The sequence below is a fragment of the Syzygium oleosum genome, unplaced genomic scaffold, assembly GCF_021117445.2.
Source record: "Syzygium oleosum isolate NSW1041296 unplaced genomic scaffold, Sole_v2.1 Sole_v2.26, whole genome shotgun sequence".
NCBI classification, from domain to species: Eukaryota; Viridiplantae; Streptophyta; class Magnoliopsida; order Myrtales; family Myrtaceae; genus Syzygium; species Syzygium oleosum.
This window is the reverse complement of record NW_026607510.1, coordinates 467,941-606,572: the sequence shown is the minus strand read 5'-3', so window position 1 is coordinate 606,572 and position 138,632 is coordinate 467,941. Positions and strand designations below refer to the sequence as shown.

The following is a 138,632-nucleotide window of genomic DNA, read 5'->3' as shown; positions in this document are numbered from 1 at the left end:
ACAGGTCTAACCACACATAATCAAATATTCAATAAATTCAAAATAGCAAACAATGATCATCGGGATCCGTTACTAAGAATGCAATTCAAAATGGGAAATTTCCTATATTGATTATGCCTGAACTCAAAATCCCATCATGTTAGAATTGATCGATTAACTAATCAAATATTTGAAATGAATAGACTTGGAGCAATTACCTAATTTATTAATCAATGAACTCCACCGAGGTCTCTTCTCGGCTACCGCCGGGCAAGGCAAAGACGGCAAGTAAACCTCACGACGGAGACTTGCAGGCTCGGAAAGGTTGGTTTAACACGTCGCGAAATACCGGACAGCAACTAGACCGAAGGAAATTCGCCAAGAAACCTGCACAGAGAGAACAAGGCTTGACAAAGAAAGCTGGTCTGCAGCAGAGAAGGACCACCAGGTGTACTAAGACGGCAGCGGAGCTGGCTTCAAGGATTGCTATGCAGGGCGACACCAAGGGTGAGCAGGACTTGGCGTCGGATCTAGAACTCGACTATTCGATGGGAGGTGCGATGAGTTGTGAGCTGTGGTGGCGCAGCGAGGCAGGAGGTGCGGAGCACACCGATTCGCAACCGCGAAGAGAGTCTCATTCCGTTTCTTTTATGTCACTGAATCGACCTTTTTGACTTAGTATTTTTTTCAGCGTGCAATCCAATGTGGACCACCTTTTCTTCTGTTGTTCTGTATTCTATAGTGCCCTCTGGTATTACAAAAGTAGAAGCATGAATGTCAGCAACGCATAACTTACTTCGTCTTTGCATCCTTGTGCCGTCCCCCTTGGTGGATTCTCTATTTATTACCGTTAGTGAGAAGGTAAGCTTTCAAGGGAAGGAATGGATTGGCTTCCCCTTTGTGAGTGGTGCGTGAATGGTGTGCAATGTGCATTACTTTTTGCTTGATTATTCTTTGGCCTTGATTATATATTGCTTAGCATGTTCCCCCCCTTCGTATGGCCGAAAATAATATAAGGCTTTATCTCTTCCAATTTTAATCAAGAATTATCTTTTCTAATTCGACACATCCACCTTGAGCAGTAGACATGTTAAACTTCGGCCATTTGGAGGGATTGAGGGCTTATTCGCATGGACTTAATCCAATCAATTCAATTGAGTCCAAAACCTCCCTGCACCGGTCCACTCAGCTTCGGTCCAATTAAAATGCAGTTCATGGGAGTCTAATTAAAATACCACTAATGTCTAGATGCAATGTAATTATTATTTTTGTTTAAGGATCGTGATCGATCCCTAATTTTCTAATGTAATAAATGACTAAATGGGGCTGCCAAATTTAGGTGTTAACATATTACGAAAGTCACTACCATGATCATGAGGATTTTCCCCCAAATAAAAAAAAACAAGAGCCAACTTTCATCGGAGGATATATATGGGCATCGTTAGACTTTGCTTACCTAACTTCCGGTCTGTCTAACCAGAGATGACATGGCCAACAACGTGTACCACATCACCAATGCAGTGGAGAAGAATTCAGTTAAATTAAATGAGGTCGTGCCCCTCATTTGAATAAGAATACGACGTTGTCCAACCTAGGGTTTTATGAAATCAAATTGAGAGATAGAGGGGTTCGGTTCACTATTTTTTCCCCGAATCTAAGTTCACTCAAGAACCCCTAGCCCCAAATTACCCCACTTGAGCGCCCTTCTCTGTCACAATCTGACTGATGGAAATGAGCCCCAAATCGAAGTCTTAACATCTCCCCTTTTGTTGGAGAGAACCGGTGCAACAATTCACCAAGAACCAAGCCAAATCCAGGATCAATATCTCCCTCACAATTAAACCGACCGAAATCTACTTAATCCTAGCAACAACTAACAATATTCCAGCAATTCAACCTTGCAATAATAAGGAGACAAATGCAACAATGACACCAAGATTTAACGTAGAAATCCAATGAGGGAAAAATCACAAACCGCCCCAAAAACTTCCACTAATCACCAAAAATAGTATGATACACAAAGTTCTTCTCTAGTCACACACTAGAGGCACAACATTAACAATACAACATCATTTCCATCACTACAAATGTGGATTTATATAAATGGAGGAGAAAACTCTAATCATGATTGGAGAATTTAGAGGAGATACTCAACGAACGAAATCAATCAACTCGTAGCCCTTGGTCTCACGAACAACATACTAAAATTTGATCCAATTCCCACAACGCTTGGCCTTTGAAATTGGGACCACAAGCCGTAGCCCCTTTTCTTCCTTTCTCTCTCCTGTTCTCTTGGTGAGCTCTCGGTGGGAAACTCACTTGTTTTTCTCTTCTCTCTCAGGGGCACACTTTGGGCACACGAAGTAGCCCCTTTTCTTTCTTTTTGACTTTTTGACTTTTCCTTTTTTTTTCTTATTATCATATTGATTGGGCCCCACAAATGAGGCGGACCTAGCCAACAAATCTGCCGAAGTTCCATCATGCCCACCATGTTTCTACACGAATCAAGTTTCACCATGAGCAAGGCTTTTGTCATCATGTCCGATCCATCGTCGTCAGTATGAACTTTTTCAAGTAGAAAAAGCTTCTCTTCTAATTTTTCTCAGATCCAATGATACTTCACATCGATATGCTTCAATCTTGAATGCAACACTAGATTTTTGCTAAGATAAATAGCACTTATGCTATCACAATATAGAATTGTCTTCTCTTGCTCCAAGCCCAACTCTTGTAGGAATTTCTGCATCCACAAAAGTTCCTTACCTCCTTCGATAATAACGATATATTCCACTTCAGTTGTAGACAAAGTAACACATTTTTGCAATCTTGACCGCCATGAAACTGTTCCCCTTGCAAAAATCATTATGTAACCTTATGTGGACTTTCAACATTACCAGCATAGTCCGCATCTGAATAGCCACTCAACTCAGGCTTTCCATTTCCATAACACAAGCAAAATCAGGAAGTGCCTCTAAGATATCTCAAAATCCATTTCACAGCAGCCCAATATTCTTTACCTGGATTTGAGAGAAACTGCACACAACACCAATTGCATGAGTAATATCTAGTCTTGTACAAACCATGCCATACATCAAACAACCCATGGCCGATGCATAAGGAATTTTCATCTTCTCTTCCTTCTCTTTCTCACTTGTAAGACACTCGTCACTACTCAACTTGAAATGACTAACAAGTGGAGTACTTATCGGTTTACATGTGCTCATGTTGAATATTTCCAACACCTTGTCAATATACTTCTCTTGAGATAGCCAAAGTTTCTTGTTCAGCCAGTCACGAGTAATTTTCATGCCAAAGATTTGCTTTGCTGGACCTAGATCCTTCATTGCAAAAGCTTTACTCAACTCATTTTTTAAGCTCTTGATTTTCTTAACATCATGCCTAATGATCAACATATCATCCACATAGAGTAGAAGGACAAGAAAATCATTATCTGAGAATTTTTTCATAAAGACACAAGAATCGGAGCTGGTCTTACCATACCCGTGATCTTCCATGAATGATTCGAACTTCATATACCATTGCCTTGGCACTTGCTTGAGACCATATAAACTTTTTCTCAACCTTCGTTATGACATCCTGAAATTCGACCCTTTTCGAGATATATGAAATGATTATTTCATCGATGTACTGCTAGTTAAATCTCGCTCTGAATTGATTACTTATAAGAGGACTAACCAATGGGGAAAGGCTATTGAGGAATTAAGTACGCACGACCTGAGAACTCGACCACGGATTGATAATTTGGCTATAAGGATTGACGAGGGACAATTTTGAGCCATTATAGACCGATCAATGAATGATTATAGAATGATTCGCCAATAATATATAATCGGATCATGGGTGATTTCGCATGACCATTGTATGGATTGCGAACAACCCTAAACCAATTCCTAATAATCGTGTATTTCAGAACTAGCGATTGATCTTCGCAATTACATAACAACTGAGGTCACCCATGATTCGAAAAAGCTTAAACGTGGATTGATATTGAATCGACCATGGATCGAATGCGCGTAACTCCTAAAAGCCGCCCGTTAGTTGGAGATATACTAAAGTCGCAATTGATTGATTTTGACCATGAATTAGAATCCGAAATTGGGTATCGGACTTTCAAGGATTTCAATACTAAATTATTAGACGTCACCTCATTAAACCACCTGTTTATCGGTTTACTTGAAATTCTTGGAAAAGTGAAATTCGAGTCGAAAAGTAGGGCCCACAAGGGGACTCACAAATTTGGAAAGGCCCAACGGGCCTCATGGACATCCAATTCGGCCACAAGGGCCCAAGTGTTGGAAATTACGGTTTTGCCCTTTTTAGGCTTGATTAGTGTCTTTGAGTGAAAAGTCATTTTTACTCTCAAGTCTTTTTGGATTGCTTTGGTTTAGTGAAGGGCAAAATGGTCTTATTACCCATCCATTATTGGCCGGTCACATGGGGAGGGAAAATGACCAAATTGCCCCTCTTATCTTCTCTTTATTACAATTTTGCCCTTAGATATTTTTTTAGCTTGTTTTGGAAGATTCATTCCTAACCATTGGATCTTGGCTTGTTGGGCAAGAAGTGGATCTTGGCCATCCATTTTAGGAGTGACTTGATAGACCACTTTCTCTCTCTTGATCACTCTCTTACTTTGATTTCTCTCACTCTCTCATTTGCACCCTCTCTTTCTCCCTTGTTTCGGCCACCACCAGCCACTACTAGCCACCATCACCGCCACCACTAGCCACCATCGCCGGCCACCACCAACCACCGTCCACCGCCGTAATCACTATCACCACTTCTCTCTCTCCCCCCCATTCCCCTTGTTCAGCCGACCACCCTCACGCCACCATCATCGTGAGCCACCCACGCTATCCTCGTCGCCACTGTTGCACGCCATCACCGACGTCCACTGCCACGACCACCATAGCCGAACTGTCCGCCACTTCACACGCCGCCGCCATCACCGAATTGTGGCTAATCGCCGCCCTTGCTGTGGGCTGCCATTTGCTTAGTCTCTTTCTTTGGTTTAAGTAAGTTACTCTCTAAACCTTGATTAGGGCATTAGGTTGTTAATGGACTCGATTTAGGGCTGATTATGGTGATTATAGGTGGATTAATTGATAGGTTACGTTATCTTATGTTGGTTTGATAGCTTATCATGGTTTTAGTAGATAACTTATCATGTTTTAGTGATAGCTTATCATGATTTTAGTAGATAACTTATCATGTTTTAGTGATAGCTTATCATGGTTTTAGTAGATAACTTATCAAGTTCATTTATCAAGTTAAAGGATAACATGTTTTACATCAAGAGTTTGATTAGTAAAGTGAATGAGCAAATTGATTGGTGTTGTTATGTGAGCATGTTTTCATGGTAGCCTATGCATCGAGAATTGCACACCATAAGTAACCTTGCATTGGCTAATTTCCAAAGATAAGAATTGGGACTTGAGTGAATCATGTGTGTGCATGATCACTTAAAGGTTCTATTTGTGCCCGGTTTTACCGGAAGACCGCCAATCCTAGGGGTTGTGCCGTGGCTGTGAAAGTCGTGCCCAATCTTGGTGATTAGATGCCGTCGCGGGGGCAGGGTGAGACGAAGTCATTCGCTTCAGCATCTTCTGTGCCAGAAGTGCGGTTGGCCCAATATGTTCCTACCCTGGAAAGAATTGCCACCCCTGAGGTTGCTTAAAGTAGGTGCTTTAAAGTGCTCAAGATTATTTATTCTCTCATTATGTGTACTATAAAGAAAAATATTCGTGTCATTCTTGTGGAAAATGTAGATGAATGTATTTCATTTTCATATTATTATAATATTTTGATGTTATTAAGTGCTTAATCAATGTTAAATATAAATTCTAGAAATTAATTTTGCTTTTAATTAGATTTAAAATCGAAAAATAAAAGAAATGATTTTATCATACGATCACAAATTATAAAAGTTCGTTGCCAAAATAAAATTTCGTCGCTAATTTCGTCCCTAAATAATATTCGTCAGAGAGTTCGTCGCTAAAGAATTAATAAAAATTCGTCGCTAAATTCGTTCATGAACAATGTTCGTGGCAAAATTCATTGCTAAAGACATATTATCAAGTACATCGTAAAAAAAATGTCATCGCTAATTTCATCGCTAAATTATTTCAAATTTCATCGCTGCTGTCGTTGCTAATTGGCGACGATTTTTTCCACGAATAGCGTTCGTGGCAAATTAGAGACGAATTTTGTAGCAGAATTTTCATCGCACTTTAGCGACGAAAGTTACAATTTTTCGTGGCAAATGTCGTTGCTAAACTTTGTTAAATTCGTCGCTAATTTGCGATGAAATTGGCAGCGAAATTATTTGTTGCTAATCGGCGACGACTTTTTCCACGATAACGTTCGTGGCAAATTAGCGACGAATTTATTTTCGTCGCAATTTAGCGACGAAAGTTAAAATTTTTCGTCGCTAAATTTGGTGACCCGAGTTGGCGACGAAATTCTTTTCGTTGCTATTTTCGTCGCAACTTTCGTGGCAAATGCCATTGCTAAACCTTCGTCACTAATTAGCGACGAATTTTGCCATGAATACAGTTCGTGGCAAATTAGCGACGAATTTTATCGCGAAATATTTCGTCACAATTTAGCGACGAAAGTTGAAATCTTTCGCTGCCAAAATTTTGCAACACCGAATTGGCGACAAAATTTTTTTCGTTGCAATTTTCGTTGCAACTTCATTTAGCGATGAATTTTGTCAAAGTTTTTGTGGCAAATGCCGTTGCTAAAACCTTATTTTTTTTTTTTTGTAGTGCCTGTTCTCTTGGTGAGCTCTCGGTGGGAAACTCACTTTTTTTCTCTTCTCTCTCCTGGGCACACTTTGGGCACACGAAGCAGCCCCTTTTCTTTCTTTTTGACTTTTTGACTTTTCCCGGGGCATGCCCAGCCAACACCTTTGACGAATTTATTTTTGGCTCTCAAAAACCCTAACCGTAAATCTCTCTCTCTCTCTCTCTCTCTCTGATTTTAAATTCCAAACTTGACAACGGTCGTTTTCTTCAAAAGAGAGGATGACGTCTGTTTTGTTATCACATTGGCCGATGTGGCATTCGTCACTGGACGACAAACCGCACCAGGTAAAGCAAAGTCTAACGGTAAGTCTAAAAGTGACCAAATTATTACTAAAGTGAAAGTTGAGGCCTTTCGCGAGACACTTAAAAGTTGGGGATAAATTTATTTCACGGACGAAAGATGGGATCTTGTTTCGGCCAATGCTTGACCATGATCTTCTTTTTTAATTTTTTTTTTTCATGTTTCGATTTTCCCGGAGGGAGATGCTCTCATTGTTGCTATTTACTATTGATTTCCCTATGGAAAAAAGAGAGATACAACAAGTGGAGGAATAAAAGATCCCCTTCTCCACGTTCAGAATCTTCTCGTGAAATCTCCACGTACAGTTGTAACTTAGCCGCGCGTGACCCCGAAGACATCACAGCTCCATCACAGCCTGAATCTTTAGTTGATAATCTCCGACATCTCCCTTTGGTTCTTCTTGGACTGTCAATGGGATGTAATGGGTTCCTAAAATGGTTTTTCATTCCAATTGGACAATGCTGGTTTGGGTCTCGCACATAGAGACACACTTGTAAAGATAGCTTCGAGATATCATTTGCTCTCCTCTTGATTAAGTCCCAAGAGGAGAAAGAGAGAGGAGAGAGAGAGAGAGGAGTAAATTTAGTCAAATAGTTCTTTTTTTCGATTCAAGATCACACTTACGATTTTGCTTTTCTTTTTCATATTCTTGCCGCTTCTCATTGAAAGAGTAGCCTCCGTCGGACCTTATGCTCCACCAGCACTGGGGTTTACATCGGCTTTCGTCTCTTGCCATTGAATAAGCGTTGATATCATCCGCCGTCTCGTTCCACTTGATGTTGCACCTGTAGGTCATCCTCTAGAAAAGTTTCTCTTTGAACTCCCACTCGGAGCACGCTCCGGCGACAAGCTCGTGCTCGCCGACATCATCCTTTACGGACTTGCAATGCACCAACAGGCTACTAACATTGCCTTCCAAGTCATTTTGAATGCGGAAAATTCTCTTTTTCGAGAATTGGGGTTTGAAAACCTCTTCTTCCGAAGTCATGAGCATGAGCACCGCGAGTAGTAGCGTAAGCTTTAGAGCACGTGAGAGTGAGGATTTTGCAAATTTTTGTCAGGAACGAAATGAGACACAACAAACATAAGGAGGCCTTCTTTTGGAGGTGGGACAATGGAGTAACGTTGATGGTGAACCAATAAATACATCAGGGCATAGCACATGCAGTCAATGAGGGTTGTCAGCAAATCAGTAGGACATTCTTTGACTTTGACACCAGAAGACAAATCCGATTGAGTTTAGTTCTTGTTGGGAAAACTCAATCCCCGATCGACACATTCGAAACATATTCGGAACGAATTCGATCAATGTGGAAAACGTACTCGAGGACCATCAACTTGTATCACCAATCGTACAGGCATATCACATAACGAACATATCCGGTATTGTCACAGATTAAGTGCCACTTTGCGCTTGAGAGTTCTTCGATCGTCTTTCGTACTCGTGTGCGTTCCGAAGAAAAACAGAGAAGACGTCGTATTCGAAGGAGTGTGTTTGCATATGGAAAAAATCACGTTGGTTTTCCAGGGGGTGCCTTCTATTATAGATAGGCAAATAACTACCTTGTGGGCCCTTGTGGTTCACGGGCCGGGTTTGGCCCATCTTGGGCGATCCATCCAATATGTCTTACATCTCCCACTCGCCCACGATGGGCTAAACACAACTCTCTTCCTTGCAAAGTTCATATTGGCAAATAATCCGTGCGACCAGCATACTACGAGAGCTCGTTGTTATACATCTGTTAGGAATATATAACAGCTCAAATTGGGCAAAATCCAGAGTAGAATTAGTATGCAGTTCCCTAGATCAATCAGTCACAATTTTCATCTCTCTTAATCTCTTTTAGTATCTCGTATATTGTATTCACAACTATGATTTACTCAAAATCATAATTGGTCGACTTGTGAATACAAATATAGAATGTGACATCATAAATCAAATTGATCTTCCTCTTTCCTTAAACCTCTCCATTTCAGTCCAACTTGCTTTTCTAGAAATGCCCCGTTAGACCGAATTATCATGATCATCGGCAACATCCTAAGATAGCAAACACTGAATAGAAATTTTGAGAATAAGTAAGAGTCGTGAGGGCACTTTAATTGAGAAAAACTATTTTCCTCAAGAGTCTCACACGACTTAAAAGTTGAGATCATAACTTTTTGCCAACTCTTATCGGTCGTCCCATGCATACGTAATATGAAATACGTATTATGGTATTCTCTCCTTTTCCCATAGAGCGTATGTCTTTACTCTCAATACCGTACAGATGATACTTTAGACATACTCAATGTCTAACTTGAGTTCACAAATCTACTCTATTCATAAGCATCTATCAGAACTCACATCTGGCATTAAAGACAGGTAAAGTGAAATATGTGGGTCATTTCACTTTCGGACATAATAATCTATATGTCCTCATCTTAACATTCTGTTAAGGCGAGGTCCATGCTTCAAGCTTGAGCTCTCAATTATCACCTAGATAACAAGCTTAAAACTGTATCATCTCTATTCGTCACACAGTGAGTAGAGGCGATTACCCGTGTGAGTGGGCTAATCTCTCATCCGTCCGACATACCTTTTCAATATAATGCACTCAAGCATCGACATTCACAAACGTCATACAAACTTATAGGCTTTGATAATAACAAACTTCATTAATAGTGAACATTCTGGGAAAATTACAATATTCAGTACATCATATTCTACACAGTCCTAGATATCTCACATGACCATGGAAAACTTCTCTAGGAATCGGCTTCGTCATAGGATCTACTATCATCCTTTGTGTAGATATGTACTTCACGTTCACTTCCTTTCGTGCAACCATGTCCTTGACATAGTTATACTTGATATCTATATGTTTGGTCTTTCCATGGTACTTGGGATCCTTAGTGTACGCTATTGCTGCTTGGCTATCACAATAGACCAATACTGGGTTTGCAGCATTCTCAGTAACACCTAAGTAATCCAAAAATCTCCTAAGCCAAACAGCTTCTTGTGCCGCTGCTGATAGAGCCACGAACTCGGCTTCCATTGTAGATAAGGCTACACACTGTTGCTTCTTACTGCTCCAAGATATGGCGTCATTATTCAGTAAGAACACGTATCCAGAAGTAGATTTCCTTTCTTTTAAATCTCCTCTCCAGTCAGCATCAGTATAGCCTTCAAGGTATATATCACTTCCTTGATAAGTCAGCGCATAGTCGGCACTTCCCTTTAGATATTTCAGGATTCTTTTGACGGCGATCCAATGTGCTTGACCTGGATTGGATTGGTATCTACTTACCATTCCAACTGCATAACAAATATCAGGTCTTGTACACATCATAGCGTACATCAAGCTTCCGACAGCACTAGCATATGGAACTTGTTCCATTTGCTCCTTTTCTTGTGAAGTCTTAGGACACATTCTATCGCTTAATGCTTCGCCCTTTGCAATAGGAGTATCTATTGGTTTACAGTCTTGCATACGAAATCGCTCAAAGATTTTATTCACATACGTCTCTTATGAAAGGGATAGGGATTTCTTTGAGCGATCTCTTGAAATCTTAACTCCAAGAATGTATGCAACTTCACCCATATCTTTCATCTCAAAATTGGAAGATAACCAATTCTTGACTGTATTAACAAACTCCATACTGCTTCCGGCAATTAGTATATCATCAACATATAATGATAAGATCACAAATTGATCTTTGGATCTTTTGATATATACACAATTGTCTTCACTAATCATTACAAAATTATATGCCATTATGGCATTGTGAAAATGTATATACAATTGTCTCGAAGACTGCTTAAGGCCATATATCGACCTCAATAGTCAGCATACTTTATGCTCCTGGCCTTTTGTAATGAAACCAACAGGTTGTTCCATATAAATTTCTTCCTCTAATTCTCCATTGAAGAATGCAGTCTTTACATCCATTTGATGTAATTCAAGATCCATACTAGCTACTATTGCTAGAATAAGGCGAATAGAGGTAAATCTAACCACAGGAGAAAAAGTTTCTTCAAAGTCAACTCCTTCCTGTTGATTATATCCTTTTGCCACAAGGCGAGTCTTATGCCTCTCTATTGAGCCATCAGCCTTACGCTTTATTTTGAGAACCCACTTGTTCCCAATGGCTTTGCGTCCTTTTGGAAGGTCAACCAATTCCCAAACTTGGTTTGATCTTAATGACTCCATTTCCTCTTCCATTGCATGTATCCATTCTTCCTTATCAGGGCACTTTAGAGCATCGTTCACATTCTTCGGCTCATCTTCATCTTGTGGAGCGATCATGAAAGCTTCTCCTTCAATTTCAAAATGTCGACGGGGAATCCTATTACGACTTGACTGTCGTATGGAATGCTGTACTCCTGATGATTCACCACGTTCCATTGCGCTCCCACTCGAATTAGATAATGATGGTGTCGTCTCTTTAAATGGTTGCAATTGAGACTGGGTTGCATTCAACTCTCCATTTGTCACAATGCTCCCACTAACTTCACTATCACGATCCACAGATTCGTATAGTGAGTAATCACCACCTACTTCGCCCTTTTTAGGAAATTCATTCTCTAAGAATGTGACATCCCGTGATTCAAATTCAGTTATACTTCCGCTTTCTTGCTCACCTATGAATACATATCCTTTTGAGTGCTCTGAGTATCTTATAAAAATACTCTTTTTGCCTCTTGGGCCTAATTTTCCATACTTGTGAGTAGACTCACGAGTATAGGCAGCACAACCCCAAGGTTTTAGAAAGCTTAAATCAGGCTTTCTGCCTGTCCATAACTCATATGGAGTAGAAGCAACTGATTTAGAAGGCACACGGTTAAGTATGTAGGCAGCAGTCAACAAAGCATCACCCTAAAAGGTGATGGGCAAGTTAGCTTGTGCCATCATTGATCTAACCATTTTCATTAAGGTTCTGTTTCTTCTTTCCGCAACACCATTTTGTTGAGGAGTATATGGAATAGTCAGTTGTCTTTCTATTCCCTTTTCATCACATAAATTTCTGAACTGATCAGACAGATATTCTCGATCTCGATCGGATCTTAATGCTTTTATTTTCTTGCCTAATTGATTTTCCACTAAGCTCATAAATCTTTTAAAGCAATTTAAAGCCTCGGACTTATGAGAAATCAAATCGACATGTCCGAATCGAGTATAATCATCAATGAATGTGATGAAATAAACAGACCCGTGCCTTGCTTTTACATTCATTGGACCACAGATGTCAGTATGGATTAATTGCAAAGGAAATTCAGCTCTTGTTCCTTTTCCAAATGGTTTCCGCGTTGTTTTTCCTTCTAGGCAATGCTCACATATGGGCAAATCAACCTTTTTAATATTGCCCAATAAGCCATCTTTAGCCAATCTATTCATTCTTTGTTGGCCAATATGACCAAGTCTAGCATGCCACACGCTCACATCATTCTCATAAGAATCAGATGATGTAAATAAGGAATAACTAACATTAACTTCACAATAGTCAACATCTAATACAATGAAACCATCAAAAAAATATCCGGAACCATAATAATTTGTACCTAAACACAAGTCTACACCATTGTTATGGAAGTTTACATTAAAACCAAGTCTAACTAAAACCAACACCGAAACTAAGTTCCGACGAATCTCTGGAGCAAATAGCACATCATGTAGGAACAATGTGCGTCCACCGCGCATAAGTAGTTGATAGGTGCCAATGCCTCTGACCTCCACTCTTGAATTGTTCCCCACGTATATCCACTTCGTTCCTTGTGGAACTCGTCGGAACTCCATGAAAGCTTCTCTGTCCTTCGCTACATGGTCTGTGGCTCCCGAGTCTACAGTCCACAAAGGATTAGATTCGGTTAGAAACACTGAACTAGACACATAAGTAGCATTTTCATGAATACTAAGGGTTTCTACCTTCTTTGGCTCGCCACAGTCACGAGCAAAGTGACCCTTCTTGCCACAGTTGAAACATTTCACTCTTGAAATGTTCTTCTTGAAAGGACGCTTTCCTTTCTCCCGTTGGTTGAGCCTCGGCTTCTTCCCTGAAGGACTTGGCCCCTTGCCTTTCCACTTCTTTGACCCAGTAGGGTGCTTTCTCTTGGAGCCCAAAACTCCATGCGAGCTAGAACCAGCAAAGTAAATATCAGTTTCTGGTTTAGCCGCCATGAGGCGATCCTCTTCTAGTTCAAGATGCCGCATAGCATCCTCGAAGGTCTTAATACCCTCATTGTGGGTCAAATGGATCTTCATATACTCCCAGCTTTGAGGCAAGGAGCGGATTACTGCCTGCACCTGCTGTTCATCAGTGAGTATGTGCCCGGCATCCTTTAGCTCACTAATCATATTCGACATCTGCCTCAAATGTTGTTTCATGGTCTTTCCATGAGACATCTTGTATGAGTCGAAACGGATAGTGGGTTGTCTCAGTTTGGTCACAGAAGTTCAACCAAATGTTGATGCCAGTGCAGCCCACATGTCTTTGGCGCTCTGGAAACGTCCGAACTCTCGCATGATGTCATTGTCCATGCTGCTTAGCAACGTAATGCGAGCAAGAGAGTTCTTTCTTTTCCAAACAGCAAAGGCATCTTTGTCCCTCTTGTGTTGGGCAGTTGTCCCATCCTCATGTTCTTCCATAATCTGGTTAAGAGCTTCGAGCGCCTCTTGCTCTTCCAGCACATATTGTTTCTTGAGACTCCAAATCTCATAATTGTCGCCATTCAATTTTTCTCCCTTATTAAGTTCAGCCACTATGTTCTTAGTTGCTGAAGCCATCGTATCTGAATATTTCAGACACATACGCTTGAATTATTAAAGCCTATCTAAATGCTTCATTAGCATCAAGATTACATAAACTAATCATATTAATGAATAGTTTCACAAAAGGTCTTAGAGTCGAAAGTTCACTATGTTCCCAATCATCGTCTAAAAATCCTAATTTGAAATTACCATTAACATAATCATTTATGTAAAGAAATTGGTTCTTCAAAAGTTATACAAACTTTTAAGAACTTCCCACATATAACATAACACATAATATGGCAATATAAAATGAGAAATCACAAAAATTCATAGACATATATATATTTCATAACACATTCACAAATATTTAAGAACATATAATATCAACATGAAACATGTACAGAATTGATTCCAAATCCTAAAAGAACAACATCAAGTGTACCAATCCAACACATAGACAAGAAAGGACTCATAAAATTCTTTAGAAAATTCTATTTTCTTTGGAACATAAACAGAGGCTCCCGGAAAACCCCTAGATCCGGGCCATGGTTTGCGTCGAGACCCATTCAATGCAAGGGTTGATGTTCTCCTTGCCCCGACCCTTATGTATTGTTGCAGAAAATTCTCCACAAGCATCTTATAGCTTGGACCCTTTAATGTTTCTTTAATCTTATCAAGCATTCTTCCCAACTCCTCAAGAATAGTGCATTTTAGGGCTCCGACCATTACATATTCCGGCATTACAAAACCGTTCCAAATAATATCCTGTATCATTTTGTTGACCTTGATGATGTGTGTCATCATATCATCCCCAGCTCGCATCGATAAAGAGCTAGCTTGACTCTTAGGTTCTCAAGCTTCTCCTTTTGAGCTGCCGTTCTTGGGATTATTGGAGTGCGTCTCAAATGTATCATTGTTCCTGCAACGAATGCAGAACAAAGGATTATTTATAATCCATGATACATTAAGATAAGGAATGCTTATTCATATACATATGATCTAGCACTTGTACTTCAAAAAACTATAGAGAAAAACTAGAGAAAATGCCAAAGAATATACCCCTAAGTACGTGTACATAGGGTTTACCGTGCATTTTCACATTCATAAGTGCAGCAAACATGTAATATGAATATACCATAACGTAGAGCATTCCGATACGAGCACGTCGATACCAAGAACGCCCAAATCGGAGCTCAAATGAGCTCGAACGGGCCGAAAGAACACATAGGGTCATTTTGCCCGGTTTGAACCGGTCCGGTTCGACTGGTTTGACCAGTCCGACCGTTGACCGGTCAACGGTCAACCGGATCGGGTCAACGGGTCGATCAACGGTCAACTGGGTCGGGTCAACGGTCAACCGGATCGGGTCAACCGGGTCGGGTCAGAGGTCAACCGGGTCAGGTCTCAGGTCCGCTTCCGATGACGTCACGCTGACGTCATCATCGGCGGTTAAGCGGCGGCGAACGTGTCGTTTCGCACGGCCGCGCGTGGTCCTCACGCGCCGTCGCGCCCAAGGCCCTTGGCGGCACGTGCGACCTCCTCTGGCGACGCGCCGCCCATCATTTTGCTCGTCTCGACGAGCACTTTCTGTTTATGTAATAAAATTCAAGTTTTGATAAAAAACAAAAAATCGAAACATGCATGAACAGTTCGGCGACGCGAAGAAAACGAACAAAAACGAGGCCAAAACGAAACAACAAGCAGTATACACTTCAGACGATACATATGCATGATCGGGAAACAAGTAAACGGGCTCTGATACCAATGTTGGGAAAACTCAATCCCCGATTGACACATTCGAAACATATTCGGAACGAATTCGATCAATGCGGAAAACGTGCCCGAGGACCATCAACTTGTATCACCGATCGTACAGGCATATCACATAACGAACATACCCGGTATTGTCACAGATTAAGTGCCACTTTGCGCTTGAGAGTTCTTCGATCGTCTTTCATACTCGTGTGCGTTCCGAAGGAAAACAGAGAAGACGTCGTATTCGAAGGAGTGTGTTTGCATATGGAAAAAATCACGTTGGTTTTCCAAGGGGTGCCTTCTATTATAGATAGGCAAATAACTACCTTGTGGGCCCTTGTGGGTCACGGGCCGGGTTTGGCCCATCTTGGGCGGTCCACCCAATATGTCTTACAGTTCTTAATGTGCATGGAATCATTATTTGGAGGGAAATCTGGAATTCATGCATGGCAAGATTTCAAGTTCTTCCAATATTGAATAACTACGAAGTAAAATGTTGCAGATACACTTTTGAAGGACTCGAGGGAGACGTGTATATTGGGGGGCTAGCAATTTCTAGACACCATCGATTTTACGCGAAACGTAATTAAGGGTGTTTGCATCGAGCCTAGAAAAATAGATCCATGTAGTAAATGGTTTAGCCCATTTATACACTATGCATCCTGTGTGGATTGACCCTTTTAGTCTATTGATGATGCACCTAACACATTGTTATTTACGTCACCGAAATTCGTTTATACATATCTAAACGTATTCATAGACATTGATATAAAGTGAATATATCACATTTCATTAATTCCATACATGTTAAACAGGTAGTATCTTATAACTTGCTAAATGAACGTGTCATGTTAGGATTGTGAAACGATTAATAAAAAGTGTCGTATTCATGTTAGACCTATATTTGACATGATAAGATAACGACATTGAAAACACAAATTTCGGGTCCTAGTTAGTGTATGGATTGCCACTAGAATGATAAAGGACAAGTGTGATGAAACCACAAATTTCGGGTCCTAGCTAGTGTATGGATTGCCACTAGAATGATAAAGGACAAGTGTGATGAAACCGTGACATCAATAGATGTTGGGGAATCGGCGAAAAAGCCTAGGAAAGAGGAGGTATTTGATTAAGATTGGGTTCTTTGGAATGGAGTATGAAAGGAGTACTAATAAGAGTCAAATCTCTCTGGGGTCAATTCATTTTGATGTCCAAAGGCATTCCACTCAGTCATTCCAAAACAGACCTAGAGGAACTTGTAACTCCTAGATTTTTCAAAACATGCAAACCCTAATATTTGAAGGTTCAAAAGCCTGACGTGAACCATCATATATATCATCGTATTCGTTCGAAAAATGTCCTTTTGGGTGAAAAGATGCATCTTTCCATCGAGAGATGTCTCTTAAACAAAGTGAAATTATTGCATACGAAAGAAAGGGTTGCATTTCAAGACCCACTGCAACACAACTTCAATCTTTCTTCTTTGGTCACCAGGTTAATTTTCTTATCTCGAATCTTTGGTGAATAGCCAGCAACGTTCAAAAGGAATCACAACCCTTTTGCTTCTGTTGTATTCTAGAAGTGACTTTGCCTTAATCCGTAAATATGACTTTAAGAAAAGTGGTTACAAATTCTCGAAGTCACGGGATCCCTAGCAAAAACATATAAAGATTAGGGTTAATACCACGGAAAAGCCCAAACTGATATACATGTGATAAATTTACCCCAAATTAATTGTTTGACCATAAAAAACCCCAAACTGATACATCTGTGACAGATTCACCCTAAACTAATTTTTTTTACCACAAAAAATGATTAATTTGTACATTTGTGACAAATTTACCCTTCGTTAAATTGGATTAATATTACGAAAAATCACAGAATGGTACACTTGTAACAAACTGAGGGTAAAACCCCAAATTAGTACACCCATCAACTGTCACTTGCTATCCAACTCATAAATTTGATGGTAAAATTTTACGGAAACTAACATAAAATAAATTGTCATAAATGTACCAGTTTGGAATTTTTCTTTGGTAAAAAAATTAGTTCAGGATAAATTTATTATAAATATATTAATTTGGGGTTTTTCGTAGTATTAACCCAAAAGATTAAAAGTAAGATATCCTCTTCTCATTATATATTAACATGAAAATGCATCAGTACTTGACCATCTACTTTAACACTGGCCCACTTATCGGGGGATTTGAGCAAACAGAGATAACCCAAAAGCCTCCTGATGACACAAAAATGCATCAGGACCACCTTGGCGTTGATTATGGCCTTGGTGTGTGCCAAGTTCGCGGTGATCGCCCGCTCTTGGTCAAGAATCGAGGACGGATACGATAGGACTGGATCGAGTACTTTGAGGTCGCGGGCAGGGAGGCCGGTCCTGTGCAAGATGCAGTGCTTCTAGATCCCCTTGACGTGCGATTGGCCGGGACTCAGCTATGATCAACCAAACCCTAGTCCCGGTTCCCTTCTGCCTCGGCTGCTGCGCTTGGATCATCGCCGCCCTGCCGACTTCCTCCTCACTGGTTTGACGCGATGGCAGAAACAAAGTCGCCATTAAAGCGAAGGATTCTGTGGAGAGAGATCACATTCGTGAGCGAGTGATGCTATCACTGAAAGAAATCTGGAGAAGAAAGTTATATTTTGGTGAGATTCAATTATGGTAAAGGAAGGTGAAGCTTTCCTGCCAAAATTGGAAAGGGGAGATGACGTGGCTACCCTGACTAGGATTTGTTTATAGGGCTGCGCTTTTTTCACTTTTTTTTTTGGCTTATATACTCCCTTATTTCGTGTTTTGACCATACTATATCTTGTGTGGCCCGCCAGATCTATTACAACTCTACGAAAATTGTCCCTTTTTTATTTATTTAGTCAACTCTTTTTATTTTGTTTCTTCTTTATTTTTTTTTCTTGCGAGTCCCACTTTCCTTCGTTTTCTTTCTTTCCACACCTTTGATGTCTCAATTCTTGATTCTTACAAATCATTTTTTTGTTTTCTCTATTGCAGGCCATTCTTTTCTTTTTGGAGTTACCTATGATTTCACGAACTTGAGTTCATGTCAATGCGCTTCATTTTAAGCGCTAAGAAACACCTATGGAACCTTGATCTTCCGAGCGAGAGGCTTCCCAAGGCTTGCTTATGAAATCCTTCATGTTCATTCCATCGTTATAAAGCATCCTCCTAGTCTTCTTACCAATATTCATTCTTAATTCCATATTTCCTTTGCTTTTGAACTGCCACCACATGGGGTTGAAGTCCCCAGTTTGGCTCCTCAAGAGCATTGACTTGTTGTTCTACTTCATTAGGGAAAAATCGTGGTCCATCTTTGCCCTAGCTTCCTACAGTCACCCCCGTCGCCCGGCCGCTGCGTTTCGAAGCCGAATCGAGTCGATTTGTACCCCCTCAAAGTGTCCCATTTGGAGTCCAAGGATGTGCTCGGCATTGTCAACTCTGACATCGGCTTGTTATCTAGCGTGATAATGCATGAGGATCGTGTTGTTGGTGTAATCGTTCTAACGTGAGAACTCGCTAGCTATGTCCAGCTCGTTGTCTTGGGACAAGCTGACGATGCGGCAGTTAGACGTCGATCTCAAGAACTTGACAGCCCAAGGCGGTCGATTTACAGCCGACAACGATATGAAGGATGATCTTTTTTAGGGGATTGTTGGGTTGCCAATGTATGTTTACCGTGTCTTTGAGAATTCGATCTTTATTAGTGTGAATGCAAACCAAGTTTGTCTCAATGCCCTGCGACTTGAGGAGTAGGGAGGTGCATAAATAAGAGAATGGCTTGTAAGAGATAAAAAAAAAGGGTAGACTAATTTGTAAGAGCCGAGAATTGAGATGTTAAAGTCATGGAAAGAATGAAAAAGAAAGAAAGTGGGACCCACAAGAAATAAAAGAAGAAACAAAATAAATTTTTTTTTTAGCAATTTTGTAGAGTTGTAATAAAAGCGATAGGCCACACAAGGGATAATATGGTCAAAATACAAAAAAAAAGAAAGAAAGAGAGAATGTCTACGCCAAAAAAAGAGTGGAAAAAGCACGGTCCTTGTTTATATTATTCAAAATGCAGATTTGCCATTTCCATCAAGAGAGAATGAAAATTCGATAATATGTCGAGTTTGTCCTTGAAATAAAGAAGATATTCTCTCTTTTTATGGCATGAACTTTCATAGTTCGAACACGGACGGGACTAATCCAATTTGAGATTCTCAAGTCCAAATTTGTATTTATTTTTCCCAATTAATCCAATAATTTATCTCTCTTTTTTAAGTATTCCATCTACTCACATGATCAACAGTCAACAACTAAACAATTAAGATCAAGAAAACTTTATTGCAAAACCATTCTTACTTTTAAAACTTTACAATTTACATCCGATTTTTCCACTTTCATATATCGACTTGTATCCCCACAACCCCACTTATCTACAAAAATTGTCATCACCCTTCCCAAACCGCCCTTCCAGAAAACACAGCGACGAACCCGAGTACACATGTTTCTCTACTCGTCATCGGCTGGCCACCGCCTCCCTGCCTACCCCCCCGGTGTCCCCGACCGTGGAGCTTGCGCAAGCACAATGGGTCGAGATCGCTGCTTCCTCTAGCCCATCACGGTTGAGCTCTTTGCTCGCACAAGCCCAACCTCCCATGGCCGCGAGCCACGGGCTTTACAAGAGATAGGGGAGAGGGTGGGTCGCCAAGGTGAGGGGATCGGTGACAAAGGGTACCGGAGGTGGCGTCGGGTGGCGGTGGTAGCAGCAACATGGGGTGGGGGAGAGAGAGGATCTGCCTTGTGTGCATGACCGAGTGAGAAGGAGGGTAGTGGAGGAAGAGAGAGGGAGAGGGAAAAGAATGGAGCATCGGGTAGCGGCGATAAGTGTGTTTTTACAATTTGGAGGATTCGTAAAATGTTTTTTAAAAGTGATGATGGCTTGTAAATTTGAAGATAGTTTTGCAATTATCCCATAAATTTTTGCATCTTTTTATATATTTGATTAAAATATATAAATTATAATTACTTATTTAGGCTTTTCAGTTATCGATTCAACTATTTTCAAGTTTGAGTTCGACTCAATTAAGTACTTAAGCTACCTAAACTTGAAAAGAATTAAGACGAGTTCGAGGAATTTGCTGTCAAACTCGAGTAATCCATGGATAGCTTGGCTCACACCCATATCACAAACAAGCATATGTAATAATAACTTTACTATATTTGTTTAGAATGTTTCTAAAAAAAGTGAATAGCACAAACATGCTTCATAGATAATGGAGACCAAGTTTATCTCCCCTGTTGATCATGTGAACCTCGACATAAGTCCCCATGATTATGACTAAGATGATATTATTTTACATGGCCATGCAATAGTAACTTTTTGAAGCTACTGATTAATTTGAAATGTTAATGCCACGTGTTGAAAAGTAACTATCATGATCCCCAATGGATTTTCCCAAAAATAAAAATAAAGAGCCAATCTAGGGGATAGATTTTGCCACCATTAAGCTTCACTTACATGGCATCTGACAAGTCAAATGAATGATGATGTGACCAACGGCGATTACAACGTCATCAAACATAGTTGAGACTTCAATTAACTTAAATGAGGCCATGCCCTTCAGTTTAATAAAAAAACGATGTTGTTTAAGCTAAGATTTCATGAAACCAAATTGAGGTTTCTCCCCACGTCCGATTTTGCTCAAGAACCACCCCCCCTTCACAAATTGATCTTTGACTCTCAGGAACCTCAATCCTAAAGTCGCAAATATCTCCCTCCCCCAAACGAAATCGACGACGTTCTTGTTTGGAACTTTCACCATGTTGGTCGGCACGACATTCGTCGCTGGTTGACTGACGAGACCACATAAGCAGAGTCCAACGGTGGCCAGATTGTCCTTTAGTTAAAAGTCGAGACCTTTTCACGAGACGATTTGAAAACGAAAATGAAAATTGGGATATTGCTCGGTCAACAGGCTCGATCATAATCTTCTTCTTTTCTTCCCTTAACGTCTCGGTTTACCCGGAGCTCGAGAGAGAGAGAGAGAGAGAGAGAGATGCTTTAATTGTCGCTAATTAACTCCTGATTTCCCGATGGAAAAGGAAACAGAGAGAGAGAGAGAGATGCGACAAAGTGGAAGAATCAAAGATCCCCCACCCTCGTCCCCACGTTCCCGGAATCTCCACGCGAAATCCCCAAAACGGGGCGGACAAGATCGGCCCCCCCCGCCCGGCCCGACGCCCGCGCCCCGCGCCACGCGGGGGCAGCACGGTAATTTCCACAGCGCGCGTGGGACCCGGAGACGTCGGAGCTCCGACACCAGCCTGGTCGGGGGCATACCGTGTTCCCTTCGCGGGGGGCCCCCACGAGGCCCCACCTCATTTTCAAACTTCTTTTCGCAGTCTTCACGTTAAAGAAGAAGAAGGAGAAGAAGAAGAGGAAAGAAGGAGAAGGAGGAGGAGGAGAGGGATCATCGCCGAGCGAGGGAAGCAGCGCCTTTTTGGGATTCCTTCGCCCCCAATCCACAACAACAAAAGCACGATCCTTTACCCCCTTCCGCCCCCTCCTCCTCCTCCTTCCCTCGCTCTCCGAATCGTCTCGATCCCAGGGCTCTTCGTCTCCGATCGCCCCAGATCCGCCGCCGCCTCCGCCGCCGTTCAGGTCAGTTCGGGTTCGCCCCCGCCCCCGCCTCCCTTGTCGACCGACCTCCCTTTTTGTCTCGCCCGATCTGGGCTCCTGGGCCGTTCCGATGCGGTTCCGGCCTCGCCGCGCGCTTTCCTCGCGTTCTCTCTTTCGTCGGCCGTGCCGATTTTGGGGCGATACGTGCGGAGGCTCGATGGACGCGGTTCGAGTCGCGCGGTTTTCCGTCGGATAATGTAGCTTCGATCGCGGGCTTGGCCCCCCGCTCTTTTGGTGTTATTTTAGGCGTCGGAAATGCCGAGGCGGGCTTCCTTTGGGATTGATTACGACGGTCTCTGGGGTTGTTGGTCCGTGTGTTTGTGTCGGTCTGTCTGTTGAATTTTCCAGCCTATGCTTATCTCTCTCGTCGGGGTCAATTGATCGGCAGAGCTACCCACATTGCTTCGTGATTGTAACTCGTACATCTGAAAGTTAGCTCCTCATTTCTCGATGCCCATGGAGTAGTTTTTTAAGCTCGTGTATGGTTGTACGTATGTAGTCATCATAGTATGTAATCATGGGAATGTGAAGCTTTGCTTTCTGACACAATGGCAGCATCTCTCTTTTCTTGTGCAGTTTTCGTCCACCGAACGCTTCTGGGGTTTGAAGGTCCAAAGATTCCATTTTCAAGAGTGGGGTTGTTGTTAAGAATGTTAGATTAGTTTAACAATGATCGAATTGGCTATATCACTTGTGAGGTTGCTTTCCAGCTCCAGTAGTTATGGCCCGTTTATTTTTGGGTGGATGGTCACTTTCGCATTCGGGATCGTAGCTTTTGTGTATGCATTCCTCAAATGGCAGAAGACCGCGTCTTTACATTGGGTGCAAGCTGCTGCCAAGGCGAAGAAAAAAGTTTGGAAGAAGCTAAAAGTTCCTCTGTCATTTCATATGTGGGTAGAAGACTTTTCTTATGACGAACAGCCATCCACATGCTGTGTCTGTTTGAGTTCACTAGTACCTCCTCATACGTTGGGCACAAAAGTGGCATCGCGCAGTCCGCTCCACAGGTGCTGTGTCTGTGGTGTTGCTGCTCATTCCGATTGTTCTCAGTTTGCTACGAAGGGCTGCAAGTGTGTGGCTCAAGCTGGTTTCAGCCATGTGCAGCATCACTGGTCAGAAAGATGGGTTAACATGGACGAAAATCCCGAAACCTCTGCCTTCTGTTTTTACTGTGATGAACCGTGTGGAGTTCCTTTCCTGGATGCTTCTCCAACTTGGCATTGCTTATGGTGTCAACGGCTTATACATGTCAAATGTCATGCCAAAATGTCGAATGAATCTGGGGATTTCTGCGATCTTGGTCCTCTTAGAAGGATCATCCTCTCCCCATTGTGTGTGAAAGAGGTCGATGAAGATGTTGCAGGGGGTGGAACGGTTGTAAGAAGGAGGCGCCACAGAGGTAAAAATGGAAGCGCTCGTTCGCTTAATGGTAAATTGCTTAATGCTGCTGAAAGTAATTCAGCCTTGGAGTATATGTTCAATGGGCTTGTTGGCTTGAAGAAGTTGAGTGGGGAGAAGAATGTTGATCATTTCATGAAAAGGGATGGCCGGGTACTTGGTTTGCGGGGGACATATAGTAGGCTGTCGCAGAAAAAAGGTGAAACCGTCTATGGACAACTGAAGAAGTTTTCCCTCGTTGATCTGCCAATGGATGCACGACCTCTGTTAGTCTTCATCAATGTCAAGAGTGGAGCACAATATGGGCCTTATCTTCGTAGGAGATTGAACATGCTTTTGAATCCTGTGCAGGTGAGCCATTGCTACTCAGGTATATTATGAGAATTGATAGCACTATGGATTTTTTGACATCTAAAGTTTACGTCTTTTATAATCAAAAGAAATGCTCTTGAACGGAAGTTCAACCTTTTTTGCATAACTTCCCTCAATCAGTCCAGGTTCATTACCATATTTGACTGTTCTAAGTTGGCCCTACATTCCGCCAGATCCTAAGCGATCCGGTTCTTGTTTCCAAAAACCGGGAATTGACCATGACGCTTCCCACTCCGGGAACCCATTTCGGAAACGATCACCCTAATAAGAAGTTATATGTCATTATCCCCCTCTGTTGTTTAACCAAAACCCACCGCACGCACAGCCACACAAGTTAGACATATTTTTTTTTTCTCTAGCCGATAGTACTCATTACCATATTTGTCTGGAAAAATCAAAAGATCAGGTTGGAGTGCTATCCTTCCCCAGAGCCATTTTCCTTGGTCTTGATTTTTTTCTTATTCGGGTATTGCTTCCTAAGATGATTTGTGATAGTTCTATGAGCAAGACAAATTTCATAAATGGAGTGTTAATGAACGAAATAGAATGCTAAATGGTAAGTTTTGCCTTTGTGTTTTTCAATCCTCTGCTTTTTTTGTGAGTGTTGTTCGTGTTCTGCCTGAGTATTGCTTTGGACTTGCATGTATGTTAGCAGGTGAAAATTATCAGTCATTTAACGGGGGAGAATCAATCTTACCCAGTAGCAAATGGCTCCTTTCCTGTAGTATTATGGAAGAAATCTACGTTTCTTAGTACCCTATCCTGCAATTAAATGGCTTTTATACTTACAATAAGTTGATTGCTTTTCCTTTGCAGATATTTGAGCTGAGTGCTTCCCAGGGGCCTGAGGTTGGTTTGGAGTTATTTAGTAATTTGCAGAATTTTAGGGTTTTGGTCTGTGGAGGAGATGGAACGGTTGCATGGATAATTGATGCAATTGAGAGGCGGAATTTCGAATCCCCTCCTCCAGTGGCCATTCTTCCTCTTGGCACAGGAAATGATTTGTCAAGAGTTATGGGGTGGGGAAGAGGTTTCTCGCTTAGCGGTGGTCAAGGTGGCTTGAACACGCTTTTACATGACATTAATAGTGCAGCAATAACTATGTTGGATCGGTGGAAAGTGGACATTAGTCAAGAAAAACCTGATGGCAATTCTCATAAGGCCCATTCCAAGTTCATGATGAATTACTTAGGTGCTTGACCAAACTTACCAGATTTTGCTGATGATTACTGTTAATCTGATCTTCTTAGTGACTGCTGATTTCTCATAATTTAGGCATTGGATGTGATGCAAAGGTTGCATATGAGTTTCATGTGACGCGAGAAGAAAATCCAGAGAAGTTTTATAATCGGGTATGGATATACTTTTTTTCTTTGTGGTCTTATCCACTTGATGTTGGTCAAAGTTCAGAATCAGAATGTATTTGTTGTATAGTAACAAACCAAGGATAAAATTTGTTTGAATTTTAGAAGTTGTCTCCATGCGGTTTGACTTAATCTAGCTAGCTCATCAAAGTTCTATGGAGTTAATTGAACTCAGTGCTTTCTACATCTTTGCTAAACTTGGCTTGTGCATTTTTAGTATTTACTACTTGTACTGAGCTCTATCCTGTCCGTACCCTTTTCTTTTCTCTTTGTACTTTTTAAAATTCATACTGCTAGGCACATTGACACCTTAAAATATATGAACAGTTTGTCAACAAATTGCGTTATGCAAAAGAAGGTGCTAAAGATATCATGGACAGAACCTGTGCTGATTTGCCATGGCACGTTTGGCTTGAAGTTGATGGTAAAGATATTCAGATACCTAAGGTATACTATAATGATTCAGTTGGACTTGCTGGTTTATTGCCTTTGCTTTCGTTAGTCATTTACTAATTATTCCCTGCTTTCCAGGATTCTGAGGGATTAATTGTGCTAAATATCGGCAGCTACATGGGCGGAGTAGATCTTTGGCAAAATGAATATGAGCATGATGATGATTTTAGTCTTCAGAACATGCATGATAAAATGCTTGAGGTTGTGTGCATCAGTGGAGCGTGGCACCTTGGCAAGCTTCAGGTTCGGCACCTGTCTGCAAGATTTTTCGTTTACTTTAGAATACTCTTATCCTCTAAATGTCTTTGAATTTTGAATGTGCATGTTTTATGGAACACTGGATATTAAGGAGAAGAACGAAATTAATTTTATGGAAAATTGCTGTTTATAGACACAAAAGATGGTCGGCACAATTTTCTAGAATTTTTATGCCATGAATGTTCTTGGTGCAGATTGGCCTATCGCAGGCAAGGAGACTGGCCCAGGGGAATGTCATAAGAATACATACTTCTAGTCCTTTCCCCGTTCAAATAGATGGAGAGCCCTTTATCCAGCAACCTGGTTGCTTGGAAATAACACATCATGGGCAGGTATATAGCTTGTTTTGTCCAACCATATATCTTATGCTAGTAAGGTGTAACTTATCAATCAAATCTTGTTTACTGCGATTTAACTATAATAACTAACTAGTGCTTTCAGCATGAGACAGTGAATCCTGTACGTGAAATAAAAGAGCTGTTATGACTTTATTACGAAATATATGTCAGAGCGATATGTAAAGTAACAAAGGACTTTAGGGATTATCCCTTTTATCTCCGGAATGCTTCCCTTGCTATTTTTAAATGCTAGAAAGTGCCTTTTTATTTGGTAGGTGTTCATGTTGAAAAGGGCCTCAGAGGAGCCCAGGGGTCCAGCAGCTGCAATTGTGACGGATGTTCTGGCTGATGCCGAATGTAAGGGCATCATCAATGCATCTCAGAGGAAAATACTTCTTCAGCAGGTGGCACTGCATCTGGCCTGACTCCCGACTTTCTGTTCCTGTCATTTCTCCCTTGTTAACCACATAGATGCAGGTATATTTTTACCTTTGCCCCCTTATTTTCCTCATGTAAATCTGGGCCAACCGGTTTTTCCATACAAGTGTCAACTCTTTTTAACTTTGTAGTGGCGTCCATCCTCGCGAAGAGGAATTTTGTAAGCCAGAGAGAGAGATGTATAGGAGGGATTGCAGAATGCAGATGAGAGTTCAGTACATATTTGGTTCAGCTTGACTCTCATTTCTTTTTCTTTTGACTTCCAATTGGTTTGGACTCTTGAAACTTGATAACGCTCTAGGACTTTGAACTCAAGAATGAGCAACTGAATCAAGGTAAAGAGAGGGCGGAGATGATGGAGAAAATAATGAACTCTTTTGATTGTGATAACAGTGCAATGAAATGGATAAGATGCGCGTGGAGTGTTTTTGAAGAATCATTGCGAGGATGCATACCTTTTTAACTCATTTAGAGTTTGGGACCTGTTGACTGCTCCATGCTTAGAGTGGGAGACTCCACCATATGTACGTATATATTGGATTATCTTTCACGCGCCTCGATCTACCCACGATCTCATCGGTGCGCTTCCCTACATTGGTCTAATATATTCAGGATTTTACTTTTGGGTTTAATTTGTTTCGTAGAAAAAAAATGATTCGGAAAATATTTTTCAAAAAATGATCGCTTGTTCCGTTTGAAATAATTAGCCAATAAAAAATATTTAATTATCGAGAACAATTTATGTTTGGATATATTTTTGGATGATGAAAAAAATTTCATTCATTCATTTTTGTAAACGATATAAGCGATAGTTTTAAAAATATATTTTTTAAAATTATTTATTTTTTACGAAATAAAAAACCGCTAGGCCAGAAACAAAATCCATTGCAATCTAAGCTGACAATTTATTTGTACTTCAGAGATTACTTTATACTTAATTATTGTTATAAACTGGAATCCAGGGCCAATGTTCTTGAATGCATGTGGATGGGCTTTCAATGAATGAGCGTTGCTCACTTTGCTGCCCTCATCTACAATTTTTTTTTAGAATAACATGATATATTTTGTGATATGAACAAAGGATGATCATTACATACATGAAGTGAACTTTAGGAATTATGGCCGGAAACCCAGCTAAACTTTGGCATATTGGACAATAGCTTCCAAATTTTGAAATTTTACAAATACCCTCTGGAACTTTGATTTTTATTTCTATCGGTAGTTTTTTGTCTACATAGTAATTAATCATTATTTGAAAAGGAACTATTCATTTTTCTTGACTAAATTAACCTTTATTACGTTGTTATTAAATTAGAAAACAAAAGGGATGTATGGTTGGTTAAGTTCAGAAAAATTAGCTAAGGTTATTTTCATCAGAAAAATTATTATTCATTTATAGAAGGAAAATTACCAAAAAAGTTGTAAATCTATTGCAATTGTGCCAATTCGGTCCTAAAACTTTTTTTTTTGCCAATTTAGTCCAAAACCTTTTGCATTTGTACTAATTCAGTCCATCCGGCTATCAATTCAATCCATTCAGCCAACTTTGATGGATCAACATTGACATGGCGCGGCCAGCGGTCACGTTAATAATTTTTAATAATATTTTAATACTTTTTTCGAATTTTCAATTATTTTTTTATTTTTCCCTTTTTTTGTATTTTTTCTTCTTTCTCTGGCCGACAAGGTCGGTGTTGACCTCACAGGCCACTAGCAAGGGCGGGCTTGCCCACCCCTTGCGAGGCATAGGGGTGAGCATTTCCAAATTTCATACAAGTTCCACCTAGAACCTGAAACTTACTCGTAGGAATAGATTCTTCATTTTTTTGAACTTGAAATCCTACTCGTTGGAACATGTTACTTATTTTTGGGAACCTCGAACCTACCTTATCATAGGTTCCGAGGTATATACAGGTTCCACATGTGTTACGAGTTGAACGATTGTAATGAATCATCACATTTAATGACCACCATTTGCTGCTACAATCCACTGACCACAACTTATATTTGACACACGAAGAATATGAATCATTAACAAAGTAAAAGTCTCGGTCATAAAATGGAAGCTCAGACCGATAGTTTCAAATTATATACTCATCATTCGACGCCGTGCAATACTATAGGATCTCGCGAAGACATGGACCAAGAAAAACATAAAAACTTGTTTCAAGTTCCAAATTTTACCTACCTAGAACTTGGAACTTACCTGCCGAAATAGGTTTTCCAATTTTTGGACCTTGCTAGGCTCGCCCAGCGACGACGAGGTCGAGCCTTACCATGGGTGGGCGATGCTCGCTAGTGGCCCGACCTCGCTGGCCCTCGCCTTGGTCCAATGACCGGCTAGAGGAAGGAGAGAAAAAAGAAAGAAAAGAAAAAACTTTGACAAAGTAAAAGTCTCGATCATAAAATGGAAGCTCAGACCGATAGTTTCAAATTATATACTCATCATCCGACGCCGTGCAATACTATAGGATCTCGCGAAGACATGGACCAAGAAAAACATAAAAACTTGTTTCAGGTTCCAAATTTTACCTACCTAAAACTTGGAACCTACCCGCCAAAATATGTTTTCCAATTTTTGGACCTTGCTAGGCTCGCCCAGCGACGATGAGGTCGAGCCTTGCCATGGGTGGGCGAGGCTCGCTAACCTCGCCTTGGTCCAGTGACCGGCCAGAGGAAGAAAGGGAGAAAAAAGAAGAAAGAAAAGAAAAAAATATTAAAATATTAAAATACTATTAAAAATTATCAACATCAGCACCGATCGTGTTACGTCGGCGTTGGCCGGGTCAAAGTTGGCTGGATGGAGTGAATTGGAATAAATGCAAAAAGTTTAGGACTGAATTGGTGCAATTGTAATAGGTTTAATACTTTTTGGGTAATAGTAACCGTAAACATTTATGCAAATTGAGAAACTATCAACGGCAGAAATTTCATGGGGTAATCTTTTACTTCTCAGATTTGAAAGGTTACTGTGCAATTATGTTAAAGTTCAAGAGGGTAATGTGTAACTTTTTAAGCATGAGATATTCGACCAAAAAAAAACAAAGCATGAGATATAACTTAGGAAATGTTTAAAAAGGAATAATGTTCGAGAGGACTCATGGAAGTTATCAAAAACCATATCTTTTCTCTAGTTGTAGCGGAGCATCACAACATCAAATTTCGAATTTAATTTGTAAAGACGCAGTTATTCCAACTTCACAATAGCGACGACGACAAAGGTTTGATGAAGCGTCGTCGAAGTAATGCTCCGGGTATCTTCACACAAGACATAGGCTGCGTTTGGTTCAGCATTGGGAAGGGGCTTTCAGCCCCGAAAGCCCCTTCCCAAAAATGCTGAACCAAACGGTTAGCATTGAGCATTGAAAATGCTCAAAACTAGCATTTTCAATGCTGAAAGCCCAATGCTGATCGGGACTAGCTTTGGACTTTCAGCCTTGAACCAAATGCCAAAATCATTTTTATACTTCCCAAACTACCCTCACTCAAATTTCAATATTCCGGCTTTGCCCTCTCGTTACTGTTCATCTTCTTCACCAAAGGGACTCCGCGAGGCAAAGGGCCTAGCGACGGCGAAGGTCCGGCGAGGCCGCCCGACCCAGTGCGACGGCCGCCCGGGTCGCGATCGCCCAGCGCGGCCGCTCGGCCTCGGGCGACCGCCCAGTGTGCGGCCGCCTGGGTCCCGCGACCTCAGGGCGATCGTCGGCCTGGGGTCGCGACCCAGCGGCCGTCGGCCTGGGTCGCGCGACCCAGCGGGCCGTCGGCCTGGGTCGCGCGACCCAGGCGGCCGTCGGCTGGGTCGCGCGACCTCGGCGGCCGTCGGCTGGGTCGCGCGACCCAGGCGGCCGTCGGCCTGGGGTCAGCGCGACCCCAGCCGATGCGACCCAGCGGCCGTCGGCTGGGTCGCGCGACCCAGCGGCCGTCGGCCTGGGTCGCGCGACCCAGCGGCCGTCGGCTCGAGGTCGCGCGACCTCGAGCCTCGTCGCCCGAGGTCGGCGTCCCTCGCCGGGGTCGCTCGGCGACGGTGACCGCCGCCGGCGCGGATCTGCTCGCCGCGGCGCCGTAGCCCTTCGCCGGAGCCGTAGCCCTTCGCCGGAGCCGGCGAAGGGTATTTTTGCCTTTTTTAAAAAACCCCTCAAAGCCCATTTGTAAAAAAATTAACCAAACACCACTTGGGTCAAAATAGCTTTGCAAATGAGTTTTTACCAAACGCCATTTGCATTTTTCCTAAAGGGCTTCCACCCAAAGGCATTTGCATTCCCAAAGTAGCATTCCAAATGCTGTACCAAACGCACCCATAGTCAACAGACCGAAGGCAATAAGTTTCACTCATTGGAGCTAAACCTGAATAGAAGCGATCACAGTTTAGTCCTGTTAGAAGAATAAAGGGTAAATTGGTCTTTAGGATTCTTAGGCCTTATTTTGTTGCTAATCACTGATGTACATATATTGATTTTCTAAATAATAAAATATAACCTATTCCTCTCACATGGTATCAAAGCTTGGTTCTTAACCCTAATCGACAAAATCACTTGCTGCCATCAACTAGTCACCGGAACCGTTAGTCGTTGCCGCAGCAGTTTGCTCCACTCCCACACGCCTCCTCTCTTCTTGCGTGACCCTCTCGCTGCTTGCGCACTGCTCGCGCGAACTCGCACAACTCTGCTTGCGAGCTGCTCGCGCCCTTGCTCTCGGGTCTCTGCTCATGCTGCCCGCCATCGCTAATTGTGGTTGCTAGATTCGTCATGCCCTCATGAATTTATCTGATTCGCCACCAGTTCTGTAATCTTTTGACCAGCACAAGAATACTTGAAGTCGCTGTTGTGCATGGAAACTGTTGGAGAAAATAATCATCTTCTAATTAATTATTAACAGAGGGATTACATGAATACATATATATATGAGCAAACCTACAAATCATCTAAACATAAAATAGCTATTGTACCCTCATAACATATTTCCTAACACTCCTCCTCAAGTTGGGATGTAGATATCAAAAAATCACAACTTGTTACATAAAAAAATTATACCACTCCCTTATAAAGATTTAGTAAAGATATTTCCAAGCTGATCTCCTGTCCTTGTATGTTGAAGAATGATCTCCCCTTTTTTAACCTTTTTGTGTACAAAGTGACAATCAACTTCAATGTGCTTAGTTCGCTCATGGAAGACAGGATTGTTTGCAATATGAATAGCTAATTGATTGTCATAATATAATACCAATGGATCTGAGGTTGATATGCCAATTTCTGATAATAACATCCTCGACTAGAACAATTCACCTATTATTTGTGTCATAGCTCTATATTCTGCTTCAGCACTTGAACGTGAAACCACATGTTGTTTCTTACTCTTCTAGGCAACTAAATTACCTCCAAGAAACACACAATAGCCTGATGTAGATCTCCTACTAGTAGAACATCCAGCTCAATCCGCATAAAAAAACCTGTAGTGTTTAGATGGTCATAATTCTTGAAAAGTAGTCTATTACACAATGTTCCCTTCAAGTACTTGATGATCCGAAGCACAGCATCCCAATGAGTAGTATGAGGAGAACTCATGAACGGACTCACTACACTAACATCAAAAGATATATCAAATCTTGTGACGGTAAGATAATTTAACTTACTCACCAATCTCCGATACTTCACCGGGTCATGTAATAATTCTCCATGTTCTGCATCAAGTTTCACATTAGATTCCATAAGAGTATTAACTGGCTTGGCTTCAAGAAATCCAATCTTATAAAGAATGTCAAATACATATTTCCATTGTGATAAATTGATACCTACATGTGAGTAGGCAACTTCAATACCAAGGAAATATCATAGATGTCCTAGATCTTGAGCACTGAACTTTGTATGCAAAAAATGCTGGAGTCGTTGAGTACTCTATGAATCACTATTAGTAATGATAATATCATCCACATATACCACCAGAAAATACAACCGGCTGAGGAGACAGAACTAAAGACTGAATGATCTACTTGACACATCTTCAATCCAAACTTGATAATAGCATCACTGAACCTACCAAATCAAGCATGAGGAGATTGCTTGAGTCCATATAGAGCCTTATGTAAATGACATACCAAATTCTCCTCGTTAGCAACAAACCTGGGTGGTTGCTCCATGTATACTTCCTTAGCCAAATCACCATGTAAGAAAAGCATTTTTGACATCTAATTGATAAAGAAACTAGCCAAAGTGCAATGCCAGAGAAATAAAGACACGAACATATGAGATTTTGGCCACAGGTGAGAAAGTGTCATCATAATCAATACCATACGTCTGAGTATATCCTTTTGCAACCAATCTCGCCTTCGATCGATCGAGAGTGCCATCAGAGTGGACTTTAATAGTGAAAATCCAACGACAACCAACAAGTTGCTTTCCCGCAGGTAAAGAAGTGAGCTGCCAAGTACGAGTCTCAACAAGCGCATTCATTTCATCCTTCATGCTTGCCGCCATCCAGGATGAGCAAGAGCTTTAGCAACACTATTAGGCACAGAAATAGAATGCAAGGACTAGACAAAGGTAGAGAATCTAGGAGAGAGACGATCATATGACAAAAAATTGGAAATAGGATGATGAGTATGAAGGCAATTGGAAGGACCAAAATGGGGGACATAACAATCTATAGGACGACCAACACAAGAGCGTGTACCTTTTCGAATAGCAATGGGCAGATCAAGATCAAAGGATGGTGCAACAACTAATGAGGGAACAGATGAATCATGCGATGGTGAAGGTTGTACTGCTGTAATGGGAGTTGTACCACATCGATGATAGGTGTGGTCAGCAAACTGAAATCCCGTGGACGGTGCTGGAGGAAGTGAGAGTTGTGGAAATGTTGGTAAGACACACCAACCACCATCAGGAGTCGCCATAGGCACCATCAAAGCATTATAATTAGGGGTGAGCGGTTCTAGGTTCCACCTGGAACCTAGAACCTATCATCGGGTGCAGATTCCTTATTTTTTGGAACCTGGAACCTACCCTATCACAGGTTCCAAGGTTGGTTCCAAGTTCCAATAGGTTCTTTTTTTTTTTTTTAATTTTTAGTTAAACAAAACGAAAATGAACAAGCTTAACATTCATTAAAGAGAACATAAAAAAGTAGTTATTGAAAAGTCACATTTTTCTTAATAGAAAGGAGATAGAACGCAACATCAAAGAGACCGGCGCACATAATGAAAATCGCAACTATGCACTAAAACTAAGATAGGAAGTTGAAGGAAGAAAAGGGCAACGCTGACGAACCTAATTCACCCAATTCAATCTTAATCTTCAACCCACTCGGAATAGCCGAAAGGGGTAGCAGCTCAACCAGAACAGAAATCAACAATAAAAAATGTCAGATAAACATGAGAGAGAGAGAAGGGCAGAGGGAGCTCTACCTCGGGGTTTTTTAGATCTACAAATGAATCTGATCTAGCATCCTTAACTACTGCAGCTACGACTTCAAAGCATTTGTGGCAGTCCAACAAAGGTAGTAAATCAAAACCATCATATTTATCTTTTGAATTCTTCAGCTCTGTCTCTTCAAGTCCTCTTCTATTGCATCCAACTGCAAACTAGAGACCAATGGAAGAGTCATTCAATTTGTGAGCAGACACATTCACAAAATGGACCAATTTATAAGGATGCATAATGATATTGTAACAACTCTGATTCGATTGAAGGGAGAGGAGAAGACTTCGTGTGACGGGGTAAGAAGCAACAATTGAACCATATTAGGAAATGAAATCCCCAAAGTGTCACACTTAAAAAGAACACAAAAGGGGGAAGGGACTGAAGCGATAAATAGATAATTTATGATACAGATAGAACATGTACCTTTATTGGTAAAGCAAGTCTGCTTGGCTTATCCTTTATAAACTTGAGAACAAGCTTTTGAACAACAATCCTTAGGTCTGGCTCATTCAAACTACATGTAGCTTGAATAGGAAAAATTCGATGACACCAACTGCACTGGAAAAACAGACTTCTTTAATTGGCATTTGAAGAAATAGAGTTTGGCAAGAAGCCTTCAATAGAGTTTTATTTAACAAGAAAAAGGGCATTAACAGAGTTTGGGTTTCAAAAGCCCAAGTCATAACAAACAAGAGGCTTGGCAAGAAGAGCTAAAAAGCAATACCTTACTGTAGTTTTGTGTGCCAAATCTTCAAGCCAGCTCTTCTTTCATGGTTTGCAGATGGGAATGAATTAGCATAATCATGCAGCACACATAAAGACTCCGGGAAGCAAAAAGAAACTGAAGAACCACTTTATGCACTGAGATTTCTGTTCATCTGTATATTGGATTTCCCTTCATGGTTCACAATCCATGTCAAGATGTCTTGCTACACCAGCAAACTTTTTTCTAAGTCAATTTGCTGAATAAGCCTTGCCCAATCCTCCGGTAGCAGATCTCATCTCGTGCCATCGGGCAAGCGAGTGCATAGTTTTTGCAAGCTACCATGATCGTAAATTTAAGTTCTTCGGTTCTTGTTTCAAGGTCTGTCCTCTCTCGTGAATTTGGTTGTTTTTTTTACTTCACAGCAAATGATGATTGACGATGCTACTCTCTTTTTTTGGCCCTCGATCAGGTCCTCTAATAAACACTAGAAAGAACAAAGTAATCTTGACGATCATAAAGATTAAAATCTGGTCCGAAGCTTCACGGAGACCTCCATATCGCAGGAGAACTAGAAAAACAAATGTATGCAGACATTTTCTTTACACTTCAAGGCTCTTCCGAAAATGTAGTTTGAACCAAAAGTTAATAAAATAAAGTCAGAGTTCAGTGAGAAAACATTCAGCAAAGTTCAAAATAATACTTGTTTAGAGAGATCCCTTCAAGCTAAAATTCTCACAATTTGCAAAACAGTGGTCAGTTTCATCAAACGCTAGCAACGAATACATAGGAACTAGGAAGTTATGTCCACAAGCTACAAAGTTTCCTCCCGAATCAATGCTCAGAGAAACCTCTACAGTAGCGCAATCGAACAGAATTTGGGAAAAAAACACAGAAACAAACAAACTCGGAGGCTGACACGAACCTTGCCCGGAGAGGAACCACGTCCAGCGAGAAGTGGTGACAATCTTGCGGAGAGATGAGAGGAGGAAGAGCCGAGGTGGCCAGCTCAAGAGGGTGCGCGTGCGGTGGCATGTGAGCCCGAACGAAGACGAAGACACAGTATGTCGCTTGAAGCCTTGAAGTGAAGCCCACCTCCGCTGCGGACAAGCCGGACCGCGGTTGATGAAGACAAAGGAAGAGCCGATGCGGACGCCGAACGGAGCGAGGAGAGGCGAGAGGGTCTCGTCGAGTCGTGGGTGTGGGGAGTGGGAGAAAGAGCGCAATGGAAGAGTGAGGAGAAATTTGGGAAGAAAAAGAAAGTTAGGGTTTTTAGTTTTTACTTTATTTTAGGCTTCCAGCTTCGGTTCCGGGTCCGGTTCCCGATTCCGGTTCCGATTCTTATAGGAATTGGGAACTGGAACTAGAACCGGCGGTTCCTAAAAAATTAGAACCGGGAATCGAAACCTCCCACTCTAGAATCGATAACCGAACTTGACCCGCCGGTTCGGTTCTTCAGTTCCTGGTTCTACCCTAGAACCGTGCTCATCCCTAATTATAATATGGCTAGTCTTCAAAGAATATTACATCCGCCAACACAAATACATGACGATGAGTGGGAATATAATATTTGTAGCCTTTCTGAGTTCGAAAGTATCCCACAAAGACATTTTTTGGCATGAGGATCCAACTTATCAAGACTAGGAGTAAAACAATGAACAAAATAAACACAATCAAAGACGTGTAGAGATAATGGAAAAGGAAGACGATTTGGATGTAAAAAAGAGAATGGTGTCTCCCCCTAAAGAGCAAAAGTTAGAAGTCGATTAATTGAGTAGCAAGTTGTAAGGACAGCATGTCCCCAAAAAGTTTTAGGTAGATGCATATGAAACATAAGGTAAATGAGCAACATTAAGAAGATGACGATTTTTGGGTTCTGCTACAATATTTTGTTATGGAGTGTATAAATAGGAAGTTTGATAAATAATACCATGAGAATCAAGAAACGATTGAAGACCAAAAGTAGCAAGGTATTCTTTGGCATTATCTAACCGCAAAGTTTTAACTGAAGTATGATACTAATTCAACTCTTCAAAATAGAACAGGCGAAATCAATGAAAAATTTCAGTACAGTCTTTTATTAAGAACAACCAAGTCATTCGGGAAAAATCATCCATGAATGTAACATAATATATGAAACGAAAAATAGCAAAAACACGATAAAGACCCCAAGCATCTGAGTGAACCAGCTTAAATGGACTAGAGACATGACTCTAAATGCGAGAAGGAAAAGAGACTTTATGATGTTTACCAAATTAATAAACTTCACACTGAAAAGAACTCACCGACTCAGGAAATAAACGCCGAAGAATGTTTAGTTACGGATGATCATCTTGACAATGCATTCAATACACATCAGAGGATATGCGCTTTAAAACTTAGTAGCTAACACTTTCTTGTTAAGGTAGTACAACTCATTTAATGATAAAATATTGAGTGGTTTCAAATCACCATATCATTTGCTTACGTGGCATGCTTGAACTCACGTGGCTCCGCTCAAAATGGGACACTTGTCCTTTAACGTGGAAATAAAAAATTGGACTGGAAACTCTCTTTTCTCTCTCTTTCCCCTGGCTGAAAGGACTGACACACGCAACAATCAAATTTATTGCCTCTTTTCTCTCTCTCCCCTCTTTGTAAAGAACTCGTTTCAAGTCCTCCTTCACCACCCCTCTCTTCTGCAACTGTCTTCCCCTCCCGAGTTCATTTCTCTGTCTCTCACTCGCCTTAAGCCCTCCCCCTTCTAAGTAGGATGGAATCACTGAGATTGATTTTGGGACTTCTATACAAAAATGTTGAAAATGATTTGGAATTCGCTTCCACTTTGCCTTAATTTTGAGGGCTAGTTATGCTGCTGCTGCAACAAGAGCCACTAAAGTGATGCTTAAAGGGGATGATCAGTAGTTCAAGTGGATATTTTCGGCCTTCCACAAGTTAATCCGGATTGAAATTTCACCGATGATACATGATTAAAAAGAATAATTGAGTCTTATAATATTTGAAATATTACAGTTTACAGATTAAGCTAACCAAAAGGTGATTGTGGGGGGACGCTCAAAAAAAGGAGGAGAATTCCGTGGATTCTTTTTCATAAATGATGGCCTCACAAATTTAAGGAAGGCGTCAGTTTTTATTTTGGTCAGCAAGAAAGGCGTCATTGGAGATATGAGAAATATTTTTCTTGAGAATGGGCTAAATTTGTGGGCACGTCATTACCTCAATCCTTGGCGAAAGTCAAGGATTTGGGTATATAAATACGGTCAAAACAGGGGAGCATATTGAGACGAATTATCTTCAAACGATCGAGCGTAAAAAAAAATTAATCATTATTGAATAACGTGTGAACGGGTCGTTTAGGGTGTGCATCGGAATGCATTCTGGAGCGATTTTTGCATTCCGGAATAAAAATGCGTTTGTTAAAAATACTTGATTCCAGAATGCATTTTTTATTTTGGAATGAGTTTTTGGCAAGAAAAAGAGAAGCTACTTTTTGTAGCTTCTTGATTCCGGAATGCATTTTCCCTATTTTCTCACAATTTTTTTTTCAGAAAATGCATAAAAATTGAAAAATTCTAGAAAAATTCATAAAAATTTCCAGAAAATAAAAAAAAGTCAGATTTCGGGAAAATATGAAATTTGGTGAATTTTTTTTAAAAAATAAAAAAAAATCAAAAATTTCAAAATTTCACAAAATAGCTTAAAACACATGTGGCCACCCACTTTGAGTGAAATTTAAATTTTTTGAGGTGCCCAAAAAAAATCAAAAATTTCAAAACTTCACAAAATGGCTTAAAATACCTGTGGCCACCTACTTTGAGTGAAATTTAAATTTTTTGAGGTGCCCAAAAAAAAGAAAAATAATAATAAAATAAAAATTTTCAAAACTTCACAAAATGGCTTAAAATATCTGTGGCCACCCACTTTGAGTGAAATTTAAATTTTTTGAGGTGCCCAAAAAAATAAAAAAAATAAAAAAAATTCAAAACTTCATATAATAGCTTAGAATATCTGTAGCCACCCACTTTGAGTAAAATTTAAATTTTTTGAGGTGCCCAAAAAAATTCAAAACTTCACAAAATGGCTTGGAATACCTGTGGCCACCCACTTTGAGTGAAATTTAAATTTTTTTAGGTGCCCAAAAAAAATTTTAAAAAATCAAAAATTTCAAAACTTTGCAGAATGGCTTATAATACATGTGGCCACCCACTTTGAGTAAAATTTAAATTTTTTTTAGGTGCAAAAAAAATCAACAAATCAAAACAGATTTTTGTTCCAGAAATCAATTTCTGGAGCAGAATTAATCATGTTTTACCAAACAGATTTCTCCTCCAGAAATCAATTTCTGACAAGAATTCCAGAAATCAATTTCTGGCACGAATTTGATTTCTGGAGCAGAATGGTTACCATTCGCACCCTTACTCAACGATGGAAAAGAGAAGAATTCCTTCCAACTTTTGAAAGGTAGAATCTCAGCAATAAGGCACAAAATTCCAAAAAATAAGGAGATATTGCCAATATTAGACGTTCACTACACCCAGATGTTGCCGTCATTTAGCCTTGACAGTCACTGCACCCTGCTGCCACGACATCACCGCTCCTCCCAACCAAGCCAGGTCCGCATCATTCCCTTCAGTGCCATCAACGCGGCCACCGACGTAGCGACAAGTCCGAGCCACGCTAAGCATAAGTTTCTAGTAGAACCGAAAAAACCAGCCTGTCCGGCCGACTGCTGCAACTGCTGTTCGTCACCAATATTAGTTAACCAGCACCTCTGGTGAGCATCAATTCTGCCCTGCAGCCAGGCCACGTAACTGAATTAGTTTTGGACTCCTAGGATAGATAGGAGTTTCCTTGTTACCACTACCGCCATTGTAAAGGAATATCCCATAACATAGTTGGAAGGCTAATGGCTCTGCCATACTCCTCTCTCTCCTTCACACACAAAAAAAAAAAAGAACAGGAGTGAGAGGTGTCTCACAGTACTCATAGTTTTCTCTCTTCTCCACCACAATATTCCTCACTACCATGGCTGACGTCAGTGGCCAAAACTCAGCGCCCCCACCGGAATATCCAGCCTCACAAGTCTCTTCAGCTTCAAAGTCGTCGGCGATGTAACCGACCCAGAAATCAGGACCGAACTAGGAGTAGAAGACAAAGAAGAGTTTGAGAGGCCAGTGTCGGAGCTAGAAAGGCAACGACGGCAAAGAAGACGAAGGCGAAGAAGAAGGAGGGGGGAGGGCTTGACGTGAGTGAGGGACAAAGAAATGAACTCGGGAGGGGAAGAGAGCTGCAGAAGAGAGGGGTGGTGAAGGAGGACTTGAAATGAGTTCTTTTATAAAGAGGGGAGAGAGAGAAAAGAGGCAATAAATTTGGCATTGATTATTGCGTGTGTCAATCCTTTCGACCAGAGGAGAGAGAGAGAGAGAAAAGAGAGCTTCCGGTCCAATTTTTTTAATCCACGTCGAAGGACAACTGTTCCATTTCGAGTGGAGCTACATAAGTTCAAGCATGCCACATAAGTAAATAATGTGGTGATTTGAAATCACTGAATATTTTCTCCCATTTGATTCATGTCCCCATCAATCATCTGTCCAGTCCTTAGATCTTGAAAGACACAACAAGAAAATGAAAAGGTCATTGAAAAATTTAGCTTTTTAGTTAGCGAACTAACAAATATCAAATTATATGAAGATTTGAGATGAAGAATAGATGATAAAGAAAGAGAAGGACTTAAGTGAGCAATTTCAGTACCAGTAACCTGAGATTATGAGCTATTAGCTAATGTAACAAAATTTAATACCTTAGAAGGTGTGGAATGAAATGAAGATAACATCTTAGAGTTACTACTTATATGATGAGTAGTTCTAGAGTCTATAACCCACGAGTCAGACAATGTATAATGTAAACAAGAAGAACTACCTTTTGAGGTTTGTGCTAGAGTTGCAGTAGTAGCTGAAGAGCTTGTCACCTGTTGGGAGTGAATCCATGCATCACACTCGGCAGGAGTTAATGTCACATAATCTCCTATATTTTGCACATTAGGAGGATCTAGTAGAGCCGGTGAGGAAGAATCTCCTATATATTCCACTGCATATGCAACAAGTGTAGTCGGAGCTTGGGATGAAGAGTGTAACAATAAGCCCCTGTGTGTCCAGTCCTCCAACAATGATTACAATAGTGAGAACCACGACCATCAATACCTCTATCACAGCCTCCACGACTTCCATTATGAACAAAACCACATCCACGATCCCAGTAACCACAACCACGGGCTCCACGTCCACTAGATCCATGAGAAATCATAGCGCTTGTCTCCAAAGCTATAGTAGAGATCTTTTCGGTAGGTGTCGAACGAAGAGCTCGGGAGAAAATCTCATCAACTGTAGGAAGGGAGCTCTAAGACGTAATCTACTGACGAAATGAGGAATATTCAGGACCTAGTGCCTTCAGAAACGGTATCACTTGAAGATCCTCTTGGCATTTGACAAGAATACTCATGTCATATTGTTTTATCCTGAATAAAATAAGGCACACTTTTCCCAAACTTCCTTAGCAGGGTTGGACCGAATGAAATGAGGACTCATTTTAGGATCCACACTATTCCATAACAAGGTACGGATCATCGCATCTCCGGCAATCTAATTAGTCTCGTATCTGAGAGGACCATAGATGTAAGATAATCACTTTGTCTAGTGGAAGTAAGATAAACTTCAACAACTTTAGATTAAGATAGGTAATTGGTTCCATCCAACTTGACGAAGGTCAATTGAAAATGACCGGGAAGTCTACTGAAGTCATTTGAGTCTTTGATGTCAAACCTCCAGAAGATCCAACAACGACCATCAATGATGACTAACTCCACTTAACTTCGGTAACACAATCAACCAATAAGGTGAACACGGGATACGATTGAACCCAAGAACGTCACAATAATTAACCACTCAACGCCAGTAATACAATCATCCACAGAACAATACCACAAATAAGGGTTCAATCGATTCACCAATAATCACAATAATTTCATGAAAAATCTTAAAGTCATCAAATTGGTGTCGAGAAATTACCACAGACCATCCAACACTTCAAGGATCAGTAGGCTACAACAAAAAATCATTTGAGAGTACTGGATACCATCCTTTGCTTTTCCCATGGCAAATCAGTTCAAAAAATTATCACAAATATTTTTTTCACCTCAAACCTTAGCAATCAAATGGCAATAGTAAACTTGGTGCTAGAACAAATGAGCTCACCAACGGTTAGTTCCCCCAACGATCAGATCTGAGCAAGAACACCTTTAGTTCGAGCTCATCCCGGACGATTGATCCGAGTAACATCGGTTCTATTGGATACACCAGGGACTAGAGAGTTTTCTGGAGTCGCTTGAAGTCTGGTCGCCGAAGGGAGCTGCATCACCAGATTGCTTCACCGGCGTAGGCTATGCATTAGAGATGCTAGGTAGCAGTGAATAGAGAGTAGCAAATAGAGGGCAGTGAACAAGTTAGGATTATTTGATATTTACATCCCAACTAGAGGGGGGAGTGTTAGGAAATATGTTATGAGGGTAGTGAAGAGAGAGCAATGGAGCAACGGCAGATTAGGGTTCCGTTGACGGCGATGGTTATTCTAATGACTTCATGAGCTCTGATACCATGTTGGAGAAAATAATCATCTTCTTATTAATTATTAACAGAGGGATTACATGAATATATATAAGCAAACCTACAAACCCTCTAAACATAAAATGGCTTTATATCCTTATAACATATTTCCTAACAGGAATGAAGTTAATAGTTGGATGTCAAGTATTGTGGTGTATGTAGTGGGTGTAGGATATTGAAGTGCATTGAGAAAACTTATCAGTTATGATAGAGCTCGGAATTAAGAGGGGTTTCTTCCTTTTGCCGGGTTCAACGGTGTTGTGCCAAAATGGATTTAGGTGATGGTTGGTCTAATAATTGGTGGTGTTTGTGGGTCGTTGAGACTCTTTTATGTGATTATATATTTTTCAATTGCGTTGGATTAATAAACTTTTGGGGTTGCGTTGCCTGAAGAATAATATTGTGAGAATTTTCTTATTATTATGGGAGAATGGATGATCCTAGTAAGAATATAGCTGAGGGTGATCCTAAGAAGAATAATGCTATGATAACCGAGGTGCTTTCCTCTTCATTTAATCGAATTACTTTGACGAGTAGGAATCAGCATAGACCCTTAACTGAGTCTAAGCCCAGAGATGATGCAACTTGGGATGTTGTTGATGCACGTATTCTTGGCTAGATGCTAAATTCTATGGAAAGTAATATAGTTAATCTAGTAACTCATATTGACATAGTTAGAGAAATGTGAGAGTATTTGAATGTACTATTTTTGGGGCAAAATAATTTGTCACGAATTTATAAGCTATCGTAGGAGTTTTACAGATCTGAGAGGAAGGAACGTTCTATTACGCAGTACTTCGTTGATTTTAAAAGGATGTATGAGGAGTTGAATTCTATTCTCCCTATTTCAACTAATGTTCAGCAAATGCAACTTCAGAGAGAACAATTGGCAGTGATGGGATTCCTAAGAGGTCTTGGTCCATACTAGGAAATAGTTAGGTCTCAAATTCTTGGAGGAGAGACTATTGTATCACTCACAAATACATTTGCTTAGGTTCTTGGAGTGTCTCATGAGTCTCCTTAGGACACCATATCTGTGGTAGATAGTTTGGCTCTTGTGTCCTATCTCGAACTGGTAGTGGAAGTAGGAATGATGGAGGAAACGTGGAGGATAAAATGAACGTAGTGCCCGAGGGGGAGGCCAAGGCACAATACCAAGGAGAAGTCAAGGCCAGCAGCATCTTTATGGACAATCCCACCTGTCTACTGATAGATCAGGGACTGCACAGACTTGTCATTACTTTGGTAAACCTAGTCATATTAAGAAATTTTGCAACAAGTTACATGGGAGACCAGGAAAACAATAGCTTGCAAATACTGCATTGGGTATCGACTCTTCTCCACAGTCTTCTGAAAGTAACGTAGTAGTTATGTCTGATGAGAAATTTGCGTGCTACAATCAATTTCAGATTTCGCAGCTTGCTTCTTCCACTACTACTTTGGTGTAGACAGGTAATACTACTGCATGCCTTTCAGCTACATCTCACCCTTTGATCATTGATTTGGGAGCTTCTGATCACATGTCAGGTCTTTTAAATATATTCTCCTCTCTCACTCCATCTTCATCCACAGTTACTCTAGCCAATGGTTCATCTACACTTGTTAAGGGCATTAGCACAGTGCATCCAACTTCATTGCCATTGTCCTCAATGCTTTATCTTTCACAATTCTCGTTTAATCTCATGTTTGTTAATAAACTAACTAAAAACTTTCGGTGTTCAGTAACATTTTATCATGATCCTTGTATTTTCCAGGATCTGACTATGAAGAGGACGATTGATAGAGGACGTGAGCAGGGGAGCTATATGTGCTTGAAGACGCTTCTTCCATTGCGTGCTCTAGTGTTACATCCCTATATCATATCCACTACCGTCTTTGTCATCCTTCTCTACACAGTTTTCAAAAGTTGGATTCCAATTTTCAGTCCCTTTATAGTTTAGAGTGTGACTCATGTCAACTTGGCAAATTACATCGTGTCATTTATCCGCCTCGAGTCATTAAATAGGCGGCGTCTCCCTTTTTTTTAGTTCATTCATATATTTGGACTCCTTGTCATGTGGTTTTCAATTTGGGTTTTAGATAATTTGTTACTTTTGATGATGACTATTCCAGAGTTACTTGGTTTTATCTAATGACAAGTCGTTTGGAGTTGTTTTCTAAATTTCGTGCATTTATATCTGAAATTTATACTTAGTTTGGTGTGCATGTTAAAGTTTTGCATTCTGATAAAGTTAAGAAGTACTTTTCTACACCCTTTTCTGATTTTATGACTCAACATGGTATGATTCATAAATCTTCCTGTCCTGATACACCACAACAAAATGTTGTTGCTGAAAGGAAGAATAGACATTTGTTGGAAGTTACTAAATCTACGTTATTTGAAATGAAGGTCTCTAAAACCTTTAGGTCCAATGCTATCCTGACCGCATGCTATCTCATTAATCGCATGCCTTCTTCTGTTTTGCGAGGTCATATTCAATTTTCTACTTTGTTTCGAAATCAATCACTATTTGACTTATCACCTCGTATTTTTTATTGTGTCTGTTCTGTTCGTGATCATCAACATGGAGTATCAAAACTTGATCCCAGGGCTATCAAGTGAGTTTATGGGATACTCTTGTACTCAAAAGGGATATCGTTGTTATTCTCCATTACTGAGAAAATACTTTATAACTGCTGATATTTCATTCTTTGAATCCATTCCCTATCAGGATGTTCCAATTACTATTTCTAAGTTGGATGAAGACTTACATGTGACCATTGTTCGATCAACTATTCTGGCTATTTCACCAGTATCTATACAAGAACCACATCCTCTCTAGGTTTATATTCGGCGTCCTCAAGTAGCTACTACCCCCCCCCCCCCCCCCCCACCCCTCTTCCTCCTGTCGCTACTACGTCATCGTCCACCCCAGATCCACCATTAGTTTATCCTCTTCCTATGTCTAATCTTGATCTTCCTATTGCTCATCTCAAAGGGACAAGTGCTTGTACTCAACATTTTACTGCAAATTTTATTTCATATTCTTTCGTGTCTCCCTCCTTTTGGTCCTTTTTATCTACCGTTGAACAATATCCTGTCCTCAAGTCTGTAGTTGAGGCGTCACAAAGCTCTGGCTAGAGGACAGCTATGAAAGAAGAATTAAAGACCCTACAAGTGAATCAAACTTGGGGCTTGGTACCTCTTCCCTCAAACAAAACTGCTATTGTTTTTCGATGGATGTATGTTGTGAAAGTTAATCCTGATGGTTCTCTTGCTCACTTAAAAGCAAAACTTGTTACAAACGGATATGCTCAAGTGTATGGGGTTGACTATCTTGACACTTTTTATCCTATTGCCAAGCTTACTTTTGTTCGTAGTTCGATCTCTCTAGCTGCCACATACAACTAGCCCTTGTTTCAACTTGATGTCAAGAATGCTTTCCTACATGGTACTCTTCATGAGGAAGTTTATATGGAGCAACCTCCGGGGTTTGTTGCTCAGGGGGAGTCTGGGAGACTGGTTTGCAAATTAAAAAAGTATTTGTATGGCTTGAAGCAATCTCCACGGGCATGGTTTGGAAGATTTTCTGAGGCTATACTTTCTTTTGGACTATCTAGATGTGGCAATGATCATTCATTCTTATAGGGAATTAGGGGGAGGCAAGATGTTCTTGACTGTGTATGTTGATGAGATTATCATCACGGAGCTAAACTAAAAAATATATTCTCAACAACAGTTTAAGACTAAGGACTTAGGAAAATTGAAGTATTTCCTAAGGATTGAGGTGGCACAGTCATAGAAAGGTATTGTTCTGTCACAGCAAAAATATGTGCTGGATTTGCTCACTGAGACAGGTATGTTGGGATCAAAACCTCTTTATTCACCCATGGAACAACCTTAAACTGAGAGATTTTCGATGATCCCGAGAGATATAGAAGACTGGTAGATAAGCTGAATTATCTTACACTTTCTTGACTAGAAATAGCCTTTCCAATTAGTGTGGTAAATCGGTTTTTATCTTCCCCCGGTACATCTCATTGGGATGCGGTCATTCTGATTTTGAGGTACTTGAAGAAAACTCCAGGGAAAGAAATTTTGTATCAAAACCATGGTCATAGCAGAGTTAAAGGATTCTCCGATGCTGATTGGGCAGGGCCTCCAAATGATAGGAGAACAACCACTGACTATTGTACCTTGGTTGGAGGAAATCCGGTGTCACGGAAGAGTAAAAAATAGTGTTGTTGCCCGCTCCAGTGCTTCAAATATAAAGCCATGACACCAGTGACATGTGAATTAGTGTGGATTCAACAGTTATTAACTGAGTTGGGCTTTAGAGCTTCAGTTCCTATATCACGATAATAAGGTTGCAGTGCATATAGCTTCCAACCCTATGTTTCATGAGAGAACAAAATACATTGAGGTTGACTATCATTTTATTCAAGAGAAGCGGCAGAGTGGAGTGATTCTTCCCAATCATATTGGAACCGGTGAACAACTTGCAGATATTTTTACTAAACCTTTGAGTAAATGGGAGAATATAATATATTTGTCGCAAGCTAGGCATAATTAATATCTATGCTCCAGCTTGGGAGGAATGTTAAAAGTATAAAGAGTAGATTGGTCTTTAGGACTCTTAGGGCTTATATTATTGCTAATCACTGATGTGTGTGAATATATATATATATTGATCTTTTCTTAATAATAAAATATAACGTATTCCTCTCACAAGCCCAACTCAAATGAGCTGCTGGAGAGCAGAAAACCAAATGCACCTCCACTAGAGATGGAGTGCTAGAAATAACATATTAAAAGGGAAGATAAACCACAAAAAAAGAGGCCTGTTCATATACAAAATTCACTGTACAAGTTCTGTGCCTTGTATCATATGCAGGTATACTTATCAAAGAATGTAATATCCCGGTACAGGCCAATCATAACAAAGACTGTTTCTGCATTTGTACAGCTGTATGTGTTCCTCCAAAGGATCTTTTCTGCATGTGTTCCTGTGTCAGCCTGTCTACAATCACCTCCTCAATTACTTGCTCATTATAGATATTCCCGGGGAAGTAAAAGCATGTTATTATTCCTTGTGTGGTCCAATAATGATATAGACATTATTATCGAGATCAAAGAGTTCGCACCACTCAATCTCATGCAAGCCCTAAGCTTCAGTGAACTCGAATATTGCACCTGTGTGGTTGAACCCGCATGATATGAGTACCGCTTTCACAGGCTCGTCAAAGTAGACCATTGCCGGTTTTATGTAGTCCACGTCATCCCCATGACCCTGAGCCATAAATCACACGTTATTCACAGTGCAAAAGCATTTAAAAGAGCAAAGTTTTCAAATGAAAGGACAATTAGGTAATTATTGAATCCCCAACCATAAAACACAGAAAAAGAAAGTAGAAGCAAATGACCTGCTTGAAAACCACCAATATGGTGCTCACTAGGGCCAAACCAACTAAACAGAACATTTAAGAAAGATCTTATCATCTCTACATTTTCACATCTCCAGGGGAAGGGAGCATTGGAGAATTCAGAGACTACTCTTGCACTCTGCTCTTGCTACATTTAAGATCTTTATTAATCATGGATGGAGGAGCTTCAATGATATAGCTATTGGTAAAAGAATATCCTAAAGGTCAAGCTCTGGTCTTATTACATGTTTTTTGACCCAGCAGCGCATAATGCCATTGAAAGGTTTTGTGTGCTTCAATTCACTCCATTATAGATAAAGAAGTGGCAATAACACAAATTAGCAAAATGTATATATTACTATTGCACAAATTTAATGTGGTCAAAGCAAATTTTGGGAGATCTTTTTACATACCAGTTGTCCACCAGAAGAATGTCCATCTTCCGAAAATGTCCCTTGAGAACCTCCCCAACCCCAGGTGAAAACTTTGCCATCTGCATAAATACAAGGCACAATGCTTGAAGCATCAGTTCCATGTTGAGTTCCTAAAACATCTCAGTCAAAGCAGCAACAAGTTTGTCCAAATGCTCTCAACTTCATAATTAAAAACGTTTTGGCACAAAGGAAATTATAATTAGGGAGTTCAGATCACATCCAGTTTTAACTTCATGAGTTGAATGATCTCTTACCAGAGATAGCAGCTGTATGCTTCCAACCACAGGATACCTGTAACAACAAAAGTGACTAGCTTATACACGTCTTCCTGTGAGACTTTCAATAGGACAATTTTCGAATATCTACTGAATAAGGTGATGGCCCACCTTGCTAACAGGAGATTTGACAAAAGGACCCTTGACTCTCTCAGGTAAATGGAAGACATCTGTTGACCTGCCCATAACAAGTTAGAAAATCATTCCAATAAGAACACTGAGAATAGCACCGGAAAAGAGAGGAGGTTCATGCTGCATAACGATCTCAAAAAGTCCTCCTTCTGTTTGGAGGGTAATTAAAAACAAACAGTAAGTCGCTTATACCCATTTCCCAGACAGCCATTTTCATTCGAGCCCCATGTATAAAGCTCCCCACCACCTACAACAGAAGCATGCAAATAAAGCACTAAGTCACCTAAGACAATACATTGGATGAAGAAAGCAGACTCCATCTAATTAAGTCCAAAGAGTAGCCTCAAAATAACGGTTGTTGAGACTATGAGTAAAAGTTTAATAACCTCAGCAGCTTCTTACTGATCAAAAGGGGACAAATCAAGAAAGGAGAACCATATAGAAAATCAACACAGCTACCAGAATTCCAATAAGTTGTCTTCCTTAGACTGACTATAGAAGTTTTGAAACATCTTCTGCAGCTTTTTTCCTTTAATTGCTAATGTACGGTCCAATTCGGTTCCCGCCAATCATGATCATCTACTCTAGAACAAGTTAACCATGGATAACTGTGTGAGCATATGCCATTTTAGCAGACTGATGAGTATCAGCAGTTGCAGTAATAGATGATCGCTTAAACCATAGATAGCCTGATTGATTTGTCATGTTACTTTGCATCCAAATTTTTAGCAGGGGAATCTATTGTGCCCTTTCCTACTTGTGTTCAGCAGGAATCTATCTTCATTGCTGGCTTTAGCAGATTTATACCCAAATCCAATCTCTATGAACTAACCTTCATGTCCTGAAACCTTATTCTGATTTAACCTGTTGAAATTTAGCTGAACATTTCCTATTAGAATTTCTTTAAGAATAAAGATCCACTAAGAAGACTTCTGCTGATGCTGCCGCTTAACTTCTAAAGACAACAATAAATAATAGCGAAAATAAAACATGATTAAAGATAAATGGTTACATGTTATAACGCATGTGTGATAGCCACCACAAGCAACTTCTTCAGAATATGGTAGCTCATCAATCGTGGATGGAGTTGCTGCATTTTTATCCCCTCCAAATCCCTGATACATAAAATCACAGTCATGCAATTGCTAATTTAACCATACTCTGGTTGTTATGCCAAATGAAGAGAGAAATGCAGCACTTGCCAGTTTTTGTAAAGCTTTCTCGCCAAATAAGAACACAGAGCCATTCTCTGCACAACTTGTGAATTGACTTGAGTTAACACTCAAAGTACAGAACAAAGTGTCACAGATTGAATATGCACACACACACATAAAACAAAGAAAAGCCCGGAGACTGAAGAATACCATCTATGCAAGCTGAATGCAGCAGCCCAGCAGCAATATTTTTAACCTAAAACATGATAGAAATGAAGCCAATAACCACAATGTGTATAAACATATAAATGAGAACATGAAACTGGGAAAGCAGCATTTGCACATGAAGACTACCTTCAACCCCTCAAGCTTCTTGATGAGCCTTGGTGTGTATTCACTGCATCAAGTTATAAGGTTAAAGAAAATGAGAAAAGGAATAGCATGATTGAACATTCACACGGGATTTTGCACTGGAGAAACCATCAGAAGTCATTTGACTTGCTCATAACAATAACAATATGTACTCATCTTTTTAGGATCATGCACGATGTCTTAGGGAAAATCAAATACATAAGGAAACTAATTCCAGGTGGCTTAAACAATTAAAGCAGAGATACTGGGGGCATAAATAAGAAGCTGTGATGGTGCCACCAAGAAGATATGAAAGAGATCAATGGATGGATAAACCTTATGTTTTGATCTAGAAGGACTGCTGAGGAAAAAAGATGCGAACTAGGATATTAGTTGATAAAACATATCACTTAGGGCAGTAGGTACGATATAATAACCACATTAAGCAGTATCACACTACAAATGCGGCTAGGTCAAAGCAGCAGGAGGCCCAAGTAGCCATGTAAAAAACTTCTGAAAGACCTTAATGGATTACTTAGAGTACAAATTATTAGACAGGTATGTACCCTACACATCAAGCTGGTTAATTCAAGCTGCTGCTGCTCTGCGACTAGTCTCTATCACGGAGAACTATCATACACTTTACTCAATGTCAGCAATGCTTTTACTCCCAATTAAACTGTAATAGGATCTCTCGAAGGCACATGAAGATAATCATATTTGTAACAGAACTAAAGTGCAAATTAACTAAAGATTGCAATTCGCATATTTTGGACTAGTGCCAATGTCTATAATAAGATGTTATGGGTATCAACACTGGTCATAAAGGATAGGGGGTCCTTTAAGTAGCCCAACCAAGATTATTTTGGAGAAAAAAAAATGCAAAGCGGTGCTAATAATGACCTCCCAGTATCTGAAGAGTTTAAAAAGCCCAAAACTGGAAGCTTCTCTACGACCATAGATACCAACCTGCTGCTTCCAAGAAACCCAAATATACTTGATTCATGTCCATGACCAAGTCTTCCAGATCCTCCACCTCCCCAGCTTAAAGCATCACCTTTGTCTGGCATTAACATAGGCGTGTGAGTGTGTGTGTGAGAGAGAGAGTGAGAGAGAGAGAGAGAGAGAGAGAGAGGACACTCTCAGCAGCAGGGATTCAGCAAAAAGGTTGAATTCCTACCTGTAACAGCAATTGAATGCTCTGAGCCCAAAGCTGACCTTTTTACAAACATTCCAGTCAAGCACTCCACTTTAGTTGGCACGGGGACAACTTTTGCAGATTCTGCATAAGTTCCGAAGAAAGGATGCTTGAGCAAGTTTTAACCTAAGATTCACTTGACAAACATAACAAGTATCAAGTTGCGACTTAATGATCTGACCATAACAAGATGATCAATAGAAACAGGCTTGTTTAGTTAAAAGGCACCTGCTCAAAAGAACATTTTCACAATTGAGTAACAGAGTCTTATCTTCCAAAACTATTAAAATGGAGCTAGAGTTATATCTTTGTACAACTAATTTTCATTTTAATAATATTCAGGAACACGACATACAACCCCCCCCCCCTCCTTTATGAATATAGAATGATTGCATGAAGCAGTTGCATTAACCGAGTAAAAGTTTTTACATCAGCTGTGCCAGGCAAAATTCTTCACCAATTACAACAAACAAGAAAAAATTAAGTCATCGACAAGGACATAAGGCCAAAAAAATCTGAAACTGTGAAAATTGTTTGACTGATAAATATGTCATCTTTATCAAAGTTCCAAGCACGACAGATGGCCAGAAGCTTAAGAACAAATAATTGAAAATTATCATTAGACTTACTCCTCATAACAAATCAATAAATTGTGCACTATCTATGACATCTCTACATTTCAAACTACAAGATGGAAATTTAGAAAATAGACTGAGTAACCATCGGTTAAATAATTAATCTCGCACATCATAGTAATATATGAATCAGTTATTTAATAGCATTTTCTATTTCAGGATCTTACTTTTTCCGAGGCCAAGCTGTCCGCTTGAGTTATTCCCCCACATGTAGAGTTCTCCATCCACTGCAGAAGACCATACAAAGTATTAGCCAACTTACGCAGAAAGGATTTTAATAGTATTTAAACTTTAATGTGATTTTCACTCAAAAAATATACAAGGAAATGACAGATAAACATCCTATAGAGCAGGATAGATCCATCTTAGAGGACAGAGAAAAATGGAAAACCACCTAAATAGCATCTTCCAAAGTCCATCATTTACAAATGAAACAAAACTTAACCGATTATATGAAGATCTATTGTACATCTCTAAAAGGGAGCCATATATCTTCTAAGCTCCTCCTTGATACAATCAAATAAAGAGAGACAACCTTCCTATTGAACAGAAGAGTTCCCCCTAGCAAGCAAGTATTTCCAACTAGGCAACAGATCCAACGGTATCAGGCCCACCATTATGACAGAGACATGTAACCGCATTATAGTAAACATCGACCCAGCAATGAACTCCTTATGAATAAAACAGCTTCATTCTAATTCAACTTCATAAGGTGGGATACAACCAAGAATAATCATCCCTTAGGAAAGGAAGCCATTAGCCAAAAAACCAACCCTTGAAATGCTGCACAAGAATGTAGAACACAACCACATAGTACCTATCAATGTTGAAAAGAACGACTTGCCCTTGGCCTTCAGAACACACCACGGGAGGCAACAACCAATTGCAGACATTTAAAAGAGAGAAGTTTACCTAATGCGTCCTAAATAAAAAATAAAGCGCATATATCACCGGAAAAAGAACAATGTAGGGCAGATTGGTTATAAGAGACATCAAACCAGATGGCGACTGAAAGACAAGCTTAGCTTATCCAATAAAAGATTGCAACAGTGGTAAAACCAATTCACTAAAATTTGGACCAAAAAATTGCTCCTGCAAGGATATTGGAAGACCGCAACATCCAATGACATCAATTTTGCCTCCCAATCATATATTTCATTTGCTCTCCTCGAATGGGTATCTTCTTGGAATTTTGATAAGACTGAGTCATGTATACCCTTTTAGCCACCTCATATTGACATAATAAGTGCCAGAGAGAGAGACATGATTGCACCAGAATAATTGTTTCCCATTATCTCTTCTTTTCTTGAACAAAGAATGCACCACAATGTACACATAAGCTCTCTTAACACAGACCAGCCACATCAAGACAACTCCGTTGCAGTTCTGCACCCAAAGATTACTTTCTCCAGAAAAGAAAAATTCAACCATCAATTTCCATTTCGTCAGATCCATAATAAGAATGCTAGATTGATTGGTTCTCATCCTTTATTACCAAGTGAAAGTTCAAAGACCTCTAGTATCCAATGGAATCATGTTTCTGAGAAAGATCTATCTGGGAATTCTAAGTCTTGAAACAGAGGCTGGATCACTGCTTCCCCAAGATAGGAATCCAAAGTTGGATCTCCAGCTTGCAAGTCAAATGGCCTTTCTGCCTTCTACCTTATGATGTGATGTAAAATTAAATCTTCTCAATCCTCCCAACCAACTAGAGCATCCCAAAACATAGATGATAATAAGGACTGTATAAGTTATTTTATCCGTAGTAAATGAAATGCAGATTCATATGCATCAAAGTAGGACTAACTCCTCACCCGTGATAGCACAAGAGTGATGGTAGCCGGCAGATATTTCAACAATTTCTTCAGGCAGTCCAGAAACTTCTACAGGCTCCTGCAAGGATCCAGAGGTGTACTAATGAATAAATTTATTCATGATATTTGCAAGAACCTTAACAGTTTACACTCCAACTATGTGCATTTAGGATAACTTCATGAACTCCCATAAGATAATCTAAAACTGAATTTGAGAAAGCCTGAAAAATCTCAAACATTAAATAGCAATGCTTCTAAGCAAAGATTACCATACTTTCAGTTTCTTCCACTTTTTGCCAAAGAAAGAATTATGATGAATCCACAATAATAAAGCAGAAGATGACTATCAAATAAAATCAAGTGAAAAGTGTGCTGGCCTACTTGGCACTACATTTTTTTTTGCTAAACAACTACCTGACACTACATGGTGACATAAATATAATGCACTTTCCTGCTAGTTCTGCTTCTTAAGAAAATAACATGGTGACGAAATCATCTATTGCTATGCACGAATTTTGTATAGCCATGCCGCATCAAAAGGAAAAATATCACCTTCCATAAAGATGGATTGCAAGATTAAAATGGACTATTCATCAGGGCTCAGTTTGAAGTTTATATCATACTCAACATAACCAGGGTACCCCCCAACAACCTATCCCCACATCTAAACCCGGAAAACATCTCCCCATGTGAAGAATAAATTTGAACCCTGTAAGAAGGAATGCCTGAATAAAGATCATGTTCATGACCCATTAAATAATAAGACACGGCGCTTTGTTTAAAATCAATTCATCCCAATCAGCCAGGTAGCATGGGGTGAGGTAGAATTACAATAATTAGGGCCCGAGGTATCTGTATACTGGAATCAATTATTACAGACGGTATCTTATGGATTGACAAGCTATTAACAGGAATAAAAGGTTTCTAGTCAAATGAAGGACAACATGCGTGCATATATATATATATATATAAGACACACCGAGGCAGACACAGGCACAGGGTTATGATATGCATCAATAGATAGGAAGAGAAAACTTGCATCCCAGAACTTTCAAGGACAAAAGAAGTCATGCTTGAGAAAAGTGTACTATTTCCTCTCAAACGTCAACCAAAAGAATATAAGAAATAAAATAGCGTCAAAAAACTAACATTTAAAAATGGTAAATGGCGCCACATTTCTATGATGAAATAATATATTTGGACCAAAGGATGCACCATAGAACAAGGTAAAGAGGATCATACAATAGTATACATTTTATCATCTGAAATTCCAAGCTGTCCATGATCATTCAGACCAGTTGCATAAACTTGCCCAGATTCTGTTACATTATAGAGACATTAATGAGCATCTACTGAAAACAACACAAATTCCACAAACTTTGCAAGCTATTTTGAGATGACCAACTTTTTTTTTTTTTTAGTTTTAGTCTCCTAAATCTGGACTTTAAGGAACAAAGAGACAAAGTAGCAAGAGTGTTAAAAAAACCCCAAGAACTACAAAGAGGGCTACCAAATGAACCCTCCAATCAAGACAATGAATAGTACAGCCAAGTTCTGTCACCATGGCTGCAATTACCATGAATAACCCTCTTTCTAGACAAAGAAATTTCATCAATTAAAGTGGCTTCTTGGGATTGCTTTTCCAAAAATATTGCTGTGGGGTCCTTTTCTTGCAACAAGAATAACCTTTATGTTTGCCATGAAAAACAAGAACCTGAGTGCAAAGAAGTAGCTCACTCATCCAGTAAGATATTATTGCTTGCAGACGACCCCATTGATCTCCATCTTGTCAATGCAGTTTGCGAAGGCTACCCATCTTATCTTTATAAATTCAAGGGTTGTATACATTTCTCACCCAACTCTCTTTCACCATGATAACAGATGTACATTAATTTCAACAGTCATAGCAGGGTGATTGTTTCAGCTATCTTAGCTTGAAGGCACTGGATCGCTCCTCATTCAATACCCACTTGTTGCTAACAAGCACACAACTCAGACTTCAAATTTTTTTAAAACCGAAACAGCATCATCAAACGAAAAAATAGAAAATTGATGATCAGGGAAATTAGAACAGCGAACCCACAAAACTCTTACGGTCGAAAAATCAAAAAGGAGCGGAGACGGCGAAACCTGTTAAGAAGAGGGTGTGAGCTCCGCCGCAAGCTATGGACTTGAGACTCTGTCGCTTAAACCCAGAGAAGGCGACAGGCTTCGGCCTCCATTGCGACTCCAGATTGCCGTGCCCCAATCTCCCGTAATCCCCATTCCCCCATACCGCAGCGAACCTCCCTTCGCTCGACGGCTCGCCGGACGACGACGCCGACGACCACCTCCTGATCGCTCGGTTCGCGATTTCGCTTCTCAGCTTCGAATTCCCGATTCTGCTCCACATCTGGCCTCCGCTTCAACGACCCAGTTCAACATATACGCCTCGAATTCAATTCGCAATGCTGCATCGATCCAACAAAGCGTATGATGCGTCTAGAGAGAGAGAGAGAGAGAGAGAGAGAGGGAGAGGGAGAGGGAGAGGGAGCGAGAGAGCTGGTGGCTTTGAGCAAGGCAACGTAAGACCATGTCTTGCTGGAGTTCACTGGAAGTTGGCACGGTCGTTTTTTCTTTTTTACCTTTTTAGACCATTTCCCTCCCTTTTTTTTGGGTAATTTCACTTTGACCCCCATTTTGACAAAATCTACTCGATTTGGTCCAAATTTCACAAAAACTTTTAAGTAACCGGAGTTTACACATCTTTCATCTTCCGTATTCGCCGTTTAAAATTAGAAGAGGAGAATATCGAAATGATTAAAAATAATTATATATTGAATTAATGACATTATACAAAAGTCAACTAGAGATGTAAATTCTAATGAGAAAACTACCAAATCCATTTACCCGGACTCATCATTTTAATAACATGGGCTTTCATATCATAAAAGGTAGTACATCTAGTTACTATGATTGAAAATGTGCATGATTTGCTCGTGCACCTTCTCACTATTGCAAAAATAATTGAATTGGTCAAATTTGAAATTATTACCATGTGCAATTCGTGGGAGCAAAGTTACAAGTATACTTTTTTGATTTTGATTAACAAAAATCAAGTGTCAAATATTGAAATTACGGAGTCAAAGAAATCAAAATGCATGGTTATCAAGAACAAAAACACACAAGTAGTCATTCTTGTTTGAACTAGACTTGATCCATAGACGGCTCGAACCTAAAATTCCATATCCAAATCCAAGCATGCTTGAAACAAATTAGTTTTCCATAAAAAAATTAATGAAGTCTACATAAGCCGAGCTTAAGGGAATTACTTGCACATATCCGTCCATTTCAACCCTCGAGTGAAATAAGCCTGAGCATAATCAATTGGTCTCCATGCCCATGATGACCTCTGAATTTGAACTTGCTATTGTTGGCTAGTGAAAAGGAAAAAAATGAAGGGCATTAATGGGTACTTTGCTATCAAAATTGATCTGGAGAAAGCATACCATAGATTGGAATGGAGCTTCATCCATAATGTGCTTCATCTCTTTAATTTTCCAGATGCTTAACCGCAGTATTGGGCAAGGCGATCCCCTTTCCGCTTATCTTTTCATCCTCCGCCTCGAAATTTCTTAGTAATCTCATTGAGGACAGGTGCAATGTGGGGCATTTGGATTCCCTTGAAACTTGGAAGGGCCGGCATGAAATTCAGTCACATTTGCTTTGCAGATGATTTGTTCCTCTTTTGCAAAGTCGACATAGATGTGTGCAGATCCATGAAAGAGACCCTTTATACTTTCAGTGAACTTTCTGGGCAGGAAATTAACCTCCACAAGCTTTAGCTTCTCTTTTCGACGGATATCGAACTGGACATCCAAGATAAACATTGACAATTTCCTCGGTATTCGAAGTACCGAAGACATTGGAAAATGGGCAGCGATTCTTGGAAGATGAAGATGATCGTTCAGCGAAGAAGCAGGGCATGAACTCTGCTCAAGCGAACCAAAGGTTCGTGCATATGGAATGTTGAAAAATTATGCTCCTCCGAATTGTAGAATAAAAGAAACTTCAACTTCAAACGGGATGAATAACGAAGTCAGACTTTGAAGCGTGATATCACTTTCTTTAAGGAATTATTTACCCCACAAAGTTGCTAATGGTCACCAGCAAATTTCCTCCAGGATACAACAAAGTCTCGATTGAGAATACCGAATAGCAATTTCGGTATATCTTCAGGGTCTCTCTAGAAAAACAATTAGAAAGACTGGCTGCTGTTTTCTGAATGAAAAAAGTGTCTAAAAATCCGAATGAAGAGACTTAATATTCAACCATGTAAAAACTGACTCACTAATCACACCCTTTCGAACAAAGGTGTCCCTTCATCGAAAAGATGTATAGTGAATTGGTACGAAATCCAAATTCACGTTGAAAAAAGATATATGAAAATTTGGAATAAAATAAGAATAAAATAAAAGAATGGAAAATTCCAATTAAGAACCCCAAGTAGGATCTTTTTCTCAAAAAAGGACTCTAAGTGGACATAACGTCAAATAAGGGCATGAAGTGTCCAATCAGTCTCAAATAAGGACCTGAAGTGCCCAATTAGTCTCAAGTAAGGGCCTGGGTTCGCCGGCCGGTCAAATGCTCACCGGCCGGCGAGCACGTTACTGTTCCGGCGACTGGAACAAGAGCAGTTTCGTCTTTTTCTCTCTTTTTTTTCCTTTTTTTGTTTGTTTTTTTCCTTTTCCTTTTCCTTTTCTGTTTTTTTTTCTTCTCTTCCCTCCGTGGGCCTCAGGCGGAAGCCGCCCTCGCCGGCGTCCGACGAGGGCGAGGGTTGCCCTCGCCGGATCTGGCCAGGATCGCCCTCACCCGACGCCGGCGAAGGTCGCCCTCGCCCGCCCAGCCCAATTGAGGGTCACACTCGCTGGCGTCGGGCGAGGACGACCCTCGCCAGATCCGGCGAGGGCAACCCTCACCCTTGCCTGATGCCGGCGAGGGCGACCCTCGACTGGGCTGGGCGGGCGAGGGCAGCCTCCGTCTGAGGCCGGCGGAGGGAAGAGAGGAAAAAAAAACAGAAAAGGAAAAGGAAAAGAAAAAAACAAAAAAAAAAGACGAAACTGCCCTTTTCCGGTCACTGGAACAGTAACCGTGCTCGCCGGCCGGTGAGCATTTGACCGGTCGACGAATCCAGGCCCTTACTTGAAATTAATTAGGCACTTCGGGCCCCTATTTGAGTCTGATTGGGCACATCATACCCTTATTTGACACTATATCCACTTTTGACCCTTTTTTGATAAAATGACCCCACTTTTGGTACTGATTTGAAATTTTCCCATAAAAGAATAATATTTTTTAATAATTATTATTTTTTAATCATTTTTATTAATCCGAATTTTATAAATTCTAAAAAATAATCTTTGAACAAATACAAACTTTCAAAATTGAAGGAGTTATGTCCAAAAAGACATAACGGCCCCGTTTGGTTTAGCATTTGAAATGCTCATTTGGGCTCTAAAGTCCCTTGGCTAAATGCAAATGGTGTTTGGCAACTTTTTTTACTCATTTTGGGCATATGCAATTGCATTTCCAATGCTCTTCAAGGGACTTTTGGCCAATGCAAAGTTGGAGATGCCTTGGGAAGTTGCATTTTTGGAATTCAACTTGCACTGTTCATCGTGCTCTGTTCATCTTCCCCAGATAGCAGGTCCGGCGGCCGGCGACCGCCGCCTGAGAACTAGCCTGACCCCGGCGACCCCCTCCTAGGGGTCGCGCCACCCCAGTGACCGTCGCCTGAGGTCGCGCGACCCCAGGCGGTGGTCGTCGAGGTGGCGCGACCCAGGCAACGCCGCCTGGGGTCGCTAGACCTCGGCCGTCGCCTGGGTGGCGTTGCCTGGGTTGCGCAACGCAGGGCGTCGCTCGAGGTCCGTCGACCCCAGGCGGCGGTCGCCGGAGTCGCGCAACCTCAGGCGGTGGTCGCCAGACCTCAGGTGTCGCCTGGGTTGCACGACTCAGGTGAAGCTTGAGGTCACGCGACCTCAAGCCGCCTCGCCTGAGGTCAGGCGGCGGTGGCCGGCAACCAGATCTGGCCGTCGGCGGTTGGCAGTCGACCAATTTAGCCAGCAGCGGTGGCCAGTGGTTGAGCTCCACCGGAAACTTTTTTTTTTTTTAAATATTAGCAAAAGTCCTTTACAAAATATAGTTTTTACCAAATAGTAGTTAGGCCAAAGTTACTTTCAACTGTGATTTTAAAAAACATTTATCAAACGCCACTTGCATTTCAAAAAACCCTTTTAGCCCAAAGGTATTTGCATTCCCCCAAAGGCATTCCCCCAAAGTCGAACCAAACGGACCCAACCTTCCAAAGGTGAAGTAGTTATGTCCGAAGGGACACAATTCTTCCAAAGGTTATAAGAACGCCTAATAACCGTTAGGCTAAATAAGAAATTTCGAAATTAATTAATAAAAAATAACCGTAACTCTATTGAAAACAGTCACACTGTTTCAATAGGATAAAATCGCTATTTTATAATAATAAATTCGAAATTTAATAAATAAAAATAATAAACGAGGATTAGTGCTAATTATCATCCGCGAGTGCGCCAAGTGCTAAGTGCGCCTAATAATCGCGCACCCACACGCGAGTAATGAGAAGTCTAGTGTACACCCCACTCTCTTCATTTTAACAAGGAAGAAGACACTCACACATATAAAGTGGCCCACCTTCTTAAAACTTTTCTATGTTGGACAAAGGAAAAAGGTACTATTTTATTTATTTTACAAACAAACAACCAACAATCCCCCACTTTGTTTGTAAAACAAAATATCAATTAAGATTATAAAAAGAATACAGCCATAATTTCCATGAGATTATTATACATACATAAAAGTCTATTTCGAGTTAAACCTTCATTTAGTGTAAGCACATCAAAACTCTATAAAAGTGACAAGTAGCTATGCTTTAAACTTGTACTCTATGCAATAGAATAGGACATACCACACATATACTAACCTCTTATTTCAACGAGAAATTATATATTGCTCAGCACTATTATGGCCATGCGCTTGTACCTATTTCATGAGCTCTCCAGAAAGTAACCCCAACTTTCATAAAAAGCGGCACCACTTCTAAGTTCATATAGGTAAAGTACCTTTCGTGTGTTTCTGTTACTAATAATACATTTGAACCATACTTCATTAAAAATTTAATTCAACCTACAAACGTAACAGACGATACTGATTTCTCATGTCCGGGCTCATGTCAGTATTAAACAATCACTTCAGTAACTTGTTTTACCCATTAAACCTTATAACTAGTGATGTTCTAGTATAAGGTCGGGTTACCATTACTGGTGATTTTAATTAAAGGGTTTCAGCCCCATTTTTTTCAAGGTCGTAGTTACCATCTCTCTTGGTAAGGCCTTTGTAAAAGGATAAGCTAAATTATTACTTGACCTCACGTAGACAATTGTTATGGTACCATCCTGAATCAATTGTCTCACGTACTCGTGTCTTAGACTAATATGTCTAGACTTACCATTGTAAGTGCTACTATAAGCTCTTGTCAAAGTAGCCTGACTATCACAATGGATAGAAATAGGAGGCATAGGACTAGGCCATAATTTGATATCCAACAACAAATTCATAATCCATTTAGCCTCTTTCCCAGTTGCTGCTAAAGCAACATATTCGGATTCCATTGTCGAGTGAGTTATGCATGTCTGTTTCTTGCTCACCCAAGATTCAGCACACTCACCTAAGGTGAAAATCCATCCAGAAGTGGAATATTGATCACCTACACTTGTAATCCAACTAGCATCGGTGAATCCTTCTAGTACATCCGGATATTTATTATAGAACAATCCCAAATTTTTAGTTCTTGAGATAACCAAAAATTCTGGCAATAGCCTTCCAATGTTCTATATTTGGATTACTAGTATATCTACTCAACTTACACACCGAATTAGCAATATCAAGTCTAGTACAATGCATCGCATACATTAAAGACCCTATAGCACTTGCATATTCAAGTTGTGCTACCACTCTACCAGTATTATAATTCAATTTAATACTGCTATCAAAAGGAATACTCATTTCTTTGAAATTAAGATGACTAAATTTATTTAATATTTTGTTAACGTAATCACATTGACTCAAAAAATAACCCCCACTATACCTTTTAACTTTAATACCTAAGATAGTATCTACTTCACCCTAAATCTTTCATTTTAAACATGGAAGTTAGATACTTCTTAGTCTCAATGATTCCAGTCATATTTGTTCCAAAAATAGGCATATCATCAACATATAAGCACACTAAGACACAATAGTCTTTAGTGAATTTCAAGTATATACACTTATCAGCACTATTGTGTTTGAAACCTGTAACTCCCCCACCTCGGGGTTATTAGTACGATGTCCCGTTCATTATTATCTTTGACTAAGCACAAGCGAAAGCAATTAATTTAGAACAATCATAATCAAAACAAACAACGGGGTTGTGACAAGCATCATGAGCAAACCTTGTATTAATATGTAACATCCTTATCTTACCCTCGAAAACCAGGGAAAGCATAACATGCAAGACACATTATTGCCATTTTACTTAAACATATTTTACAAGCCCTTTTTCCACGGGCCGCTCCTATGTACAAATTATATCACAAGCGAAGGCCGAGATTAGTCCTAGCTCCTCTATGTCATCCTCCATCTTACGAACCTGAAAAGGAAAAACAACGAGGAATGAGTCGGGGAGACTTAATGAGTAAATTCACTAATACTCGTGCAGGATGATGTCTCGCCGTCGTACTAACGCATACAAATACTTTCCCCGCCTTATGTCGATGGCAAATAAATAGCAAAGACTTTGACATTGCCCTTGCTATGTTCACATGGAAACTCACCTTTATCCGATCACATAAATTCGGCTTATCAATAAGCACACATACCAGCACACATATAGACTTCATTTATCACATACCGACACATATATAAGATTCATGTATCGTCATCCTAGCTCAACCAGGGCATCCCAGCTCAACCGAGGCATCCAGCTTCATGCTAAGCATCCTGGCTCAACCAAAGCATCCCGGCTCAACCGAGGCATTCCGGGGCTAGCTCACCCGAGGCATCCGTGCTCAACCCAGGCATCCGGGCTCAACTCAGGCATCCTAGCTCAACTAGGGTATCCCGGCGCTAGTTTACCGAGGCATCACCACCAATGCTATATGACAATGGTCTTCTTCTTTTATTTAGTGATCACACATCATGGGTCACACAAGCCGGTTTGTTATCTTGATTTCATTAGTCCATGCAATCAAGCCCAAAGGTGTGCCGTGCTTGTCTAATCACGATCTCTAGAACATTCGCCTATTATGCGGGTCGCGGTCGAGGGCACGTGGTTCTGTCCGCCATGCCAAGCGCCGGCTCGGAGCCAAACTTAGCCTGGATCTATACATCCCAATGTAAACCCATACCAAGCCGAACTCATCCCGTGACGCCACAACATGAGTACGAGACCATATGACACCCCGTTTTGTGACTCGTACGTGCCTTGACTTACGATTATGAAGCAAAACAAAAAGCATTCATGCAAACATTGAGCATCACAGACACGATCACTACTCGAACCAAACTCATAACACCACGTCCTATCCTCTTATAAATCAACAAGCATGGATGAGAACATCAAGCATGGTAACAAGCGATGCGTGCAACATCGAGACAAACAACAACACGCAAGTCTCAACAAAGGCTCGGGTGAGAACTCAAGCCAACAACGCATCATAACTTCCTATCCCGAGATTAGGGAATCTACTTACATGCCGCGTTCCAACCACATAACACACCGCCCTATCCAAGTGTTAGGAAATTCACTCACCTATAATCACCTATAATCACAAGAAAACGTCTACGGCGGTCGGCAGCGACAAATGGCGAGAGAGAGAGAGAGAGAGAGAAGTGTTTGGCGTGAGAGTGAGAGATGAGAGAGAGGCGTGAGAATGAGAGATGAGAGAGGAAGAGGAGGTGGTGTGTGTGTTGTGAGGAAAAGAGAAGGGTGCCTCTCTTTATAGGCCCCTCTTCAACTGATTCACCAAGTTCTTGCTCCCCAAGTTTTGATCAACTTGTTCACCAAGCTTTGATCAACTTGCTCACCAAGTTCTTGCTTTCTAGAACCCTCCTTCTTGTCTCTCGGTTCCCTCTCAGTTTCCCCCTTCGTGTGACCTCCAATCTAAGCTTAGCATAGCTCATTTGAAAGCTCAGAATGAGCACATTAAATCACCAGAAGACATCATGTCGAGATTCCAACGTTCTCATATACAAAATGATGGATATGTGAAACCTGACAAAACCGGTAATTTTGCACTGTTCATGAAATCGGACTTGAAAACATAGTAAATGGACTCCAAAAATTCTCAAATTTAGATAGGTTATAAACAAGGCCTTAAAAAAAAATTTCCATGAAGAACACGAATCTGAATCTTTTTGTAACTACAACTTTTAGTAGCTCAAAGACAAACTAAAATCTGTTTTCCGGAACAAAATCTTTGCTTCTCAAAATAAGCTCTTTTTAGAATCCAAATCATCTCCAAAAATTCCCAAATTTATATATATTATAGAGAAAGAAGTTCTCAACAACTTTTATGAAGAAGTTTGTTCAAATTCGGCCCAGAAAAATGTGTAGAAAATCGAGAAAGTGTGAACATCACAGAAATACCCATTCTTGGCAGTTTTACACAGTCAAAAATTAAGCTATCGTACTACTCATATCAAGTCCAAAATTTTTGAAATTAAAGTATGTAAAACTTCAAGATATTTGGAGACACTTTTAAGAAAGAAGTGTTTGGAAATTCTGATCACAAAAGTCTCCACAAAAATAACAAAACGAAGAGGTATAGAGGATCCGAATCTGGATTTTCCAGAACAAGAGTAAAATTTGCTCCGATTGGAAAACCACCAAACTTAAACCATAGCCATTTCTCAAGGATTGAAATTGAGGATGTTACAAAAACCACTAGACACTCATGCCACTGCTTAGGTGCTTGCTTAAGCCCGTAAAGAGATTTAACTAATTTACATACTTTCTTTTCATTTCCAGAAAGAACAAAACCCTCTGGTTGTTCCATGTAAATTTCCTCATTTAAATCTCCATTCAAGAAAGTAGTCTTGACATCCATTTGATGAACACAAAGATCATAAATGGAAGCTAGAGCAAAAAGAATTCGAATAGAAGTTATACGTGCTACAGGAGAATACGTATCAAAATAATCTATTCCTTCCTTTTGTCTATACCCCTTGGCTACTAGTCTAGCCTTGAAAGCTTGGATAGAATCATTGGGATGATATTTTCTCCTGAAAACCCATTTGTTCCTAATAGGTTTAGATCATTTTGGTAAGTCTACTAATACCCAAGTATTATTAGACATAATTGAGTCCATTTCATCATTTATAGCTTCTTTCGAAAAAGAAGCATCTCTAGAAGACATAGCATCACTAAAACATTTAGGATCGTCTTCTAAAGTTAATACTAAAGGGTGTTTATTTACCACGTTATTATCTCCGTCTCCTTCAACAAGGAAAACATGAGTAATAAAATCTGGACCAAAATCCTTCGATTTTCTTGCTCTAGTGCTTCTCCTCAATTCAGTCATGTCTCTAGAATCATTTGTTTCTTTCTCATGAGAATCTACTCGAGTTTCTATATGTTTTGAATTATTTTCAATAATTTCAGAACCCGTAAAACATTTAGGGAAAATACCACCAAAAACCCCAAACTATGCCACTTGTGACAAATTTATCCTTGACTTTTTTTTGTGACACGAAAAACTCCAAACTATGCCACTTGTGATAAATTTACCCTGAACTTTTTTTTGTGACACGAAAAATTCCAAACTATGCGGCTTATGACACATTTACCCCATAATTCTTTGGCCCAATGGTATTTTCGTCTTTTTCCTTTTTCTGTTTTTATTTTTCCTTTCTTCTCTCTTCCTTCCGCTGGCCATGGCGGAGGGAAGCCGGCAAGGGTGGCCCTCGCCGGCGTTGGGGTTGGGCGAGCACTGCCCTTGTCGGATCTGGGCGAGTGAGGGCGACTCTCGCTCGACGCCGGCGAGGGTCGCCCTCGCCTGGGCAGGCGAAGGCAGCCCTCGCCCGACTCAAGCGAGGACCGCCCTCGCCCAACCCCAATGTCGGCGAGGACCACCCTCGCCGGCTTCCCTCCGCCATGGCCGGCAAAGGGAAGAAAGGAAAAAGAAATAGAAAAAGGAAAAAGATGAAAATGCCCTTAGGCCAAAGTATTGTGAGGTAAATGTGTCACAAGTGGCATAGTTTGGGGTTTTTCGTATCACAAAAAAAGTTCAGGGTAAATTTGTTACAAGTTGCATAGTTTGGGGTTTTTCGTATCACAAAAAAAAGTCAGGGTAAATTTGTCACAAGTGGCATAGTTTGGGGTTTTTTGTAGTATTTTCCCAAACATTTATTCTTAAAGAATTCAACATCTCTTGATTCCACAATGACATTGGACTCTAAATCAAGAAGTCTATAAGCTTTACTGTTTTCAACATATCCAATGAAAACACTTTTGATAACTCTAGGACCAAGTTTCGTCTTCTTGGGTTATGGTACTCGGTAATATGCCAAGCACCCCCACACTTTAAGGTATGACAAATTCGGTTGTCTACCTTTCCAGAATTCATAAGGGCTCATGTTATTTCTCTTAGATGGTATTCTATTATGAATATAACATGCAGTAAGCAATACTTCTCCCCAAAGATTAATTGGTAGCTTTGAATTCGAAAACATACAATTAACCATTTCTCCAAGGGATCGATTTTTCCTTTCAGCCATACCATTTTGTTGTGGAGTGATTGGTGCGGAAACTTGATGAATAATACCATGTTCTTCACAAAATAAAGAAAATTGATTTAAGAAATATTCTCCACCTCTGTCTGAACGTAGAACTTTAATTTTCCTTTCCAATTGATTTTCTACTTCAGCCTTATATTTCTTAAACATGGTAAAAGCTTCATCCTTCGACCTCATGAAATAAACATATAAATACATACTGCAATCATCTACAAAGGTAATGAAATACCTTTTACTACCATGAGTTAACATGCCATTGAATTCGTATTTATCACTATGCACCAAATCCAACAAATTCGAATTTCTATTATCACTAGGAAATAGTTTCTTTATGAGTTTAGACTTAGCACATATTTCACATTTGTCTAATTCGCCATTGAAATTAATCAAGTCTAACTTTTTCATATTCGTTAAATAGCGAAAATTTATATGTGCTAATCTACTATACCATAAAGAAGTAGACTCAACAGTATAAGCAAAAGATACGATAATATTATTGATACTTAGTTGATACATGCCGTCATTGGCATAACCCTTCCCCACAAACATCCCATTCTTCGACAGGATAACCTTGTCGGATTCAAACAAAATCCGAAACCCACTCTTACAAAGTAAATCAATTGAAATTAGGTTATTCCTAATTTCGGGTACATATAACACATTAAGAAGGGTAATCTTCTTTCCAGGAGTAAGGTCAAGTTCCACCGTGCCTTTGCCAGCAACCTTTGCAAGAGCGTTGTTCGCCATTAGGACCTCTCGAACATTTGTGTCGATAGTCTCTTTAAATTCCTTAAACATATATTTGTCCTTGCACACATGGACTGTAGCCCCGGAGTCTAACCACCAACTGGATTGGACAAAAGCAGAATTGATTTCAGAAACCACGGCCACCTTATCATTGATTTCAGAAATTCTCAAATTTGAAAACTTGGTTGAAATCATGGCCACAAAGTTCTCTTCAACCAAATTCGCATCAGCCTTCACTGTTGGAATGTTCTTGTCCTTGAACATGATCATCTTGCGGTGCTTGCACTCCTTAGCATAATGCCCCTATTTACCACAGACAAAACAAGGACCCTTCTTCTTCTTATGTGTTTTCCTAAATTTCGGCCCTTTTTTTACCTTGAAATTCAGGCGGTTTTTGGATTGAAATCCATTACCCTCCACAGCATTCACCTTGGTATCAAACAAAACAGAATTGTCACGCACACGTGACTCTTCCTCAATTCGAAGATGTTTCTGAATTTGCTCCAAGGATATGTCCTCTGACTTATGCAGAAGCCTTTTTCCATAGTCTTTCCAACTTGGAGGCAATTTTGCAATAATTGCTCCAACTTGAAAGACTTATGGAATTTCGATTTTCAAGGCACAAATTTTGTTGACTAGCACTTGTAGTTCATGGATTTGCTCCAACAAAGGTTTAGTATCAATAAACTTAAAATCAAAGTACTTAGCGATTAAATACTTATTGGTACCTTGCTCCTCCGCTTTGTACTTGAATTCAAGCGCGTTCCAAATTTCTCTAGCCGACTTCATTTCAGTGAATAAGTCGTAAAGTCGATTGGATAGTGTGTTCAGAATATGTACACGACATAGCAATTCGTCCTCCTCACATTTCTTCTTTTCCTTGTTAACCCTTTCCATGGCTTCTACACTCGGCTGGCCTCCTTCAGTAGTAGGCTTCGGATCCTCTATAGGCTTCAAGTTAGGATACAAAATATAGGATATCTTCAATGCAGTGAGTAGGAACATCATCTTGTCCCTCCAATGAGCAAAGTTGTTCTCATCGAACCGGTCCAGTTTCACCATGTCTTGGTTCATGACCTTTATTGTCTCTGACTCCATTGTTGAACGAATAATTCCTTAAAATTGTTGAAAAATTATGCTCCTCCGAATTGTAGAAGAAAAGAAACTTCAACTTCAAATGGAATGAACAACGAAGTCAGACTTTGAGGCGTGATATTACTTTCTTTAAGGAATTATTTGCCCCACGAAGTTGCTAATGGTCACCGGCAAATTTCCTCCAAGATACAATAAAGTCTCGATTGAGAATACCGAATAGCAATTTTGGTATATCTCTAGGGTCTCTCTAAGAAAACAATTAGAAAGAATGGCTGCTATTTTCTGAATAAAAAAAAGTGTCTAAAAATCTGAATAAAGAGACCTAATATTCAACCATGTAAAAACTGACTCACGAATCACACCCTTTCGAACAAAGGCGTCCCTTCATCGAAAAGATGTACAGTGAATTGGTACAAAATCAAAAGTCACGTTGAAAAAAGATATATGAAATTCGGAATAAAATAATAATAAAATAAAATAATAATATTTTTAAATTATTATTATTTTTTAATCATTTTTATTGATCCGAATTTTATAAATTCTAAAAAATAATATTTGAACAAATACAACCTTTCAACGTTGAAGGAGTTATGTTCGAAAAGACATAACCGTCCAAAGGTGAAGTAGTTATGTCCGAAGAGACACAATTCTTCCAAAGGTTGTAAGAACGCCTAATAACCATTAGGCTAAATAATAAATTTATAAATTAATTAATAAAAAATAACCGCAACTCTATTGCGAACAGTCACACTGTTTCAATAGGATAAAATCGTTATTTTTTAATAATAAATTCGAAATTTAATAAATAAAAATAATAAACGAGGATTAGTCCTAATTATCATCCGCGAGCGCGCTAACTGCGCCTAATAATCGCGCACCCACACGCGGGTACTGGGAAGTCTAGTCCACACCCTATTGTCTTCACTTTAACAAGGAAGAAGACACTAGTCTACCTTCTCAAAACTTTCTTATGTAGGACAAAGCAAAAATGCACTATTTTGTTTGTTTTACAAACAAACAACCAACATGGAAAGCTCTCACAGCTGGACAGGGTGTTTTTGGAAAAAAAGGAGGGGCTAAAGTTGTCGGGCAATTGTTCAACCAGAACACATAATCAGAGATTGTGCTGCTGCTGAAGTGCTCTGGGAGCAGTTTAGCGTTCCTTCTTACCTCCTCCCTTCTTGCTCATTTACGTTACTTGATCGGACAAAGGGGGAATGGTTGTTGTAACGAGAAAGTCCAGGCCTTGACATTTCGCAGGGAATGAAATGGGAGAACTTCTAGAAACAACCCAACTGAGAAAGATCTTCCATTTCTTTGTATGAACAGAGTCTCCTGTTTTTCCTAATTGTACCAACAGGAACTTAAATCGTTTTACTCGAATTGCTGCTTCAAAAGTAAGCTGGAAACCGCCCGATGAAGGTTGGTTTAAGCTTAATAGAGATGGATCGGTGGAAGGAAATCCAGGTATGGCGGGAGGTGGTGGTTTCCTGCGTGACCAATTCGGAAATCGGATGGCTGGTTCTTCAGATTTCTGGGGAATTACAGCTACTCCATTGGCAGAGTGATGGGTTCTCTAGGAAGGGCTGAGAATGGCCCTGCAACACCATATGTCAGTATCCAAATTGAGCTTCACGCATCCAAATTGAGCTTGGTGCAGACTTATTGTACAAATGTTCATAGCTGATAATTGTAATGATGTGAACTTAAGGCCGCTGTTTCTCGAATGCAGGACTCTTCCTTAGCAGATTTTCGAGCTATCGGACAGAGCACATATTCAGGGAGGCAAACCAGTATGCTGATATACATTTGAAGAATCACCACGGGAAATTTCGCACAACCTGCAGTTGGATTTCAGAAGCCGCTGAGTTTCTCAGACACGCAAGGATAGCTTGGACTTGTTCGGTTCTGAGGACTTGGTCCTCCATAATTGCACTGAAAAAAGAAAATTTGAAAACAAAATCAGGTTTGATCTTTGAGATCTTTCCATTTTCTTTTATTCTGTCTTTAGTTAATTTTGTTTTTTATTTTGTCATAAGTTAATTTTGTTTTCTTTATTTCGTCACAAGTTAATTTTGTAAGTAGAGAGGGAAAATTATATCACTCGGTGGACTTTTTTATACTAATATTTATATGTGGGCCATCTTTATCATTTATTCTCATAGAAACAAATAGTATCATCGGATTAATCTTGTGGAATCCAACTGACAACCTGCTTTGCTAGTTTTGGCAACTTTGTATTCGGATTTACTAGAAACTAATTTTGTAGAAATTTTAGTGTCGTCGGATGATCCAACTGGCAACCTCTTTGTAGGTTGGGGTAACTTTGTATTCAAAAAATTACATCTAGCTTTGGGAAATTGTTAAACCCTTTAGGAACTTTTACTAGTGATTGCAAGTCATCTCTAATATGAAAAAATCTACTGACTAATTGCCAAAATTAATTTATAACTAAAATGAGAAACTTATGTTGTGATAAAATTGCTAATCAATATGAAAAATTATTTGTTGTTATATATTTCAATTTACTTAAGATGTTTTTGAGGGTACTAACTAATTTTGGATAGATTTAAATCACTTTTAAGTCAAGAAATTACTAGAAAATATCTAGAAAGTTACAAATTGCTTATAGGAGCAAACTTACTTTTACAATGGTGAAAGTGCTTAGAAAAGTAACAATTTATATGCAGTTAATAACTTTTTATTTAAGAATAATATCCATGTATGATTGGTAGTTTTATTCTAAATCGAAGAATTCTCAATATGCTTGGTACGCTCTCACATAGAAAAGCGAGATGTGTAATGTGTAATGTGTAATGTGATCACTAACTATTCATCTACTTGTAACATTCATATGTATTCAGTAATTTCTGCGCACATCTGGGTAACTTTGGACATGCTCAGTAACTTTTTTTCCAAGGAACAGATAAATTCTATGTGGCTAGTAATTTTATTATGCAAGGTACCTTTTGATGTGGGAGAGTATTAAAGTTGCCATTTTCTGGTAAGATTTATAAATGATTGGTATTTTTCGTACTTGTGGGCACAGGGCTATAGGGAGATACAGCGGCGAGGCCAGACCAGACCTTGTCTTTTTTGCTTTTTTGTTTTGCGTGCCAAAGATGAAGGGCCACGCCTCCGAAGTGGACTGGCAGGTGAGTCCTGTAACGACCCACCTCCCTTTCACCTCTCCCTTTCACCGTTCATCTGAAGCAAGCATCAACCCCCCGAAGAAGAAGACTACCCCCAGAAAGGATCGTGAAAAGGTTGCTCCCTTTTGCCAATCTCTTTCAGAATCAAGAGAAACCCAGAAGAGAAGTGGAAGCTTGTGCTTTGGTGCTCAATCTTTTACCCCTTGCCGCGTTTCCTTCTGGGAGCAAAGTCTTGCTCGCTCATTCCACACTGTTGAGGGGTACCCACATCAGATTCCTGTGAGCTTCCTTCGAACGCCATGATCATTCACATCGGGGACTGAAGTCAAGAGCAAGAGGAAGAGACACACATGTATTTGCGGACCCAATTGCTTGTGGACAGATTAGATGTACTCGAGCAATTTAATAGGGTTCATTCTGGCGGTGGTGTCCAGTGCCTTCATTGGCTCCAGCTTTATCATCAAGAAGAAGGGTCTTCGCCGAGCTGGCGCGAATGGGCCTAGCGCGAGTATGCCTTCTCTTCTCTGATATTTGTCCGTTTCATTGTGATGAAATTTTCATGTTGTGGCTAATTGTGTGCCTTAATGTACCTGCAAATTGATTGAAGGTGTTGGGGGCTACGGTTACTTGTTGGAGCCACTGTGGTGGATTGGCATGATCACTAGTAAGCCACTAATCACTCTGCTTCTGCTACACTGCAAGTCTTTTTGTTCTTGTTAGGACAGTTTTGCTTTATGCTTTTACCTCAATTTTGGACATAATTTGATTCGCCCTTCCTAAATTGTCTGATGGCAGAAAATGGGAATCTTTTTTTGAATGGTGTCCTTTAAATTTTTCTATACTGTGAGAAGTTGTGTGGCTGCTTAACTGTTATTTCAATATTTGGCAGTGATCGTGGGAGAAATAGCGAATTTTGTAGCATATATATACGCCCCTGCTGTGCTCGTGACTCCACTAGGCGCATTGAGTATCATTGTTAGGTACATTTTTTGTTCTTGTGTGCTTATACGTTTGGTGCTTGTCCATGCATTTTGTTTGTTTCTAATGCATCAACTTTCTTGACCAAGTTTGGTTTATATCTGAATAATGTTGGACAGTGCTGTTTTAGCGCATTTCATTTTGAATGAGAAGCTACAGAGAATGGGGATGTTGGGTTGTCTTCTTTGTATTGTGGGTTCTACAATAATTGTGCTTCATGCACCTGAAGAACTGTCTGTTGATTCTGTGGAAGAAATATGGGAGCTAGCAACTCAACCAGGTTTGTCACTAGAAAATTGCAAAATTCACAATAGTGCTATACGCTAACAACCTTCTATTTCCCATCCCATTTTCTTTAACTGATTAAGTTGATTTTGTTGATGCTTTCAGCTTTCCTTTTGTATACAGCATCAGTAGTTGCAGTAGCATTGGTACTGATCCTATATTGTGGTCCTCGCTATGGTCAGACGAACATCTTGGTTTATGTAGGAATTTGCTCTACTATTGGATCATTAACGGTAACAAAGTTGCCTCTTTCGCTCAATTTTCTGAGTTTTAATTAATGGTTCAATTATTGTTGATCGATGATATTAGGTCTTTCAGTTCCCAACACTATCACAAACTCTAAAAGTGATCCATAACTGGTATCTTTCAGGTTATGAGTATAAAAGCGATCGGCATTGCCATTGAACTCACCTTAGAGGGCTCAAATCAAGCTGTGTATTTTCAGACTTGGATTTTTGCGATGGTTGCAGTGACTTGTATTATCACTCAGTTGAACTATCTAAACATGGTATGAACATTTTGTATGGTTATAGCTTTGATAAAGTTTTATTGTTGCAGAAGTGCCAGAAGGCTGCTCCGTTCTTCTTATCTTGAAGCTTTTCTGTAGTTTAGGAACAATTCTAATTTGAATACGTTTAGTTTTCTCTCTGTTGGGGTAGGAGAAAACTAATCATAGATGATGTGGTCCTGTTCATATTTCACCGTTCTTGAGCTCTTTAATCCTGTTTACCTATCGAATAGTGGCTATATCTTTCTTCACGTTGATCGTTATGCACTCTTAGTTCTCCTTATTGGTTTTTCTGATGTAGTTTTTATGTTTGCATGCTACACCTGTAGAGCATTTCAGATTAAAACTCTGCTTGGCCAATTTCTGATTGTGTTAACTGCAAAATGGATACATAGATGGCACAATTTGTGTTTATTAGAAAGTCCAACCCAAAAGCTTAAGCTGATAGGTGGAGGAGACCACATGAATATAAAGAGCATTTAAGACCCGTTGTCAATCAATGTGGGATAATTCTTCAACACCCCCACTCATGTGTAAGTGAGATTGTGAGCGGCACGTGAAATTTTGACTACGCACATTCGCGAAGGGGATATCACTTGGCTCTGATACCATTTTAGAAAGTCCAACCCAAAAGCTTAAGCTGATAGGTGGAGGAGACCACATGAATATAAAGAGCATTTAGGACCTGTTGTCAATCGACGTGGGATAATACTTAAGCAGTGTTATTGTCGTTTCCATTGATTATGGACCTCTACCTAATCTCCAAAATGCCTAGTGAGAAAATGATGCAAATTCAGTTGCTTCTCTATCACTAAGTTGTCAAGTAGGGATTTTGAGTCCGACCAAATAAAAAAGAAAAAGTAGGGATTTTGAGGAATATTAGACATTGCTCGGATATACTTTTTTATCAATCCTATCTGATGTTTGTTATTATTGATTGTTTGTGGCCTTTTCCCAATATTCTTACATGCTTATGTTTCCCTTTCCATGCCTTGTATCTATAAGCAGGTTTTCTTCTTAAATGTATATGACTGTGTCTTACCTATGTGTAATTAGCTAGACGTTTGTCCTTAAAATTGTTGTTGAGTTTTCTATTTTCTTTTTTATTTTACCAACCCTGTTAAATGTCCTTAATAAAATACCTGAGAAATGAAAATTGTAAGAACCAGCAGAAGATTGTCTGGACTGTGTGCTGAGATCAGCAAGTTTCCAGTAGATTTGGAAATATTTTACCAAATAGACAATTTTTTTTTACATATTTGATTGTCGTTATACTCTAAAAATCTTACCTATTTGCTTGGCATCACTGCAGGCATTGGATACTTTCAACACAACTGTTGTTTCTCCGATTTATTATGCCATGTTCACAGCTTTTACAATCTTGGCCAGTGCAATAATGTTTAAGGTATAGAAATAGGATGACTCGGTTCCTTTTTTTGTTTCCTTAGATTCTTTAATCGGTAAATGGAAGGGATAGAAAATGATTTCTAATTTAGATTCATGAAATGTGAAGGATTATTCTGGTCAAAGTGCAAGCAGCATAGCATCAGAGCTTTGTGGGTTCATCACCGTGTTATCGGGGACGGCTGTATTGCATAGTACAAGAGACCCGGATCCACCACTACTTACAGGTATACATCTCAAATATGTTAATTATTTTTTTTTGGGTCAAATATGTTAATTCGAACCTCATGAAAGATATATGTCGCTTATATCGTCGACATACGTTGAACTATTTTTCATTTGCTTCACTTGGTATATGTAGGGCTTCTTTGCAAAACTGTCATGATTAAGCAAAGACCGAACTTAATTTTCACACAAGAATGTATTTTGATAGTTTTCTAATAACTAAGATGGAAATAAAAAAGCACAATCAGTAGAGAGCTATACCTGCCAATAAAAAATTTAAGCTAGCAAAAAGGCCACACAAACCTGCTCTCTCTCTCTCTCTCTCATGAAAAGAGGGCCATCACTCATTGGACTCAAATCATTAGCGGAATTTGTTTCAAATTGGTGAAAGAAACAGACACGGTAATGGAGTGAAAGCAAAAGAACACAAAAGAAGGGAGAGGAAAAATCAGTTAACACCATATCAGAGAATAAAGAGGATGTTTTTCATTTCTATCATTATGCATGGGGACTTGTCTCCCAAACAAAAAAAATCAAGCAGAAAAGAGAGTCCAGATATTATTTTATCTATTTCTTTGCCATATTATTTAGATATAGATTATAGGGCTTGGAGTATGCTACTTGCGGGATAAAGGGCAAGTGGACCTCATATCTTTACGGGCCTTGCACACTCTAGTTGAAGCGCTTGAGTGACTTATTTGTTTCGCTCATTTGATATGTCTAGTGCTTACTTATTTTCTCAAAAACTTTTTGCCCCTTGTGCTACCGAAAATGACTCTCCACTGCAAATTATGTATTCACCCGGCAAATCTCCATGACCACTTTCAGAGAAGAGCTCAACTGGACAAAAATATGTCTTTAATTCCAATGCTCCAGCCCGGAAGGGCTTGAACGTAGATTTTCAGCTTATATTTTTTGATTCTCCACTACAATTTTGCCACTATCTTGTTGAACATTGGCACTTTCACCAAGTTGGCTAGATGAGAACAGTCTTCAATCAGTTGGAGGAAACCTTGGATCAAGACTTAATCAAGCCTTCTATGTGACTTCTTTAGTATTGTCACCTCCAACAGAACCTAGGCTTTCTAAAAAAATTTCAAGATTCTGAGCCTCTTGAAAAGATTTGATAATATTTTTGTCCTAAAGTTTTCTGGCAAGCCTTGAGAAAGCAATCTTGCTGCAATTTATACTGCATCCTCCTTCACGTCTCTAACTGACTAAAAGTAGACTCCTGAAGCTTACACTCTGCCCTGTTAGCACGAGAAATCTCCAGCAAAGATGTTTGAAAAGATTCTCTGAAAGCTCTTCTAAAAAAATCTGTCACTGCACTTCTAATATCAGCTGGCGGTCAAGTATTTCATCATCCATCACCAACTTGCAAATCTGGTTGTGTCTCCCTTTTAGTTGTGGATATTTGAAATAGTGTTATGTTGTTGCATTCTTAAGTAGCCCTTGACTTTAATTTCGACTGATCCTTCTTGGCCAATTCTTGAGATGATAGACAACTTCAGGATGAGAAGATTTCTGCATTTAATATCATTACAGCCCTTGTTACCAGCTTTGTTATTCTCCTCAAGAATTTGAGCTTTTTCACCATAACAAAGCTCTGAATTACTTCGGCAGAGTACTTTCTCTACCATGGATCAATTTGACTTGGTCCAAAAAATCATCCGTTTTCAACCACATTCTCAAATTTAAAAGTTTTTGCATATCCGAGGAATTAGAATAGAGAATGGTCTATTAATACTTTCAATAACCTTGACTTTGCACTAGAGATCCTTGTAATTATTTATTAGATGCCCTTAAAGTTGAGAACCCAAACGATCTTCCTGTAATGGAAGACCAATTAGATTTAAATAATTAAATTACCGTCATGCTCATCACTTGTCAGTGCAGATTCTTTGTGGGCCATCTATTCGTTCTTTCTTTTTTATAGCAGTTTGCTAATGGGCACCAAGGGAGTGCCAACTCATTAATAGAAATAGCTCAATGCCTAGATCACTGTACTATAGTGTAAAACTTGGCACCAATTCCGAATCAATTCTTTGCTAGAAGACTCGTCTCCCTTAAAAGCTCTGTTATTACATTCTTTGTCACCAAACAGAACAGGAAGAGGAACTGAAGAAATCCATTCTATGCTATGACAATGGATTTGAATACCCTGCGATGCCTACTGCTTTATGGACCCCACTATGACCCCACTTAACCCTTTAGAAGCTTAAGAGGAAGTCCAAAAGTTTTTCATCCAAGGACAATGTAGAGGGCAATTCGTATCAGTTTCTTCCTCTTCTTTTGGCAAAGGAAGCACCTCCTGTCCAATACTGTACGTCTCTTTTCAGATTATCCAAAGTTAATACATTCCCAACAAGCTTCTTAACCAAAAAAAGGCAACCGAGGTGGAACCTTTACTTTCCAGATAACTTTCCAAGAAAAAGATAATCTTGCACCATCATGAACCTTCACTGTCATCCGATAGAATGATCCAACAGAAAAATTTTCATCTTTGACATCATTCCAAGACAACGGATCATCAAAATTAGGATCAATGCTTGAGTCATACAGCAAATAGGAAAAGACAGCAAGTCTTCAGCTCCCAGTCATGGGTTTGTCTTGAAATGTCAATCAGCTCACCTGAGAGGTTCCACTAAGATCTTCAGCTTGAATGCTATTTTGTGAGAGCCTCCTGAGTACAAAGTCAATTCGGTGCGGTCACATTTGGCCTCTCTGACCTTGGAACCACCTCCAATGGACCCTAGTTTAGACTGTTTCTGTTTATAAGGATCTAAAAAATCTGAGTTCGGCATATGCTAAGCTTGAAAACCTCTGGTAAATTTAGGATACGATCAAGGATCCAAATTATTTTGGTCTCTAGAATGCTATAAAGTAAAATGATGTGAGTCTTCATATATTGTGGCTTTTAAGCTGGAGGAGGTGTACCTGATCACGGGAGGAATAATTTAATTAAGCAACCCATGCTTAGGTCAACTGGGTAGCTGGATTTCCAAATATCTGAACCTGGTTTATTCTCTTTAGAAATTAGGCTAGTCTTGTATTCAAGGTATGAAATCCCTTCTCGAAATTGAGCTAGGCTCGCTTTCTAGATTTTGCTGAAACTGCTCTAGTAATTATCGAGATGAGCCAGCTACCGATGACAAGTAGACTCAATCATTGGTGCTGGGGGTCTACCTTCTCCAACCGGGTAAGGGGCTGACCATGAATCTGCCCGCTTGTTACACCATTTCACTTGGCTGGCGCCGTTAGTTTAAACCAAGTATTCCTGTCCTCCTGTGTGTGACTAATGCTTCCTGTTGATTCCGCTATCTTTTACTGCAAGCAGTAGTTTCCAGAAGTCCCACATGCATAGACTTATGTAACCTCCTAAGTGTCTATCTTTTTCAATTTTTGTTTTTCAGGCTGTATTGGTTTATAATATGCTTTGCATAGTAAAGGTTTGTTATATCATAAAGATTTCAAGTGTCTTAAATTGTGGAGAAGGCTTTGGTGGTGGTGTTATTTGATGATATGGAGATTTTGGAGTATGATCAATTAATCTTTTCCTTCATACGATGTACTTTTTTCTCACTTAGACTTCATCAGAGGAAGCCAAACACTTTATTTTGCTCTGTTTATGGCCATTACGTTTTGCATATCTTGCTTGACATATCCTGTCATATATACTTGACTGGAAAGGTGGATGTAGGAGGGTAATCGATCATGTAATAGAGAAAAAGCGATCTGATTGAGAATGTTAGGTCTTATTCCATAACTCTTGGGGAGCAAACCAAGAAACTTTACGAGACAAAAGCCTTCTTTCCTCCATCAGAATGAGACGTCGATGGGTTCCACTCTCTCTCGTATAAACATGCAGATCTGACTTATGGCTATAATGGGAAACTTGGGTTGGTTTACTATGCCTTCTTCTATTTGAGAAGACTTATAACCATACATGCTTTGTTTTGAAAGTGTGTAGTGTGACATATACAGCAGTTTTCAGACAAATAGATTCTATCATATCCTTTAGAAGTGTGCCTCTTTCTAGATTTCCTTTTCTTGGTGATGGAGCATCATTTATTGAGCTGTCTGCTGATTTGAATTCCTTGCGCCCTACTCCCCTGAATTGGCTTGACACAAGAATGGAACCTGTAGTTTTTCAATGACCTCAATACCTTGCAGATTTATACACCCCATTATCTCCAAAAGTATCGTGGTACATACAAGGAAATGGTGAAGTTTGGAAGCAAAAGGATGAAGACGGCTCATCCCCTAGTTTCATAACAATTCTTCGGCAGGACTATTTTAAGTGAAGGTGTAACCAGACATGCTTAGAGGAGACACATTTGGAGGAAATCATCAGTATTGACCCACTACTCGGGAGAATTGATTGTTACTCAACATGACCTCCGAGTATTCAAAAGATGCAGTGAAATTCAACTCGTGACTTGCCGAATCTCTTGTTTCCCTGCTCAGCATGGCAAATTAAGCCATGTAATGCCATCAGGTGAAAACATTATCCTTGCCTTCGCTTCTTCGGATTTGTCCAACAGATGAGTTCTGCTGCGTAGTGTTTTGAGCCTTTAGGCCACAATTATTTGTTTGTTTGAGGCCTGGGATTCACTGTAACTTGTTATTTGATTATACACAGTATATGTATTTGTAAATTATTTGTGGCTGCTGGTTCTCCTGGTGTACATTGCTTGTTTACGAAGCCTTGTAGGGTGTATTTTTCTCGAGTTTTGTTATATGTGACACTCAGATCAGTGAAAAATGAAATTTTATGGGTGTATTTTTTCGAGATCTTTGGCTTCGGCTGTCCATATTATATCACAGAAGTTCTTTTATCTTCCCGTTTCTTTTGTGACTTATTTTCCAAATTACATCGATGGCATGGAAAACAGTTCGAGGGTCGGGATGCAATTTCTGTAACTTCAACAGTAAGGACAATTTTCATGCTCAGAGAGACTAGATTATTGGAGTATCCAACAATAAGGAAATTTTCCATGGCCGATCAGCGTAACTTTTTAATTATCTGAGACCTTGACACATTTGTCTCGTCGTAATTTGTGTTATTCAAAGACGTTACACTGAATTTACTGCAAGTAACGGCCTCAGTCAGGTTGCTTGCAAGAACATGACTTGTCTTTGTAACGACATGAACACATAGCAAAAATTTGTGTTAACGACATTAGGGTTTTTTTTTTTTTGATCGAATAACGACATTAGGTTAATCAGCAGGAAATACAGGTGGATGATGATATTGATGTTCATGCAACTGAGAATAATTGTTTTTGAGCAGGATTTGTCAAATGCTTTTGAAATTGAATCGTGCACTCTTCTTTTTGCTTTTGTTCTAAACCATGCAAAATTTTCAACTCTTGGTATATTTCATGCACTGTCACCTACGTCTGGAAGTAACCTAAGAGAACCCCATTCACCATAAAACACGATTAACAAGAGACCAAGAGCGTACCAACAGATCTTAAGGTTTAATTAGAAGATAGGAAACTGATATAATTGGCTCATCCTCATTGGATGGAAACAAGCAATGGGAGATAGTGCCATTAGGGTTTTATTATCGATCTCGGCCACAATGGACGACATAAGAAAAGAAGACAGCAAGTAAATGGAACCCTAAAGATTGTCGTTGACAACAAGTCCTGAGAGCAACAATTTCAAAAGCCCTTCAATTTAAATTTGAAGTGGACCTGTCTGGAGATTTATTAAATCCCATATGTTGTTTCATCCCATGACCCGGTAAGTGCATAAAACATTGACACAAGACAACAAGTACAATCTACCGGTCAAGTTATCATGGTCACTTTCGAATTGGGAAAATTATCCAAAAATTTCTAAATCTATTGCACTTTTACTAATTCAGCCCCTAACCTTAATTGAGTCCTAAAACTTTTAACAATTTGCCAATTGAATTCATCTAGTTAATACCTCGAAAAATGCTTATGTAGATACCCAGTCAGCACCGTCCATCCTACGTAGTCGGACTGGTGGCGACCGGCGCTAACGTGGTTGCCGAAGATCAAAATGGCGTCGTTTTCATCAATTAAAAAAAGCCCTAGTCATTCTATGTTGTCGCTTCTTTCCTTTCTTGCCCCAAATTATCGAATGTTCACCCATCGAAGAACCCTAACTGAGAATACTGAGATCTCGCTCAAATCTGTTCAATCTCAACTCAAATCAAACGATTTTGCTCAAGCTAAAACGACGTCGTTTTACCCTTATGTTTCAAGCTTTAATCACGTCATCGTCACGTAGGAGAGAGAAACTATTTAGAACAATTTACGTCAGCATTTTTCGTTAACTAAGTTGGATGGAGTTATCGGAAGGACTTAATTGTACTAATTTAACAAGTTTTAGGACTTGATTGCACTTTTTGCAAGTTTTAACACCCAATTACACTTTGGTGATAAGTTTTAGGATTTTGAGTACACTTGCCCTAAATGTCACAACAGAAGCAAAAGTCCTCTTTTCTGTCTTTTATCTTCTTGCAAGCATCCATTAGCAACTTGGCCGAGCGCGCATGTTCATGTCATAAAAGCACCGATCCTCATTTTGTAATTCTAATTAATCCCACATCCGTCTCTTGGTTCTTCTCTCAGCAAATTTGATTGAAGGGTAACATAGCAAAATCAAGGAGAGATTATGGGTAACATCATCAGTAACATTACCTGCGTGCAAGAACAAGAGTGTCCGGGTGGTGCATTAGAATGGCTACCCGGAAGACTTTGAGGAGCCCATCATGGTGGGTGAGGTCCCAGGCAAGCCGCCCAAGTATTTCGTGTGCACCCCGGCTCGGCTCCTCTCGGCCGGGTCGAAGCCCGTGAAGCCGCACGTCGCACTCGAGCCGGGCCGCATCTACCTCTTGCTTCCCTACTCTGCTCTTCAGGCCGACCTGTCGCCCATGGACTTGTCCGCACTGGTGAGGAAAACTCACGTTGAAAGCAAAAGCTCAGAGCCATCGCTCCTGGTCCAATGGGAACTCGCCCAGTCGACTTCGGGCCCATCATGGGGGTTCGAGTCCGTCTTCTAGTTCGCCGGGCCGGATCCAACCCGATTGTGGGGCTCAGATGCCGCCGGGGCAGGGCAGAGGTCCGTAGGTGCTAAATCATGGAGGCCCGTTTTGGACAGCCATTAGAGAGAGATCATTTAACAGGAGAAGCGAGTCAGATTTGCAGGAGAAGTACTCTTGACAGAAGACATTGGTGTGATGATGCACGTGACGATGAACTCTCGCTTGGGGAAAGACGTTGGAGTTGAATTAGTACAGTTAGAACAGGAACAAAAGTTTGGGACACGAAATCATTAATTTGTTCAATTTTTGGCCCTCGAGCTGCTTTTAAGTCTTGCTTATAGAGATTTTACGTGCACAGAGTATAAATCTTTCCCCAGCTTTCATCCTTGGCCAATGTTAGCTCGCATTTTCGCACTTGTACATTATTACAGAGAAACGAGGATTGCTAGTTTGCTGGTTGATTTAACCTCAATCGCCAACTGAAATCACATCAGAGTTGCTGATACATGAGACATGCACAAAAACTACTCGAGAGGTTCGTGATTTTCAGGTGAATTCGTGGCTATTGAAGATGGCTATCTTTTGAAGAGACCAATATGATGTTTTGCGTAATGTAAAGTTCCATCATGTGATTCCTTCTAGGACTTAAAGAACTCTTACTAAATATGGCATGAACTCTTACATATATGGCCAAAAAAAAAGTAAAGAAGTAACTTTTGTACCTACTTTGGCATTTCGGTGTTTTGGTAGATCTTTCTTCATCCATTGGTTGGTGGCGGTAGATGGGATTATTTCTTAGCATCGCTGGCCAAGAATGGAGAACATCATCGACAGTTTTTAGCTGGTGGATATTGAAGTGCATTGCCAGACAGCATGCAAAAAAAATTTAACCCTAGTAATACAATTGTTAGTAGGGCTGTCAAGCCCGACCCGCGCCGGCCCGGCCCGACCCGCGCTGGCCCGGCCCGACCCGGCCCTAAAATTTGGGGTATTTTGGGGTTGGATCTTGTCTTCTTTGGGTAGGGCTTTTTAAGTGTGGGCATTACTAGGTTTGGGTAGGGTTGGGCCCGACCCATTAACACCACGAAACCACCCATGGGCCACAATCCTCTCTCTCGTCTCTCCCCTTCTCTCTCTTATCTCTCACTTTCTGCGCAGCCGCAGAGCACGAAATACTTTCTGATTCAACCGTCTCCTGCATTCATTCAACATCATCTTGCGGGAGGAGATTCGAAACCCTAATTCCTACGAGCGCCTCTCTCCCTCTCCGATTCCGATCTCCCTCTCGTTTCGACTTCCCGAGGTATTCGATCTCCTCCTCGTTTCGCTCTCTCGATATTGAATCAATACGTCGGATTTCTCGAGCTTCTTCTTCTTCTTCGAATCGTTTTGCTCGATTTGATCTGAAGCAAGAATGTCCCATACGAAGCAGACTGCTCGCAAGTCCACCGGTGGGAAAGCTCCCAAGAAGCAGCTCGCCACCAAGGTATCGTGTTCTTCCCTTTAGGGTTTTTGCAAGCCGTTCGATTGCTGTGGGTTTCTTTGTTGCCTTTGGTGTTATCGTATACGAAGTGTTTCGATTCGTGGTAAAATATAGGGGGTTTGGTTGTTCGCGTTTTGATTTTGGTTGTGTAATCGGGAAATCTCAGGCTACGAGGAAATCGGCCCCGACCACCGGCGGAGTGAAGAAGCCTCACCGTTACCGCCCGGGGACGGTGCTAGAAGAGCAACGAGCTACTGATCCACAAGCTGCCCTTACAGCGCCTCGTTCGTGAAATCGCTCAGGACTTCAAGGTATATGATGATGACGATGAAAAGTGAAGTTTCTGTTCGCATGCCGTGTTCAAGTTCTGACTTTTTTTTCCTCCGTCATTTTTCATTCGTGATCAGACGGACTTGAGGTTCCAGAGCCATGCGCAGGAAGCTGCGGAGGCTTCCAATCCATCTGCCGCAAAAAAAAAAAAAACCCGAAACCCGACCCAGCCCGGCCCGGCCCGACCCGACCCTTGGGGTATATGCTGAATAGGGTCTTGGGCCGGGTCTGGGCGGGTCAAGCGTGACCCTGTTGATTTCGGGTCAAGTAGGGTATCATGAAAGCCCGACTCGACCCGACCCATTGACACCCCTAATTGTTAGCATGGTAATATGCTCAAAATGGTAGGCTTTGCCCTAAAGCTAGTGCCTACAAAGCATAAGACTGTAAGAGAACTTTTGAGGCTTAGGGCCCATTTGGCAATATGTCAATTAGTGAAAATTTCTGTTCTTTTATTTCCATAATCAGTTTGGGAATAGAAATCCGTTTGTTAAAATTTTTGGGCCCAGGCACAATTTTACAAAAAATTGGTCCCAGAATCAGTTTTGGAACAGAATCAAGAAGCAAAAAAAAATAGCTTCTTGATTCTGGAACAATTTTTTCGGAACTGATTCTTCTTGATTTTCTTCTTTCTTTTTTATTTATTCTTCATCTTCTTCTCAGCCCACCGTCGCGGGGGGTGGCGACGGCGAGGTCGGCCTACCCTTGGCCGGGCGAGGCTCGACCTCGCCGTGATCTGGCGAGGCCGACCTCGCCGGGGGTGGCAACGGCGAGGTCGGCCTCGCCTTGGCCAGGCGAGGCTCGACCTCGCCGTGATCTGGCGAGGCGGACCTCGCCGTCACGACCGGCGAGGTCAGCGACGAGGGCCGCGACGCCCTCGCCAGCCATGGCCAAGGAAAAAAAAGAAATATTAAAAAATTCAAAATATTATTAATAAAAAGAAATTTTGTGTAGTTACCAAACGCATTTCTGTTCTTTTTCTATTCTAAGAATAGAAATTTTGGGCAGTTACCAAACGCCTTCAAATGCTTAGAAATTATTCTCGGGCACAGAATCAAAAAGAATCATTTTTGACCAGAATCTATTCCCGGGCACAGAATGATTGCCATGCGCACCCTTAGTACAGCTTAAGTTCCAATGAAACCCAACCGCCGCAGTGATGCGATGACAGTGAGTTCCATGGCTCAAAAATCCAAATTCGCCAACCACTGGACCTCACAGCATGGTCCATGCAAGGTTATTTAGATTACTTTCGCCTAATATGAATTGGATTAGTAAACTAAAACAAGAAAAAGAACCCGACATATCATGACGGAAATGCAAAACAGTCGCAACAAATTAGTTTAAAGACCAGAAATGCGGCTTACCACCCACAAATCTTCTTAGACCTTTGGTGCGGATTGTTTAACAACTTATGGTAGTGGAAGGATATTTTCATCTTGCATACCAAAATCGGTAGACTTATGGCACCTGGGTTCCTTCAGCTACTTCAATGGGGGACCACACGAGGGAGAAAAGAATTGTTCCTCATTCAAAAGTCCGAATTCCTGTCAAATTACCCAACCAAAAGCTTAAGCACGTCGCTTCCACGTCCCTTGACAATAATATTCAATGCCGCAGTGTGCATTGTTCACACAAGTCATTTAAAGATCTGAGCCTAGTAGCCTGTTAACTAGGGCTAAACAGTATAAACAGAGATTTTGAAGCATTTATCAATAGATTCATCGTGCTTCAGACATGGCTATATCACGAACAAGAAGGGGAGCACCCAAAATGTACAGAAACTTTAATCATTCTCTACAAGAGGACTGGCTGGCCTTGATTACCTAAGTTGCAAACCACGCTCGTCGCCAACTTTGAACAGGATCTGATTACTTTGTTCTGTGGAGCTTGAAATATTCTCTGAACCCATACACACTTTGGTCATAATTGAACTGGGAAGAAGAAAAGGAGAAGGATAGAATCAGGAAACCCTTAAAGCAAAGGCGAAAGAGGATATTGTGACAACCAGATTCTTTCCAAGTTTCTTAGCATTTAGGAGATCACATCCACTAGCCCAGCTACGAGCAGGCTTGACACTCACTTATTCCAAGTGGTTTCCATTTTATTCTGAAAATGTAGTGGATGAAAAGCTGATATGCTATAAGTGAAAGGTTGTCCCAACTCTTATTTCATTATAAATGCAATATGCATGGTATCAACTTAAGCAACCCATCACTTCACTGATGTTACATCTCAAACAAGCTTCAAACTTACAGGTAGAACCTTGACAGAGTACTATGTAATATTAGGATCAGCAACTCTTCCCTGATTAGAAGCCTACTTAACCAAAACATCAAGAAGCAGTTTCAGTTGATAGTGAAATATGTGAGCCCCATCTGCATATTGCAGTTTCAGTTGTGCATTGCAAAATATATATTGAACCGAACTAAGGACAATTTAATACAAAAAAAAAGAAAATTAAAAAAGGGATCCAAGTTTTATGGATAATATGGCAATCCTAGCTGAATGAGTAATCCCAACATGATCACCTATGCTTCTGAAAACTTCCAGAAGAAAGTTGCTTGTTGAGTGGTCTTAGTTTTGAAATATTTCTCCATCCCAACAAGGAGAAAATAACGCATTAAAAACCCAAATAGAGAGGCAGCAATAATGCAGTAGAAATGAGATAGAAGAATGACAAAATTTATGTGACAAAGGGTTGTTCCTCTTACCTGTTCAGGACTATGAAATATCTCAATAAATGGATATTCCTTCTTCTGCCTTGATATACAGAACCCAGGGAATTTTGGACACTCCACCCGAAAAGTGTGCACAATGCATATGGAGCTAATTCTTTATCATAAAGACTAATTTCCAAAAACTGGCTAGGAACAACCAAGGAAAATTGAAACATCAAAAGTTCAAAAGAAACAATATCTGTTTTAATGTAGACCAGCCAACTAACGGCAACATTACAAAAAAGACCAATTTGCTAACATGTTCACTGCACATAAGTTAAAAACTGAATTACCCTCATAATTTTCACATGAGGATAAAAATTAACAGCTGCTTCCTCCAGCACTTTGTCCAGATGCTTTGTTTAATTACCTCCGTATCATCAGTATGGTCAGAACCATGGGGAAAAATGTCGAGGAAGAGAAAAGTGAAAGAGGCAGAAAGTAACATGATACCTGATTGTGAACGCAACAACCACAGGGTGACCTTGATGAAGAAGCTGCACAAACTCCCGTTCCGACGTAAAATGAATCAAATGCGATGGTCCAAGATCCTTTAGATAACCAGTATAGTATCTATGGAGGTTTTGTTATAGAGAAAATAAGAACCAACAATGAGATCCATGGACAAGATGTTTGATCTGACAGGAGTTTCCAAGGCAATGCCTAGAAAGCTGGTGCTGAAAAAACATAATCTTGCTGAGCATTTACACTCTGAAAACTGTTAACCGTAAGTTCTTTGTTATGTCAAGCTATATTATCAAGGTTAGCAAGTTCTTCATTGTCGCCATTCTTATTTAAAAAGAACACTTGCTAAATAGATAAAGCACATACAAAATATGCTTAGATAGAAAACCGCTGCCAAAGGGGGTTTAAATTGAGGGTATCTTTTTGCAAACATGCAGAATAGTGCAACTATTAATTTCTCATAGACTCAATATTCAAATGTGGAGAATGATGAGCAAACACAAGAAATAAAATGAAGAAGAGAATGATGGTTGTACTTGCATGTTGCACGAAGGTTGCACATCTTCCTATCAAAAACTGAATATTCACCCATTTAAGTTTTAAAAGAACCAGATCTGCCTTCCAGACACTTCGATTGAACTTCCTAATAAGGTTGTGGCGAAGGCCTCAAATGCTGCATCACAACAAAGTCCATAATAAGTTGTTATGTTCTTATTTCATCACAATAATTTCAAGAATCCAGAAATCGATATCTCGCATATAGAGTAGGAAGAAGAACACCTAAGTGCTTGTTTTATTAGTGTAAGATATTTATAAAGTGTCAAAGAGATACGTTTAACATCAGATATCACACCATCCATCATGACAAACTCGCACGGCGATCACACCAACAAATATCAATCCAAAGCCCCACCCCACTTGCTAAAGAGTTCAGCTCTTCAAGCCACCAGTCTCAAATCTCAGCTGTTTTATCATATACTAGAGTAGTCGGTGACTGCAGGTTTCTAGTAGGAGCCAATCAAGAGCTTCTCTTCTTGAAAACTACATGCTCATCAATCGACAGGCTTGATTCTATACCGATGGCCATTATAACAAGGAACTGTGCTACCTATACACATTATATTCACTGGCTTCACAGTCGACCATAAGTTAAATCCCATTGATCTGCTCACCTCTAATGCACCTACCAGGCTACCACAAAGAAAATAACACACAACACTGGACAAGAATGTCTCTCGACATGCCCCTTCTCATATAGTCACGACAGTATATATGAAAGCTAGTATTGGCCTTCGGCTTTGGCATGTACAAGGGGGAGCTTCTGCATTCGAAACCCAACAACGACATGTCATCTTAGGCCGTGAATCAAGTCATCTTGGGCCAAACTCTAAGGCCCATTTCGAGTTCGCGAGCCCCCTCTGTATCTCTGTCCAGAGTAGCGCTCGCGGGCCTCTGCAGTGGCCAGGAGACAACACTCCATAATGCAGCAACAGTAGACACATGCAGAATCTGATCGAGCAAAAAATCGAGTGCTGAAGACGCGAAATGCTTGGTCTGCCAGCTCGCCCCCCAAATCAGAAACACAGGAGCTCGACAGCAACGAATATCTTACCAGTAAAAAGGGGCACGCAAGCGAGAAAAGCCTGCAAGAATTTGCCTAAGAGCTAAGTAGCACCGACATCGATACCGATACGCGACACGACACGATACGATACAACACGCCGACACGTCATTTCTCAAAAAATAAAAAATTCTGACACGTTGAGACACATATATTAAATGTATATTTTTATATATACATGATAAATTATCATTTTTATGATTATTTCAATCAAATTAATTTGATTCAAATCTACAAATAAATAAATAATAATAAAAAAAGTGTCGGACGAGTGTCGGTGTCCGACACGATACGGAAGCCCCAGAGAGTGTCCGTGCTTCCTAACCTAGGAGAGATTGAATCTGCGGGGGCAAGGAGGGAGATCTACGCTGACGAGGGCGGTTTGCCGCTGGGAAGGAGCACAATTACAGAGGCAAGTGGGCATGAGGTTCGGGTTGTGATGCTGCGAAGCTCGTTCGAAGCATAGGAGAGACAACGAGAGACGAGCTCGTGAAAAAACAAGTTAAATATGTGGGTTGGCCTTAAAAAAAAGGGCATGAAGTGCCTAATCAGTCTCAAATAGAAGCCCGAAGTGCTCAATTAGTCTCAAGTAAAGGTCTGGGTTCGCCGGCCGGTCAAATACTCGCCGATCGGCGAGCACGGTTACTGTTCTGGCGACCGGAAAATGGCAGTTTCGTCTTTTTCTTTCTTTTTTTTTTCTTTTTTATGTTTTTTTTTTTCCTTTTCCTTTTCCTTTTCCTTTTCTGTTTTTTTTTCTTCTCTTCCCTCCACCGGCCATAGCTAGGGCCCGCGGAGGTCGCCGGCATTAGGCGAAGGCCGCCCTCGCCCGCCTAGCCCAGTCGAGGGCCGCCCTCGCCAGCATCGGGCGACCCTCGCCAGATCCGGCAAGGGCAACCCTCGCCCTTGCCCGACACCGGCGAGGGCGACCTAGACTAGCGTCGGGCGGGAGAGGGCGACCCTCGCCAGATCCGGCGAGGGCAACCCTCGCCCTCGCCCTCACCCTCGCCCGACGCCGGCGAGGGCGGCCCTCGACTGGGTTGGGCGGGCGAGGGCGGCCTCCGCCTGATGCCGGCGGAGGGAAGAGAAAAAAAAAAGAAAAGGAAAAGGAAAAAGGAAAAAAACAGAAAAAGGAAAAAAAGAAAGAAAGAAAAAGACGAAACTGCCATTTTTAGGTCGTTGGAACAGTAACCATGCTCGCCGGCCGGCGAACATTTGATCGGCCGGTAAACCCAGGCCCTTATTTGACACTATGTCCACTTGCGGTCCTTTTTTGAGAAAAAAATCCCACTTGGGGTCCTTAATTTGAATTTTCCCAAAAATAAATGACCCATGACCTATTTTTCCGGCTTTTAAAAAGTGTGTTAAAATATGAGTCGCTCGTGAAAAAAACGAGTTACTCGTACCGAGCTAGACTCGTTGAATTTGAGTCACAAAGGAACCCATTTTGCCGGCCTTACGAGTTACAAGTGATGAGCGATAGCAAGTCGATCGAGGAGCTCGTATCAGACGAAGCTCCCAACCCACACGGGTCATCCAGCATTCAATGGAGGATTGCAAGAATCTCTTGGCCCAGCTAGAAAATATGGTGGTTGTCCGTTGTCCACAAGAAGCAAATCATTGTGCAGACTAGATTGCAAATCAACTAGAATCCCTTCCTTTTAATTGGCTTTCTAAGCCCCCGACCCTTTTGGGACTTCTTGTGCTTGGATGTTAATTTCCACTGTGCTTCTAGATTTGCTAATGAAACGAAGATGGCTCATTTTGAACCCAAAAAAAAAAAAAAACCTCTTGACCCATATTTCAAAGCATCTTCTCCATGCTCTAATTTTGGTTCCATCTCTAATTGCCTTGTTGAAGGTTGCAAATTCAAAAGTAATAGCAACTACTGTGATTGAAATTGCAGTGTATGCTATCGGGACCTCTTGGTTTCTCTTTATAATGAATATGACCTCTTGGTACACTTGTGAGGACGTTAAGCAAAATAAGCCCCACATCGGAATTGTGTTGTAAATGCGAAAAAACTAATATGTATTTTAGTTTGGTCCACAGCTCGATAACTTGAGCTTTTAAGTAGAGCAAGACTAACTGTATATATCGATGGACTTGGGATTGAGCTTCTTCTTGATGATTTCCTCAATCAAAGGTATCGGACTTTTGTTATTCGTTTTTTACACTATATATGATATATGGTCAGCAAATCAACCTCATTTATGAAGTCATAACAAGTACAAACCGGAAGCCAACCTGTGTTGGAGTTGGCGAATACTTTGGGGACTCTTGTTTCTCATATCGAGCACGCCCACGTGAGTTTAGGGAAACCGAAGTATGATCCGACGATATGTGACCCCTGCGCACTGAATGCGGGGGTTCGGGGGCAGCGCTCCCGACACGGGGGTCCCATTGACCGGACAGCGGGCGGGACTTTCGCTCCCCGGTGAGCGGATGGCGGCCCCGCTCGCCGGTGAGCAAGCGGGGGTTCGGGGGCAACGCCCCCGAAACAACATTGGGTTGCTAACCCGTTTATTGTGAGATCAAAGGGATTTGGATAGGCTTGGACTTTAGGCCCATTTTAAGTCATATATATATATATATATATATATTGTGCTCGTATGAGATATCATTGTAATGAGTGGCTGTGGTTAAAAACCTAAATATCATAGTGGAATCCCTTTGCAGAACGTAGCCCTATTCTGGGGTGAACTTGGGTAAACATGTGTGTCAATTTTTTTTATTATCTGCGTGGTTGTTCTGATTCAATTTCGGATAAAACCCCATCAACCTACTGGTGTTGCTTCTTTATCATCGCTTGAAGTTGCGATTGGTAGCAACCGATCTTCTTATTATTACATTGGATAGACAAATGGGTAGTCCGTGGAAATGTAGACAGCACTTTCCTCTGTCTCAATAAGACAAGATGGAAGTGAGACCCCTCCTCCTTGATTTATATAATCTTTCTCCAAACTGCTTCTCAAGTCAAAACCCGCCACAAGACGACCAGTTAGGACCCCAATTTCAATAGATTATGAATATGAAACGTTGCTCCTACCCTACAGTAATGATGTAGATACCTTTCTTATGATGTAGTAAAAGGATGTTGAACATGGAATATCTTTCCTTTTCTTTTTGGTTAATTGGGGAGTATATTAAATTACACTTTTCTTAGGTGTGGGAGGATTACTCAATGTGATAAAGTTATCTTTTGGTTTAAAATGTGGTCACTCAATTGGAGAATTGACACACCAAGCCCCACATTCTAGAAAAACTCTATTTTTTTTCCTCCTCTCTCTCCAAGTTCCTAACCGATCGAGCCATGCTAGACAGCCGAGTCCCCATGGTCCGCGTCTTTGTCCTCGTCGTGGCTCGAATGTTGTCCCATCATCACTATACCTTCTCGTCGCTACCTCTGAGCTTATGCCAAGCCATCGCATCACCCCTCTCTCATCCCCTTGGTTGACGGTTGCAACGGGATGGGGGTGGTTGAGCCGCCAAGTGGGTGTCGCCCGAACCCGGCGAGGTCGGGTCTAAGCTCCGCAATGTCGGATCCAGCATTACGAGCCTTGACCTGCCCCACCACAGGCCGGAGGGAGCAAAACAAGATTGAGAGGGGAATTGGGACTCGAGGGCTTCCGAAGTGGCTGTTCGCATGCCCGGCGAGATCTCGCTAGCAAGGGGGGTCTAGTGGGGTCATCTTGGCGATGGCGTGAAGCGAAGGTCGTCACCGAGAGTGGCTTGGTGATGCTCCACCTTCTGTTCAATCTCAACTCAAATCAAACGATTTCGCTCAAGGCAAGTCGTTCTTTCATCAAATCGGCTTCCCCATTCATCCCAACGCCTCAATCCGTCCGAGTCCCACATTTGCCTGTTCAAATCGTAGACCAATTCACCCATACCCAGTCGTGACCCAATTCGACCTTGAGAATCTACGGTGAACACGACAAAGTGTGGGGAAAAGTGTCAAAAAAGTCCTAAACCTTTTGCATTAGTGCCAATTTAATCCTAAACCTTTTTTTTGTGCAAATTCAATCCTAAACCTTTTACATTGGTGCCAATTAGTCTTAAACTTTTTGCATTGGTATCAATTCAGTCCTAAACCTTTTGTCTTTGAGCCAATTCAGTCCTTCTGGCCAATTTGGGCTGGATTTTACTGACGTGGATGCCGACTGGCTACCGACGCTGACGTGACAACTTTTAATTTTATTTTAATATTTTTATTTATTTCTTTTCTTTTCTTTTTTCCTTCCCCTCCCTCCTTCCTCTAGCTGGACCTCGCCGGCCTCTGGCCTCAGGCCGGTCGCCATTGCGGCGACCGGCTGGAGGAAGGAGGGAGGGGAGGGAAAAAAAAAGAAAAATAATAAATAAAAATTCAAAAAAATATTAAAATATTATTAAAAGTTGTCTACGTCAACGCCAATGACAGGCTACCGGCCGGCCGGCGTCCATGTCAGCAAAATCTAGCCAAAAATTCACTGGAAGGAATGAACTGGCACAAAGACAAAAAAGTTTATGACTGAATTAGCACCAATACAAAAGGTTTAGGACTGAATTGGCACTAAGGCAAAAGGTTTATAACTGAATTGGCACCAAAAAAAGGTTTAGGACTAAATTAGTACAAATGCCAAAGGTTTAGGACTTTTTTGACACTTTTTCCCAAAGTGTGTGGTCCTGATTTGCTTGTGTTGTCGGCACTTAGCGAACACGACATAAAGGTATGCCTCCTTTTGGACATTCCCACTTTGCAATGAAGTCTATTTTAACTCTTGTATAGGCAAGTCGAACCCTAGATCTGTAGTTTTGTTTGTGTGAAAATCAATCACCAATGACGCTACTTTGATAAATTGGGCTCGTGTTATTCCTGATTGGGATACTCTAAACTGAAGCGTGGCTCTAGTATCGCATATGGGATCATTATCTGAGTAATATTCAACTTGTTCGATAAAATGCTTAAGTGATGGCAGAATGCATGTATGTAAGAGAAAGTGAGTTCGATAGTAATATCATTCAATGTTAAACATCACATGATCTGATCGGTGTCATTTGAGGTGTTCAAGTTTTCCATTCATGCTTAATCCAAGAGCTATTTGCACATTAATCTATTTAAAACTTGGCTTGTAGAAGTCAATCATGCTTGATTCAATTCATTATATGGAAAAAATATGTCATAGCTTGTGGGTCGCTAGGAGTAGAATCGATCAATCAAGTTATTGTTTATCGATTTGTTTTTGGTATGCACTGTCATTGTTTTGTTACCTTTTTGCTTTTGTATTCTATATTGCCACCAAGTTGAGTGTGAACAACCATCATCCTCATTGAGTCATTATGGCAGATTAAAGGAACAACCATCATCCTCATTATGGGTCAATATTGGTTCTTGTTCGACATTGCACCGACGAAAACTTTTGGACACACCTTGCCACTGAAGTTTCCTTTTGTGATTCTACCGAGGTAAAAATTGAGGACTGCAAAAAATTAAAGCGAATCCAAAGGGACACTCCCTAGAGTCAAGACAATGAGCAAACATGATAAATAGATTAATAGATGCAATTAGATGAACATTTCCAGTAGGAACACATCCAGTGAGCAAACATGATGGATCAAGTAAACCTTTGATCCTCTTCATCATTCTTTTTCTCAACTAGACCATTCATGTTATTGCTTTATACTAAGAATGACATCCTATTCCTTTAATTTGCCATGTATCTATCCACACTCAACTTGGTGGCAATACAGAATATAGAAGCAAACAGGTAACAAAACAATGGCAATGCATAACAATACGAATTTATAAACAATAACTTGATTGATCGATTTTATTCCTGGCGACCCACAAGCTATGACATATTGTTTTCATATAATGAATATAATCAATCATGATAGACTTCTACAAACCAAGTTCTAATTAGATTGATGTGCCAATAGCTCTCGGATCAAGCATGAATGGACAACTTGAACACCTCAAATGACACTGATCTGATCATGTGAAGTTTAACATTGAATGATATTACTATTGAATTCACTTTCTCTTATAGACATGCATTCTACCATCACATAGGCATTTTATCGAACAAGTTGAATATTACTTGGAGAATGATCATATAAGCAATACTAGAGTGATGCTTCAGTTTAGAGTATCACAATCAGGAATAACAGGAGCTCAATTTATCAAAGCAACCTCATTCGTGATTGATTTTCGCACAAATAAAACTACATATCTCGGGCTCTACTTGCGTGTACAAGATAAACAGATTGCATTGCGAAGTGGGAGAGTCCAAAAGAAAGCATACATTTATGTCATGTTCGCTAAGTGCCGACAACACAAGCAAATCGGGACCATACTCTTTGTCATGTTCACTAGAGAATCTCAAGGTCTAATCGGGTCACGACTGGGTACGGGTGAATCTGGTCTGCGATATTACTAGGCGAATGTGGGATTCGGACAGATGAAGGCATCAGGATGGATGGGGTTGCTGATTTGACAAAAGATGACTTGGCTTGAGCGAAATCGTTCGATTTGAGTTGAGATTGAACAAATTTGAGCGAGATCTCAGTAATCTCAGTTAGGGTTCTTTGGTGGGTGAGCATTTGATGATTTGGGGCAAGAAAGGAGAGAAGCAACAACGTAGAAATGACAAGGGCTTTTTATTTTTAATTGATGAAAACGACGCCGTTTTGATCTCTGGCATCCCTATTAGCGCCAACTGCCATTGGTCCGGCTACGTAGGATAGTCGGTGCTGACTGGGTATCCATGTAAGCATTTTCCGGGATAAATTAACCGGATAAACTCAATTGGTAAATTGTCAAAAGATTTATGACTGGATTGGACAGCTTCCCACTTTTGAATTATAGGAAACCTATTACATCATTTGATCATGACCGATTGATGAAGAAATTATACGGTGAATGCCTAATCTAGGTAAAGGGACAAGTATACCGCGGAATAAATTGCAAATGGGTTGATTGGTCCTGTTGGGTAAAGGACCAGCAATCAAACAAGAGTAGAATTATATACAATTGATTCGAAGCTTTAAGATATGCATCATGTTTGCGAAATCTGATGGTGATGGACAGCTAGGGTTAAGCTTGTGAGCTGTCTGTTTCCATATGACCTGGTCACTGATTAGAAACGGTCCACTAAGTCGCTACAAATGTGCCTCCGCTAATAACCCTCCACACAAACTAATTAAGCGCCCTGATCCTAAATAATCAAATACGAATTCATAAGTTTATTGATGGTTTTGTTGTTGTTCCTTTTCGTTTTTGCTAGCTAGCACAGTAGGGCTCGGAAGTTTTCTTGCCCCAAGCAAATTTGTGGCTTTTTTTTTTGTGGTGTCCTGAATCGATTTTTTACGCTTCGGACTAAATCCATCTCTTCTCAATCCAATCTAAGGTAAGCCATCTATGTATAATCGGAACTACGAGAGCTAGCTTCTCAAGAAATTACTTTCTTGTGACCTCACTTCAAGTGATTGGGTCAAGCAAGAATCAAACTTATGACCTCGCTTCAAGTGATCAAGTTACGCTCGATATCTCACGTCGCTAAATCAAAATAATTTCATGTTTAACATAACCTATGAGATAAGTGAAATATTTCATGGACTCGGAGAATGGGTTTACCTACTTAACCAAATGGGCTTCCTCGTTTCAAAAAAAAAAGAGATGAAACTGCTATAAATGTCTTGCTTCTGGTAAATAAAAACGGCAATTCATTCCAAACTATTAGCATCACTCTAGCAGAATGAGAAGTATATTCCCAGACTATCTGCAGACAATGCACGCAACTGCATGCAGATGTTTGGAGCACTCGTGCCGTGTAAAACCTCATTTTGCTTAGTGGGATTTAGCCCTGTCTTAGAAAGATTCGATATGCATTAGTTGAGGTGAGGATAAGCAAAACTGTACACAGACAGACATACACAATCAAGTGTTCAATACACAATCAAGGGTTCAAACTATTCCACCATGGTCGGCAATAAACTGAGCAGACTCGCATGGCTCAAGTCGCAGTTCAATGTCGATTCCCATTGTCTTTCGAGCAATGCAATTTACCTCAACTTCTACAAAAATGAAATTTAGGCAACGATGCTCTCTAATACTAACATTTTACACCAAAAAAAAAAAATTAGGCAACGATAGGAAATGGAATCTTGTGAAATTTTTCTTTATAAGAATTCGAATTTTTGAAAAATATTGTAATCGCCCGTTATGAGTCCACAAGAACTTGTCGCTTTGTGACGGTCATCCTGACCAATGGGACAAGATACCTCGGAATCTTATGAATATGTCCATTATAACCTGAGATGTAACGCAACACCCCCTTATGACACGGATCTCAAGATTCTCCACCATTTCATCGTCACCTCTCTTTCTTCATTATGTACCCCCAAAAGCTTTGACCTTTATATATACATATTGATTCTTTATCGCACCCTTCATTTCCTTCTCTGATCTCTTGCCATATTTCTCTCTCTCCCTCTCACTAGATTCCCTCACAAAAAATTTATCTATCGATGACAAGTAGACTCAGTCATTGGTGCTGGGGATCTACCTTCTCCAAACGGGTAAGGGGCTGCCCATGATTCTGCCTGCTTGTTACACCCTTTCACTTGGCTGGTGCTGTTAGTTTAAACCTAAAATAAAGAATAGAAAGTTGCTTTGGTTGGGGCTTATTTTAGTCAGTACACGAGTATTCCTGTCCTCCTGTGTGCGACTTACGCTTCCTGCTGATTCTGTTATCTTTTATTGCAAGCAGCAGTTTCCAGGAGTCCCACAGACATAGACTTGAGTAACCTCCTAAGCGTCGATCTTTATCAATTTTTGTTTTTCAGGCTGTATTGGTTTATGATATGCTTCGCATAGTAAAGGTTTGTTAAATATTAAAGATTTCAAGTATCTTAAAATTGTGGGAGTAGGCTTTGGTGGTGTTATTATTTTATGATATGGAGATTTTGGAGTATAATCAATACATATTTTCCTTCATATGATATAGTTTTTTCTCACTTACACTTCATCAGAGGAAGCCAAACACTTTGTTTTGGTCTGTTTATGGTCATTACGTCTTGCATATCTTGCTTGACATATCATGTCGTATATACTTGACTGGAAAGGTGGATGTGGGAGTGTAATTGATCATGTAATAGAGAAAAAGCAATCTTATTCAGAATGTGAGGTCTTATTCCGTAACTCTTGGTGAGCAAACCAAGAAACTTTACGAGACGAAAGCCTTCTTTCCTCCACCAGAATGAGAAGTCGATGGGTTCCACTATCTCTCATACATAAACATGCAGATCTGACTTATGGCTAGGATGGGAAACTTGGGTTGGTTTACCTATGCCTTCTTTAATTGAGAAGACTCAAAACCACACATGCTTTGCTTGGAAAGTGTGTACTGTGACATAGACAGCAGTTTTCGGATGAATAGATTCTATCATCTCTTTTAGAAGAATGGAGCATCATTTATCGAGCTGTCTGCCCTGATTTGGCTTGACATAAGAATGGAACCTGCGGTTTTTTAGTAACCTCACGCCTTGCAGATTTATACACGCCATTATCTCCAAAAGTATCTCGGTACATACAAGGAAATGGCGAAGTTTGAAAGCAGAAGGATGAAGACAGCTCGTCCCCTAGTTTCACAACAATTCTTCGGCAGGACTATTTTAAGTGAAGGTGTAACCAGACATGCTTGAAGGAGAGACATTTGGAGAAAATCATCAGTATTGACTCACACTACTCGAGAGAATTGATAGTATTCAAAAGGTGCGGTGAAGTTCAACTCGTGACTTGCCGAATCTCTTGTTTCGCTGCTCAGCAAGGCAAATTAAGCCGTGTAATGGAAGCGCCATCGGGTGAAAACATTATCTTTGCCTTCACTTCTTCGGATTTGTCCAACAAATGAGTTCTGCTGCGTAGTGTTTTGAGCCTTTAGGCCACACTTATTTGTTTGTTAGAGGCCAGGGATTCACTGTAACTTGTTATTTGCTTACACACGGAATATGCATTTGTAAATTATTTGTGGCTGCTGGTCCTCCTGGTGTACATTGCTTGTTCACGAAGCCTAGTACGGTATATTTTTCTCGAGTTTGTTATATGTGACATAGATGAGTGAAAAATGAAATTTTATTGGTGACAGTGTCTATTATATAACATAAAGATTGTGATATCTATGCTCTTTCGAGATCTTTGGCTTCAGCAGTCCATATTATATCCCAGAAGTTCTTTTATCATCCCACTGTGACTCAATCTCCAAATTACATCGGTGTCGTGGAGAACAGCTTGAGGGTCGGGATATCCTATTTCTTTAACTTTTCTCCAACAGTAAGGAAAATTTTCATGCTCATAGAGATTACATAATCACAGTATCCACTATTTGTGCCCGATCGGCATAACTTTTTAATTGATTGAGACCTTGACACATTTGTCTTGGCGTAATTTGTGTTTTTCAAAGACATTACACTGGATTTACTGCAAGGAATGACCTTAGTCAGGTTGCTTGCAAGAACAGACTTGTCTTTGTAACGACATGAACATGCAGCAAAAATTTGTGTCAACGCATAACGACATTAGGTTAATCAGCAGCAAATACAAGTGGATGATGATATGGATGTTCATGCAACTGAGAATAATTGTTTTTGAGCAGGATTTGTCAAATGCTCTTTGAAATTGAAACGTGCACTCTTCTTTCTCCTTTTGGTCTAAACCATGGAATTTTCAACTCTTGGTATATTTCATGCACCGTCACCTAATTCTGGAAGTAAACTAAGAGAACCGCATTCACAAGAAAACATGATCAACAAGAGACCAAGGGTATACTAACAGATCTTGAGATTTAATTAGAAGATAGGAAATTGATATAATTGGCTCATCCTCATTGGATGGAAACAAAAGATAGTGCCATTAGGATTTATTATGGTCTCGGCCACAAAGGAAGACATAACCATGAGAAAAGAAGACAGCAAGAAATGGAACCCTAAATGTTGTCGTTGACAACAAGTGCTGAGAGCAACAATTACAAAAGCCCTTCAATGAGAAGTGGACCTGACTAGAGACTTCTTAAATGTCATACGTTGTTTCGTCCCATGACTCGATATGTGCATAAAACATCGACACGAGACAATAAGTATGATCTACCAGTCACGATTAAGACAAGAAGAACGATCTACCGGTCACAATTATCGCAATCGCTTTCGAATCATAGCGAACACATCACGTCATTTGATCATGACCGATTGATGAAGAAATGATATCCTGAATGTCTAATTTAGGTAATTGGACAAGTAAAGCGTCTAATAAATTACAATGTGTCGATTGGTCCCGCTGGGTCGAAGGACCAAAATCAAATTATATAGAAATTGCTTCGAAGCTTCAAGAGATGCATCAGGATTGCGAAATCTGATGGCGATGGACAGCTAGGGTCAAGCTTTTGAGCTGTCTGTTTTCATATGACCTGGTCATTGATCAGAAAAAGTCCTCTAAGTTGCGACAAATGTGCCTCTGCTGATAAACCCCCCCCACAAAATTAAGTGCCTAGGTCCAAAATAATCAAGTATGAATTCATAAGTTTATTGATGGTTTTGTTGTTGTTCCTTTTTTGTTTTTGCTAGCTAGGACAGTAGGGCTTGGAAGTTTTCTTGCCCCAAGCAAATTTGTGGCTTTTGTGGTGTCCTGAATCGATTTTTACGCATCGGACCAAATTCATCTCTTCTTAATCCAATCTAAGGCATGCCCATCTAGATATTATCGAGACTACGAGAGCTGCTCAAGAAATTACTTTCTTGTGACGTCGCTTCAAGTGATTGGGTCAAGTAAGACTCCTTCTTAAGCCATCATATGGACGTTTCGCTCGCGCTTTGCATAGTCTATGAGATCAGTGAAGTATTTCATGGACTTCGACATAGAGAGTATCTACTTAATAAGTCGGGCTTCCTCATTATAAAGAATAGCAGCTATTAATGTCTTGCTTCTGGTATAAAAACCAAAAAGCAAAGAAATCAATTCCAAAAGGCATCACTATCCCAGAATGAGAAGCAAACCTTTATGTTGTATGGCTCAAGTCGCAATACAGTTAGCCTCAACTTTTGCAAAAATGGAATTTAGGCAATCATAGGAAATGGAATCTTGTGAAATGTTTCTTTATAGGAATTCGAATTTGCGAGGATATTCCAGTTGCCCGTCAGGAGTCCTGAAGAACTTGTCGTTCTGTGACAGGTCATCCTGACCAATGGGACAAGATGCCGTCCTCGGAATCTTATGAACATGTCCACATATGACCTGAGATGTCATGTAACACCCCCCTTGCAGCGTGGATCTCAACCATTTCATCATCACCTCCCTTTTCTTTATTATGTAACCCTCGAAAGCTTTGACCTTTATATATACATAATGATTCTTGATCGCACCATCCATTTCGTTCTCTGATCTCTTGCCATATTGCTCTCTCTCTCGAAAAATTTGTCTAGCTAGCTAGGCTTGGCTAGATAGAGAGAAAGAGAGAGAGAGAGAACTGACTGTCTGTACTGATTAATAATGGCCGCTCCTCCGCCGAACCCCGTGCCCGTGGCGTACCAGGCCGGCACGTCGGCGGCAGTGCCCGACTGGCTGAACAAGGGGGACAACGCGTGGCAGATGATCTCCGCCACGCTGGTGGGGCTCCAGAGCATGCCGGGCCTCGTGATTCTGTACGGGAGCATAGTCAAGAAGAAGTGGGCGGTGAACTCGGCCTTCATGGCGTTGTATGCGTTCGCGGCAGTGATCTTATGCTGGGTCACGTGGGCCTACAAGATGTCCTTCGGGGACAAGCTCCTGCCCTTCTGGGGAAAGGCCGGCCCCGCGCTCGGCCAGAAGTTCCTCATAAACCAGGCCGTGCTCCCCGAGACGGCGCACTACTACAAGAATGGGAACTTGGAGACGGCGATGGTGGCGGCGTTCTACCCGATGGCATCGATGGTGTGGTTCCAGTGCGTGTTCGCGGCGATCACCTTGGTACTGCTCGGGGGGTCGGTGCTGGGGAGGATGAACTTCCGGGCGTGGATGATGTTCGTGCCCCTGTGGCTGACGTTCAGCTACACGGTTGGTGCCTTCAGCCTGTGGGGCGGCGGCTTCCTATTCCAATGGGGCGTCATGGACTACTCCGGCGGCTACGTCATCCACCTCTCCTCCGGGATCGCCGGCTTCACCACGGCTTTTTGGGTCAGCTTAATCTATCTCTCTCATGGAAATATGACTACCTATATCCGATTTTCATCTTCTGATAGAGAAGAAAATATTTTCTGGCAATTAACTTCTAAGGATTTCATTTCTATGGAAAAGATGACAGTCACAAAGGAAATTTTTCCACTTCAAATCTATTTTCCGGGGCAACGCAAATTTCATTTCGAACTTTATTCTCGTTAGGTAATCATGTTGGTGTTTTATATTCCAAATATAAGCTTCCAATGAGGAGGGAGATTCGGCGTTGACCTCGACTTTCAAATTTGATAAGCACTGAGCTGTTCATTCTTATACAGGCTTTGCTTCAGATTCAAGAAACTGAGATCATCATCTTTGACAAACGAGAACCAAAACCCGTTAATTTATCTGATTTTCAAACTTGACAATTGCCTCCTACGCTAAAAGAAAAAATCTCTTTCTGAAGTATAATAGTGTATTGTATATGTTAAGAGTTATATACAATTTGTCACATTATTCTTGTGCAGGTAGGACCCAGATCGACGAAGGATAGGGAGAGGTTTCCTCCGAACAATGTGCTATTGACGCTGGCCGGAGCGGGACTGCTGTGGTTGGGATGGGCGGGGTTCAACGGGGGCGACCCTTACACGGCCAACACCGACTCGTCCATGGCCGTTCTCAACACCAACGTCTGCGCGGCCACCAGCCTTCTGGTGTGGACGTGCCTCGACGTCATATTCTTCAAGAAGCCCTCCGTCATCGGAGCCGTCCAGGGCATGATCACCGGCCTCGTTTGCATCACCCCCGGTGCCGGTACTTACGTTGACCGGCCCTTGTTAAGCAGATAAATTAAGAAAGTTTGTAACCCGTTAAGCAGCTATATTGACTAGCGACCTTTCACATTGTACAGGGCTAGTCCAAGGGTGGGCGGCGATAGTGATGGGAATACTATCGGGAAGCGTCCCGTGGTTCACTATGATGATCGTGCACAAGAGGTGGACGTTGCTCCAGAAGGTCGACGACACGCTCGGCGTCTTCCACACCCACGCCGTCGCCGGGTACATGGGCGGAATCCTCACGGGCCTCTTCGCCGAGCCCACGCTGTGCTCGCTCTTCCTCCCGGTCACGAACTCCAGGGGGGGAGTCTACGGGGGCTCAGGCGGGGTCCAGATCGGGAAGCAGCTGGTCGGCGGCGCTTTCATCATCGGGTGGAACCTCGTGGTCACGTCCATCATATGCATCGTGGTCGGCCTGGTGATCCCTCTGCGGATGCCGGAGGAGGAGCTGCTGATCGGGGATGACGCGGTGCACGGGGAGGAGGCTTACGCGTTGTGGGGCGATGGAGAGAAGTACGACTCAACGAAGCACGGCACGGACAACACGACACACCACAAGACGTCGCCCAGCGGGGCGACTCAAGTGGTGTAGGTCGTGGGTGCGTGAGGTGTTATCGATTGCATTCTTACCGACTCGAGTGATAGAAATCATGGGAATGTGAGTGATCCGTTTTCATTTATTGTTCTTGTTCACTATGCATTGTTTTTGTTCAATTGATACTGCTCGCATAGTGAACAAATTGTTCATATTTCATATGGTTGTGTACATACGGTCAAAAAACAAAGGTTACATCACCACATGCATTACTTTCTACTAGTCAACTTAGTTTTTTATGCAACGTATTTTGCTACTTTTATTCATAATCTTTGTTCGAGCCTTTGATCAAATTGCTTAGTAATATATAAATTTAGAAATGGGATAGAGAGATGGCCTAAACCCTATTTGGATCCGATTGAGACGTCAAGATCCAAGCCTCAAGATTGCGTTGACCAATTCATTTCTCATCAGCCCAAGCAAAAGCCTCATTTCCAAGTGCAGGGTTCTTGGTCTCGGGAATTTCTCCCTCGGACCCGAGCCCGACGGCCCGGATCAAAACTCGGGGTCTCGCAAAAAGATCAATGATTGAGATAGACTCCATCCGATAAACCCTAAGCCAACCATGGAATGTTTGCACCGTAAACATAATTTTTGTCCAAGCCTTTATATTATATGAATTTAGAAATGAGAGAGAGAGAGATGGGCCTAAACCCTAATTGGATCTGAATGAGACATCAAGATCCAAGCCCCAAGATTGCGTTGACCAATCCATTTCTCATCAGCCCAAGCAAAAGCCTCATTTCCAAGTGCAGGGTTCTTTGGTCTCGGGAATTTCTTCCTCGGACCCGAGCCCGATGGCCTGGATCAAAAACTCGGGATCTCGCGAAAGATCAATGGTTGAGATAGGCTCCACCCGATAAAACCCTAAGCCAACCAAGAATGTTCATTCACATGGGGTTGAGCTACATGATGATACATTGCATGCATAATTCAGCCCTCTTGCGGAGTACGTGCAATCATTCACTTTCGAGATTACTTTATAAGACTATCAAAAGCTGCATGGAAAGAGAAGAAGAAGCTTCTTTCCCTTGCCTTTAAGAAAAGACACGAAATGCTCTCATGAGTTAAAAACTTGCCTTAGAAGTGAGGGCCTATCATGATGCCCATGATGCCCATTGTTGGCACTTGGCAGTGGGTGCTTTGTTTGATTAACCCTACGTGGCCCCTTTAATTAGTCCTAATCACAATTAAATTTAAATTAATATGTATTGTAGAGAGATTCTCTGTGGTATATCAATTGTGTTAGCGTTCGAAGCCCACTTATCACCACGTATTGCGTATCCATTGGAATTCGATAATTTCCAAGGACGGAAACTTTAAATTAAAATAAGCCCCATGCGTCTCTTACATTTTTCCAATTAAGTCCTTCCAACTTTTGCCCCGCCTCCTCTTCGATATTTCGGTTTTGGTCTTGGGACGTTTTGGCAAATAGATTTAAGATTTCAATACCACAAATAGAATTCTATGGAGTTAATTCATTCCACATATGTAATTAAGAGCCGTCGGCCCTTTTGTTCACAATTAGGTAAAAACAAAAAGTAACCTTCTTTTTTCCTTTCTCGTTAAAATCTAAAATATTATTGGGACTTCGTAAAAATCATGAGATTTTTATTGGTGAATCAATGTGTCCACATTGGTATACTGTGAAAATTGCAGGTGTTATATAGTTAAGATAAAGTCGAAATGGATCCATTACAAATTTAAAGTGAATAATATAATATAAAAATCTATACTAATAGGTGCTTAAGTGCTCCATCCATATGATAGACGACCTAGCAATCCCACCAAAAAGAAGAAGAAGAAGAATAACCATGCAATAATTGACGCTTGAGTGGTCATCCTCCAAATCCTATTGAAAGATGCACTTTTCTCAGTTGGATCAAACGTGTATTTTTTTTTTTTTTGGGGATTAATATCACTGAAAATATATTTATCTCAAACTAATTTGTATATCGTAAAAAATCATAAACTATTTATTCCATATTTATTCCAAACGAGTACATCCATGCCATATAATTTGAAGTAACTATAGCATGAGTATACCAAATTTGGTGGTATTAGCCCTCATATTTTTCACTTTTGGTCTTTCTATATCAAGGGTTGTAACCGTCTACCCACTTTCACTATAATAAGTCATTCGCCTCGACCCTCTGTAATACAATTGAGGGAAAAAATCTCAAATAGCATCCTTATTTTCGTGCTCATTTCGCTCAGCACATGCTCTCTTCTCGGATTTACAATTCTCATTCCAGGCATAATCTCGAAACAACCGCCCCGACATAGTCACCAGAATATTCCAATCTTGGTGATCTTTTTAACCGAATTTCTACATTGGGCAGGATTACAGAGACGGCGTCGCATCATGAACACGGTACTGTAACGCCCCGGATATGGTTCTGCTTAAAAATAGTAAAAATCTGTACATGCACCATACATAGTGTTTTGTCCTATACTCATTAAATAAATTTTTTTTTTTGAAATTCGATTGATTTTGTGGGAGCCAATATTAAATCATGACATTTGAATTTTCATTTTTATGGAATGACATGTTTTTTGAATGAACAAAATTTATGGGATTTGCAGAGGAGGCGCTATCATCATGAGAAAACATCCCATAAAAACACACGAAGAAAGAGAGAGAGAGACAGTTGTAATTGCTGTTAACGAGGGGAGAGTCTTTTTGCGTCTTTTTTCTCTGCACGCGAGCTCGAGAGCGGAGTGGGGGAAGGGGCACGACCACGACGGCGGCGGCGGCGGCGGCGACGGCCATGCGTCGCTCTTCACCGATCTCGCCGTGTCCGCCGGGCTCCGATCGGCGATCCCGATCCCTCCGTTCCGGCTCCTGATCCTCGCGGGGCTTTTCCGGCGGGTCCGTTAGGGGTTGCGCCGCGCCGGGAGGGGGGCGCGAGAGGGGGGCTTGGAATCGCGTGAATCGGGACGGGGCTCGGCTCCGGTGGAAGCCCTAGAGAAGGGAAGCGGGGACCCCCCCTCCCTCCCCGCGATTGGTGCGCTCTAGTGGGAGCGGAGTGAAGTGGGAGCTTGAGCATTCCCGGTCGATTTCGCGGGTTTCCTGGGTCGAACCCTGATTGGGGTTGAGCTCGGCGTCGGAGATGGAGAACGGGTTTGATGGGAAATTGGCTGATAAGTTCTCTGGAATGGCGCTTAACGACGGTTCGTCCAATATCAACTCCAACAACGATAGCTTGTTTCAGGTCATGAAAGCAGTTGAAGCTGCCGAAGCCACTATTAAACAGCAGGTTCCCCCTCTCTCTCTCTTTCTCTCTGTCACACACGCGCACTCTCTCTCTCCCCCTAGATAGTTTATTTGATGCCCAATTCAAAAGCATGAGGTGGCTCAAGCATCAGCGAGCCTTTGTAGTGGCTGCCAAGTTCCAAGAAATCCTACTACGGAAGATTTTTGCCCGATTGGGAACCATCGTGTAGCCGTTTCGGTTCATGATTGGACTGGTTGTGAACCCTCATACTGTGTGAACATGCTGGAAGGGTTGTGGGGTATCTGAACTTTACCTGCTAATTATGTACCCAACGGGCTTTTTCTTTTGGATGCGTCAATGCAATTCATTGATTAGATGGTTGATTTGGCGACCTTGCTGCTCACTAGTATGATTGGAACACGTATGTTGTTTGGATACTTAGCATCGTACAGGTTACTATCTTTGATTGTAGATGAGGTGTATGAAGAGCCCTAGTTCAACCTCACCTGGGCGGAAATGTAGGTGGTCATACTTTGAAACGGAAGAAATTGTTTGGCAAGGACCTATGTTTTGGGGGAAATGGCTCTAGCAATGTATTTTGTAGAGGCTTCTGCATGACAAATCTCAAAAAACCATCTTCTATAAGAGAACTTTCAACCCCACCGCCACCCCCACCCCCACCCTTCTCCCAAGAGGAGCATCTTCCACAGAGAACCTCCATAACCTCTGCAGCCTAACACCCATATCACCATGACAAAGCAGTGAACAAGCAGTTTTCAAGTTCATTCAGGGTTTGACATTTTCAGTTGTGTGTAGCGCATTACTTGGTCAACTCTTTCTTGACCCCATTATTTTGCAATTTCCTACTTGACAACTGAAGGGGTGAGAAATTGTCCTCCTAGTACACCATTGAGGGTGTCACACTTGTTATCAAGTGGACATAAAAGCTTATCTTGCGCGGGAGTTGGGCATCGCCTGGTGCCTTTTACTGTAACTTTACTTATCGCAAGTAAATGACGTGCTCAACTATGAACTGATAGCTTGCACTTTCATGTCTCACGGTGTTCTGCAATAATCCTACATGTTGCTAGCCGAAGTTAATTACACGCTTAAAGTTATAGTTGCTGCTGTAGGCTGCAATGCTGTGACATTGAAATTTGACAAGAGGATGATCTTAATTTTCCATGTCACTTTTGACAGGTGGAGGAGAATGTTCGGCTGAGGACCGAGCTACAGGAAAAAATGCAGGAACTGGAAAGATATGTAAGTAATAGGTACTTTTGTTGGTGCAGAATAGTTTAATTGTACACATGTTTGCACTGAAAATGTGTATTATTTAAATGTATAATACCTGTACATATAGACATGCATCTGATGGTCTTTGCACTTTTCTATTTATTCTTAGTTAGTGTTATGATCTTCTATCTTGATAGCCAAAAGAGTTGTAGTTTGGACATTTTCATTCTGAACATAACAACAATATTTCCTTAATCTGGCCCTAGCTTTTATGCCGTCTCTCTATCATTAAAATTATAGCCTGACGATGTCAAGCAGTTGTTGATTCTGTCTTATGTTTGGCTTTTGGAGCGGTTGAAGGGGTAGTGTATCCAAATTATTTGGTATAGTGAGCATGTGAAGGAATTAACTAACTACTCTTTTCAAGAAGTAATTTCCCTTAACACCATACTTGTTTACGGCCAAGTATGTCTAAGACTGAATAAGCTTGGCTGCATAACTCACGGTCAATTCACGCTGTACTAATTAATTCAATCTTTGGACCCTTTGTTGTGAAGGAAAAATAGTTTAACTATTTTAGCTGAAGGCCAAGAAGGCATTTTACCAGTGAGAAAGATATTGTTAACATATAGATGCATGTATCATTCCAACTCTCATACAACTTGTGAGGGAATCTTTCACTTGACACTGGACTCGAAGATTTTTCGGTATTCTGTTCCACCAGGTTCTTTCTTTTTCAATTAAAGATCATTTTCTTCACTAGCATGTTCATCTACTTGAAATGTAGATTATTAGAATGTCCAACTCAAAAGTTGTGCGATTAAGTGGAGGGGGATTTACGTGTACATGAGGCTCATATAAGCTACGTAGGACACTTAACGCCTCCTCTCGTGTGCAAACTGGATTGAGAGCGGCACGAGGAATTGACAAAAAGGGCGTCACATGTGGGAAGTAAACTAGGTGGAACCTGCCTATGATATCGTGTCAGAAAATTCAACCCGAAAGCTTAAGCCATTACAATCTCCATGGACAAGCATTGTGGGACACTTTAACTTAGATATACCTAGGAGCTTTGGCAATGATGCTCCATTCATGATGAGTTTTGTCTAAGCCACTCTAGGCCCCCTCAAATAGACCTATTTTTCTGCTATGCACCTTCTCCAGAGATAATCCAAAGTCAGGATTTTATCAGAAGCCAAAATAGATGCTCTAGGTGGTCAAGTAGACTTCAAGATGAGATTCTGATGGACTATGGCTTATTTGCATGACTCTTTAGGGGCCTGTGTCATAGGAGGATTTTGCATTGAAGCCGTTAAGGTGACCGGCACTATCTCTTTCTCCATACTTACACATAGTTTGTCATTGCTTATGCCATTGGTCTTCACTTTCGATTTAGCCTACAGAACAGATTCTCATTATTTGTACACCATCTCCAACATTTTGGTTGAATATTCAGAACTTCAACTCTCCTTCATTTTAAGGATTAACTGTAGGATATGCCCATCTATATGATGTTCATCTTGCTTTCATCACAACGCCTTTCTCTTCCTTTAGCATCTGTATAACTTCAATTCATGAGTTCTTGGCTTGAGTTGCAAGTGTGGTCACGTGGGAGGGTTGTCAAAGGTTGATGTTTCATCCAGGGTTTATGATTTTGTATTGCAAGACATTAGATCAACTTTTTGCATGAAGTTTAGCTCTTGTCCTGTCACACCCTTTTGCATGACCCACTTTGTCAGTACAGATAAAAAACGAAATGAGTTGAATGGGAAACAGGGCAGCTTAAAAGAAGTCCAATCATACTTATCGAGCTTCCTATCTTAGCAAAATATTATATTAATCTTGAGAAATTATGAAATGATTCCAAATGACTAAATGTTAATGTGCATATGGTTTGATTATTGAGGCCTTGTGTAAAATAGAAGTCAAATCTCAAATGCTAAATTAAGAAGTTCAAGTAGAAAATAAAAGGACAATGTCATTCCAAACATGCCCTAACATGCCAAGATAAGTATGACAACAGTACCACCATCCAGCAGCAGATGCTTCTGCCATGTTTAGCCAAGGAGCATGAAGGATATGTGGATATAGTAAATAGGAGGTGGAGTGCCTATTGGTCTCGTGGACTCAGGGTTTTGGTGGATGATTGATTGGGAGAATGGGGGGTTTTTTTTTTTTTTTGAATTTTAGGAAAGAGGGACCTCATGTTAATAAACAGTATTTACTGCATTATGCAATTTCACTTTTTTGTGCTTTGTAATTTTGCGACCCAGCTTTTGATTTTTGTATTCATCAACTACACATTGATCAGGAAACATCAGGAGTCATTAGTACTAATGAGACGTGACTATTAATGGACTCTTTCTCTGGCAGAAATCATATGAATCAATGGCTTCAAGACATGCTGTTGGGGCACCTGATGGCCTTCTACACGGAGTTCATGATGCTCATCAATCTATACCATCTGTGGGAAATCCAGAAGATGGCGTTAACCGCATACGAGGCACTTCTCCACGTGATCAAGCTGGTACTATTATTGTTCATAAGGAGGTGAAGCTAAGTAATCAGAATGCTGCCAGACATTCTCAGGAGGAAGCCCACTCTGAAAGCAATAAGGTTAATGGGACATTAAAAGTTCTTCCCGGTCCTCAGGTTCCCACCGATAATACTGGCTTTTCTCAGTTATCATCACCGTCAGCGACATCTTTTTCTCCTAACAGGTTCTGCATTTGATTCGAACAATCCATCTTAAAGTGATCAATAAGTCAGTGTTGAGATGTATACTATCTTAGGCAGCATTGTGTGCTTTGTAGATATCGAACTGAAGGAGATTATGATAGAAGACATAATTTCTCTGGACATGGGCTTATGCAGATGGCTGAAGTGAATAATTCTAGCAGCCTCCAGAAACAGGTTGCTGTGAGATAATTCCACAATTCCTTTTTTCTTCTGATATTTGTGTTGACTGTATTAGTTTATGAATGAAACGATATTTGTAGGATCTCATTCATAAGGTTCAGGAACAGGAACAAGAGATTGTGCAGTTAAGGAGACATTTGTCAGATTATTTAGTGAAGGTGAGAGTGATATGTGGTGGTCGCTTGTTTGACTGAGTGGGCTTTTACTTGAGTCTGCTTCTGGATTAAGTAGGGTTTGGAAGTGATACAAGTTAATCTTGTTGTAGGAAGCACAAGTACGAAATGAAAAGTATGTTTTGGAGAAGCGAATTGCTTATATGCGTATGGTAGGAAGCCTTCGATTGGTCATTACTCTCTACTTCTCCAATTCTGGTTCGCCTTCCTTATCCATGCAATGGACCTTTGCCCTCTGTTTTGGAAACGTAGGCCTTTGATCAGCAGCAGCAGGACCTCGTTGATGCTGCGTCCAAAGCTCTGTCATATAGGCAAGACATAATGGAGGAAAATATTCGTTTATCATACCAATTGCAGGTATGCTTTTCTTGTCCTAGGGAAGCTTTTTTGTATAATGGTAAACTTTGATAGCGTGCATGCTTTTAGTATCTCGCTAAAATATCTCATTATGTGTTTAATTCTCGCTTTATTTCATGAAGAACACCTTTGTTTCTCTAATATTTCAGCTTAGGGAAAACTTTTTTGATATGTATGGTATGGAAATGCATTTACATTGTAAGCTGCAGACTTTCTGTGGGTTCCCATTAACTTGTGTCAAAGGCCTATTCACTTTTTTTGGGTACTTGCTCCTCATATAGGCACCAGCGGACCCGGGGGCGGAGATTTGCCACCGTCCCCACTGAACTTAGAGAATAACCCCTTTATATGGGACCAGTCTTTAATTATGTGAGTTCCGCCCGTCTAATGGTGGCTTTCTTGTCGATACTTCCAAAGTTCTTGCCACTAGTAACTACTAATGGTTCCCAGAATGGGTGATCCATAGTCTTGTAAATAGTACATGACTCCATACGGAATAACAATACATTTCAATTTTAATTAAGGAAAATGAAATCGGAAACTTGGCAAAATAACAGTTATATAATATCTTTGAGCCAATAGTTATTCTTTATTTGAAATTTTGTTATTTCAACAAAACTATGAGATGAATTATGTGCACATTTGAAATGCATCGACATTCTCTAGATTTGTTTATGCATGAATATGTAATAGCCATCACAAGGTGACATGTGACATACTTATGCACATGTCACATGATCTTTCATTAGTGGAAACTTGCTTATGGATGCAAATGCCTCGGTTGATATGATTTTGAGAGGTGTTTTGCAAATGGCTTTGGTTAGATGAGCTCTTTTTGTATATGAGTATGCACCCCCTTGGTGCCCTATTTTTTTTACCTGTAAAAAGAAATGAATAACGTGGTAAAAAGTTTGTCTACTGATTTCAAAGCTGAGATAAACTCAAGTGGTACACGTTATTTTTATGCATCTACTCCTTTTAAGTGGTTCACACTGAGTTAATATAATTTCGACCTTGTCCTATTAAATTGTGGCCATTGATTTTCTGACTTGAATAAGGGAAAAGAGGAATCTCAAAGTCACTAAGAAATGATGTTTTTACAAGACCATGACATGTGCATGGTTCAACTTACAAGAATTAGAACCTCGTGTTCCTGAGATAAATAAAACAAAGTAAAAATTAAGAACTATCTACATATATTTATGTGTAAATTAAATGTTCTATCATTTTCTGTAAAAATAACAAAATAAATATGGGCCTCCTCAAATAGGAGTCTTGCTTCCCTTTTGTAAAAATCAGAAGCATAACTTCTCTCTCTCTCTCTCTCTCTCTCTCTCTCTCTCTCTCTCTCTCTCTCTCTCTCTCTTCCTTAATTAAATGAAAGATCAACCGGCATAAAGGAAACTTTTATGGAAGTTCTATATTTCAACGTAAGAATATAAATTGGGACACTATGTTTAGGCTTTTCAGAGAAATCTAGTTTCCCCAACCCTAGGTCTAAAATCTGGGTCAGCCACTACACATATAGGTCTTTTGATTACTGCAAGATATTGTTAAATTCTGGTGCCAAAATGTGCCATTGCCGAAACAGTAGGAGTGAATGAAACACTTGTACAATTAGTGTAGTATCATCATAAACAAATCTAATTTGGATATCTTACTCCTCTCTCAATGTTTAGGAAAAAGCAAATTTTGAGGTTCTTGTTTTTGTTCTCACAGGCTGCACAGCAAGAAAGATTGATGTTTGTGTCATCTTTGCTGCCTATCCTTGCAGAGTATTCTCTGCAGCCTCCAGTCCTCGATGCTCAGTCAATTGTTAGCAATGTCAAAGTATGTCTTGTTTCTCTGTTCTTATATATTCATGATGTTCTTGAACAGTTTTGTCTATTGATAAACTTTTTCTTATCAGAAGTATATCTTGTGCCTTCCTTGTAGACTAGGACTTATTATAATTTTTTTAAGGGTGCCTTTATTACACAGAAAATCAATGGTATGGAAAACATTTACTGAAAATGATAGTTTGTATTGCTTAGAAAAATTAGTGAATGGAAAAAAATTTCATTTACTACAACAATCTATGCCTAAATATCGTTTATGATAATAATTGTTTTTCATTTATTCATTTTTGTAAGCGATATAAACGGTCATTTTAGGGAAAACATTCTTCAAATCGTTGATTTTCCGTGAAATAAATGCACCCTCCGTGTGTTGATTTTGTTTTTGAAGCAAGAGCTTTAGTAGTTAAATGTCAGAGCTTTTGTAATATTTTTACCTAAAGGTCTCAACCAAACAAAGGATAGATTTATGGAGAAGCTAAAAATGCACTGATATAGCTGGCAAATCAAAAGAGGATCAAACTTGCTTCCATATGGAATTTGAAAAAGATTTTGCTGTCTAGTGATCACTTCTAGAATAAATTGTGATAATACCGTCATTGCTGTCCTGAATGTCCCAAGCCCGGCCAAATTTCTCCTATTCGATTCTGTGGTAGCACTTTGTGTAGTAACCAATGTACATATGAACTTAAACGAAAAGTTAACATGGTAACTTCTAAAGACAGTATATATGGAAAGAGAAAAGACAAACAATCGGCACTTGCTCCCATTGTTTGTATTGAATATTTTATGGAAGAAGAGTGTGCAATTTGGTGGAATAGTTAGCATTTTAGTTTTTCCATTGAAATCTGTTGAAATTGTTTTTACTCTGTAATCTTGCTTAGAGATTGACATGATAAACTGGCAGCACGTTTTTTTCCTTTTTGGGTCGTCTATTGATTTTGTCATGCACTTTGATTAAGCCAGGTGTGGCAATTCCTAACATGACTCTAACATGACATGAATTTACTGAGAAAAACAGGAATACAATGACTTACTCAAAGCTAACACGAATGACCATGTTTTCAATCATTTTTAATGGAAAACCCTCAGTAATAATGTTGAAACAAATTTCATAACGACATAAAAATTGACCTGAATATGCTGACAACTCAAATTTCCAGCCCAAGATATAGCCCTACTTTCTATTTTTTGTTAATAAAATCTTTTTCTTAATAGGTTTTATCTTTCCCAATATAAATCTTGAGATGCTTCATTCCAGTATAAGCATGTAACACTATTGAGACCTACTCTCGTCCTCATGGCTGCCACAGCGAACAGCATGGTTTCTCAGTGGTGGAACTTTGTTAAACACATGATCTTGTAATCAAATAATTCATTGCATGAACCATAAAAAGAAGAGCTACATTTTTTTGGGTGAATGCAGAACCGCATAGTTGCATCTGAAGATGGTAAAAAAGGTAAGAGAAAGGGAAAGATAGGAGCGCTTGCTGCCTATGGCCTGTATCAAATCTTTTAATGGATAGGAGCTTGCAGTTGGGAAATGGAAAAATTGGCGTTTCAGTTCCTCTTGAAATCTGTTTAGATTGTTTGGACTCTGGAATTTCCTCGAGTATGTGACGCTATTAACTGTTTTCATATCTTTTTCCTCTCTGAATTTCTATTTGTGCCCCTTCTTCTCTATTAGTTTTTGACTTTCCCAAAATAAATCTGGGGCATGCTTCATACATTAATGATTATGTGATACTATCCAAAACTATTCTCATTCTCGTGGCTGCCACACGAACTGCATGGGTAGTGTCAGACATAAATTGAACATAGAAATTGTGTCTAATAGATTTTACTAGATTGCTATCGGTTTTTACTGGTGAAGTTCATAGCCGCATCATGCAAGAGATGTTTGATTTCTGTTCCAATGGATGTCTTTCTTGCAGGTTCTTTTTAAGCATCTGCAAGAGCAGTTAAATGTTACTGAGGTGTGTGACCTAGATTTGAGATGTCAGCAATATCATCCAACATTTGATGTCAAATTTAGTATTTAAGCTCATCTTATTTTAGGGGTTCAACAAATTATCTTCTTTGTTGCTTCAGACCAAACTGAAAGAATCACACTTTCAATTGGCCCCTTGGAATTCAGAGGCAAGTCCGTCAAGTTTCGCACCACAGTCGCCCGCTCATTCTATTGGTGCAGCATTGATGACTTCAGTATGCACGTGTATTTAGATCTCGGTTCCTTTTGCTTGTGAATCATCTAGCCTAATACGTGCAGTTTTTCTTGCCAGAGGAGAAATGGACTAGAATTGGTGCCACAGCCTGCTTTTTCCCTAGGAAATGCACCAGTTTCTTCTGATGCTCAGCCAAATGCTGGATGGGATGCATTGAATGCCCATCAGACAGCTTTGGGAGGTGTCCTGCCCAAAAACATGGAACCTGATGACATAGGGAGGTATTCACCCCTTGCAAGCAGGTGAGCTTGGTCAAATGGAGCCTACTGCAACTGTGAACTGATTGTAACACATTTCAACCATCTGCATTTGTTGGTGGGTTCAGTCTTCGTTGAATTATTGTGTTGATTGTTCGCGCATACTTAAGTTCTGCCTTATGCTGCTTTCGGACTTGACAAATGTGAAATTCCTAGTTTTGTCTACTCTAAGTGTTCCTCAATGTGAACAAGGCTGCATGCCTATGAATCTTGCAGTAGACCATGTGATTACGGCAATAAATTTTTAGTATTGGCGCATGCATTTTTCTATCAAACATTCTGTAGCTCTTTAAAAGGGGGGAGGAGTTCGTGATGTCTTATCAGTTCTCTAGCACAGAAGATTTGAATTCACAGGGTGCAGACTCCTTATGTTGGTTTTGTGCCGATACTGACCTTCTTAGCAAATGTTGAACTTTTTTGGCTTTATGGTTTATTGCTACTGTATCTTTTTTCTACAAATGCCTTTTTCCACGTGTGCAATGAACTTCTAGGAAAATGAGTCCTTGGGTGGACCGAGTCCGTTAACTGTAGAGTTTCTTTGACCCCTTCATTTACGGTTAGAAAATTCAACTCAAAAGCTTAAACTGATAGGTGGAAGGAGACCATATGAATATAAAGAGCATTTAGGACCCGTTGTCAAGCTATGTGGGACAATACTTCAACATGTACTATAAAATGCTGTCCTTATTTTCAAGGTAGTTTGACCATTTTCTATTGAAAAGGGAAGCAGAAAATATTTTACTGGAGTTGTCGGGCATTGTCTTGATATGAATGTGATGTCATGAATCAGTTACCAGAAAAGGAAAATGTTAAAGAGTGCCCCTAGGGCACTTGTTAAGCCTCATTGATTGTGCTTAATAAATATGTCAATTTGAAGCAGGTGACTTTTCCAAAATGTGTTGTTGCTCTTTCAAAGTGTGTTGATGTGCATTATTTGAATTTTTGGTGGTCTTAACTAGTGACCCCTGGGTACTTATTAACAAGACCCATCACAAAAGATTGTTGAAAATGTGGTGCACTAATTTACTCTGTTGGTGTTATCAGGGGTCCTGTCACCCGTGATGTGGCAGGACACTTTGCAATTACTCAGGGCAGCACACCTCTCACCCGTCATAGCGAAGAAACTACCAAGCAAGTCACTTTTCGTGAGCCTGTTAGCAACACAGAGATGGATGATCCTGATGTGGAGGCAAATCACAATGAGAGACAGTCTCCGGCTAATTGGGTTTCTGGGAACTCCCCCTATACAGGCCCACTTGATGATCCCGGCTCTTCATATTCCCCCTTTCTACCACCAGTTCTTGAAGAACCTTCTTCTTCCTTTTCAGAGGGTAACAGTACATTCTTGTTAGGATTCAGTTATTGTCTAGTCATTTCTGTCATAATTATTTTTTAACAAAAATGTTTATGTCATTCAGCTGCAGAAGATGATCCATTACCAGCTATAGATGGCCTCCAAATTTCAGGTGATGCATTTCCTGGTAAGGAACTGCAGGCTTCTGGATACTCCATTAATGGAACAACCAGCTGCAACTTTGAGGTGTGTTTCTGGATCATAAATAACTCTTTTGCTTTTTATTAGTTATCTAAGGTGGCACAGCAGAAAGGTTTTGTTATTTATTTTTTTGATGGATGAAACATCTTTTCTTATAATCTAGGAATGAGCTTTAAAGTACTTTTCCTATTTTAAGATGAAAACTCTAGGAATGAGCTTTAGAGTAATACATTATGGATTCTTGGAGTTGCTTTGAACTTGATGGGAGTCCATGAGATGTAACATGGATTTACTGTCCGTAGATAAAGATCTTGAACCACCAGGAGCCCTGTTCGGGCAAATATTAAGATAAGACTCAAGCCACAGGATGCCCTATAGGGATTAGATCATGTTAGGCCATTCTGCTATTTTTGGATTAGGGTTTGCAGCCCCTTGTTGGCCTATAGTTGATCCTTTCACATCTAAAATACCTGATGTTTGACCATTCTGGATTTCTTGCATCTGTGAAGCTTTCATTTGCCCAAATATTGTGTTATTGTCATTCCTGACAGTTGACTGCCTTTCTGTTTAACAGTGGGTACGTCATTTAGAAGATGGGTCGATTAGTTATATTGAAGGTATGTTTTTATGCTTCCACTTAGATTTTTCTTTTTGTTCTTGATATATGTTATCTAAAAGCTGGGTACTGAGGATTGCCTTATTACAGGAGCTAAGCAACCAAATTATCTTGTTACTGCTGACGATGTTGAAACGTACCTTGCCATCGAAGTTCAACCACTGGATAATAGGAAGCGGAAGGTATTGATTTTCAATTTTGGCTTCAGCAACTGTGGTAGTTTTTGCAGGCTGTTATACCATCAAACGTTCATGTCTTTTGTTCATTGCTTTGCTGCCTTTCTCCCTTGGTCTTTGTCATGCTTTTCTGCAAGTTTTTAATGCGGGAGGAGCCTTGAAATCAAGAGCCCTAGAGTGAACATACACGTATTGGCTGAAGTCTTGACATTTCGGGAAAATAAAGAAGGCATGTGTTGGAGATTGGGATTTCTAAATGCTAATAGCGATTCTTGCTTATGTCCTATTTTCAGCATATTCGCATGAATTGGGTTGTGATTGTTTTCCATATGTTTCCATCTGATTGATAGAAATTTATTCTTGTATGATCTCGTTCGGATTACGTTCATCTTTACCAGGCTGAATCTGAAGTTCAAGAAATTATTTTTTCACCAACCATGTTACAGACTCTCTATGTGCTCCTTTTGTTGGATATCAATTACTTAGCCTCTGACTTTTCCTCTTCACAATTTAGGGGGAGCTTGTGAAGGTATTTGCTAATGAGCACCGAAAGATTACATGCGGTGCGTAAAATTATGCTTCTTACCCTTCTATGTATTATAATTGCTATAATTAGTAGTTCATATCACATCCATTTATCCTCTTTAAAGTGAAAAGAATGGAATGATTTAATTTACTGTCATAGTTAGTGATTTTCCTGTAACCTGTGGAAGCCATGCTTGTTTGATGTTCTGCTGGCAGAATTTTCAATCAAACTTACCCAATTAGCCAAGGAAGCACATCATTATTTTGCTTTCTTCTCTCTATGTGGTGTAGCTAGTTATACTAAGCAATGCTGAAAGCCTTTATATTGAACCTGGCAGGTCGCTTGATTATAACCAAATTGCCAAACTGCAGGCTTCATGTTTCCCAGAATTTTCCCTAACTTTTGTTTTTAGTTTGTCGGTGAGGATTGTTCCCTGTTTTATGCACCATAAATCTTCTAACTTCTTCTTTTCTTTGTTCATAGGCCCAATGCAGAATATCATAGAAAAGACTTTTCATGAAGGGCATGCATCATACAAAGTTTCATTATCGGTATGGAATCCTCAATGATAAATGTGATTGTTGCCTCAACTGTTCATTGTTCTCTACTTCATTTGCTAAAAGAAGCATGACTGGCTATATGTAAGCTGTTGATGGCAGACGAGATATCTTGACATATGGGAACCAGCTATATTGGCTGTTAAAAGGGAAGGTTACAGCATTAAGTGTACTGCCAGCGATGTTGTAGTCACAGAAAAGTTTTCTCCAAATACAAGAGTATGATCTTATTCCTTTTTATCATTTTTTGATACTCTGATCAATTTGTTGCTCACATTGTGATGAAAGTGCTTGATTCTAGACAAGGGGCCTTATCAATCCTATAGGGGTAAAAGAACTTCACCCAGTTCGTCACTTGGTATCATTAAACCTGCATTATGCCTGAGACCATTTAAGTTCTTTTCTAATTTAAGTTTTTAACATCCTTTTTAAATTTGTAAATGCAATTTTCACCTTGAAAGTTTAATTGAGTAATGAAAGCTTCATTTGTTTATACGCTGCATCATTATTCATCCTCTCCTATGTTCTTTGAGGGAAAGGAAAGGGAGGCATGTGAATCAAATTTAAATTGGATTCGGTAAATTCATGAAGGGACTAGAAACACTTTGATTCAGATTTGGAGGATCCGTCATTAAAGAACCCTTTTTCCAAATGTTGAGAACATGCATGAGATAGTTTTGCTATAGTATTTTGTGTAGATGCCTCAAACGTAGGAGAATGTGGAAGCAACTGCAACTGGATTGCATTCTGCATGTCCTTGTCCCCAGCAAAGTAGCTATAAATTAACTAGCTTTCTTTTGATACTTCTGTTGTCCAAGTTACCTATGGGAGAATGTGTCGAGCTTGAATGTTCATATATATATAGTTATTTTTATACTGGTGAACTGGAACTCGAGAAGTCAGTTTATTAGCCAATATCAATCTCTGGAAGGAAGAGAAATAAATGATAGTATATTTGACTAGAAGAATTCTTGGTGTATGGTGTTCGTCATCCTTTGTCACTGTTTCCATATTCGACATGCATAACCAAAAGGCTGTTGTGCATATAAGATTTGTGTACATTTCCATGATTTAGTACTATCATTATCATGGTCATTGTTGTAACTCAATCACGAATATGGTCATCAACGCTCTCCACCATGAAGTTTGGAGTGTGCAAAGCCTGAAGTGGTGGGTACTTTCTTGCTGAAACGGGGATACAAATGCTGGATGTAGAACAATAGTAAAAATGTTATATTTTGATGCTTTAGCTTTCTTGATGTGGACAACATTTTAGGTCGAAGCATGAATTGAATGTCAAATGACTAGGAAAAGATGTGCTGTAATGAAAGGAAGTCTTATCAGTTCAAACCTGTTGTTATTTTCTTAGCAAACATCAATATATTAACTTCGTAATTGGACTAGAGTTGAGTGGTAGCTTTGTCTGAGATTCCCTTTTCTTCCCCTGCAGATTACAATTCCTTATGGAGATGACACTGCGTTCTGCATAACAGGTTCAAATGACAGTGAGCATCTCTTGAGAGCAGAAAACGACGAAGAAGACATTAGCTGGTAATGATCCATTCTTGTTATGTTATGGAGGATTGATACTTCCTATGCCATCTGAGATCCCTATCAGATTTAAAATGTGTTGTCTTTGGAATAGAGGCCAATGAGATGCAAATATTTTTGACACGGCATGTTTTGTCTAATGTGGATGGCAAAGAATTATGGTGGCACTGTTCCTCAACTGAAAGAGAGAAAAGGAAGGAATGAACAAGTTATATGCTAGTTCAGGGGAAGGATTTTCTTATGATCCTGTTATTTGACATTATGTGGAATGTAATTGCTGTTCTCTCTGCCTGCAGCTCAAGGGATACGATTGTGCTTACTCTGAGGATGTTCATCTTAAGGGTATTTTTCTGTTTTTCTTCTCATCACTTCTCTCTCCTTATTAATATACTTGTGCGAATTATAATGCGGTTCAGAGAGCTGGATAATGCGGTTCAGAGAGCTGGGCAGGCTACATTGTCCCTGGACCAGTAAAAGAATGGTTTCTTTCTTGCGCAGATAATGAGTACCATCATCTTTCACAGTCAATCTCAGAATGTTGATTGAACCTACGTGAAAGTAGGAAAAACCAGAGTCCCCAATATTCACAAAATCTACTTCCTAATCATCATTTTTATTCTGTTTTTCACCCTTCATAGAGCCCGAGCAACATATATTGTGCGTGTAGAAATTCGGTTAAAAGATATCAAGGGGTAACAATAGATTCAGAAGAAGCATCTGTTGCAGTCTCTATGATCTACAAGATCTGACAATTTGAATGCCTTTGTCAAAGTTTTCATAAAGTAAAGCAAACCCATAGCAAGGGAAAGGGATTATTGACTGCTCTTAATATCACAACCTAAATTAGCCAAGGGAATCAAGTGAAGCAGCAACCCTTAAAAGGGGTCCAAGATCAAACTTCACATTTGACGATAACTCAATTTACCCATTATGTGTTTGCACTTGCCATCACCATGTTTCATTAGGGCCCCAACAATTGACTCACTTGGTCTCACTCAAGGACCATAAACATCAGTCTGTTTTCTTCTGAGTTCTGAGCGACTGACATATTTACTAACCTGAGTACAGACATATACATGGAAGCATATAATTCACAGAGCCCATGTTCTGTTGCTTATGCAGGCTGGTGAAAGAAGAAAAGGGAGGAAAAGGGGTCTGTTCTTCAACAAGTAAAAAAATCTCCTCTTACGCCTGTCACAAAAGTTCATTGCCTCGTTGAGAATTGCAAGTGCAACACGAAATCTTTGGATAGCGTGCAGCATAGTTCGCATTTTTGAATTCAGACTATCTGAAGATGAGTCAGGTACACCGAATGAGGGCTGGTTGTATAGTTTTTGCATGAAACATACCCATTTTTCCTTCTGGCTGTAACCCTTTTCTCTTGTAATCTTTTTGATATTAAACCCCAAGGAAAGCCAGAGGAGGGCATTTTTCACTTCATGTACAAAAATTTTGTTTATTGTTTTGGCTCAATATATATGGAGGAGGTATTTACTCATAAGATGGTTTGTTGAAGCAGCTTATATTGCTCTCTGTGTCCATGGCCTCATGAACCGGTATGACAATTTGTCTTGGTTTTGGTTGGTTTTGATGAGATCTTGCCGCATAGGAATTGTAAGTGAAGACTTGCAACTAATGTGACTATTGGCACGACGCATTCTTGTTGAGTCCTCAAGTGATGTCAATGGATAATGTATCCTGTGATTCTTCGGTTTAAAAAAGAAGAGGTGGCGGGAAAAAGAAGAAAAAGGATGCTAAGTGCGCATGGCAACGATTCTGTGTCCGGGAACTGATTCTGCTCAGAAATAATTCTTTTTTATTCTGTGCCCGGGAATAATTTCTAAGCATTTGAAGGCGTTTGGTAACTATCCAAAATTTTTATTCTTAGAATAGAAAAAGAACAAAAATGCGTTTGGTAACTATACAAAATTTCTTTTTATTAATAATATTTTGAATTTTTTAATATTTCTACCTTTTTTTTTCTTTTTTTTCCTTCCTTTCCTTGGCCATGGCTGGTTGCCGGCCACAGGCCAGGCCAGCAAGGGCGTCGCGGCCCTCGCCGGTCGCGACGGCGAGGTCGGCCTCGCCTAGCCTCGCCTTCGCCTTGGTTGGGCGAGGCCGACCTCGCCATCGTCGGGGGTGGCGACGGCAAGGCGGGCGAGGCTCGACCTCGCCGTGATCTGGCGAGGCTGACCTCGCCGTCGTCGGGGTGGCATTGGCGAGGTTGGCCTCGTAAGATCTGGGCGAGGCCGACCTCGTCATCATCGGTGGTCGGTCGCCGGTGGCCGATCGTCGGCGATCGGCCGGTGGCGGGCCGATGGCAGACCGGGAAGAAGACGAAGAACAAATCAAAAAGGAAGAAGAAAATCAAGAAGAATCAGAAATGAAAAAATTGTTCCAAAATTAAGAAGTTACTTTTTTTTGCTTCTTGATTCTGTTCCAAAACTGATTCTGAGAACAATTTTTTGCAAATTTGTGCCCGGGCACAAAATATTTAACAAACGAATTTCTGTTCCCAAATTGATTCTGAAAACAAAAAAATAGAAATTTTTACTATTTGGTAACTTACCAAACACCTCCTAAGCAACTACAAACAGGTAAAAGGACAAAGGGTAAGGCTTTGGAATCCTCTAGCTCTGTTTAAATTGTCCTTGGGGTGTGACTTGAACAAGGTGATTCTTCAGTTTGTAATGTGCTTGTTGAAGCTTCTCCCTCCTCAATAGCATACATTCACTTGATGTTGTTCGGGGATACGATTTAGACGGTGAATCAGAGAACAAATCTTTTGCAAATGCAATACGACATGGTTGATACCGAAGGCAACATGCTGTGAACTCCTTATCTTATCGAAAATCTTACTGTGTATATCATGCCGCGAGGAAGGGGATTGGGAAGTGGATCTACACACATTTCGTGATGGCGTGTACGTGTGGAGCACTTTGATCCTCTCATATTGACCTTCGGACATGAATAGCCAAGCGCTCTTGTGGCACAAACCGTCCGGCGAACATGTATTCATCGGAAATGGACATCAGAAAATCTGTACTCACCACAAATGGAGCTATACGTGTGAACGACTGGCACTGGCTCGATAGTCACCTATTTCATTTGTAAATCGCGCTCGAGATGCTCACCTGGCGAACCAAAATGCCTACTTGCTGATTCTGGGTGAAATACCTCATCAGTGTCTCCCATTCAAAATCTCGAACGCATGTGCATCGTCTTGCTGCCTAATGAAAGAAAAAAACCAATGATGCACGAGGACAGGACGGGTGTTCCAATATTAACAAAAGATGTCTGTCGAGTTGGATTCTCAGTCATGTAGAGGTGCTACTCCTTTTGCAAGTCTCTTCAAATGTAAAAATATTTCAAGAGGGACGACAGCACCTCTGAAAGAGCATGCGAAGTTTCAATGCTATGAAAAATGGTCGTATCAATTTGTGACACGATCCATTCGACTAGCTTGTGGGATGACTGAAATTGGACCTATCATTCATACTTTAGTGTATGACTGAAAGAGCACATCATGTACGCTTCCGTCATCATTCAGTGGATGTACTGAGAAATGCACCAAACATTAGTCTAAGTGCTTAAATAAATTTACATATCCCTCGTTAGAACAAAACGATGTGCGATAATTCGGTGGTCACTTTTCAAAATTTCCACACTTTGGAATAAAAATAAGCGAACCCGTTCATCATAGTCATTGTTTAGATTGAACTTCTACATTCCTTTGAAAATAATAGATCTAGCAAATCAGGGGAGGGAAATTTCTTTCCTGAACCCAAATCCACCGAACAGGGTAGATCTCAAACGTTGATTTTATTGGATCCCGAAATCAACGATGGTGATGCATTTGGTCCACTAGGCTCGGGTAAATGCAAGAATCGACCACTCTCGAGTCACCATCATCCACATATTTTCATGGGATAAATGCATTAGAAGTCCTAAAACTTATTATGAAAGTGCATTTGAATCCTAAAACTATCAAAAAGTGTAATCAAGTCCTAAAACTTGTCAAGTTTGTGCAATCGAGTCCTAAAGTTAACATCGTCAATTAGTCTTAACATAGAGAATGCTGACGTGGCATTTTTAAATTAATTTCTCTCTCCTATGTGGTATTATAATTATTATTTTTATCTTCAAATCTTATTTAAATTAGATTTTTATATTTAAATTAGATTAAAAAATTAAAATTTTATTTAAAAAACAACAACAAAAAAAGAAGGGGAGGCCTTGCCAGGAGGGCCCTGCCATTGTCACCCATCGCTAGCCCCCTCGGCGATGGTGGCCGGCCCAAGAAAGGGTCAGCGAGGCACGCCCAAATCTAGGTTAAAGGTGCCCAGATCTAAGCAACACCGGCCCCAAGCGAGAGTTGGCAACCCTCGCCAAGCCCCGGGCAAGGCCTCACCGGCCCTTGGCTGGAGCCCTCAAGGCTCGCCCCAATTTGGGCAACGCCTTGCCTGCCCTCGCTTGGGACCCGCGGAGCTCGCCCAGGTCTAGGTGACGCCAACCCCTGACAAGGGCTGGAATCGCCCCAATCTAGGCGAGCCTCGTTCCCTCGCCTGGGCCAGCAAGGCTCCCTTTCTTTCTTTTTTTCCACGGTTGTTTTTGTATATAAATTTTAGCTTTTTAATTTAATTTAAATAAGATTTAAAGACAATAATAATAATAAAAATACGTAGGAAAAAGAAATTAATTTTAAAATGCCACATTAGCATTTTCGGTTAAACAAATTGATTATGTTAACTTTAGGACTTGATTGTACCAACTTAACAAGTTTTATGATTTGATTGCACTTTTTGAAAGTTTAAGGACTCAATTGCACTTTCGCAACAAGTTTTAGGGACTTTCGCGATAAGTTTTAGGGCTTTTAATGCATTAATGCCTATTTTTATTTTTGCTAATGTGTCGCCTTTTTTAAGATGTCTTATATTTGGTCTATTGATCGATGTCAAGCAGTTACTTATTTCTATTTTGTCAGTCATACATGTTTCTAAAGTCAAATGGTGATTATTATTTAGTACTTTCGTAAGGCAACAAATGAATGGTCAGGGGTATGTAGGTTCTTGCATGGGTAGGGTGTCATAACCCGAATCCACCCTATAAGTTCCGGTTCCAAGTTTTTTTGGAACCCAAAGCCTATCCTATAGGCTCGTAGAATGACTCAAAACATCGGTGGTATAATACCTTGTACTAACTTGTATTTTTCAAATTTGTTTTGTTGTATAAAAGAATATTGCGGTCCTCGTTCCTAATACATTGAACAATCAGTGCAAAATATAAGTGGGTTACAGTATAAAATATATGTTCGTGTCTAATAGTAACATAATTCGAAAATGATAATGATATCGGCGCAGATTACACCACGTAAGACGGCCGGTGTCAACATCAGAAATTTCCAGCTAAAATTGACCATAAGGATTGTATTGGCAAATCGTCAAAAGATAACTAGCAAGATCGAAAGGTTCAGAACCCAATCAACATCAGTACAATGGGTTTGTGAATTACTCGGTAATCATCCCACACTCTAAAGTCCTAAAACCTACCGTATATCCTTCATTCCGTACTTGAAACGCGCAATACAACTATAGAACTATTGAAAAGACAGAACGCGATCATTCTGAAATTCTATAACCTTTCTACCACGATTACCATTTCGATCACGTCATTAGAAAAGAATAAATCGCAAATGACGACCAAGACTTCGTTCACCATGATAAGCGCATCCGTCGTCCCCGTCTCAAAAACAAGTCTTCCCCTCGAATCACCGCGCATGCGCCATCGGCTCCTTGCCATCGTTTTCCCAAAGAACAGCAAGAAGTCAAGCAAGAACGCACTCTCTTTTCACGTGGGTTGGGGTTGGGGTTGGGGGTTGGGGGATGGGGAGGAGGGAGGAATTCCTGCAGAAAAGAAGGTAGGAAGGAAGGAAAGGGAAGGAGGGGGCTCTCGCGTACGGACGGGGGGGCGTGCGTGCGTTTGACCGATGGCGCCAACTTTTTGGGTTTTGGCCAATTTCTCATTCCCGCCATTTCGCCGCACCCGACCCGATCCCTCCCCCATCTCCCGCCTTCGATTCCATGGCTTCCCACGCCCCCGCGTGACCAAACGCCGCTGACCCATCTCTCCTTCTCCCTCCATCTCTTCTGGGTCTTCATTGCCTTTCCAGTTCGAGCCCGATTTCGATTCTGGGTCGTCGGCGATTTCTTGGTCCGATTCGATTACCCCGACAGCCAAAGAGGGAAGGAAAGATCCACGGATGGGATCCGCGGCTTTATTAGACTCCGCAGCCGCGACGGGTAACGCTCCCGCCGCCTCCGCTGATGACGACTCCTCCTCCTCCTCAAAATCGTCGCCTGGTGAGTTCGGGGAACCTCGTTTCTGTTCGTGATGATGGGGGGTCTTCGCGCATTTCGCGTGTTCCATTTAATGCCCGTCGCTTGCCTTTTTTTTTTTGTTTCGCCTTTTCTTGGGGGGGTCATTTAAGGGCTTGCCTGGGTTGTGATTCCTATGGGATTCGGGTTGTGTTGGCGCTTGCATTCCATATGGGTACTTACCAAACTCGCCCAGTTTCGTGAATTTTCCCCCAATTTGGTATCTTTTTGAAATCTGGGTTTTGGGGTTGCTTCCATCGACTGCAGACATTTTCATGCTGTTTGTGTTGTTGTAGTTGCAAGATTCACTCTCGTTCTCTCGCGCTTTCTCTTCTTGATTGGGTTTCTGAGATTTCATTCGGGGTGCTTTTTTTCCGGGTTCTTGCGTTGGTATTGTTCGTCTTCCTCTTGTCATCTTTGTTTTCTTTTCGGGGTTTTCGACTATAGATCTCTAGAGACCTTTTAGTTTGATCTTGGTTTTTGATGGTGTTGGATGGAGTATTTTTTGTTTAGTCTTCTTCATCTTACCGTGTTGAGTGGGGTGTGTGCTCATAGGGATGGCGAAGAAACAAGGCAAGGAAAAGTCTGCTGCTGCTAATCCTAAGAAGGCATCGACGATCAACAGGAAGGACAAGAAACGGAGCTTGCCTCGGGATGGTGAGGAACCCGCTGGTTCCCGCAAGATGCCGAAGCGAGCTGCTGCATGCACGGATTTCAAGGAAAAGTCCATGCTTATCGATGAGAAATCATCTCTGATCGAGAAAAAGAAAGCAAAGCTAGCTGATGAAGAGATTTTGGCGATTGGCCTTACTGCTGGGAGAGAAGAGGGTCGGCCAAATCGGAGACTAGCTGATTTCATTTTGTACAACGAACAGGGAGTCCCGCAGCCCCTCGAGATGTTGGAAGTGGATGATCTGTTTATCTCGGGTCTGATTTTGCCTCTTGAGGAAAGTGCTGAAAAGGAGAAGGACAAAGAGAAGGGTGTCCGGTGTGAAGGGTTTGGACGTATCGAATCGTGGTCTATATCCGGTTACGAAGAAGGATCTCCGGTTGTATGGCTTTCAACTGATATTGCTGATTACGACTGCCTCAAACCGGCAGCTAGCTACAAGAAATATTACGATCACTTTCTGGAAAAAGCCCGTGCTTGCGTGGAGGTCTACAAAAAACTCTCGACATCTTCTGGAGGAAATCCTGACTGCAGTCTCGACGAGTTGCTCGCTGGGGTGATACGTGCAATGAGTGGAAGTAAGAGCTTTTCCAGTGGATCATCGATCAAAGATTTTCTTATTTCTCAGGGCGACTTTATCTACAACCAACTGATAGGCTTGGATGAGACTTCAAAAAGTGATCGTATGTTTGTGGAACTGCCTGTTCTAGCAGCTCTTAGTGATGAGTGTAGTAAGTACGGCAATTTTACGCAGGCAAAATCAGCACCTTCCGGTAAAGGGATAGTCATTGGTTCAAAATCTACAGATGGAGAGGTAGCGGCTCAGTATGGTTCATCTGCTGGTGGGGCTGAGGAAGATGAGGACGTGAAATTGGCTAAATTGTTGCAAGAAGAAGAGTACTGGCAATCAAGGAAACAGAAAAAGAACCAGGGTTCAGCTTCTGCATCAACCAAATTTTACATCAAGATCAATGAAGATGAAATAGCAAACGATTACCCTTTACCTGCTTATTACAAGAATGATGATCAGGAAACGGACGAATTTATAGTCTTCGACAGTGAACTTGATATGGTTGACATTGATGATCTCCCAAGAAGCATGCTTCATAATTGGTCACTTTATGACTCTGACTCTAGATTGATATCTTTGGAGCTTCTTCCAATGAAATCTTGCGACGATATTGACGTTACAATCTTTGGGTCTGGCGTAATGACTGCTGATGATGGAAGTGGATTTTGTCTCGACACGGACACCAATCAATCTTCCCCAGTTGGTTCTGGAGCCCAGCACGTGGATGGAATGCCAATCTACCTGAGCGCAATAAAGGAATGGATGATTGAATTTGGATCATCAATGGTTTTCATATCGATTCGGACAGATATGGCTTGGTACTTTGCTGCTAAAATATCCTTAAATATTCTGGTCTTTCCTGTACTTTTTGTCCACTTGATTTCAGGTTTGCATGCACTTAATGAAGTCATGTGAATGCAAATCTAGAGTGCAACCTGCCTAGATTGTTTGAGGCAAAAGCATATGCATGACACGCGCACGTAATGAGCTAGGCGAGATTGTTTGCAATTTTCGAAAATTATGAAATCCGAAAATTGAAAGAGCCACTCAAATAAAAGCTGATATGAAAGAGCGAATGAGTATCTACTGACATAAATGATATACTCTGGAGCATCTATTTCTGTCATGACATATGGATTATGTTTTAATTGCATTCGTCAACTTAGCATTAGATTCTCCTCTGAAGATAGTATGGACATCATGTTATTTATAATAAGATAATATATCGGTCCCATTTTTTGGCAATTCGGATCTGATGAATATATGTAAAATTGGGCCAATTATGGTTAAATTGAAAGCATCAAATAAAGAATGAATTAAACACTTTTCTGTTTGAGAGGTAAGTTTTGCACCACATTCTGGTGCGAGCGTCAAGGATCGAACCCCAGTTGTGTCCCTGAACCCCCAGAACCCATGCCACCAGGCTGACCGCCTGGTGTGAAAACATTAACCAAGTTTAAAAAGAACATAAAAAGCTAGGAAACGCATAACCGAAGGCATTCTAAATGCATCTCTAAATAGAGACTTTGAGCATTGAAATATACTAGACTAGGTCTTTGATTTATTAAGAAAGATTCTAAGCTTCTTCTGTTTCTTAAATGTGGCCCTTTCCTGACTAGATATCTCTCAATTAAGTTCATGGTATCGTAAAGGGGCCTAGCTATATCGTGTCTACTTGTGAGGTAAATGAAATAGGCAGGTGTTTGTCTCCGTACTTGGCAGGAAATATGCACTTGAGTGTGCTTACTTTGCCTAGATAGTCAAAAAGTGCAAACACGTGTTTTACATCACCCGAGCATTGAACCTACGAGTCGATCAAATTTTTTTGACATTGCATGAATAGAAAAAGGGGGATCAACAGTTGATGACGTTACTGATAATGGCGTTACACATAGGACAACGTACTTTTGATGTAAGAATATACTTTCATGTCATTAAAGAAAGTATTGTGATTTTGTCTCCTCTTAAATGTTGAAATCCTTAGTAAACGGACTGATGAGGATTCGATTTTTCTCTGTATATTCAGGTACAGACTCGGGAAACCATCAAAGCAGTATGCTCCATGGTATACTCCAGTACTTAAGACAGCAAGGGTCGGAATAAGCATTATTACATTGCTGAAGGAGCAAAGCCGAGTATCTAAACTTTCATTTGCAGATGTCATCAAGAAAGTCTCAGAGTTTGAGACATCTCATCTGGCTTATATTTCTTCTAATCCAGCAGCTGTTGAAAGGTATGTGGTGGTGCACGGTCAAATAATACTGCAACTGTTTGCAGTATATCCTGATGAAAAGATCAAGAAGTGTTCTTTTGTGATTGGTCTTTCAAAGAAAATGGAGGAGAGACACCACACCAAGTGGCTTGTGAAGAAGAAGAAGATTATGCTGAAGAACCTGCCAAACTTAAATCCAAGGGCAGCTATGGGATTTGTTTTACCGAAGAGAAAGGCCATGAAGGCGACAACAACCAGGCTCATCAATAGAATATGGGGTGAGTACTACTCCAACTACTCACCAGAGGAAATAAAAGAGGGAACGGGCACAGATGCAAAAGAAGAGGATGACATAGAGGAGCAAGAGGAGAATGAAGAGGATGACAATGAAGATATATCAGTAAATCCAGAGGAAAGTCAGAAAACTGGTTCAGCACCTAGGCGAAGTAAGCCTGCCTCTACACATAAAGAAGTTAGATGGCACGGGGAGTCCGTGGGTCAAACATCTTCAGGTGAAGCTCTGTATAGACAAGCTGTTGTCCATGGTGAAACAATTGCTGTAGGAGATGCAGTAGCCTTGGAAGTTGAGGAGTCAGATGAACTTCCTATGCTGTATTATGTGGAATACATGTTTGAAACATCAAAAGGAAGCAAAATGTGCCATGGACGAATGATGAAGCGAGGAACTCAAACCGTCCTCGGAAATGCTGCTAATGAGAGAGAGGTATTTCTGGTGTATGAGTGCTCAAACATTGCACTAGTCGATATAAAACAAACTGTCGTGGTAGATATTCGTTCAAGACCTTGGGGATATCAATATAGGAAAAGTGATGCCAACGCTGATATGATCGAGCGGACAAAGGCAGAAGAGAGAAAGAAGAAAGGATTGCCACTTGAGTTTTACTGTAAAAGCTTGTATTGGCCTGAGAGAGGTGCATTCTTCAGTCTTCCTCGGGATACAGTGGGTCTTGGGTCAGGAGTTTGCCACTCATGCAAAGTGAGGGAAGTTGAAAACGAGAAGGGAACCTTCAAATTGAATTCATTGAAGACTGGTTTTATCTACAATGGAGTTGACTATCTTGTTCATGATTATGTCTACATAAGCCCCCATTTTTTCACTGAGGAAAGAGTAGAGACCGGAACTTTCAAGAGTGGGAGAAATGTGGGCCTGAAGGCTTATGTAGTATGCCAACTTCTGGAAATTATCTGTCCCAAAGAGTCCAAGAAAACTGAGGCAAACTCAACTCAAATGAAAGTCCGAAGATTTTACAGACCGGAGGAAATCTCAACTGAGAAGGCATATTGTTCTGATATCCAGGAGGTGTAATTTTGGTCCCATTATAGTTGTCACGCCTATTACATGTTAAATTCTTGATTTCACCATTTGATTGCATTATTCCAATTAGAAGGTACTTTTGCTATTAAAGAACGCATTTAAATTTGCAATTGTTGATTATAGGTCTACTACAGCGAGGAAACGCAGATATTGAATATTGAGAGCATTGAAGGCAAGTGTGAAGTAAGGAAGAGGAGTGACATTCCGTCTTGTGATTCTCCAGCAATGTTTCAGCACGTTTTCTACTGTGAACATCTATATGATCCTTCAAAAGGATCACTCAAGCAGGTAATTTGCGTTTCTGCTAGATTCTCTCCCAGCAACTTTTATTCATTTTGTATTGTAAAAGAACTAAAAAGGGGTGTTTAGTAAGAGTTTGCTTTTACGTATTTCATTTCTATAAAATGGAAATAGTAATCATGATCATAGTGGTCATATTAAGGTTTTTCTGGCGTTGGTCAATTTAAGGATACAATCGTGAATCAAAAGATGCATTGTTTGTACCGTGAATCTAATTCATGGTAAATGATAATATTCGTAACAGCTTAAATAGATTGACAAGGTAGAGTAACTCACTGAATTAGGTATTAATTTGGAGAACTAATTACACGATAAGGTATTATTTAAAAGGACAGCATATCATGAGGATACTATCTAATTGATAAGGCCCTGGCATACCGATAGTCAATTTATTTAATCTCTAAAATGAAGCGATCAAATGTGCTTTCAGTTCTGTAGAGGCACCCGTCCCTTCCTTGATGAAACAGCTATGCTCATTCATCCCCCTTCAATTGATCTTATTAGATGCGGTTGTCGATATTTGGAACTCTTAACAAAGTGTAGAAATATAAAGCAGAGTCAATTCTCCATATTTTTTTCCTTCAATGGGTAACAAGTCTATAGTATGTCTCTTTGTGTTCAAACATAACCAAAATAAGATTTCAACCTCAAGAACACTGTTCAATCTATAACTAACCAAGTTCAACTTAGGGTTATGATGAGGTTTGTTCTTAGTCTTTAAAACGTTAAATCTTAGAGGGATAATAAAAGTTAGACCTAATTGAGGTTTATTTGGCTAATTCTAGAATTAATTAACCATCAACCGAAACTTGAACAGGAATCAAATCATGACCATATCTTGACCATCTTGCATGATAATTGCACACTTTGGTAGAATGGACTTGTATATGAATCTAACAGAATTGTACAATCTGAATCATAAGTCCTGTGATTGTAACGACATTGATTGTGATTATTGACTTTCCCTTTTATTTATTTTCCTTTTTCTTTGATTGGCATGATGGATCCTATAAGTATGTAAAAGATCGGGGCGGAATTGCAAGATAACACTTCTCTCTATTTTTTGTTGATAGTTGCCAACTCACATTAAACTTAAGTACTCGGTCGGAGTGGATACTGATGCTGCATCTAGAAAGAGAAAAGGGAAGTGCAAGGAAGGAGAGACTGATTTAGAAATGGAGAAACAGAAGGAAGCATCTCAAGGGAACAATTTGGCCACATTAGACATTTTTGCTGGTTGTGGAGGCTTATCAGAGGGACTGCAACGATCCGGTAACTTCATTTCGTAACTTTTGGTAATCATCTTACTCGTCTATGCACAACTCTGCTTGTCTCTTTTAACTTGGGAAATCTCCAATATGCAGGAGTTTCGAACACAAAATGGGCAATAGAGTATGAAGAGCCTGCTGCAGATGCATTCAAGCTCAATCATCCAGAGTCGTTGATGTTTGTCAACAACTGTAATGTAATCCTGAGGTAGGCAAAATCATTAGGAAGTTTTTCTCTCACACAACCAAGGAGCTAACCAATTGTAACAGTTCTGAGCTTGAAGCAAATGCTAATGCAGGGCCATAATGCAAAAGTGTGGGGACATTGATGACTGCATCTCAACCCCTGAAGCAGCAGAGCTCGCAACATCCTTAGATGAGAAGGAGATAAGTAACTTACCTTTGCCAGGGCACGTAGATTTTATCAACGGAGGACCTCCCTGCCAGGTTATCTTTTATCTATCCTGCATGCCATTCCCTATTCTATGGTTTGTTATCATGACTCAGACGCCATGCTGAGACCAATTTATGTTCCTACCAGGGTTTTTCCGGAATGAATAGATTCAACCAAAGCACGTGGAGTAAAGTTCAATGCGAGATGATATTAGCATTCTTATCATTTGCTGATTACTTTAGGCCCAAATACTTCCTCTTGGAGAATGTGAGGAATTTTGTGTCCTTCAATAAAGGGCAAACATTTCGCTTGACTCTGGCATCCCTCCTTGAGATGGGGTATCAGGTAGAATCTTGCGAATCTGCTGAAAATGAAAATAGTTGTTGAAGATCTCCTTTTTCCTTTTTTCATTTTTCTGAAAGATATGCTGACTTTTGTAAATGCATATTTGTTTCGGAGAGACATTCATGTGCATGCATACACATTTTCCTTTTAGGTGAGGTTTGGCATTCTGGAGGCTGGAGCATATGGAGTTTCTCAGTCACGGAAGCGGGCATTCATATGGGCAGCCTCTCCAGAAGACACCCTTCCAGAGTGGCCAGAGCCCATGCACGTCTTTGCTGCTCCTGAGCTGAAAATCACATTGTCAGAGGATTTGCAGTATGCTGCTGTTCGAAGCACTGCAAGTGGAGCTCCTTTCCGTGCAATAACTGTCAGGGATACAATTGGAGATCTCCCAGCTGTGATAAATGGAGCATCTCAGACAAACCTAGAGGTAATATCACAGATTAAGAATGCTGTGTCAAATCTTACCTAATAGGTTAACCTTGCTACAAAGCTTATCTACTTTCTCTTTGTGCAGTATCAAAATGATCCTGTCTCATGGTTCCAAAAGAAAATAAGAGGAAACATGGCAGTTTTGATTGATCATATATCTAAAGAAATGAACGAGCTGAATTTAATCAGATGTCAGAAAATTCCAAAGCGGCCAGGTGCTGATTGGCGTGACCTTCCCGAAGAAAAGGTAGATACTGATTCATTTTTTTTTTTGGTGGCTATGATAAAGAATATACTATGCGTGATTGTTGGACCAACTAATTTTCAACTGTTTATTGTCCTCTCATCAAATGCAGGTTAAATTGTCAAATGGACAAGTTGTTGATTTGATACCATGGTGCCTTCCAAACACAGCTAATCGGCACAACCAGTGGAAGGGGCTGTTTGGAAGATTGGACTGGGAGGGTAACTTCCCAACTTCCATCACAGATCCTCAGCCAATGGGAAAAGTTGGGATGTGTTTTCACCCTGATCAGGACAGGATTCTTACAGTTCGTGAATGTGCCCGATCTCAGGTATGAAAGTCAATTTCTTCTCTCTGCATTGCCGCTCACTGTGTATATCATCTTCCTTTCCTTCATTTGGAGCAAGGATTTTGTTGTAGTTTGAAGTACAAAATGGGATAATGTATAGCTTCAGTGTCTGCTAGTTTGGATGAAGAGAGAGAAACACGTCATGCTTTTTTGATTTGCGGCTTTTTTCACCTGCCTTGAATGGATTATTATCCTCCTTGGCTAATGTTGGAATCTGTCGATTGTGGATCTAATTTGATCGTATATGAATTATCATTATTGTATGATTTTTGCAGGCATCCTATTCACACCTAGTCAAATTGTTTACTATATGAATTGCATTGAATTACAGTCTAATAGACCATAATTCTATTCTCAATTAGGCAAGAGATTGCATTAAAGGTGACTTTTCACTTAGGCAATGGTCCACAGCGTAGTCCTCTCTTAACTCTTGAACTGCTGTATGGCATTACTACTTCTGTATATGTTATCTTGCGATGGTAGTTGATGGAATCACGCATAACAAAATGCGGTTATTTACTTTTAACGGTAGCTGAATGAATATCTAATTTTTAATCGGTTAAAAATAAAAAGAATTCCGTAAGGATCTAGGAATTTCACAATATTCTCTCGACTTTGGAAGATCATAGATGATTTTCTTTTTTATGTAGAGTTTAAATGTACAAATGTATCTCGAAGTTCTATATCAAGTCACCAGGCACGATCTGAGGATTCATTTTCTTTTCTTCTTTCATCTATTTCAATGCAGGGCTTCCGTGACTCCTATCTGTTTGCTGGAAACATTCAGCACAGGCACAGGCAGATTGGTAATGCTGTTCCCCCACCGCTGGCATATGCACTTGGAAGAAAACTCAAGGAAGCAATGGGCAGCAGGAGGGTCTAATTAGAGGAGAGATCAGGTGGGCATTAGAATGAGCGAATTCAAATGCCCATATTTCTCTTTATTTTGACAGAACAGATACAGAGCAACCGAAGAAGCTTGCCATATATCACTTTGCCGGATGGGCGAAAGCGAGTATTCATGCCTTTTGATCCTTATTGTCTTGAACATCATGTGCAGAGATTGCCTTCCTGAATTGATAGAAGTTGCATCAAATAGAAAATCAAAAAAACAAGACCGGCTCGAGTTGCTGTACAGAGAACTTGCTTCCTATTATATACAAATTAGGAACGTGCGCGAAGGATTCATATATGTTGCTGATGATCATGTATGGGGAACCTGCGTGCGGGTTGGCCCGGGCAACGTTGAAGCGGCGCCGGGTTTGAGCGAGTTTTCTGCCGAGAAATCGCTGCTGTTGAAACCAAATTAGTGCCCATTCGCAAAGCCCCATCTCTAGTATTGTCATCTTTAGTCGACCAAAGAAAAGGTTCAACCAATTCGTAGTGCTTCATAGATCATATAATTGTCAGGAAAATGACTTTGCGCAACTCGATTGATCCTGTGCCCTTCCGGATTAATGGTGAATTTAACTTTCCTTCTATATCTATATTCCGGTGCCCGAGGGCACGCCGCGCCATACCATATTCACATATCGTATCTGTCAGCCAACCTCGCGATTTAGAAGTAAAGGAAAGGAAACCATGATACAGAAACCCAGTGGCGATCGACTTCGATGAACAGGAATGCCGTGCTCCCGGAATTACATTTAAACATTAATTTTATGAAATTAGTGATGGATGTGATTGCTGCTGGATAGTAATTTGGCGGGTAGGATTTGGCACGCGATTCGGCCGACAAAGCCAGGAAGCTATGATGAGAAGTCAAACCCACTTGCATCACCTAACAACAGCTTCCATGAATTCCTACTACAGACAACCCATTTCGTAGTTATGAATTCGTGAAATTGAAGTATTATTTTCTGGAAACGTGGCTGTGGATGAAATCCTTGACCTCCATGATCAGTTTGGTGGAGTGGGCCACCTCCGGGAAGATGTAGAAGGCGTGGAACATGGTCGGGTACTCCACCAGCGCCGCCTCCTTGCCGGACCTCCTCAGCCACTCGCAGTACCTCTTCTGCCAGTCCCTCAGCGGGTCGAAACCCCCCACGAACACCAACGCCGCCGGGAACCCCTCCAGCCCCGCCACGTCCACCGCGTTCGGGCCGCTCACGTTCGCCGCCCAGTGGTCCCGGTCCGCCCCCTCCGGCAAGAAGGCCTTCCAGCAAATGTCCGTCCGGGGCACCGACACCAGCGGCGCATCCACGAGCCGGGTCTCCGATTCGGTCCGCTCCGTGCCCCCGAAGAAGGGCTGGATCGACACCAGCCCCACCACCCGGACTCTCTCGAGCCTCTTCCCCTCCGGCCGGCAGGCCCTCACCGCCACGTGGTGCGCGATGTTCGCCCCGGCGCTGTCCCCGGCGAGGAAGCACTTGGAGACGTCGGCGATCGGGGGCAGGGCGGAGGTCTCGTCGAGGAAGCGGAGGACGTCGAAGCCGTCGTCGTACTGGGAGGGGAAGCGGTGCTCGGGGGCGAGGCGGTAGTTGACGGAGACGACGACGGCGGGGAGCTTGCGGGCGAAGCGGCGGCACACGGCGTCGTAGGCCCTGGAGGCCGCGCTGAGGAAGCAGAAGCCCCCGCCGTGGAAGAAGACGAGGACGGGGAGGGGGGAGGAGGCGGCGGAGGAGGAGGAAGGGGTGTAGAGGCGGAACCAGAGGTGGCGGGAGGGGTCGACGGAGACGTCGGAGGAGGAGACGCCGTTGGCGGGGGTGGGGTTGGGGGCGGACCTGAAGTCGAGGAAGCCGATGAGGCGGCGGTTGATGGAGCCGTCGTCGCGGCGGCAGTAGTCGGTGACGCGGGAGAGGAGGGAGACGGCGACGCGAGTCCTCCAGGGCATGTCCGGCGAGGATGGGGAGGAGGACGAGGATTTCGCCGACGTCGCCATTGGCGAGGAATCAGGAGGTGACGGATGGGTCTTCGGTTCTTTGCAGAGAGGGACAAATGAGGAGGAGGGAAAGATCAGAGGAGAGGTGAGGAGAGGGAGAGGAGCAGAAGACGACACGCCACACGAGGAGTGGGGACAGGGGGCGCGGTACGGGAGTTTGTGCGGGCCCTACTGCCACGTGTCGCGCGTTTATTGGGCCGAGCAATGTTCTCCCCCGCTACATCATGGGGGGAAGGAAATAATGGCGATTTCGGAGGTGGTGGTTGCGAGAAAACATTAGGCGGTGCCGGCACTCCACGTTGGCGTGGTTCCCTATCACTCATGAAGCGTCATGAAAATACAAGTGACGCTGTGGGGCCAGCAAAATTTTTGCCACAAGAAATAGTACTCTTTCTCTCTCATTGGCCTGCAAGCTAGGCCAGCTCTGCACGTTCCGATGCTCGCTCCATTGATGCATGCTAGGCCAACTCTACATGATTCAGCGCTCGCTCCATCGAACCCTGAGAGAGAGAGAGGCACAGGTCGATCGATGGAGCGAGCACCGGAACGTGCAAGGCTAACGAGAGAGGA

The 138,632-nt window shown here is 40.7% G+C and overlaps 7 protein-coding genes, 1 long non-coding RNA gene and 2 pseudogenes across 18 annotated transcripts; 6 read left to right on the top strand and 4 right to left on the bottom strand.

Annotated features, from left to right (window-relative positions):
• The first annotated feature begins 22,062 nt into the window (after positions 1-22,062).
• On the top strand, positions 22,063-27,134 carry LOC115682610 (diacylglycerol kinase 2). Of its 3 annotated transcripts, none has more exons than XR_008814500.1 (8): positions 22,063-22,264; positions 22,859-24,031; positions 24,869-25,244; positions 25,328-25,404; positions 25,744-25,863; positions 25,948-26,123; positions 26,322-26,459; positions 26,741-26,855. XR_008814500.1 is itself a non-coding variant. In XM_056303229.1 (8 exons), the coding sequence occupies exons 2-8, from the start codon at positions 22,952-22,954 to the stop codon at positions 26,888-26,890; spliced, it is 2,106 nt and encodes a 701-aa protein (XP_056159204.1). In that variant the 5' UTR covers positions 22,064-22,258; positions 22,859-22,951; the 3' UTR covers positions 26,891-27,134. The 3 variants fall into 3 exon arrangements, 2 of the variants coding, with proteins under 2 accessions (XP_056159204.1, XP_030462739.1); XM_056303229.1 differs by having other exon boundaries at positions 22,064-22,258; positions 25,948-26,112; positions 26,741-27,134; XM_030606879.2 differs by having other exon boundaries at positions 22,064-22,264; positions 25,948-26,112; positions 26,741-27,134.
• A 7,161-nt stretch (positions 27,135-34,295) lies between these two features.
• LOC115682613 (uncharacterized) lies at positions 34,296-35,528 on the bottom strand. Its single transcript, XR_004005910.2, has 3 exons — positions 35,043-35,528; positions 34,742-34,871; positions 34,296-34,479 (listed from the first exon to the last, which is right to left on the bottom strand). It is a non-coding gene; the product is annotated as an uncharacterized LOC115682613 (long non-coding RNA).
• Positions 35,529-47,480: 11,952 nt separating this feature from the next.
• LOC115682612 (ultraviolet-B receptor UVR8) lies at positions 47,481-56,627 on the bottom strand. The gene is made up of 15 exons (XM_030606880.2): positions 56,206-56,627; positions 55,318-55,394; positions 54,076-54,154; positions 52,429-52,488; positions 51,609-51,710; positions 51,398-51,491; positions 50,432-50,474; positions 50,288-50,333; positions 50,126-50,172; positions 49,936-50,038; positions 49,116-49,170; positions 48,903-48,969; positions 48,771-48,807; positions 48,496-48,575; positions 47,481-47,949 (listed from the first exon to the last, which is right to left on the bottom strand). The coding sequence occupies exons 1-15, from the start codon at positions 56,465-56,467 to the stop codon at positions 47,824-47,826; spliced, it is 1,278 nt and encodes a 425-aa protein (XP_030462740.1). The 5' UTR covers positions 56,468-56,627; the 3' UTR covers positions 47,481-47,823.
• A 15,259-nt stretch (positions 56,628-71,886) lies between these two features.
• On the top strand, positions 71,887-98,651 carry LOC115682617 (probable magnesium transporter NIPA6). 3 transcript variants are annotated; one of them, XM_030606891.2, is made up of 9 exons: positions 71,887-72,420; positions 72,520-72,576; positions 72,802-72,892; positions 73,010-73,170; positions 73,281-73,408; positions 73,546-73,683; positions 74,996-75,088; positions 75,197-75,314; positions 98,484-98,651. In XM_030606891.2, exons 1-9 carry the CDS (start codon positions 72,300-72,302, stop codon positions 98,543-98,545), a joined length of 969 nt encoding a protein of 322 aa, XP_030462751.1. In that variant the 5' UTR covers positions 71,887-72,299; the 3' UTR covers positions 98,546-98,651. The 3 variants fall into 3 exon arrangements, with proteins under 3 accessions (XP_030462751.1, XP_056159131.1, XP_030462750.1); XM_056303156.1 differs by lacking the exon at positions 98,484-98,651 and adding an exon at positions 79,486-80,104 and having other exon boundaries at positions 71,891-72,420; positions 73,299-73,408; XM_030606890.2 differs by lacking the exon at positions 98,484-98,651 and adding an exon at positions 79,486-80,104 and having other exon boundaries at positions 71,893-72,420.
• LOC115682618 (histone H3.3-like) lies at positions 83,646-84,458 on the top strand (annotated as a pseudogene).
• On the bottom strand, positions 85,976-87,926 carry LOC115682609 (uncharacterized; annotated as a pseudogene).
• Positions 98,652-101,472: 2,821 nt separating the features above from the next.
• On the top strand, positions 101,473-103,725 carry LOC115682616 (ammonium transporter 3 member 1-like). Its single transcript, XM_030606889.2, has 3 exons — positions 101,473-102,135; positions 102,642-102,927; positions 103,025-103,725. The coding sequence occupies exons 1-3, from the start codon at positions 101,473-101,475 to the stop codon at positions 103,540-103,542; spliced, it is 1,467 nt and encodes a 488-aa protein (XP_030462749.1). The 3' UTR covers positions 103,543-103,725.
• Positions 103,726-106,195: 2,470 nt separating this feature from the next.
• LOC115682614 (uncharacterized) lies at positions 106,196-122,187 on the top strand. 7 transcript variants are annotated; one of them, XR_008814493.1, is made up of 21 exons: positions 106,196-106,805; positions 107,964-108,026; positions 110,373-110,719; positions 110,813-110,912; positions 110,999-111,076; positions 111,184-111,243; positions 111,344-111,448; positions 113,168-113,278; positions 115,218-115,259; positions 115,342-115,488; positions 115,566-115,750; positions 116,810-117,096; positions 117,184-117,305; positions 117,835-117,877; positions 117,967-118,058; positions 118,567-118,615; positions 119,062-119,129; positions 119,238-119,354; positions 120,629-120,686; positions 120,983-121,028; positions 121,809-122,187. XR_008814493.1 is itself a non-coding variant. In XM_030606887.2 (21 exons), exons 1-21 carry the CDS (start codon positions 106,659-106,661, stop codon positions 121,857-121,859), a joined length of 2,262 nt encoding a protein of 753 aa, XP_030462747.1. In that variant the 5' UTR covers positions 106,197-106,658; the 3' UTR covers positions 121,860-122,187. The 7 variants fall into 7 exon arrangements, 4 of the variants coding, with proteins under 4 accessions (XP_030462747.1, XP_030462746.1, XP_030462741.1 ...); XM_030606887.2 differs by having other exon boundaries at positions 106,197-106,805; positions 115,375-115,422; positions 120,586-120,686; XM_030606886.2 differs by having other exon boundaries at positions 106,197-106,805; positions 115,342-115,422; positions 120,586-120,686.
• A 4,395-nt stretch (positions 122,188-126,582) lies between these two features.
• LOC115682619 (DNA (cytosine-5)-methyltransferase 1-like) lies at positions 126,583-136,365 on the top strand. Its single transcript, XM_030606893.2, has 12 exons — positions 126,583-127,045; positions 127,616-129,119; positions 130,328-131,834; positions 131,973-132,137; positions 133,223-133,421; positions 133,514-133,625; positions 133,717-133,864; positions 133,959-134,156; positions 134,308-134,586; positions 134,674-134,835; positions 134,945-135,163; positions 135,930-136,365. Exons 1-12 carry the CDS (start codon positions 126,946-126,948, stop codon positions 136,062-136,064), a joined length of 4,728 nt encoding a protein of 1,575 aa, XP_030462753.1. The 5' UTR covers positions 126,583-126,945; the 3' UTR covers positions 136,065-136,365.
• Positions 136,366-136,766: 401 nt separating this feature from the next.
• Positions 136,767-138,132, bottom strand: LOC115682662 (probable carboxylesterase 18). The gene has a single exon (XM_030606959.2). It carries the CDS (start codon positions 138,060-138,062, stop codon positions 137,034-137,036), a length of 1,029 nt encoding a protein of 342 aa, XP_030462819.1. The 5' UTR covers positions 138,063-138,132; the 3' UTR covers positions 136,767-137,033.
• Positions 138,133-138,632: the final 500 nt, after the last annotated feature.

What these genes read in the sequence shown, in the direction of transcription:
- LOC115682610 (XM_056303229.1), top strand. Translation starts at nt 22,952, where the DNA reads ATGATCGAATTGGCTATATCACTTGTGAGGTTGCTTTCCAGCTCCAGT. An exon ending in TGCTTTTGAATCCTGTGCAG is followed by an intron (nt 24,032 to 24,868) that starts GTGAGCCATTGC and finishes TTTCCTTTGCAG; the next exon opens with ATATTTGAGCTGAGTGCTTC. An exon ending in AAATAACACATCATGGGCAG is followed by an intron (nt 26,460 to 26,740) that starts GTATATAGCTTG and finishes TTTATTTGGTAG; the next exon opens with GTGTTCATGTTGAAAAGGGC.
- LOC115682612 (XM_030606880.2), bottom strand. Translation starts at nt 56,467, where the DNA reads ATGTGGAGCAGAATCGGGAATTCGAAGCTGAGAAGCGAAATCGCGAAC. An exon ending in GCATTCAATTGCTGTTACAG is followed by an intron (nt 51,492 to 51,608) that starts GTAGGAATTCAA and finishes TGTTAATGCCAG; the next exon opens with ACAAAGGTGATGCTTTAAGC. An exon ending in AGAAGCTTGAGGGGTTGAAG is followed by an intron (nt 50,334 to 50,431) that starts GTAGTCTTCATG and finishes ATCATGTTTTAG; the next exon opens with GTTAAAAATATTGCTGCTGG.
- LOC115682617 (XM_030606890.2), top strand. Translation starts at nt 72,300, where the DNA reads ATGTACTCGAGCAATTTAATAGGGTTCATTCTGGCGGTGGTGTCCAGT. An exon ending in CGCGAATGGGCCTAGCGCGA is followed by an intron (nt 72,421 to 72,519) that starts GTATGCCTTCTC and finishes AATTGATTGAAG; the next exon opens with GTGTTGGGGGCTACGGTTAC. An exon ending in CCAGTGCAATAATGTTTAAG is followed by an intron (nt 75,089 to 75,196) that starts GTATAGAAATAG and finishes TGAAATGTGAAG; the next exon opens with GATTATTCTGGTCAAAGTGC.
- LOC115682616 (XM_030606889.2), top strand. Translation starts at nt 101,473, where the DNA reads ATGGCCGCTCCTCCGCCGAACCCCGTGCCCGTGGCGTACCAGGCCGGC. An exon ending in GCTTCACCACGGCTTTTTGG is followed by an intron (nt 102,136 to 102,641) that starts GTCAGCTTAATC and finishes ATTCTTGTGCAG; the next exon opens with GTAGGACCCAGATCGACGAA. An exon ending in TTGCATCACCCCCGGTGCCG is followed by an intron (nt 102,928 to 103,024) that starts GTACTTACGTTG and finishes CACATTGTACAG; the next exon opens with GGCTAGTCCAAGGGTGGGCG.
- LOC115682614 (XM_030606881.2), top strand. Translation starts at nt 106,659, where the DNA reads ATGGAGAACGGGTTTGATGGGAAATTGGCTGATAAGTTCTCTGGAATG. An exon ending in AGCAGTTAAATGTTACTGAG is followed by an intron (nt 115,260 to 115,341) that starts GTGTGTGACCTA and finishes ATCTTATTTTAG; the next exon opens with GGGTTCAACAAATTATCTTC. An exon ending in GCACCGAAAGATTACATGCG is followed by an intron (nt 118,616 to 119,061) that starts GTGCGTAAAATT and finishes CTTTGTTCATAG; the next exon opens with GCCCAATGCAGAATATCATA.
- LOC115682619 (XM_030606893.2), top strand. Translation starts at nt 126,946, where the DNA reads ATGGGATCCGCGGCTTTATTAGACTCCGCAGCCGCGACGGGTAACGCT. An exon ending in TCCTTGAGATGGGGTATCAG is followed by an intron (nt 134,157 to 134,307) that starts GTAGAATCTTGC and finishes TTTTCCTTTTAG; the next exon opens with GTGAGGTTTGGCATTCTGGA. An exon ending in CATCTCAGACAAACCTAGAG is followed by an intron (nt 134,587 to 134,673) that starts GTAATATCACAG and finishes CTCTTTGTGCAG; the next exon opens with TATCAAAATGATCCTGTCTC.
- LOC115682662 (XM_030606959.2), bottom strand. Translation starts at nt 138,062, where the DNA reads ATGGCGACGTCGGCGAAATCCTCGTCCTCCTCCCCATCCTCGCCGGAC.